Source organism: Equus quagga, chromosome 1 (genome assembly GCF_021613505.1).
Source record: "Equus quagga isolate Etosha38 chromosome 1, UCLA_HA_Equagga_1.0, whole genome shotgun sequence".
In the NCBI taxonomy this organism is placed as follows: domain Eukaryota; kingdom Metazoa; phylum Chordata; class Mammalia; order Perissodactyla; family Equidae; genus Equus; species Equus quagga.
Genome location: NC_060267.1, coordinates 21,407,690 through 21,550,955, shown reverse-complemented (window position 1 = coordinate 21,550,955; position 143,266 = coordinate 21,407,690). Strand labels below are relative to the sequence as shown.

At 40.6% G+C, this 143,266-nt stretch overlaps 1 protein-coding gene across 5 annotated transcripts; it reads right to left on the bottom strand.

Moving 5' to 3' along the window:
- Positions 1-38,171: 38,171 nt before the first annotated feature.
- Positions 38,172-106,758, bottom strand: SLC38A1 (solute carrier family 38 member 1). 5 transcript variants are annotated; one of them, XR_006889924.1, is made up of 18 exons: positions 106,155-106,457; positions 94,698-94,811; positions 91,450-91,667; positions 78,563-78,638; positions 78,152-78,267; positions 59,556-59,629; positions 58,046-58,138; positions 57,634-57,715; positions 56,308-56,390; positions 54,828-54,886; positions 54,592-54,705; positions 50,982-51,061; positions 49,075-49,175; positions 47,018-47,136; positions 46,318-46,459; positions 46,122-46,219; positions 45,258-45,404; positions 38,172-44,166 (listed from the first exon to the last, which is right to left on the bottom strand). XR_006889924.1 is itself a non-coding variant. In XM_046670743.1 (17 exons), exons 3-17 carry the CDS (start codon positions 91,569-91,571, stop codon positions 44,065-44,067), a joined length of 1,461 nt encoding a protein of 486 aa, XP_046526699.1. In that variant the 5' UTR covers positions 91,572-91,667; positions 94,698-94,811; positions 106,466-106,758; the 3' UTR covers positions 38,172-44,064. The 5 variants fall into 5 exon arrangements, 4 of the variants coding, with proteins under 4 accessions (XP_046526699.1, XP_046526691.1, XP_046526708.1 ...); XM_046670743.1 differs by lacking the exons at positions 45,258-45,404; positions 106,155-106,457 and adding an exon at positions 106,466-106,758; XM_046670735.1 differs by lacking the exon at positions 45,258-45,404.
- Between the last annotated feature and the right edge of the window lie 36,508 nt (positions 106,759-143,266).

Here is a 143,266-nt window from a genome sequence, read left to right as displayed (position 1 = left end):
TTCCTTCCTCTTTCCTTTTTTCCTTTAAAAGCCAGCTGACATCTGTTACTTTTGGGGGTGGGGGCGTGTGCTTGGGAGCTCTTGGTGCTGAGGTCACTTCCTCTTCACTGTCACAGGCTTCTGGCTACGTGGATGGTGCCAGCTCCGTGCACGGCAGCTTTATTAACCTAAACTCTGGTGTGCTTGAAAGGAGCTTGTAAAAGGATAACAGAAGACATCCATTTCACTTTTGTTGCTCTGGATCAATTTCAGGAACTGAGGACAAAAGACCAAATATTGTAACAAAAAATGTTCCCATTGCTCTTAACTGCTTAGGAAATTCCAAGGGTTTTGGAAGCTGTGAGCCAGGAACCTATGGACGAAGATGAAATCTTTATTTCTTGTTGTAAATCACAGTATCACAGAATGAATCCTGGAGACTCAGCGCCTACACCCCAAAACATCATTTCGCTAGTGGAGAGTCAGAGAGAGGATTTAGTGACATTTATTGTACTTTGTTATGCATTAGTGCTTTCCATGTCTTATGCTATTTATTCTTCTCAACAGTTATGAGAGGTAACCATTATTATCCCCATTTTACAGATGAGAAAATTGATGACCAAAGGATTAACTAACTTGTTAAAGTTATGAGATAGCACAGGGTCAGATAATGCAATCAGATTCACAGGACCAAATATCTTACACAGTAGCAAGACAAATAACGTCGAGGCACAGATGAAGCCTGGGACCCACCAACACAGCTCCCAGGTCATTTCTGGCTGCATTGGTACTAGTTCTGGCCCTGGTTAACAGACAGGGCGTCTAAGTGGTGTGTGCAGTCACATCACTTATGCAGAAGAGAGCTATGTCTTTCATGAAACATCTCCATTATACACTCCAATAGTTACGTAGGTTACATGACATCTTTGAGGGAGCAAAGTTCCACAATCCATAAATTGCAGATTTGATTACTATAGTAATCAATCCTAGACAGATCAGGTTCATCCTGCTCAAAGCATTCCATAGATAAGGATTCTCCCACCACCAACAGTGTTAGTGTGTTTGCCTGGAGTTATGTCACTACATGCTTACAAGACTTTTGACCAGATTATCTTCCTTCTTCCTTTCACAGGGGCGTTTCCTCAGGAAAGGAAGAGAATGTGTCCCAGACCTGCTGCTAACCACCTTTCCAGGGTGGCAGAGCCAGGAAACATCAGTGCTGGCATTCAAAGCCAGCTCTGTCTCACTTGCAAGTTCTTTCCAACACAGCATACTCTCTCCAGACTTCAGGAGGCCCTAGCTAGGGGATTTCACAGTATTAATGCTTCTTAACGCGTCTCAGCTTTTTAACTTGAGTGAACATTGGCATCACCATCTTTCAAATTGCCATGAATCGTCCTTCACAGGGTTGTTTTTGCTGCTCCCACTGACAGCCAGTGTGATTTGTAGAAGAAAGAAGGGAGAGAGCTAAAAAGAAAAAAAGTGGGGAGGAAGGGAAAGAGGATTCAAGTAACGACATTTTATTTGAACTGGGTGTTGAAGGGGGTGACCCTTCTTTGACAGACAGCTGGGTCCTCAGCATTGTAGTCACTTCTTGCTTTCAAGAGATGACAAAGTGGTAGTTTGTTTATAAAAGTGGCGCAATAGTCCTTGGAATTTAATTTTCCGGAAATAACAGAAATTCCGCATACTTTATAGATAGTGGTGTGCTATAGCCAGTTAGTACCGACCTGTGAGAGCCCAGTGGGAGCCTCTCTTCCCCACATTGTGACAGAGATGCCACTTGGCCGCGGTAAAAGTATTCACGCCACAGAACGATCAACTACTACAAACCAGGACTTTTCTTCCCAGAAAGCTGGTTATTGAAAGTTGACCAGCACATCAATATCTGTAGATAGATACTCAAGGCTTTCCCATTCCTGGATTCAGCATTAATCTGCTGCCAGAATTAGAAAGTCAAATGAAAAATCAAAATATTAGCTATAAAAGACAATTAGAGTTTAAATGTATTGGATTTTCTGGGATTGGGGATAATTAATGTCCCTTTCTTCCCCTTCTCATTTGGAATCAACGGAAAGATAGAAGATCAATATTGTTACGGAGCCCTAAGGGACCAATGACCCATAACTGGGTCCTTTTGCCGGGAGCCACCCGTGCCAACAGAGAGAGACCCAATAGAACAAGACCTGTTTCGGAATAACAGAGCAGAAACGTTGTTCACTGATCAATGAATGGAGGAGGCAGAGGTTGGGCTGTAAAACACCTTCTCCCCAAAGGGAAGGTCAGCAGAGTTCTCAGGGGATGTGAAGGGAGCGAGGCATTTGGGGCATGCGCAGATCTTCTCTTCTTGCACACCGCACCTTTTGCACGTGTCTCCTTTTGTGCATGGCACCCCATCGCCATCTTGGGCCTTTCTGGTTTGGACCAGTTCTGCAGTTTGCCCATCAAGGCAATGTTCTGCCTTGGCTCCTGTAAGCAAGAACAACTTAAAAACAAAGTATTAGACATAGAAAATGTTTTAGGGACTTCTCTGGGTGACAAAAATCTCAATTACTAATAAACCTGATTAGAGGTCACAGCAAACTCTGTGGCCAAGTGGGCTTCCTAATTCCTTTCCCCTGAACTGAGCTTACCCATCCCATTGCTGGCCAGGCTGGACTGTCACAGGCTGTGAGTCTCCCTCCCAGGGGCAGGCCACTTCCTGCATGTTGGAGCAGAGAATGTGTTTGTCCTGAGGTCAGGCCATTCTGAGTGACAGATGGAGAGAAAGACGGAGACAGAAGCTGTGCCCTGCACACTCAGTTCCTGCTTCCCAGGTGTCTCAGTCACACTAATTGAGTAGGTCACTTCCCTTCCCTTGGGCAGGGATGATGACAGGAATGGGAAAGAGGGCGGAAGCTCCTACTTTATGGGCCAAGGGAGGAACTTCAGTTATGGGAGAGAATAGTTTGCTGTACAATGTATTTTGTTTTAATCCCCTTTCTTCCCACTTACTAAAATCAGACAGTGATCATCCAGCACCCGACATTTAGCTCTATAATGCTATTGAACTGAACAGTTGAAGTGGAAGGGTGGGAAGCTTTTCAAATCTTTTTATGGGAAGTGGTGGTGGTCCTAGTGGTGTATTTTACCTACAGAGACACCTGAAATATGTCAGGTGTGATTGCTCTCTCTACTTTTCAAAAACTTGTTAACAAACTGACTTATATCTACCAATGTTAAAATATCAGACCCTTTTGAACATTTTCATTAAGCAACCAGTTAATTCATCGAAAAGGAGATAATCAGACCAAGCATTTATTTAAATGACTTATTGTTTAGCTGAATTGGCTAGCTGCTTCAAAGAATTGCCATCAGTTCCGTCCGGGCTGTTAATCCAGCAGCCTGCGGACACAGACAGCCTCTCTTTCTCTGTCAAATTACAGCATAATAAAGTTTTGTCTACATTTCCAGTTTCATGTGGAGATGTTTAAAAGAATGCACAATCTAAATTTTTTTTAAAATTGTCAGTATGATACATTATCCCTTGTACCGAGCATTGTATTTTCTTTTGGGGGCCTAAGATACTTCAGGCCTTTGTGTGTCTCCCGGCTTTTCCTTAAGGTCCACTCAGGTCAAATATCGAATGGAAGATCTTTATATTAGACCTGTCTAATAAACATGTCCTTCGAAGCATGGCTGTTGTCTAAGCAGCATGCACTCTTTGGAAGGCCAACTTGGGGATCTCTAGATTATGTCACAGTCCAATCTAGGTGGGTGGTGGTGACTTGACTGTGGACATCTGTGGACTATATTCTCATCCATGGGGAATGAGGTGGTCCCTTCTCAGTGCCGCAGGGCCTCAGAGCTGGTACCAAGTGGTACCATTGTTGACATCCCCAGCAGGAGGCCAGGGACAGGGTAGTCATCGATACTCTCTGTCTCTGCACCCGGGTGAGGAAACACTGGCACACCATTGTGAGGAGGCTTGTTGTCTTGCGCATGTGGCCCCCAGATGAACAGTACCAGGGCACCTCAGCTCTGGCGTGAACTGCCTGGCCTGTTCACAAACCCAAGCCCACACATCGCTTAGGAAAATCAATGTATTTTGTCTTTTGTTTGTTCAATGGACTTCATTTTAGGGAATGTCTCATTCCCCTAGTCCCATGGAAAAAGTATCGTATTGATTACAATATTGGCGGAGATTAATATTACTATTGTTATTTTTCCACAACAGTCCTGTTATAGAAAGGACTGCTCCCTGGGAAGAAAGGCTGGTGGGACTAATAGACTTTGGTTTGCAATTATCATTAGATTTGCATGTCATTCATTTTTAGTCGAAAATCGTAGATGTCTCTTTACACTCTAATGCTCCTTCCCTTTCAGAGACCTTAAACACCTTTTCTTTTAAATTTAATCCTCCTTAGACTCTCTGCCTTCTTCACTTCAAAGAAAAAAAATTATTTGTAGAAAGGGCTCTGATTATATGTGTGAAACATTGGCATTTCACAGATGATACAAAGATGAACAGACTATTGAAACCCTACATTTTGGTGAGGTCATGCTTGGAGTTCCATCTGATATTGTCACCTTTTATTGCATGCTTATTAAATGAGATACATTGTCCTTTTATGAAGAAATTCTGAAATGGCTATTATTATTGAAGGCAGATCGTTGACTGTTATTTAAAGTGACTGAAACTCTTTTGTTATTTAACAGACCTATGGCATCCTTTTGAATTCTTCTTTGTCAGTTATTCAACAAATATTTTATGGACACCCACCATGTGCCCAGGACCATGCTGGGTACTGGAATATAAGATGGTCCTGGTGACCAAGAGACTTGGCTTAGTCTCCTCCCTTACTGCAGCTCACGGTCTGGATGTGGAGATAGACAAGTAAAGGAGGAGTTCCAATACTGAGCTGTAAGGGTGGGAATAGGCCATCCATCCATCCTAGTTGGGCTAAGATTGATGCTTGGCTACATTAAAGTATGAAACAAGGCAACATTTCTTTCCTTAAAATTCTGCTGTATCCACACAAAAAAAGTGGCAAAGAATGTGAAAGTGTGTTTAAAATTGACTGCAGACAGTTCAAACATATTTGGTGTTGGTGTGTGTGTGCTACATTTGAAGCGTGTCAGGGGACATGATAGAAGCCATATTGCAAGAAAGTAGACTCTGGTATGACAGCAAAAGGACTGACTGAGGGATGGAGAGAAGTTGTTGTTTCCTATATGGTGTGGCCTTGGGCTCTGAACTCATTCAGTCTTTTCCAGCATCCCTGGATCTCTGTGTGTCTATTAAAATTCCTCTTGTTTAGGAGTTCAAGCAACCCTCTGCAGTAGGACTCTAAAAAATCTACAACAGAGAACACAGTGCATCTTCTTCACTTTGCAAGAGATTGCAGAGATGTCAGAGCATGGTGAACATGTCTAACATCAGTAGTCAAGGCAATGAGCAGTAATCTGCATCCCAGTAGGGACCACGCAGAGCTCGGAGTGACCGAGGCCAGTGGTACTGCATGGCTTAGATTCCCAGAAGCAGCAGAGGTAGCAATATACCATAGTGTATTTTCTCCATGGTATCTCTCTATCTAGTTTTTTACCTTTGAGCATTGTCTAAGGTGCCTCAAAAATATTGCACGAAATAGTATCATAAAGACGACTGCAAATGGCAGCCCAGACTGATTCCTAAGTGTGTAAGACCCTCCTTGGGAAGTCCTTTTGCTCCCAAAGGACCTCACAGGCAGATCCCTTTATGAACTGCTGGGGGCTTAGCACAGTCAAGATTTGATATGAAGATTAATGAAACTTGTATTCCCAAACTGGGAATAACTCTTAAGCCTGAATGAAGTGCTTGTTTTTGTTCCTTTTCTTTCCCAGTCCCATTCCAGATCGGCATAGGCGTCCTTCATACTGGATCCGTTAGTTGCTTCGCTGTCTCCATTCTTTTTCAAACTGAATCCTGAATGGGTAAGGCCCGGATGCATTGTCCTGATGTGCACAAACCATTGCCTGTAGAGAGCAAGAGGGGATAAAGTCAGCGACATTCTTAAAGGCAGCCATTCTCAGTCCTACCTCTGATGCGGAGACAAAATTCCTCTTTGGCATGTGGAATAAGGCACTGCTCTTTTGTAGGTTGCTTGACTTGTACAACATCTGACACGGTCAGTCATGAAAGCAAGCCCCCCATCCAGGAACAGCACTGTAGAACCCACCGCAGTGATAAACGTAAGAAACAGATCACTGAACAGACCAACGGGGGCAAAAGAGAAAAGAAGAATGGATGAAGATTTGAAATTTTAAAAATGTTTTTTTCCACAATTATATGGTATGTATCTTTATTTTCAGGGTGATTCAAGTGTGCCGAAGGGAAAGAAAGCACAAATATGCACACAAAAAATCAGCTTCTGTTTTGCCAAGTAGAAAGAAAACGTGAATCAGAAAACATTAATTCAGTCATGTTATTACCTAATCACTCTTTATTTGAAAATTAGGTAAAATTATTTTCAAATTGTTGGGGGTACTTACAGGAATATGCTACTGTATGTGTAGAAGTATATGCATTTTTTAAAATAAAAGAGAGATCTGAGGCCAGGTTTTCTTTTAATATATTTTACCGGCAATTGGCACATATGAGTAAATAGGTATCGGGAGTGTTCAGAAATCCTCTACATGGTTAGGTTAACTGCCCTTTTTCTACAGTCAAATCTCTATAGCGTCCCCTTGTTTAGGAGCTAAAATACTCAGGATGAGTCAGCTCTAGTCCTCTGGTATATGTGCCTCTACCTGCCAGTAGATTCCATCCCTTTGGCAGTTGTAAAACAAGGCCTCAAATTCTTCGACCCACTTTCCATTAAGAGGTGGCATCTATGTTCCCTCCCCTGAATCTGGGGAGATTTGTGACTCTCCAACCAATAGAATAGGGTATATGTGTGTGTAAATGGTGCTGTGTGACTTTGGAGGCTGAGGCCTCTTGTGACTCTTGGAGGCGTGAGCTGCCATGTAAGAAGTCCCACTACCAGTGGCCACCATGCTGGAGAGGCAAGGTGTAGGGGCTCCGGTGGACAGTCCCAGCTGAGTCCAGCCTTTCAGGCATCCCTGCCAAGGCCCTGGACATGTGACTATGCCATCTTAGGTCCTCCAAACCCAGCCTCTGCCAACCGACCACTGAGTGACCTCTATCAACTCCCCAAGAAACAGATGAGTCACCTAAAAGCCCTCAAAAATATTGCTTTTCAATCCCATCTCAGTCATTATAGCTCATACGGTCTAAAAATCTCATTTTCAACTAAAAGTTTTCAAGTTGGAACTCTATAAGTGGAGACAGTTTCTCCTTCATATCTGTTCAAACCTACAAAATTGTGATATAGCAAAATGGCTGCTGTTTTGAGCCTCCCTGTTTTGGGGTAGTTTGTTACCCTTCAGTAGATAACTGGGAAAATCCCCTTAGGAGCCACTTTTTGGGAAGCCTGTTGTGCTCTGAAATTACGTGTTCTTGATTTTGAAATTCAGAATTGCATTTTGCATGATATTGAATGTATGAGGTTAAATGATGATAGTCTTACTAATAACATATCTCAGTTACCTTATAGCTTAAATTGGCTTTTATTGACTGATCTGAGGAACTCATCACCAATAAGGAATGATGGGTGGATTCAGAGTACCCAACACATAACTAAGGAATGAAGTTTTGAAGTTCAACTGTTTGTTGATTGGGAGCTGTCTATGCTGAAAGCAACTGTAGCTCTGGGAATAAACCCAGCTCCACAGGTCAGTACTGTTTGCACACTAAGCGGGCATAGCTGCAGAAAGGAGAGCAGCGCAAGCTCCATCAGCCTTTTTTCCTCAGTGCTCTCACCTCCACACTCTGATCCTCCTTGGCTGGGGAGCCTCACTCAGCGGCCCTTAGATGCTCTGTAACATTTTGTTTGTTACTTCTTCCATGATGCTTGCCACACTCTGCCTTGAATTTTATTTATTTCTACATATTCCTTTTCTTCTCTTTACTAAATTTTAAGCTCCTTGAATGTGGAAGTTATGATTCATTAATTTTCAATCATTGGACAGTGCATGCTGCCCTATGAGACAAATAAATATTTGTTGGCTAAATGGATGTTTCTTTCCTAAAATGACAACAATGGCCAATGGATGATGTTCTAGCCTTAAATTGTCAGCCTGTGGAACTTCTCCTCTCCTTTATCTTCATGATTTACAGCCAGAATATCAGAGTTGGCTGGGACCTTAGGGATTATTTACAGAGGGAGGAACTGAGAACAGGGACTGCCGAGAGAAAGTTAGGGCTGGGGCTGGAGCCCAGGTCTCCTGACTCCATGCCAGCACTACTTCCACCGAACTAAGTAGCCGCTTTGTGTCGTTGATTTACCTGTTTTCTCCATCCTGGCAATGGTGACCATATACCATAAAGGAGCGGCCGCACAGATCTCTCTCTAGCCAGTTCTGCATCTTTGACCATTGTCTGAGGTCCCTCAATTTTGCTTTTCCACTCATCTCAATAATTGTGGTTATATATATATTTTAACAACTCATTTTCAAGTATTAGTTTTTGAGTAGGAACTTGATAAAAGGAGGGTCTCCTTCAAAAAAGTAGTTTTCCCAATGCTCTCAAACTCATATTATAGGCATTCATTTGTTCAGTAGGTATTCATCACATATTTATCATTAGTATTGTTTAGGGGAGAAAAATTTGCCACCCCAAAATGTGTCTCTCTGGCTTGATTATTTGGGGCCGATTATTTTGAAGAACAAAAGACTCAGGAAGAAACTTTGACCTTCCCCCTAACTTCCTAAAAGAATTTAAGATAGAAGGCCTGCTCCAGGAAGGAACGCTCACCATACATAACTATAGTATAGTATGAACTAGGTGTGGTAGATGGGAGGAAACCAGCAAGGCCCGTTCGATCAAAGTGCTCTCTATGTCCCCTTGTCTCTGCAAGGCATGGCCGCCATTTGTTTGCCAGTCATCTGCTTTTCCACCTCTATGTGAATTGCCTTCCTCCCCTTTGAAGTCCCAAACCATTACCCCTAATATCCTCTTTTTCTCTAGCTGAACATGGCATTTAACGTGGTGGCTTCAGCCATTTGAGGGAGTTAGTCGGTTTTCCTGGGTCTCTCCCATGTATACATGTTATTAAACTTTAGTTTGTTTTTCTCCTGTTCATCTGTCTCTTGTCAATTTAATTCTTAGACCAGCAAGAAGAACCTAGAAGACTAGAGAAAAATTTCTTCCTCCCCTACAGTTGCAATGGATTGCTCCATGATTTTTTAAAAATTTATCATTAATTTCTTTTTAATATACCCAACATTATCATTTACATTCATTTTTTTTTACTCAAAACATTTGTTGTTGTTGTTTTGGATTTGTTTTTCATTCATTCATTCATTCATTTAGCAAATACTTGGTGGGGCCCTTGTGTCACTGTTCTAGGAACTGGGGATAGAGTGCTGAACAGGACAGGTATGGTCCTTGTTTTCACAGAAATTTCCATTTAGCCTTGTCTTGGCTATCTTGGTTCTGCCTTTTCTTTGTCCCATTCTGAAATTCCCTGAGGGAGAATAAAAAGCACATTTTCCATCCCATCACATTCTGTCTTACACCTCAGCTCTCAGCCCTGGCTTCTGCTCATAGACATGCTTCTCTCTTCTCACATTCCTGGCACTCAGGGCTCCGCTGCTTACATGTGGAGCTTGTTCAAATCTCTGTGTCTTCATGCAAGGTCATTCCCAAACTCTGGAATGTCCTCACCACTCTGCTGTGTCAGAAAGACACTCATTCATCCTTCAAGGTCTAGACCGCATGTTCCCTCCTCATAGAACCTTCCATTCCTCAGCCACACTAGGCACTTTTCAAGTGCTCAATAGCATCCAGATTCTTATTTAAGGACATAAAACCAGTCTAGACTATATATGAATGCAATTCAAATTAGAACACTAAAATGTTATAAAAAAGGAAAACGCAGAAGATATTTTTATTTTTTGAAGTAATATATGCACATGTTAAAAATTCAGTTGTGTGAAGTTCCAACTTACTCCCTGCCATACAGAAAAACTATGGTTATAAGTCTGTTGTAATCTCTTCCAGATACATACTCTACACATATATGAATAAGAATCCTAAGAATTTTGTGGGGGAACTGGACAGAATTATTTTAAGTTCATTTGGAAAAATAAAAACCAGAGAAGAAGCAAGAAAACTATTTGTAAGAATAGTGAAAGATGGCGTAGGGGAAGGAAGGGTTTCCCTCCACCCTCTTAGGGGCCCGGGTGGGGTCTGAAAATTAAACTGACAAAGACGGATTATCAGGAGAAAGCATACACATTTATTTCGTATAAGTTTTATGTGACATGGAGCCTTCATAAGGAGCTCGGTCCGATGAAGAGTGGACAGTCGTGGGGAGATCCGCCAGGTCAAAGAGTATGAGGTAAGTGTTGTAAACTGGGGGAACTGAGCAAGGCCTGTTTGCTAGGATTCTTCTCCGGGTCCCTTTGTCTTCTGAGACAAGCATGCTCTTTCCTCCGGGTATAGGAAGGGCACCTCTCACATGAGGGTTTTATGACCCGTTTCAGGGGAGAAGGTCAGAGCAAACTTCCTGCTTCTGCCACTTTCTCAAACTCCTTCAGCTTAGAATATTCACTCTGCCAAGGTGCCATACATTGGAGTAGTATGTCCTGAACCCCATCAATGGTCTGCCTTACCAGTCTTTGTGATAATCACAGCTAACCACTTACCCTGTGCCAGGCACCGTTCTGAACACTTAATGGACATTAGTCATTTGAGCCTCACAACCACCCTGTGGGTTAGAGACTATTATTATCCCCTTTTTATAGATGAAAATATTGAAGTAAACTTGCCCAAGATCACAAAGTCGATGGAGTCTGATCTAAATCCAGACCTTCAGCTTTAAGAGCCCACGCCATTAACCATGATGCCATCCTGTTCACGATTATTAAAACAGTAATAAAAGCTACAGCAATAGAGAGTACAATATTGACACAGGGAAAGATAAATAGACCATTGGAACAGAACAGAGAGCCCAAAATAGATTCACGGTAAAGGTGACATTATAAATTAGTGGGAAAGGGTGGGACATTTAATAAATGAGGCCAGCATAATGTGCTATGCCTTTAGAATAAATCATATTGTATATATTCCACATATAAAAAATCTATATGGATTGAAAACTTCAAATTAAAAAAATTAAAAATTAAAAATTTCGTGAGAAACTCAGTTGTCATAAAGGAAAAGACAGACATATTTAACTACATGAAAATGAATCAAAGGAAAAATTATAGACTGGGAAAAGTATTTGCCTTATATATCAGAAATAAAGGACTTTTACGAATAAGACAAAAAAATTAATAGGAAAATAGCAAAGGATAGGAACAGAAAATTCACAGAGTAGGAACTCTAAATGTCCAATAAATGTATGAAAAGTTATTCGATTTCCCAAGTAGCCAGGGAAACTTAAATAAGTTGTATCATTTTCCATCCATCATATTGGCAAAATTTTGAAAAAATTATGGTATTTCATGTCAGAGAAACTCTCAAGGAGTTCACTGTCTAGAGAGAAAGACATATTTAGCAAATAAATCTGACTAAAACATGGGCCATCATGCATTGCTGATGTTTGAATTACCAAAAGCTTTTTGAAAGAAAGTTGGCATATCTATTAGGATTTAAAGTGCACGTAGTCTGTGACTCAGCAAATACACATTCACAAGTCCATCCCATACAAAGAAAAATACACACAAAAGTTAGGATACGCACAAAAGGGTGGTCATGAAAGCATTGTTCCTATTGGGAGGGAAAAAAAGAATGAAATTAAAACAAGTTGAATGTCTGACAACACGGAAATGATTGAATAAATTCCCAGTACGCGATATTATGCAGTTATTTAAAAAATGTATCAGATCTATATTCATTGACCAAGAGAGAGCTCCTTGAGTAGACTGTTAAATAATTAAAAAGATAAAGTTGCAGAATAAGGAGGGTAGCAGGATTCCATATTGGCCAAAGTCAAGGAAACCAAAAGCAAGCAAATAAAACCCTTGCAATTGTCTTTACATGTTTGGTGGAGAAAGTGTGGAATCACTAAAAAGAGCTCTTGTTTGAGCACTCCAACCGTGGTGTGTTTTCATCTCTCTTTCATTATGCCTTGCAATGCTACTAATATTCTGTCAGTTTTTCCCCTTCCCTACTGAAGATAAATATTTTTCTTCTCTCCAGGCCATGCTCAAGAGTTACCCCATTATAAAGCTTTTTTCACTTGTTCCCCAGGTAGGCTTTCTACGTACCTCTATGTTTGTTACTGTTACTTTAGCACCTATCAGAGTTAACTGTGTTATAGGTTTACGTGTCTGTTTGTCCTTTGCTAGAAAGTAAACCTTTTAAGGGTAGAGACTGTGTTTCACATACATAGCATCCTCCGTGCCTGGCACAGTGTCAGGGCTTAATAAATGTTTGTTGGGTGGAGAGGCTAAAACTTTGAAGGAGAACCTTACCTTGTCTGGTATAGTTCATGAGCCTATTTCTGGTGCTGTTCAAAAATATCTTTGTTCCAGTCAGCAACCTTGAAAAAACCCTGATGGTTAAGGAAATTATAAACCCTCTTCTGCTGAACCTTAGTGGAAAAAAAAATCCCTAGAAAGGTTATATTTAAATTAGCCTTGAGAGGTTAAGTGCTCATATCAAGTATTTACGTTTGTAATAAAAATAGATTTTTCCACTAGTTCTGCGTTTGCTCTTGTGTCCATCAAACGCACACACACATCACCGACAGATGTAAATGGCAGCGATAGCGAGGGGGATGTCATACTCACCTTTCAAAGTTTACTTCTGCTTCGATTTCCCCAATGGAAAGCATTATTTAAAAACAAAATTGATATGAAAGTAATACCTAGTCATTGTAAAAATAAATACATACAATGCAGAAATTTATAAAGAAGAAAGTAAAATTCATCTAGAATCTCATTATCTAGTAATTAATACAGTTAGTGTTTTGACAATGTATATTCTTTTTTTTTCTTTTCTTCTTCTCCCCAAAGCCCTGCAGTACACAGTTGTATATTCTAGTTGTAGGTCCTTCTGGTTGTGCTGTGTGGGATGCTGCCTCAGCATGGCCTAATGAGCAGTGCTAGGTCCATGTCCAGGATCTGAACCCGTGAAACCCCGGGACACAGAAGTGGAGTGTGTGAACTTAACCATTTGGCCATGGGGCTGGCCCCACAACACGTATTCTTTCAGGCTTGTTTTTTCTGTACCCATACCCACAAATATTTTTACCAAAAAGAATTGTAATTAATCATACTATTTCGCAAGCTGATTTTTTCACTTAAATCTGGTCATTTTCCGTATTAATAAATAGAGATCTGCATTGTCACTTTTAGTGGTATTTCTTACCCGGATGCATCATAAATTATTGAACCAATTTTCTACTGATGGACACTTTAAGTTGCTTCTGATTTTTCACTAGTATAAAAACATGTCTTGGTATGTTATTTTGGATTCTGCACTTGTCTGATTATTTTCCTTGGGTAAATTCCTAATTCATAAATTCCTAATTCATAGAATTACTAGACCAAAAGGTACACACATTTTAAAGTTTTGGAAACATAATGCCAAATTTTTCTCCAGAAAACGTTTTCCAGTTTCTACTCCTGTCAACACTGTGGAAAGTACCTATTTTGCATATTTATCTGCAGCTTTGAGTATTGTCATTCCTGTTAATTTGCGTTTCTCTGATCACTAGTGAGGTCAAGTATTTCCTCATTGTTTTTCTTTGAATTTTGATTACAGAGGTTTGTGGGTATGTATGTGTGTTAAAAGAGTTTTTAATTTTTTTTTTTAAAGATTTTATTTTTTTCCTTTTTCTCCCCAAAGCTCCCCAGTACATAGTTGTATATTCTTCGTTGTGGGTCCTTCTAGTTGTGGCATGTGGGACGCTGCCTCGGCGTGGTTTGATGAGCAGTGCCATGTCCACGCCCAGGATTCGAACCAACGAAACACTGGGCCGCCTGCAGCGGAGCGCGCGAACTTAACCACTCGGCCACGGGGCCAGCCCCAAGAGTTTTTAATTTTTTATGTGTTCAATCTATCATCTTAAGGTATTGGCTTTTGGCATTGTGTTTAGAAAGGTGTTTTTCATGACTAAGATGATAAATTAATGCACCTATGTTTTCTATTATACCTTTATCATTTTTGTTTTTTAATCTTTAATCTTTGATCCACTTGCCAATTATTTTTGGGTAAGATATGAAATAGAGTTCTAGCTTAATTTTCTCCAATTTTCATTGATCATCATATTTCCTTTTAAGAATAATTTACCTTTCCCCTGTTCAATTAAATTGTAATAGCACATACTTTAATGGTGATTTGTGTACCAGGGACCATTCCACATGCTTTATGTACAGGAACTCGTTTAAACCTGGCCACCACACAGTGAAATAGGCACTATTATTACCCCTATTTATTTATTTATTTAAAGATTGGCACTTGAGCTAACAACTGTTGTCAATCTTCTTTTTTTCCTGCTTCTTCTCCCCAAATCTCCCCAGTACATAGTTGTATATTCTAGTTGTGGGTCCCTCTGGTTGTGCTATGTGGGACGCCGCCTCAGCATGGCCTGATGAGCAGTGCCAGGATCCAAACCGGCAAAACCCAGGGCCGCCAAAGTGGAGCATGCGAACTCAACCAGTCAGCCATGGGCCGGCCCCAACCCAATTTATTAATAAGGAAACTGAGGACAGAGAACCTAAGTAACTTGCCCAAGAGGATGTGGCAAATCATTGTTGGAGCAAGACTAGAATCCAGGGAGCTCAGGTCTGAAATCCACCCTCCTGAGCCCTGCACTGCCTCTGGAATCCCCTTGGGGTCCAGGGCTAACGCTGCTTCCCTCTGCCTCTCTACTCACCCCGGTGAGACGTGCTTTTCCCCTTTTACTTGAAACCTGTGCTCTCACAGCACTTAAATTCTTGCTTGGCAGGAAGACTGCATGCGCACGTGGCTCCTCTTCCAGAACAAATGCCAATTTCCTTGGTGGCATGGATAAGGAATTGAGAATATTTGCCCCAAAAGCAGTGCTTCGTTTATAGAAACATAAATTCTTCCTTTCTTTATCATTTATTTCTGTTTTAATTGAAACATAACAAATGAACATAGTAAGTATTTATATAGCACAAGAGTAAACACTGAAATATGTCTGTGTTCCTAAAACCTCCCTCCACTAAAATTTTTACTAGAAATTTTCAATTTATAGATAGGTATAATTGTATACTTTTTATTTCACATAAATAAGAATATTCTAAGTATCACTTCTGCACCTTTTTTCAATTCATATATATGAACCAAGTTCCTTCTGAATACAGATGGATCTAGCTCATTCTTTTTAATGATGTTACAATATCCCATGGCAGGGGTGGGCCATAATTTATTAAACAGTCCCCTGTGGATGGACACTTAGATTATTTCCAACCTTTTGCTTTTACAATAATGGAATGAACATCCATGTACATTTGTCTTTAAGGATGTATGGGAGAATATATATAAGATAAAATTATAGCAGTAGAATTGCTGGTTCAAAGTGTATGTGCATCATAAATTTTGATAGATAATGCCAAATTGAACCATAGATTTTTTAAGATAATATTTTAGAAATTGCATAGCTGACTTTCAATAAATAATTATTGAATACTGAATGACTTTTGAAGAGAGGACAATTTAAACATGTGTAGACAGAAACAAAAACTCAAAAGTATGGGAAAAAAGGCTTCCAATTGATTTGATATTTACTACAAAATAAACTTGGATTAACATGAATAAAATGTAATGCAGGAGCCAAAGTCAAAGGCCACTGATGACCCTGCCATCATAGACTGGTTGAGAAGGAGCATTAGAGCGGTTAAAATTAAGGCATTGGAAACCAGACATCCTGTGCTGAAATCCATGGTATGCTTCTTCTTAGCTGTGTGACTTTTGGCAAATTTACTTAACTTCCCTGTGCCTCAGCTTCCTCATCTTTAAAAATGGGGGAAGCAATAGTACCTACTTCGTAGGATTGCAGTGAGAATGAATGAATACATATGAAACACTTAGAGCAGGGTTGTACCCTGTAAGCGCCCAGCAACTGTTAGCCACTAGGTTAAGTGTCATTGGAATGATAGTGATAAAGGAGGAAAGATTATCAAATGAGCTGACTGGTAACATATTCACAAATTAGAGAATTGCAATGCGAGTGAGATTAAGAACAGAGAGAAAAGCATGTTTATCTGTAGTCTTCATCTGACATAGCTGGGGAATCTTTGCCTTTGTTTTCCAGGAAACACAATCGCTCTTGGCTCCACTTCAGAGGATGCACACGGCCCAGTGCAGGATGAGACCGATTTTGGCAACTGAATGGAACACTAGAGTGTTCAGTTTTAAGGCTGATTTATGAAAAGACAATGGCAATAAAGCCATTGATTAAAACATTCTAATACAACAATACAAGAAAATGATTGTTTAGAGTATTGGACATGATTTTGTTGACTCTTGAATAAGCTGCTTTGTTCCATTCATGAGAATAGTAGAATTTTGACAAACATTATACCGTGTTGTCCATTCTTGAAGAACTTAAAGTTTGCATAATTTTATATACTGTTGACTAAAACTATTACGTAGAACTATATTTGACCCACGTGTGTATACTTACATATGCTATACTATTAATATGACTTGAATTTCCCTAATAATGACAATAATTCTGTACACTTGTACAGTGCTTAAAATTCTTTTACAAATTTTTCGGTTTCTGAGGACTGGTTTCATTTGTTTTCATCGTGTGCCCTGATTAATCTCTACTCTTAAAAAAAGTAAGAAAATAGAACATCAAACTTATTTAACATCAAGTTAAAGAAAAAAATGTATTTTTCTATTGGGGGGAAAATACATAGTCAGGATGGCATGTAAAATTAATCCCTGTTGAAATGTTAATTTTATAATAACATTAGCTATAAAAGAAATCATGTGAGAGGCTGATACCATTAAAATCAGTTGATTTCTGTAGGACACAAACCACGTGAATTCCTTGTGAAGGAATACAGCTATTTCTAGCTTGACAACAAAATGCTATTTTTGCATTCTTTTTACCTGTAAAACTTCTCAGGAAGAGAAAAATTACTTTTCTACCAGCTCAAACCAAACCAAACCAAACCAAACCTTGTAATATAATTCTTTCATTGCACAAGCTGTAGCATTCCAGATGGTGGCGCTGTTCTCATGAAGGAGAACGTTCTATAAATGTTTTATTTTTTTTAAGAGGTAAATTATTATAATTGCTCTTTTATTTGCAAGTTAAGCTGTTAAGACAACAATACAATATGGGTACAATTTCTATTAACTTTTAAAAAACTACTGTTTTCAATTTGGGATTATCTTAATCTATAGTGATTAATCAGCAATGTACTTAGCGAAAAGATAGCGGTCTATTTATTATTTATGATGGATTGTAGTGTAAAAATGTGCACCACCATTCTTCGTATTTGAAAAGCAGAATGTCCAGAGAATGGCCTTATCTTTGCAAAACACAGTGCTGCAGTTTTGGAGATATAAAAGCCTGTAGAAAAGGTGTAAAATTCAAGACAAAAACGGTTGCTAAGGTGGTTTGAATGGCAGTGCTATTCAAATTCAGACGAGCAAGCTGGCCGATAAAGCCACACGATATATTACTGCCAACAGCCTTGCTTCTACCTTAGAGAAAGTTTTGTTGTTTGTTTTTTCAGTTTGGCCTCCTTGCTGTGAAAGTCATAAAGAGAGAAAAGTACATGTTGACATATTTTTATTTTCAAAAGTCACTTCCCAAAAGATGAAAATTTCTTTCTTTCTATAAAATTTACTATATAAAATGATGCCTGGATATCTGTCTCTAGCTCCCTCAATACTTGCGGGTGCTCGAGGGAAAAACAGCACCATATTTTTACTTAAATCCGACAAATGCCGAAATGTCTCTGGTGGAAGGTCTGCAGCAGTTCTGTGAATCTGGGCAGGCGACGGTCTCTGGTGCAGAAGTTGCTTCCCTGGCAGAAGCCCGTGTTACGATGATTGAGCGAATCTCTCACCGTATGAAAATCAGTCATCCCCAGGCAGGAAATTAGATACCCCGGGCGCCTTCCCTCAGTCAAGACGTCCTGAAAGTTTTGGAACTATTTTCTTTTCTTAGAGGCATAGATGGCACAGTGGACTGAGACAGGAATCCAAAAACCTGGATTCTAGAATCTCTTCAGCTACTTTTGACCTTGGGCAAGGTGCCTCACTTGTCTAAGGAGTTCCCTATGAATAATTGAAAGACTTGAATTAGCATATAGATGACCTCTAAGGCCACTCCCAAATCTGTAACTATGATTCTAAATCAAAGACATTAATAGAGATGTAAATATATATTAATTTGATATATTACTATAATTTTTATATATGTTATGTCTTATAATTTAATTTAGTATAATTTTATAAATTATATTCTATATTAATTTTGTGTATCATATTAATTTTATATTAATTTAAAATATTATAAGGGCCGACCTGGTGATGTAGCAGTTAAGTTTACACATTCTGCTTTGGCGGCCCGGGGTTCGCTGGTTCAGGTCCCGGGTGTGGACATGGCACCCCTCATCAGGCCATGCTGCCGTAGGCGTCCCACATATAAAGTAGAGGAAGATGGGCACAGATGTTACCTCAGGGCCAGTCTTCCTCAGCAAAAAGAGGAGGATTGGTGGCAGATGTAAGCTTTGGGCTAATCTTCCTTAAAATATATATTTTCGTATATTATACATTTATATATAAAATATATTAATAATATGACTACATAATTATATATATTAAATATATGCATAAGCAAAATCGATGATCTCACATAACAGGCAGGGGCATAGGGTGATTACAGGGTTGCTTAATTTAGCAGTCAGTGACACTATTAAGGATGTACATTTTTTTTTTTTTTTTTTAAAGATTTTATTTTTTTTTCCTTTTTCTCCCCAAAGCCCCCCGGTACATAGTTGTATATTCTTCGTTGTGGGTCCTTCTAGTTGTGGCATGTGGGATGCTGCCTCAGCGTGGTTTGATGAGCAGTGTCATGTCCGCGCCCAGGATTCGAACCAATGAAACACTGGGCCGCCTGCAGCAGAGTGCGCGAACTTAACCACTCGGCCACGGGGCCAGCCCCTAGGGATGTACATTTTTTTTCTGTCTTTCTGCTCTGTCATCTTCACTGCCTTTTGTCCTTAGGCTTGTGTCCTCATTGTTGCAAGATGACTGCTATAGTCCTAGAAGAAGAGGAGCCATTTCCTTCTGTGGGCCTCTTGTTACTGGCAAGGCAAGCCTTCCCTTGCAGCACCCCTACCCCACCCAGCAGACCTGCTTTCATGCATCATGAGTTATCAGCCAGAGTTATATGCCACATGCCCATGCCTAAAGCATGACTGTGTTAGACCAATAAAATTCACCTTCTGGAGTTAGAAAGGACCCAGATATACACAGCTCAATGAAATTGGGTTCTAGTAGCAAGAAAGAATGGAAAGAAGGAATGACATTTGGGTAGGCAACCAACAGGGCCAGCCACACTGCTGAACAGTGATTGCTTGATGTCACCATGCCCATAGTCTAGGATCAGAAATATATTACATGGGTACTAACATCCTGTACCCATAATAAATGTCATTAATCAATAATGGCGTGACTCTTTAATGAGTCACTTATTCAACATCAGATGGTCATTTTCTTTTTGTAAGAATAATACAAATAACTCCCCTGCCCAATTATGTGGGCTTAAGTTGCCAACATGATGCTCCTTTTCTCCCAAATTCTTGAGAGTGTAATTCCTACAAATATGATATTCTTCTACATAACTACAATACATCTATCAAAATCAGGAAATTAACAATGATACGTTCTACCACCCAATTCTCAGAAACTATTCAAGTTTACCTATTGTCCCAATAATGTTCTTTATAAGATCAAATCCAAGACTGTGTGTTGCATTTAATTGTGCCCTTCAGTCTGGAACAGTATTCCTCAGTCTTTCCTTGACTTTCATGCCCTTGACGCTTTTGAAGATTACAGGCCAGTCATTTTATAGACTCTCTCTCGACTCCCAATAAATATTTGTTGAATAACATTGAATTTTAGGGTAAAGCATGATGGAAAACATTTAGCGAGCATCAAGTAAAAAAAAAAACAGGAGTAGAAAAATCATTGTGGCAAAACACTAAGGAATTACCAGCCAGTTGGAGGGAATAAATACAGTTTTCCTACTGTAAATTAGAAAACCATAACTAAGGCATGATATTATAGAAATGAAGAAGAGAATAGGGTCCCCTTTTTACTTCCCTGGCTCACTGGTTTTGTCTCCTGGGAGGCTCCAAAGGCCATCCTGGCCCGAATTCTGACCAGTGAAAAGGAACCTATTTGCTAAGATGATGTAGCAGGAACCTTGTGAGAAAGCAGTGATGTCATCTCAAAGTTTTGATTATCAAATAAGGGCTCGGTCGACATGGTTAGAATGCACAGGAGGCGTGAGGAAAGCAAACTTCAAATATGAAGAGAAAAGAAGTTCATCTGACATGTTGCAAATAAGGCAGAACTCTGACAATGTGAAATGCTTCCCGGAGTGTTCAATCTTGCATTTTACAGAAAGGTGTCAGACGGGTTGTACATAGGAACATCAGGGCCCATGAGCGGAGTGAGTTACGAGAGAAAGCATAAGTGGAATTGCAGAATCTAGTAGAAGAGGCTGCGAAGGGGCAGGCTCCTGGTTAGCAACAGAGTTCTATGGGGAAAGAAGGGAATAAATATCACACTTACCTCTCAGAGGCCAAGTAAAGTTCTGCTTTGGAATACAGAATGGTTTATTCTTAGAATGAGATGTGTATACAGAAGGAAAACTAACTGTCTTTGAAGAAGAATACATTACAGGAGAAATTTTGATCCGTTAGAAAACAGACTGGTCTTCAGCAAAGAATCAGTAAAACTTGAGTTATGGAGTTATAACTGAGCTTGTCCCCAAATTCTAAGGTACTTTGACTTTTGTAGTGAGACACTGTACCAAAGAATCATGACCATGGGCCACTGTGTCACTTTCTTTCACAGCTTCCTAATCTTTCCAGCCAGAGCTGGAAGTAAGCAAATGCGCCACAGCTCAACTTCGCATTACCCACCCAACCCTAACTGGCCCCTTCCCAGACTCCCACGCTGTTTGTGTGACAACACGTAGAATATAAACTCTAGTGGGTCATAGATCTAAATGTGAAAGCTCAAACTATAAAACTCTTAAAGGAAACTGGGAGTAAATCTTCATGACTTTGGGTTAGGCGATGATTTCCCAGACAACCACGAAAGGCACAAGTGATAAAAGAGAAGATTGATAAATTAGACTTCAAAATTAAAAATGTTTGTGCTTCAAAGGACACCATCAAAACAAAAGGACAACCCACAAAAATGGGAGAAAATGTTTGTGACATATCTAAGACACCTGTGTGTAGAATATAAAAAGAACCTTCACAGCTCATTAGTTTTAAAAAAACAACCAAATTTAAAGATGAGTAAAGGACTTGAATAGACATTTTTCCAAAGAAGAGATATGAATGGCTAATAAGCACGTTAAAAGATCTTATCATTAGTCACTAGGGAAATACGAATCAAAACCACAATGAGATATCGTTTCAAATCCACTAACATGTCTATAATAAAAAAGATAGAAAATAACAGGCATCGGTAAGGATGTGGAGAAATTGGAACCCTCATACACTGCTGATGGGATTGTAAAAGGGGCAGCAACTTTGGGAAGCAGTTTGCCAGGTCCTCAAATGATTAAACAGTTATCATAAGACTCAGCAATTCCATTCCTAGGTGTCTACCCAAAAGAAATGAAAACACATGTCCACACAAAAACTCGTACACGAATGTTCATAGCAACGTTATTCATAATAGTCAAAAAGTGGAAACGATGCAAATGTCCATTCAATGGAATATTGTTTGGTCATAAAAGGAATGCAGTACTGCTACATCCTGTAAGACGTATGAACCTTAAAAACATAAACTTTCATTCATGCTAAGTGGAAGAAGCCGGTCACGGAAGACTACATATTGTATGATAACTACAGGAAATGTACAGAATAAGCAAAACCATAGAGACAGAAAGTAAATTAATGGTTGCCAAGCGCTGGAGGATGGGGGAGCAGGGAGTAGGGGTGGGAATTGACTGCTAATGGTTAAAAACTGTCTTTTTGGGGTGATGAAATGTTTCAAAATTAGATTACAGTGATGATTGAGCAACTCTGAAAATATACTAAAGCCAGTGAATTGTACAGGCTAAACAGGTCAACGTTGTAGCATATAAATTGTATCTTAATAAAGTTGTTTTTAAAAGCATAAATATGTATGCATATATAACCCATACACATATAACCCATAGACATATACATATATGCTATATATGTCCACACATGCACACATACATGTAGGTGAACTCTAAAGTAGCCTGGGGTTCCTGTGACGATTCCCTGGCACTACAGCGTGCAGCATGATCTTAGGGTTTTCACATTCATAACATGTTGTGGGTTCCTATGAGAAGGGAATGTAAAATATACAAGACAGTAATTTGCCTTTTCAAGTCCCTGGTTTTGGGGCAGATGCTCTCGACAGACCTGGGTTCAATATTATCCTTTCCTGGAATAAAAGTTATAAGATCAAGGAGCCCTTCTTCCATCTAGGATGACTTAGACTGGAATAAAACTTCCAAAGCCCGTTTTCATTGTTCTCATTTCCCCAGGTAAGTTTATGAGAAATGTATAATCTTTGCTTCCTGAGCACAAACTTCTTTGTATATATTAGACTTGATTTTAACCATGAATCAAATCCTGTGCAATTTATTCTGGCCTGCCTGATTTATCCATTTCTAAGAGAAGAATGTTAGAGATTTCCACTGTAATTGTGAGCTTTTGATGTCTCTTCGCATGCCCACCAGTCCTTCCCTTACTTATTAATGCTGTAATGTTAGAGACATAAGGATTTATGATTACTCTACCTCTAAGTGAATTGCTCTTTCTGTCAATATGAAATGTTCCTCTTTATTCTTCTCTGTACATTTCATCTTGAATTCTATTTTGCTTGATAGGAATGTTGTTATGCTTGCTTTCTATTTCTTAGCATCTACCTGGAAAATACTTTTTTCAGTTTATTTGTTTCCAATGCATCTCTTACAGATAACATATAGTTGAGGTCTCTTTCTTCATTTTATTTCATTTTGTTTTAGGTCAGCCTACTGGCCTAAAAATCTACTTTTTAATAAAGGAATTTAATACATTCATATTATTATAATTACAGATTATTGTACTTATTTCTGCCATATTATTTTATTTTTACTTTTTTGAAATAGTTTCATAATTATAGAATTATTGTAAGAGTAGTACAAAAGACTCCAATATATTTTTAGCCCACATTCACCAATGGTTAATATTTTGCCACATTCTTTATCATTCTTTGTCTCTCTCTCATTCTCTCTCTTTGATCTATTATATATATAATCTCTCTCTATACACACATACATATCATATGTATGTATTGTGCATCTCATAGTTATATACGCATACAATTATTTTTCTATTTCTGAACCACTTGAGAGCACACCGCAAAGATCATATCCCTTTATTCTTATATTCTTCAGTGTGAATATTCTAAGAAAAAGAAAATTATCTTACATAACCACAGTAACATCATTAAAATCAGGATACTTAATGTTGTTGTGATACCATTATCTAATTAACAATTCATATTCAAATTTTTCCCAATAATATGCCTTACAGCAATTTTTTCCCCACCCCTGTGTCCAGTCCATCATTGTGCATTATGTTTAGTTGTCGTGTTCCTTTAGTTTCCTCTAATCTGGAACACTTCTGTAGCTTTTCTTTTATTTTCATAATTTTGACATTTTTGAAGATTATAAGTCGGTTATTTTCTAGAATGTACCTCAATTTGTATTTCCTGTCATCTTGTTGTGTAGGTTTTGTACTTTTCATTGCTTATTTTTTCCTCTTCCTGGTCTTTTATTCAATTGTTGAAGCTTTTTGTTTGTTTTGTTTTGTTTACATTTAGTTTCTCTAGCTGCTTGGAAGTTACACAATCTATTTCTACTTTCGTAATGGTTACTCTCATATGATTAATACACCTATTAAACATATTTTTCTATCCACGTCTAGAATGATCCAGCATTTAGCTCCACCCTGAGACAAAACAAGCTTTTGCTTACTTTCGTTTACCGGCTCCCTCTGCTTCTGCTACCACTTTCTATGCTGAGATCATCTGGGATTTTTATTTTTGATTGTTTTTCTTTAATCCATCCCTCAGTAATTATTAAGATTTAACTATAATTTATTCTGGTTTCTTTACATCCCCCCTCATTTTTTTCTATCTTATGTCTTCTTCTTGGGTTTATTTTTAATTATTTGAAAGTACAAACTTTACTAATTTTTTTGGAGATGATTCATGGTTGATAAAATTTTTGAATCCTTACATTTCCAAAAAGTGTCTTTGCTTTCACACTTGAGTTACAGTTTGGCTAGGTCAAAATTTTAGGGCCAATTTTTTCCCTCAGAACTTCGAAGATATTGTTCCAATTTATCCTTGTTTTCAGCATTATTGATGGGGTCTGATGTTAATATGATCTTTGTTCTTATGTAGGTCATCTGCTTTTTACTCTCTAGAAGCCTTTAGAATGCCCTCTTTATTCTTTTTGTTCTGAAATTTCACAAGGATGGATCCAGATATAATTCTTTTTTCATTTCTCCTGCTTGGAAACTGGTGGAGACCAATACGAACATTTTCTTTTTCTGAGAAATTTAATTTCACTAATTCCTCAATTATTTCCTCTTTTACGTCCTCTCCGTTCTCTCTTCGTGGAACCCCGACTAAACGGCTATGGGAGTCTCTGAGTCAACCCTTCACATCTCTTTAACTTTTCTTTCATATTCTCTTTGTCTTATCCCGCTATGTTTTCAGAGAATGCCTCAGCTTGGTATTTCAAAATGCTGTTTGTATGTGTCCCTTCTACTATTTAGCTCCCAAATTGACCTATTTATTTTGAGTATCAAATTTTTATTTTCTACAATATTCTGTTAATGTTTTAGTTATAGTTATAGTATCCTTCATCTTTCCAGAGATATTTTTATACTCATTCTAAAACCTCATGAGCTCTTTTAATTATGATCCTTCAAGACGTTTTACTTGTTGAATTTTGGCTTTTGTTTTGAGGTGTTAGTTGCAGAGTCTTAGTTGCTCGGTAATCTTTTGAAAATTTGTAAGTTTGTTCTGTCAAACACTGCCTGTGTGGGAGGGGAGAGACGCTGGGGCTTCCGGTTGGTGCCGGCGCTTCCCCTTCCCCTAGTGTACCTTATCCAACACTAGAGGGCGCTCGTCTTGCTTTCTTGCCTGGCTTCTCCAGCCCGGAGCACAGCTTCACTGATCTAGCCTGCTGGTTCCTTCTCTTCCTGTTTTGTCCTTTCCTATTATCTCTCCGGATCTTTCAGAGCCTTCCTCGGCTTGCCCACTGTCCCCTTCCTGCTGTTGGCTGTAATTTCCTGAGAGAAGGGGAGAATTATACGGTGAGGTCTTTGCTACTCAGATTTGGTTGTTGTTTTACCATGTTTTAGAAACTCGGAATTACAAATCTTGAGGGAAAAAAAGGCAAGTATGTTTAACCAAAAAAGTTAAAATCTCTGCCTCAGAATATATGCTGCTAACTTTGTGGCCTCAAATGCTATTTAAAGCTTGGGAAACGAAGTTAGGAAAACTGATATTTGAGTTCCCATTCTGCCACTTTTTCTAAGTGCTGTGATCTGTGTCTGAACCTCAACTGCTTGATCCGTAAGTGGGGGATAGTAAGAGTGTGTTCTTACATACTTTGTCAGTGTCACAGAGCTACTCAAAAGTCGTTATTCCTCACACTAAATAATGCCTCCTCAGACCTTGAGGGTGGGGGGAGGAGTAGGAAGTAGGAGAACAGAAGAAAAGACTGAGGTGACCAAGATGGGGGAACAGGAGATTGCCACAAGCTCTTGCCCCGGACTTCTGTTTTCTAATCACGGCTCTCAATTCCTTAGAATTCCTAAAACCAATCTTTTCTGTGGGTCTAATCTAGAAACGCTGCTTTCCTTATGATATAAAACCTAGCCAAAAGAATCACTGTGAAGGTTCCCATTTAACCAGAGCGGATAATTGGTTATGGGGCATATCAGGTAGGGGATGGCTATTGATACTCAGTAGATAGGATTATAAAATTATATTAACTTTTCCCTGGAACTTCAGCAAAGCAACAGTTTTATACCCATCTTGTTGTCTGTGTAAAAGAACTTGGAGTTATCTAAAATCTGAATCTGAAAATACCTTCTATAAAGAGAAGACTTTGCATTTTTTCTTTTCAATGGTGAAAAACTGGATAGAACCATAAGCGCTTCAAAGGCTCTGAAATCCGCATGGGCTGGAGCCCCAGGCAGAGTCCCCACCAGGACGCTTCTCCTCAGAGGATTCTTATGCTCTTCCTCTCTTCAGGGAAGACAGTTTCTCAGCCATTTCAGCCCAAGATGTGCTCCAGTTACAGGTACTCACTTTGGGGCTTAATGTTCAGCGGTCCAATGAACATGGATAATACTGCAATGCAATGGACAGAGAGAGAGATTTCGTCCCAATGCACTTTCACAGAGGTTATAACAGACGGCCTTAGCTACGATTGGAATTCTGTGTTTTACTTCTTGGTTAAAATAATTCTTTGCCAAAATATTTTCTTCACTAGTGTGAAACCATCTAGCTGAATCAAAATGGTGCTGCTGCCTAAGGATTTCTTATGTGGGTGATCATCATTTTTCAGAGGTGAGACTGTTTGTTTCCCTCCATTCTCATTCTTCAGGGATTATTCCGTCATACAGGATTCAGCACGATTTACCCAGCACCCATTCACTCTTTTTGGGTTTATAGAAAGGATCAGTTTGGTCCGAGGTTTCTCATAGTTTAAAATGGAGGCATCTAGTGATGGTCAGGATTTGGGGAGGAAGTAGATTTAATAGGCTGGGAGAAGGGTGAGAGACTGGACACCATCTGGAGTTATTTCCAGCTACGTCAGGCAGATTGTTATTGACCTGAAGCTGGCAGCTTTTCTGTGGCCTGCACTATACGAATATAGTGAGCTCAGCCAGGTCTCAGCTGACAGGCTCTCATATTTCTAGACACTCCAGCAGTGGGTCCCAGAATGTAGATTTCATGGACAAGGATAATTAAAAATAAAGGAATTATGAAGATACATAGAAGACGAAAAATCTTAGAATAAAGGTCAACTGTTTAAATTGAATAATTTCAAATATATGAAAAGACTCACTATCATGTCCTTAATTTTCTAATTTTCTTCCTGACCGATGAAAATCAAATCCTGGGTCAGCACTGGAACACACACATAAATGTCTGAGAACCAGTGTCCCTCATCCATGGATAGTCTGTAATTTTTCAGTCTGCAAATCCACTTCACATATTTAGAGAATACCTATTATGTCAGAATACAAGAGTGAACAACAGCCGTCCATTGTAACACACTTGTGTGCCCAATTATCCAGAACACTTCACCAATGTCTTACTTGAGTTCACTATTCTTTCAAATAAAAGAAGTATTTGCGTAACTATAATCACCCAAATAGCCATTTTTGGCTACTGTTTCAATCTCCAATCTGAATGACTCTGAGGGGAGTAAAAGGGTAATGTTTAAACATCAGAGTGTTTTCATGTTTGAGGGGATGATTTTAAACTCTGCTTGCTGAGAAAGCAAGAAAGATGAAGCATAAAGAAGAGCCTGTACACCTAGGTGAGACTGTTTCTTTGGTGTTATGTATATGTAACTAAGAAGCCAGAACTCAGATAAAGGAATTGCAGTCTTAATAGCACACTCCTGGAAAGCCAAAACTGCATTTCCTTTTTGTCCAATTAAGGAAAGTTTGACTGAAGGGCAGGAAGGTTTCGCTGTTCTGTCCTTATTGCTCAACGAGCTCGTTGAACAGGCTAAACGGGAGCAGAGTGGGCATTCAGGGGCGAGGGACTGCTTCATTCCGAGGGTTACTAGGCAGCTGCCAAAGACAGTTAAAAAAAATAAAAGAAAACTGCTCAAAGCCTGATGCATGAAGCACCAGATCGACGTGTTGGGGCTCGCAGTTTTAGTTACAGCAAACTAATTACCATCCGCATAATTTCTAGTTATGGATGAGGGACTATTTGCGCAGCATCCAGTACTTTTCATATTATCTCACCTTGGAATCTGCAAATTAATAGAGGTAATATATTATTATGGATAAAGATTGAATCTGGCGATGATCTCAGACGCTGAAGGGACCAGCTGTCCCATAGCACAGGGGATTTTTTCATGCTTCTCGGGGAGTTACACTTGAACTTAAACCTCCAGTAGCGTTAATTTCTACTGGTCAGCTTTTGCCCTACTGGCCTTGCTTATATGGTTCAGAGCCCACAAATCTGATGTCGCAGCGTGACGCTCCCTGTCCTCTGCCGGGAGTCTCTTCTGTGGGCGCGCTCTCCTGATGAGAATCTGCCCTGCTCTGACTCTCGACTGCGTCAGTCTCTGCCAATTACCCTTGCGAAAAGAACTCCTTTAAAGCGTGTGTGATGCGTTTGGCTTTCATACAATGGTCTAGTCACAAACTCTCTGTGACAGCTCTACCTTGAACAGCCCCGTTGGGAATCCAGAAGAGCTAAGGTTACACTTGGATTCTCTTTAACTACAATATTCTTTTGGCTTTTATACTGGCCCCAAACCTGGTATAAACAGTGTTTTTGTAATTGCTGAGTAGAGTTTTCTCACTGGTTTCTGCTGTCCACTCAAAGGAAACATGGAATATGGGCCCACAGAGAAGATCTTCATAATGATAACAGATAACCTTTACTGCGGCCTGACTATGTGACAGATACTGTGTTAAGCAGTTTACAATGGGCTATCCCATTTATTCCTTACAACCACTCTATGGAATGGCGATTATTATTCCCATTTTACAGCTGAGGAAACTGAGACAGAAAGATTAAGGAAACCTGCCCAAAGTCACTCAGCTTGTGTGTGGTGGAGACAGGATTCCAATCAAGGTCAGTCTGAGTCCAAAGCCATGTTCCTACCTTCTTACACTTTCTCCTAGACAAGCCATTTGTCCTTCAGCCATGTGGGGTATTCTGGGAGAGGAGATCAGCCATGACGCACATGCACACACACAGAGTCTAGCTTTGCTCCCAGTCAGATGTGTGGTTAGTGCTTGTAGAGCTGACTGAGGGGGAGTCTCTACCTTGCTTGGGACACTGAATCTCTTCAAAAGACAGTACTTTCTTGAAGCCTCACCTGGTGGTGGGTGGTCTTGACGCACCATTTTGTTCAGGCCAGTTCTCCACAGATTCCTGGCCCCACCACTTGATTTAAGAGGGGTGGGGAGGACTTGGGAATTTACTTTTTTAAGAGACAGCCAACTTTATGATTCAGATAGTCCACAGACTATACTTTGAAAGGCACTGAAGCCATACAAGAAGGGACTAATATCTGTAGAGGCTAATATAGTATTTCCTGAGGGAGTGAAACTTTATAAAAGTGGGGCAGACAAGCCTGAACAGAGAATCTTTGGAATCCAGCTTTGGTCTGGAGCTTGCATATTGTTTCATTCCCTCTGGATTATATAAACTACAGTCAGGAAAAGGTGGGGAGCAACAACAATACTCCACACACACACTCCCCTATAATTTTGAGACTCCTTAATATCGTCTACAAATATGGTCTGAGATGCTTATATCGCCATTAGCAAAGGCTTTCTTTAGCCATGTCTGTGAATGAACCCGTGACCTTTCTTACTTTCGTCACATCTCGACCTTAGAACTCTCCAAACTCCAAGCAGCACTGACGAGGGACCTCTCGGCTGAGCCCCACAGTGCTGCCAGACTGGGGCGGGGAACTGCTAGCCTTTGTTTTTGCTTTCCCTCCACCTGCCTCTGTCTCGGCTACACTCTCCTATCCAGCTCCGTGGAGGTAGATTCCATGTGTGAGTTCTCACTTGTTTCAGTTCCTGATCTCATTTTGTCTGAGATAAGAAGGGTGTGCAAAGATTTAGATTCCTACCTCAAGCCAGCAGGATTTAATATTTAAATCACATCCCATTCATTCAACAACGTGTGAGTGCCTACTCAAAATCTGAGCACCTACCATGTGTCAGGTATTGTTCTAAGCACTTGGGATACATGAGTAAACCCAACAGAAAGATCCCTGGCCTTGTAGAGCTTATATTCCAGTAGAGAAGACAGACAACAAACGATAACGGATTAAGGCGGTAAGTGCTATGAGGAAATGAAAAGGTAGAGTAGGGGATCTGTGTGTATGTGTGCCTTTGTGTGTGGGGGTCATGGTATTACATAGATGGCCAGGATAAGCCTTTTTAAGGAAATGAGAATTGTGCAAGGATGTAAGGGATGGGAGGGAGTTAGAGGAGATTTGTGGGAAGAGTATTCTAGCCAGAGTGATAAGCTAGGGCAAAGAGACTGTGGCAGGGATGTGCCTTGCATGCTCAAAGAATAGTCAGGAAGTCAGTGTAGCCGTAATAGATTGAACAAGAAGGATAATAGAAGGAGATAAAATAAGAGGTAATGACAGGGAAAGTCAAGAATAACTTCAGCTTTTTTGTCTGAGCTACTAGAGGATTGGAGTTGAGATCAGCTGAGGGAGGGAGGTCCGTGGATGGAGCATGGGGCAGGTTTAGGGGATAGGAATGAAGGTCGGAGGTTTGACCATTGTAATGAACAACATGGAGGTAGCTGGTGCTCCTGACAAAAGCAATTTCAGTGGAGTAATCGGGGTAAAAGCTGATTGGAGGGGGTTCAAATGGAATAAAGGGAAGGTAATTAGATAGAGTGAATATAGACACTTCTTTCCAGTTATCTTGATACAAATAGAAAGGCAAAAAAGTGGGTCAGTAGCTCATAAAGAATTAAGAGAGGTGGTGCTATCATTGCTGTTTTTAAATGGGAGAAATATAGACAGGACCGTAAGACTAATAAGAATGATTCAATAGAAAGACAATTGATAGTGTGGGAGAGACAAAGGAAAATTGCTGGAGCCATGTCCTTGATAGGATGAAAGGGGTCGGGATCCAGTCCAGAAGTACAGTGACTGGCTTTGTAAAGAGTTCAGGGAGCTCATCTATGGCAACAGGTGAGAAAACTGAGCACATGGGAGATGATGCTGGTTGGTGGTCAGATGAGATGGTGTGAGTCTGGGGAAGTCCTCTTCTGATGCTTCAATTTTCTCAGTGAAGTGGGAAATAAAATAATCTGTTGAGAATGAAGATGGGTATGAGGTTTTGGGGTTAAAGAAGAGATGAGAAGCTATGAAAAGGTTGTCTGAGAGAGAGGGAGAGTGAGTGAACTTGAAATGTAAGGTATGACTGCTTATAGGCATTAGGGGCCCAGTTGTGCTTCTTGGTCATAAATTTAAAGTGCAACTTGTCAGGAGTTTGTGGTTTTTGTCCAGTCATATTTAGCTACACAGGTGCAGGTACAGAGTAGGCTGAGAATTGGATTTGACTCAGGGAGAACAGAGAAGGCACTCTAAAGAGGAGTTAATTGAAGAGAACTTAATGAAGGGACAATTTTCAAAGGTGTGGGCAACATTAAGGAAACCAACGAGGGTGGTGAGGCATCCCAGGGTTAGCAACAGCGGAGAGCCGTTACCACCCCCAAGGCTGAAAGGGCAAGAGGTAAGCGTCATTATCAGAACCCTATGAGAGGTGTGGCTGCAGGAGAAGGGCCTGCCAATCCAGAGCTGCGGCCTTAGAGAAATTCAGCCACCGCCGAACTGTAGCCTGACAGGAGGGGAGCAGAGGGTTAATACCCCTACCTCTCTTTCTTCTGCCGCTGCCCGCTCTCCTGCTGGTGCCTCTCATTGGCTGAACCTAACTGGTAGCTAAAGGGGAAGGGAGCCTTGGTGCAGCATCTATACAGGGCAGCAACTAGCACACAGAGTGGACAAGGATGGAGAGTGGATCTGGAGGAGCAAACAGAAGAATATCCATCTGGACCGGAGTTGAGCTTTTGCCAAATAGGTAGACTGAAGTGAGAGAGGGGCAAGTGAGTCAAGCCAATACGCAAGGGAGTAATTATAATGGTTGCTTGTGGAATTCACATGGGTTAAGAGGAAAGAGAGGACATCAAGGGCATGAGGAATAGTGAGAATACAGAGGAATCACCATCTGGTGAGAGTGGAAGATAGCTGGCATTCAGGGAACAGAAGGAGTGAAGGAAGATAGGAGGTAAAGGTAGGAGGTAGTGGTCAAAAAGTAGGACTCATGGAATTGGTATTATGGAGGAGTTGCAGTTGTTGATAATGACAAAGTCTAGATATTATGATGCAAGTGAGTGGCATCTACTATTTAGTGTTATCAGATATGACAACTACCCAGTTGTCCTGTTGCTCTGCCTGCTTGCTGCCTCAGTTGGTGGCACTGGCTTTTGCCTCAGCCCTGGTTTCCAACAGTACCCTGTTTAGTACTATGGTCCCTTCTAGAAGTGGAGACTTGCCCTGCAGTCCAGTATGGTTGACTGTGCCCCACTGTCTTTGGGGAAGTTTCCTGGCTGATGCCTATGGTTGTCCTGACCCAGGACTCACTTCTGATTGCCCATTGCAGAGTGTCACCACTAGGGGGAACCTGGCCAATTTCCCCTTGGACTCTAACTTTGACAGACGGTGGTTCGTGACTGAAGCTTGTGTGACACTCCCTCTGGGCCTCCCTCACCACCCCCCGCCCCCCTTCAGAGTTAGCCTTGGCTGACTGAATGGATTCCCTCAAGAGCCTGTCCTCAAGCAGAATCGCTCTACCTCCCCACCTGTCTAGACTGCTATGAGGCCATTATGCCTTGAGTGAGAGGACTGAATTAGAACACTACTGAGAGGAGGGTCTATAAATGGAGAAAGTAAAAGTGGCAGATACTGGTCATTTAACAGTCTTTTCATAAGTCATACTATGTCCAACTCCAGATCTTGCATATCCAGAGTTTCTTCTCATAAATATTTGTAAAATACCTTTTTAGTTCATAGCTAAAAACTGAGCACTATGTTAACCTTTCTAACAAAGGAAAATCATATGAGTTATATATAAAGTACATGATATAAAGCAGAAATAGCTTTCCAAATGTACTGTAATTGCTTAGAGCTAGAATAATAGTAAATTTTAAAAGAAAAAAGAACGTCAGTGATAATTTGACAATGCTGGGCATGTGGTGCTCCTGTTACCTGGTGTAATAAAATAAAGAATCTGGCATCTGTCAATAATGAGAAACGGAAGTGGAGCAAAATATTCAGTTTATAATAGTGACAAAAACTAGAAAATTCTTAGAAATAAATTTTTAAAGGAAAGTATAGGACCTATGTGAAGCAGACTAAAATCTTCCTGAAAGATATAAAATAAGATCTACGTAAAGTGAGAGACATTTTCATTTTGGATGTGAGGAAGACTAATATAAGAAAAATGTCTATTCTTCCCAAATAAATGAGATTAGTTATTGCATTCCAACCTGAATCCCAAAAAGCTTAAAAAAAAAATAACAGGCAAAATTGCTTTAGAATTAAGATAGAGGATTAAATATCTAAAAGTGACCAATAATTTCTTTAAAAGAAGGATTGAGAGGGGCTTACCTTTCCAATTATTAAAGCAATATCAAATGATTGTGCCTATGGTTGATAATACTGTGCCACTCTTGTATAATGGAAATTTCAGGATTTTTTCCCAATGCTCATACAGGTCTAGATGGATGTAGGGCTGGCTTTATTTTAGAATACTAGAAATGTAAATTCCAGTTTGGTGGTTACACGCATGGATTCTGAAGTCAGACTGTCTGGATTCAAATTTATTGGCTCTGCAAGCTCAGACATCTTAATATCTTGATGCCTGGTTTTGCCTTTGTCTAATGGAATAATAACAGAACCTTTCCACGGAGTTGCTGTGAGGATTAAATGACTTAATCAAAACAACAACAAAAACTTAGGATAGTAGGCATCCTACTGTACCCATGAAGTAATTTTTCTAACTTTTTTCCCCGCTTAACAATAGATCTTGAATATCCCTCCAACGTCCCTATAGATTTAACTCACTCTGTGAATAGCTGCCTAGCATTCCCTGGTCTGGATAAACCAAGGATATAGTTTTTTGCAATCTTTCGTCTATTGATAGACATATGGAGTTTTACAGTTTACCAGTACACACAATGCTACGATAAATACCCATGACTGTACAGCCTTGGAAATTGGTGTATTATATTCCTCTAGGATAAAAACCCCAGAGGTGAGATTGCTGGGCAAAAAGATCTCTCTTATTTAAACAGAAATTACCAAATTACTTTCTAAACTATTAGTAATAAGCCAAGATGCACAAATAATATATATTTGTCCCTTTTTTCTGCATCCTCACCAGAACTGGATGCTGTAACACTTTTAAAGTTTTGCCAAACGATGACCAAAAAATGGAATCTTGTTTTCATTTTATTTAAAATTTCTAAACAATTAATGAAATGGATCATTTTTTCATATATTTATTGGTAGTTTCCATTTCCTTTCTTATGAAATGCCTGTTAATATTCTTTATCCATTGTTCAATAGGATTGTATGTCTTTTCCTTATCAATTTATGTAAAAGGGACAAAGGAACACTTTGTTTATTACATGTGTTGGAAAATATTAAATTTTTCCCAGTCTATCGTGTTTGTTTTTGGACTTTGTGATATCTCGCATCCTTTTGTTTTCTGCTTTTATGTAGTCAAATATAGCTATTTTTACTTTATAGTTTTTGGTTTTCCTGTATTTCTAGTCTTTACAAAGAAATTCTCTTTGTACTGGGTAATAAAAATATCCTTTTAAATTTCATATAGTGTGTTTATTTTATTTATAATCTTCAAGGTCTTCAATCCATCTGTAGTCTATTTGTGTGTGAGGTGGGGGCAGAACTTCCCATACGGATGGATGAGTAATTAAGGCAGCACCGCTTATTACACAAACCACCCTTCGTCCATTTTTTCTTAAGTTCTCAAGTATATTTTGATCTGTTTCTGGGTTTTCTGTTCTATCCTTCCTATCAATATTTCTAGTCCTGTGCTAAAACTGTCTGAATTACAGTCGTTTTATTTTTTATTTGTATTGTTTGGTTTGCAAAATGTTTTCAATTTACTTAACATGTTTTCTTTTTTCTTTCAGCTTTATTGAGGTACAATTGAGAAATAAAACTATAAGATATTTAAAGTGTACACCATGATGATTTCATATACATATACAATGTGAAAGGACTCCTCCCATTAGTTAGTTAACATATCCATCATCCCACGTATTTATCTTTTTTTTTTTTTTTTTTGGTGAGAACATTTAATTTCTACTCTTAGCAAATTTCACTTGTGCAATAGTGGTACAGTATTATCAACTGCAAGCACAGTCATTTTATATTGTTTTAACAGTTGATACAGATAAAGAAGAGGTTCAAAGTCTGAGCTGTGGGCACTCAAACATGAAGAGGATGAGTTAAGAGAAACAAACGGCAAAAGAAACTGAGGAAGCAACCAGAGAGGCAGGATGAAAACCAAGAGGATGTGGTATGCTGGGAGAGTGTTAAGGAAAAGGGAGAGCAGCTGGTAGGTCTGCTGACAGGGCAAGGTCTGAGGTTTGACCATTGTCATTAACAACATGGAGGTCATTGGTGACCCTGATAAAAGCAACGTCAGTGGAGTAACGGGGTAGAACCTGATTGGAGGGGATTCAAGTGGAATAAAAGGAAAGCAATTGGAGATAGTAAATATAGACAATTCTTTCTAGGAATCTTGCTACAAATGGAAAGGAAAAGAAATGGGGCAGTAGCTAATGAGTTAACAGAGGTATTGTTCTCTGTAAGTTAACATTTACAATGTACTATTTACATATTACATATGTAATTATGTTACTACACAAAGGCCTTGAGCTAGCAAATAAAATGAGACTTTTAAAAAGTGCAATTCTGTGGTTCCAGTCATTTTTCAACACTGCATGGCTCTAGATTTGCAAAGTAAACCCGGGGAAGCAGATATAGTTAACACTTTCTGCACCTATGCAAATAATCAAGCCAAACCTAACGAGACCAGCTTTTTCTCATGACTAAGAATAATCTTTGAGATTCTTATGGTCACAAAGGGGGAAGTTGTTAGGAAAATTGGAAAGACTTTGAAAGGGGCAAAAAAGACAACTGGGCATACTTTGAATGAAATACTAGATGTCCCTTCTGGGTTATCTGATGCTATACGCATTTTGCCTTTTTTTTTTTCTTGGTCTTTGAGCTATTTTACAACCCTGTAAATTGCAGAAAACTAATGGAGACATGATTATTGCCCAGAGAAGCAATAAATTCTGCTGGTGGAGCTGCAATTTGTTTCCCCCACGGAGAGGGCCACTTTTGCATCTGTTAGCAGATTCACGTCAGCATTCCTGATTGCTTATATATGTGTCTGTTCCTTGAATTCTTGGAATCATTTTTTTTTAACATCTTACTGTTCCTTCGTTAATAATGAGCTAAATAAAAATTTTGAGACATGACTGCCTTCTGTCAGAGTCATAGTTTTACACTTGTAAAGAAAACATTTTTACCCATATGTTGTGTTTAAAGTCTTTAGTATTTTTGAGCTCTCTTTATATGGAAGGGGTCATATAGGGATCTAGCTTTATTTCCTTCAAAAAGCTAGTCATCTTTTGACCATTTATTGAGTAACCCTTTTCCCCTATGGATTTAAAGGCCACCTTTCTGGTGTTATTTGGTCCATTTAAGTGTTCTCTTTATGATCTATTTATTTATTTCCACATCAATACAAATCTAAGTTCAATGGCTTTATAAGACATTTTGATAATTTGACAGGTTATTTTCATGTTGCACTGATCCTGCCAAAGAAGAGACTGTCCTGCTGATTTGGATTAGTCTAAAATTGAAACTAATGAAAGATAGAAAATTGGTATACAAAAAATTGGCCCATTTGTTTGGGCCCATCAACCCCTTCCAGACTATCCTAACCAGGAAGAACACATTATGAATCTAGAAGGGAAGTGAACAGGTCCCCTGAGTTGCAAAGTTAGTGAGCCCATAGATTATTCCACAGGGTAGGTGGAGAATAACCCAGACCTAGAGGATTATGTGTAAATAGGGAAGAACAGAACAGCATTAGCAGACACTCATGAAGCGATAGTGGAAGAAGCCAGAACTATCTAAAGCACTGAAGGACCGGACCTTTGGATCTAGAACAAAACCTGCTGATGTTCACAACAGGCTTTTAGATGCACACACTTTAACAACTGCTTGGGTTTGAAAGTGATAATTACTCACACTCTTTGCCCCTGGGGTTTTGCTCAATTAAGAAATAGACACAGGAGGCACCGTTAAGGATAAAAATATCAGCTTTATTGCTAATGAAGCTAGATTGGAGCACATGGCTTGGACTCCTGTGACCCAAATTTCCACCTTGAAATCCACAGGTGCAACCCATGTGGCCCTGCAGAAGGGGCTGTCACCCAGGAAGCTCAGGGAGGGTCAAGACCGGACTCACACCGAGTCACAGCATGAAGTTCTAGGCTGTTTGTCACTAACCCTGTCCGCAAGAAGAATTTGGCTATCAGACTCTGGACATCTTGCTGGGATGATCAAACTCCTAAGATCATGGGGAGGAGCCTGTGATGGATAAAGAAAAGGCCGGGCTGCAGGAGCCGTCCTCTCAATAGTTGCTGGAGAAATGAAAGTGCTGACAGAATTTCCTTTTTTATGAGTGGCTGCAACGTGGGTAGAGGAAGCCCAGAGTGCCTCCTACAACACAGCACAGAAACTGATACTCATAAAGATGACCCTGAGTTTAAAGAGAAAATAGTACGTTCAACCTACTCTGATCATGACGAATGGAGAAATATGTAATATGTTTCAGACCAGATAGATTTCTATCAGAAGTATTTTTTACAGTTTTGGCACTTAAATATAAGCTTGCACAAACATAGAGTGTTTTAGAACACTGACCAACGTGTGCAAATCTGTCTCCAACAATCCTGAATAGTGTGTACAGTACTCAAATGCCCCCCTTTTTAGTATTGCATCCCAAAAGAATGAACACAAAATTCACAAATACTGAGTTCACATTTTTAATGTTTAAAAACTATGTTAACAGAGCAGTTAGAGAACAGGACGTCTTACATTTCTTTATTTACATCACATCCTGAAAAAAACCCATTTGATTAACTATGAATAGCAAAGTTTGGTGACTTGTGACTCAGTTAAATCACCCATCTGAAATTCATGTACAAGGTTTTTACATGAATAAAACAGTGGTATGCTATACATACTGGACTCAGATGAAATCTAAAATACACGGGACTCTAGAGGGTGGATTACGTACCAAGATTTTCAAGATTCAAGTGTTTGGGGAAAAAATTACTTAAGACAGTCCATGTTGGCGTCAACACTGAAAATAAAAGGCAGACATGCAAGATTTTCAAAATCTTAAAATAATAGTTCTTCTTTTTCCCCTCAAATATGTGCTCATAGTTAATGTTCAGGTTTTTTCCCCCTTTCAAAGATCCCAAAGTTTGGGAAATGCAGCAATTCAATTTTGAAAAAACAAAAAATTCTCCTCCCCAACTTCTGTTTTCATAAATACTGTGAGCGGTCTCAGTGTTAACAATGAAAGAGCATTCTGAAGAAACAATTCATCATTTTGGATATATCTATTTCTATATGACAATAATTTGGGTCTAAATATTCCTTATTTGTAGCTCAGAGAACTATCTTGTAAATAATGGATCTTACTACCAGAATAAGAAATCAATGCAACTATATCTCAGACATTTCTCTTTCTAAACAATTAAGATTTTTAGGTTCCAAGTTTACATTGAGAACTATGTTACCTGGGAGAGAATGTAAATTTTTCAAATTCCCAAACAAAACCACTAATATCTATGAAAACATTTATTCTCGATATGCAGATACTAGAGATTTCTATTTCAGTGTGGATAAACAACTGCAAAAATATACAGCCTCCTATTTATTTACAATATATTTACATACAAATGAAGTATTTCCTACAATAAGCCTCAGCTGCATAGATTCTTCCTTTTAAAAACACAAATTCAAGCCTGTACAGATGGGCCCGGTTCCGCAGCCCTTCCTCCAAGAAAATCTTGAAGGAGAATGTCTGAGCTTTGTGAAATTTATGTTTTTCAGGAACTTTCTCTTTTAGATTTAGTGATATTTTTCCATTATTAGTCACCCCACCCCCAATTTGTACCTAAAAGCTTCATATCATTATGAATAATTCACTGTGTGTATTTTAGAGGAAGTATTTTCTGTTAAAGGACTCTCAGATTTGCCATTCCTCAGGAAAACCATTGATTAGCATTGCTAAATGATATAGTCTGTGTTTTGGAAGTGGCGAGAAGTTTCCTGTGGACTGGAATGGAGGAATTATGTTAATGTTTACACCCTTTCTAAGCCTCAAGCCATTTACACTGATAAACTAAGGGAAACTAATAGCTTTTACTCTAAGACATAAAATTAAATCTGATCATGCCACCGACCTCCTCCTCACCCCACCTAAAGAATGTGCTGCCCAGCACCGCATTCTTATCTACTGACATGGAACTGAGCGCGACATTCTTTTCAGAGCAGTTTGGAGCTCCTTAAGCGTGCAGACCTCTCAGTAGAGAATTCCCTTTAAAAGGAGAACAGGATTGATCACCAAACAATAACCACAAACATTCTGGAGAACTGACTCCTGACACGAATTCAGCATTTCCTGTAAGGTTGCATTTACAAAGGGTGTTTTCTTTTAATTCCCCTCAAAAAACAAACAAACAAAAAACCTCACTGTCATTTCTTCAGTTTAAAAAAAAAAGTAACCTCATTGTGCCTGAGCCCACAGTTCCGCCTGAGTGCAGGCAGCCTTCGCGTACAATTGTGCAGCTGCACCAGCATCTCCAGCAGAGGCGCTCCTGCTGGGAGACCCTTTCCTCCCCTGCCCCGTTCCTGGTTCCCATTTCCTGCCTCACGGGTCCTAGGAACCATCCTCTGAGGTAGGACTAGGGGGGAAAAGGAGAGACTAATTGGCTGAGAGTGGTTCTCAAACTTGATGTGCCATGATCAGCTGGAGGACTTGTTAAAACACAGTTGGCAGGGCCCCCACTCGAGACTTTCTGATTTTACTAGGTCTGGGGTGGGGTCTGAGAACTGGCCTTCCAACAAGTTCCCAAATGCTGCTGATCTGGGGACCACACTTTGAGAACCACTGGCTTACGGGCTTGAGACCAACACTAGAAAGAAGTCAGTGCTGGGGTAACTGAGGTGTCCTCTGAGATACTGAGGAATCTCACCGCAGTCCTTTGTCTACCCCAAGCCCCACGACCATCACCCATGTGCGCCTTTCTCAGCGGGGTCTGCAAATGTCAAAGAGGAAAGTGGGTAGAGAGCTTCGTTACCCCCATCTGATGACTGGGCAGGTAAACCAAGGTTTACTAGCACTAAACCCATTCAAAGTGCTGTGTGCTGGCTTCAAGGACTGGCATATGGGAGAAGCTGTGCAGCAACCTCCTCCTCTGCAGCAGACAGGGAAGGAGATAAACTTATGGGAGCAAAAGGTCCTGCAAATAGAAGCAGGCAGGCCAAGCCTGAGATTTCCAGAGATAAGAAAGGGTACCAGCTGAGGCATGTCCCTGGTGGTTTATAACCCACAAGAGGCCCCCTCATCTCCCCTCACCTCCTTCTACCACCAGGTTCTCTGCTGGTCCTCAACTATTTCCTCCCCTCCTTTACTGGAGACCCTGCATCAGGCTACTCTGGTCACCTTTAACTGGTGGCCGCCCTACCCCCACCATCCAGCAGGTGGTGTGTGGCTGGGTGGGCAGTCCAGATTCCACAACAGGAATGACATATTCTTGGCAACTCTAAACAAATATCCCCCAGAAACAATGTTATATTTCATGGTTAGGTTCTTTGCCAATCTTGTTATATTATCCTATTTCAGATAAACTATACGTTTGATCATCTTTTCTAGCTGGTCTGGGGGCCTACCCACCATGTATAACCTGGTTTCTAAAGGAAAATACATTCCAGGTTGCCAACAACCAACTGACGGAATTTTGCAATACAACCTGCTTATAAATCGGGGACAGCCTGTGCTTCACAAGACAAGATTTCTTTCCTATACACACTTAACTGCCCCCATTTCCAAAAAGTAACACTGAAGAAATCAGGGATTTATGGTATTCTGTGTTATAGTAACTAGAGAACAGTTCTAAATCCCAAGTCTGAACCTGGCACCGCTCACTAGTGCCGAGATCCTATTTACCAAAGGAAAACATGCTGCTCCCAGTGACTAAGGTCGAATAGTCTTTAATCTACTAATTTAGCAGAAAAACTTCTCTAGCACTTGACTGTGGTTTCCCTAACATCTGTGATACATGTACTTTTGGCTACCAGTTCACTATTCTGAACAAGAATAAGAGCAGTACACTTGACAGCTAATCCCACACAGATGACGTCATTAATCAGTGATACTCAACAAATTATGGTAGGGTCTGTTGTATTCAGTCAACAATAAACTTAGATAAACATACAAAGATCTTAAAAACCCGTGGTATCACAGACATCAACAACGATGTACCTCCTCCTCTAAGTATATCTCAAATAATAAAAATTCCTTGCACTGATGCATAAAATCTAGAGATCCAAAAATATCACTACACATCCCAAGAGTTAACAACAATTTTCTAAATTGACTTTGTGAGTGTAAAGTGGATTGTTATAAATTAATGAGGAAAATAGAAAGTAGCATAATATAGATTGCAAAATAAATTTTCACATTTTTTTTTAACGAACGGTCATCGCACCACCTGACTCTTTCATTACGTGGTGCTCTAGATAAGCCCCTAAGGGCCAACCAACTTGTTCTGCTCAGTTTCTCTCCCTGCTCATCTAATATAGAAGACGCTGCTGAGAAGGATGGAGATGGCAGTGGATTCTCCTAGGTTAGGTCCTCACATATAGGTAGGTATTTATCTTTAAATCCCTGAACTCCGACCTAACGTGGATGCAATTCTGGGGCATTACATTAAAAGCTATGATGATCCTACCAAGAAATGCAGGAAACAACCTTTCCTTCTTCCCCAAGAGGATCATGACAAGATGCTCCATTGCCTACCTTTTCTATGGGACATTAATCTGTAAAGGGGAGGGGACAGTTCCGTGTGACTCTCAGTGAGTGTGGAGGTCTTTGGGGGATTTGAATGGAGGAGGAACAGAACCCAGAGCTAAGTGCCTGGAAACTCTGCCAAGAGTCTGCGGTTAGATTCTGCTTATCTCTGGATAAGAAAGCTGTGCTCGGTGAACTTACGTGTTTGAGAAATTCAACCAGGATGCAGATGAAACAGAAGGCCTGTTTCAAGAGACCAGCTCACGAAGCACACACATTTCCTACTGTGGGATACGGACAATCCAAACACAGGCGATGGCCCAGCTTAGGGGGGAGACGGTTCTGGGTTTCTTTACTGTCCCCCATTCTTTTCTAAGCTACTTGGTCCCAAACTCTCTTCTTTTTCGGTCTCTGTGTGGTTTCCTTCCACCCCCTTTAGGAGAGGGGCTGCAAGGCAGCTCTGTCCTCCCATGTGGGTCACATCAGGTGGGCAACAATGACCCATGCCTGCGTTAGGGACAAGAAGAGGAAACAGCACAGCCACCAAAGTCCCTATCTGGGGGAAGAAAGGTACACAGCGATTTCATCACAAATCCTTCTCAAAGATCATCTCTGAGGTTCCTTTTCTTTTTCTTTTTTTCCCAAGACTCTGGATGGATTTTTAATGGAGAAGAAATAGGAATGAGGCTTATTTAACGTACAAAAATCTCGTATTTGTAATAACCTAAATTTATAGATATAAAACAAGTCTTTTAAAGACTCCCTTATAGTACCCAATATAAAACAGGAATTGCTTATCTTAGATCATCCTTGGTTAGATACACATTATTCTCCGTGCAAAAAGCTGGTGGACATGAGTAAAAGCTACTGAGTTCATAATTTGATAAAATGTTTTTCCCCCTTCAACAACACAGGTGTAGGCCTGAAGGCGCTCTGAATCAGAGGAACACTGTCTTAGGCATTCTTGATGACCTTTTTGCTGTACTCTTGCTTCTCCATTTATTACAAAGGTGTCATAGGTCTCCCCTGGTAGAAGCTGATTCAGATTAGAGTAACTTTGACACAAGTTGCCAAGAGGGACACAAAATTTCACTTGCTAGATTACCCAAATGTGTAGTTTAGCATATTTACCAAGGTAAGAATCATTCCACCCCTTTCTCAGCTGAGAGCACTCGCCAGAGAATGTCTCTGCGTGGAGCAGGATGTAGTATGAGCGAGGCCACTGGACGGCCGAAGCTCGGCTGCCAGGTGATGAGAGCTGCCTCAAATATTGGGCATACTCTGATCCAGCAATGACACACGCCCTGTGACTCTCATATGATTATCCCTGTGTGCTATGTTAACCAAAATAGGCAACTTATTTATGAAACCATTCTTTTTTCTATAAAGCAAAATAAATATATACAATTCAAGACTCTTTTCTCTTCTAAAAAGTACAGATAGTGTGAGCTGAACATCAGTAGGAAAATTATTTCCGAATCTGGATATATAATAAATAAACATGATTGACGACCATGTGTTCAAAGTTCTAAGAGACCATGAAGTCACGAAAAACAGAGTTAGGAGAGTGAAAAAGAACTGATTGTGAAAAACATTAGGAAATATGATTGTATGAAATTTGGAAAAAAAAATCCATAATCCTTAAATGGATCCCAAATCTGAAGGACATGAACGATTATAGAAACAGGTCTCTGTTTTCCTACCAAAGTGTTATTCCATTGTGTATCTTTTAAATTTCTGTTTGCTTCTGTAAACTTGCAAAAGAAGTGATGAGGGGTTGCTGACGTGTGGTGACTTGACTGAGCAGCAGACCGGAATCCTTCCTTTTCTCGGCTGGTCTCAGTGGCCTTCGTCACTATTCGATGAGCAGGCCCAGTCGTAGATGACCAAGGGAATGCTGACCAGGGAAAACAACACCCCCAGACCCAAGAACAGAGCAGCCTGGAGCGACAGAAAGCATGGGTTACTTCCCATCTGCACCTGGGAAAAATAGCAATGCTTTCCCCCTCCTTTTGTGTGCCCTTGTATTTGGCGTTTGTTACAACCATTGCTGAACTGTGAGAATCTTTCTAAAATGGTGTGAATTTGATTTTCCAAGGATGGGAAAATAAGCAAGCTAGACAGAACCGTCCTCCACATTCTGTTCTTTGACTCCATGGTCACCTCAGTGCGAATCTGTTCTACAGCTGACTGGGTCTCCTTACAGCTTCTTTTGAACTAAGATCACAACTGGAAAAAATAATGGGCTTCGAAAACACGGAGGTCATTTCGTTACTCTTTACCAACTAACCTAGGTTATCGCTGGCAGGCAAACGTCTGTTTGAATAAGTGGAAAAAAGATACAGAAAAGCAAAGCAGGTTTGATCACGTGAAATAGGAAATGAGTATCCAAAACTAAGTTACTTCAAGGATTGATGAAGGCCACAGGGGATAGGTTACTAAATCCAGAATCTGGAGAACACAAGATGATAAATTGCTTGGCCTGGAGAATATCCAGTGAGAGCTTTGCAGGGAGAAGGATGAAGCATCATGAGAGCCAAGGGGGCTGGGCTGGAATCTGGAGGGGGAGACAGAGCCAAGGGAAGGAGACGAGGCCAATGGTGGGGTTAAGAGGGTTGCACACGGGCTGACTCTCATGGGTCTGGTCTAACTCCCAGTGGGTTCCCACATGGACAGGAGCCCTTGTCTAATGTTCTTGGGTAGCTCTTACTACCAGCTTTATTACGGGAGCAGGGTTGGAGAGGCCCAGAGAATTCATGGGCAACAGGTCTCCACCACTTTCAGCTTTAATCTTAGTATACTTTACTGCTGTGCCAGAGTGACTGCTCTTTCCTCTCTGTCCTTATGAAATCCCCCTGCTGGTAAAAGAGAAGGATTTGAGATTTATGGCTTCAGGGATAATCCTGTTGGGGAAGTAGATGCTCTACCAGCATCAATGCAGCTGCTTCTAAAGGCACAGGGATGATCCCTCCTGCCTACATCTCTCATCCCGGTCTATTGACTCAGGTGATGTGTGCGACTGGGGTGCTTACACTATCTGGGAGGGCAGGTGAGAAGCCTTCTTCGAGGCCAAACATAATGGTGCTCCAGAAGGTACTCATGTAGCAGCCACTTCACCCCTGCTTCCCTCACTGTCTCCAAGTGCACCACCTTCAAGATGCCCTTGAACTTCACCAGACCTGGAAACAAGAATCCCAATATAGAAAGATTTCTGAATCCAGGTCTGTTGCTCCAAAGCATTTCTGTCAAATCCTAAAAAGACTCTTTAAACTAACCTGGCCATTTTTTTTGTATGTGTGAGGAAGATCGGCCCTTAGCTAACATCTGTTGCCAATTTTCCTCTGCTTTATATGTGGGACGCTACCACAGCATGGCTTGATAAGCGGCGTGTAGGTCCGTGCACAGGATCCAAACCTGGGCCACCAAAGTGGAGGATGTGAACTTAACCACTACACCACCAGGCTGGCCCTAACTCAGTCATTTTAATTAAGGCATCGCATGTTCCCTGGGCTGTAGGAAGGAGTTACATGACTAGGAATCATACACAAACAGTGGATTGCATAAAATCTTTCAGTCCTTCTCCATTTCATATTTTGCTAAAGACATGGCATCACCCTATAGAGACACAAGATGAGAAACGTCTAGTCTCCCAGCTGGCTCCCTAACTCGGAGCAAAGGCTAAGGCACGATAAGAGCAAAATCTGAAAAGATATTTTGAGGGAATGGAGAAGATGCTGGTATGATATTTTAAATCTCCCAAATGGGAAAACTACAGGACTGCTGCCTACCTTCGAGGCCACTGAAAGTAGTATTAGATGGTGGAGACAGACAATTTATCGGGTAAATTTAAATGAAAAACTAATCAGAAAAATTGGAGTGGCTGGCAGGAGACATACCCAAATTCTTTGAGTTCCTTTATCTCCATCCTGGCTTGTGATTTTTAAATAAAGAGATGAAGGAAGAATGAAAATAAGCATATTAGCAGACGTAACTCCTGCAAAACAAGAAAAAACAAAAGGTTGCGGTTGTTGTGAAATTTTAGCTTTCTAAACAGCTGTTGTAGAAGATAAGAGTTAGGTGAGAAAGCCATACCTACGACTCCAAATATATCCTTCATGGAGGGTATGAAGATCACCAACAAGTTGATAATAACCAAGAGTAGGCAGGTCACCAAGACGTGACGACATAAATTAAACTTTGTTTTCTTAGCCAGTTCAAATAAAGAGGAACGAACCTGCAAGAAAAGAAAACAAAGATTTGGTAAGGGCCGACAGCATGCCAACATTCACATTTCCCAGCAGTGTGACGGATATATTGGTGCACAGAAATTTGTGAAATGTTTTGTAAAACCTACTGGATTTATAGACAGCTTAACAGTTTGGGAGGCCGGGGGCTTAAGAGGGAAAGTATTTTTATTTATGGCTGGTAGTTTTCTTTTGTGGGAGGGATAATTTCTGTTTTTGTTTTATCTATGATTGAGTGTTCTCTTCTGGTCCTTCCACATTCTCCTGTCATGTATGATGGAGATTCAAACATTCTATTTACATTTCTCTGTAAAGAAGAGGAACCGGTAAATTAGCATTAAGACGCATTCCATCAGGAGGCTACCCTAACTCAGTGATCCCACTTTCTTCCTGAAGAGCCTTAACCGAGTCGTGGGCTCCTTCCCCGGTGCTGTTTCAATGATGCAGGAACGTTACCCGCAGTAGGCTTTCTCTGCAACGAGCTCCTGAGGCAGAAGGAAAGGGGAGCCCTCCGCTTTTCTCAGATTGCACTGAGGCCTTTTACTCACCGTGAAAAATAACACCGGCACGGTGAGGATGACAGCAACAATGACAGCCAGCCGCACTGTCAGGATGAGAATGTCATCTTTGCTCTGGTACTTGTGAAGGAGGTCTGACTGCACATTTTCTAAAATGAGGGAAAAGTAAGAGGGTGTTAAAAAGAGACAAAAGCACATCAGTGAACGACAGTTTTTCTGAACAACAGAGAATTTGTAAACGAAGGGGCAAGGAGAGCAATGTTTTGGGTGTTGAGTGTCTGTTAAAACAATTTGTAAAGCTGAAAAGAAAAATCTCCTGTGTGAGACATGCTCCACCTGTCCATATGTAACTTTAGCTAACAGGAATTTATAGCAATCAGTCCAAGAAGCTACACACAGTGCGGATGCTTAATTTATACTAAATTAAACCTAGGAGTAAGTTGGAATTAAAAGTAACATACAGCTGAAGCACAAAGCCCTTCTTACTCTAGATTTTTCCCTACTTGGTGCCACTCATCAACACCACCAAACAGCCACAGCCTTGCTGGGTGGACTGCAGGCCACTCGGAGCCTCTTTCAAACTCTTCTAACTCAACTTCCAGTGGCTGAGCAGCAGAGGCACTAACGGAAGCTTGTCACCATCAGGAAATAATTCTTCTCTTCTAGGTATGTTTCTTACCATAAAAACATTTAGCTTATGTACGACTTTGAACTTCTTCTCAACTCCGAACTTCAGAAAGTGTTATTTCCAGAGATAACCAAAGCTAGCATGGCAGCCACGGAGCATGAAAATGCTCAGTCCTTTGACAAGAGACCACTCTCTCCCTCCCCCGTTGTCTCTCCTTTCATGGGCTTCTCATGGTGCCAGTCTCAGGTGTCTAGGTGGGAATTCCAGCTCTAGTCTATGCCATAGATTGGTCTCAGTTTTGGAAGAAGGACCTTAGGTTATAATAAAATCTCATTCATTCTAATTTCCTTGATTCAAAATTCATAACCATTTAAAAATAGCTGAGCCTTTTTCTTTAACTTAAGAGTATAAAAGGGTTTGGTATTCTCTACGAACAAAAATGGATTTGCAAAGAAAAATCAGAGCTTGACAAGATAACAGTGAGACTGTCCAACTAACATTAAGCTTTCTCTCTTCTCTCCCTCCCCTCACCCATTCCCAGCCCTGCAACTCTGCAGAAACTTAGAAACACCACTTTTATGCAAAAATTAAATGTGGTATTTATGGATTCATTAGACAACGCTATCCTCCATTGCTTGTGAAATGGTAATAAAACAATTGTATAATCATGGGTAGCCTTTCTTTCCAGGCTGAATTAATAATCTAGAAATGTATTTAAATTTTGAGACATTTGTGTTTATGAAAAGAAATGCCCCAAAGAAATATTATTTAATGGAGAAGAATGTGAAATATATGTATTTAAATTTAAATTAGGTCCCCTATTATAATGATAATAAAGGATGCTAACTAAAGCTGCAGGATAATTTGAACAGGATAGGATGAAGAAGTAGTAAAAGAAAGTTACGCATTCATACAGGGTCAATAAAAGTTACAAATGAGCCCTTGTTCTCTTTTTCAGATTTCATTTCTTTTAACTTTCTATGTCATTCCTTCAAATCTTTGCAAGGCTCCAAGTTCCGGTGAACAATTAAGGGTTTTATTTTTAATTAACACGGAGTGTCATGAGGGTGGCACTCTGGTTTTTCTCACTTTCAACATCTGTCTCTGTCTCTCTTCTATTAATGGAATCTGACCCAATTCACAACAGCAATTAGGAAAGCCTTCTCTGATATAGTTTGAAACTTTCCTCAGTAAAGGTGGCATGCTTATAAAACGCAATTTCTTTTAAGGACAGTGTTAGGAGAAAAAGCGCAGTACATCGTTTCAGTAATTATTCCATTGTGCAGTCTGCATGAATACGTAAAGGGAACCCTCACCATTTGCTTTAAGTAAAAGAGACCAGCAAAAAACAATAGATTTGTTGCTTTTTTTGGCTATCATGTTAAAAGTTATTTTGACATTGAGTTTTACTAATTTATTTACAAATACCTCTATTTATGTACTGACAGAAATGACTTACCATAGAATGTCAAGTAGCCAAAAATGGCTGTCAAGAAGTACATAACGAACATGGCGAAAAAGGAGATATTTGAAACCATCTGCATCTTTTTCTGTGATCGACTAAAAACAAAGATAAAGGAATTTGAAAAGTTAAAAACCACATGACTGAACTTAAGCATCAGTGTTAATGCTGCAGAATACTAACCACTTTCTATCAGGCTAGGGCAGCTCTGACCAGCTGAAATTACCCCTGCAGTTAGGCCAGTTTAGATAACTTCTTTTGTACCGATTGGTATTGTGAGAGAGAGGTCCGCGAACTAACAATTCTTTGAGTGTTCTTCCCCATTCTTTTGAAAGAATATGGAGTTCTCATCTGAAGCGCAGAGAGTATTTCTTAATATTTGTGTTTGATATTATCTCCACACTGAGCCTTCAAATTCTGTTCTCCCAGCCCCAGAGATCAAGGGGAGAGCTGGAACGTGACCTCAGATATTCTGTTGCTAAAGCTGCTATTGAGGTGCCAGTTTTCCCGTTGCGGAGCCCCAGGGATGCACCCACAACTCTATACGTCTGCAGAGCAATAAGCACCCAAGAGATCATGGCTGCGATGGTGAGGGGCTCTATGTCTTAGGTCAGGTGTACTCTGGGAGTTTGGATGAACATTTAAGTTTCTTTAACTTACCCAAATAACTAATCTACCAGACTTGTACCCAATAACAGACCACAAATAGTCATAACATCTGGTTGTGTCGTAACAGGGAGTATAGAAAACAAGAAAAATGAGAAGTACACACGTGAGGAAATTACAGACTAACGACTGGACTATTAAATTTAAAAGATGTCAAAGATATTTAAATACCCTAAGTATAGGATCATAAAGTAGGACTGATGTACACATAGGTAGATGTAGATATTTCAAAATTTACCCAGATATCAATTATACATGAAAGAGAAAGAATCATGAATTCAATAGTAAATGACATCAATTTTATTTGTGTTTCAAAATAGAAATAGGTAGCTTTACTGTGTATCTTTTTGGAGCTTAAGACTATGCCATAATGACTATTTTTATATAGGAAGTCTGATAACAGGAGGCTAAAAAGAGAACCCATGAGGAAATTTATAAGCAGGCCTCTAGCTTTCTCCAGAACAGCAATCAAAAACAAATCCTTAGGGGGCCAGCCTGTGCCCGAGTGGTTACGTTTGCGCACTTTGCTTCGGCGGCCCAGGGTTTCGCCAGTTCAAATCCCTGGCACGGACACGGCACCGCTCATCAGGCCATGCTGAGGTGGTGTCCCACATGCCACAGCTAGAAGGACCCACAACTAGAAATACACAACTATGTACCCGGGGTCTTTGGGGAGAAAAAGGAAAAATAAAATCTTTAAGAAAAAAAAAAACCACAACAAAACAAATCCTTAAAATCATCTTAATAGTTTAGAATGAACAACAATATTCTTCTGTCTAGCTTGTGGTTTTAAAATTGATTTCTTTCTGCCTGATTTACCAGCCTTTTCCACCTAAACCAATAGACACATCAGACACAATGTCTTTAGCAGTTTATAGATGAATCTGAAGATGATTATTATCTATTTGCAAATTAAGAATAAGCAACATAAAGCAGCACAAATACTTGAACTCTCTTAAGTAATATAGTATTTGAAAAACCAAATTAACCAAAGAAGCCCCTATAGTTGGCCACTTTATATCTTTATGGCCAAAATATACTGCAGGTTTCTGATTTTCCTTGCTCCGTTTTTTTCTTAAAATACAGTCCTTTCTAAAGAATGGCAGAAAGTAAATCTTGAAGCTGGGTGATGAGTCTGCAAGGGCTCATTATACTCGTCCGTTTATTTTAATACAGTACTTGCCTGTTAATGAGGGGACGTGAAATGTTAAGGTAAAGAAATTAAACAAATCGCTTACTCTTTAAGCTCACTGTAAATTGGCAGGATTGACGGGTGGCAGACAAATGCAAATGCAATAGTTGGTAAAGCATACACGGTCTATTTGAAAGAAAAAAAAGAAACATTAAGAAAAGGCATTTTTCCCATAAAAATAAAACAGCTTCAGTATTTCTGAGCTCTCTTTTTGTCTGACAGCTCTTCAGATCCCCTGGATTATTTGCTTGTTAGGAGGGCTTTGATACCTAAAAGAGGAGAAGCTTTGCTAAGAGAGCTTATCTAGCTTGAGACATGAGGCACATGGCACAGAGAGGTTTTAGATCCGGCTCATCTGCAGCGTAGTTTACATACTTCAAGCACAGCGTCACCCCATATTTTTATGGTGCTAGCCGGTTACACAGCACTTTTCCTACATTATCTCACTGAGTCCACAGCAACCCTGAGCAGTAGACAGACCATTGCTCTTCTCCAGACTCCCTCCAACAGGTTAGGTGACATGCCCAGAATTTCCACCTCTATTTTACTGCTCTTTGCTCTATATAGAGTGCATTAAATCAGGCCTAAAAGATGGCATCTAAAAAGAAAATTACTTCCACATTCACTACTTTGGCTGTATCCTTAGAGCTTAGAGAGAGAGAGATGGAGCGATCTATTTAGTTTTCTTAGATAAGACTTTTTAAAACCCTCAAACTCAATATAACTTCTTACACAAAAAGAAGCTGGCAGAGAAGGAAGGAAAAGTAACATTTCTCATGCTTTAATTCTGCTGCAATACCGTACCAGGCACATTCTAAAAAACCCTGTAAGGACACAAGGATGGTTCAACATCCACAAATCAATCAATGTGATATACCACATTAACAAAATGAGGAACAAAAACCACATGATCATCTCCATGGACACAGAGAAAACATTTGACAAGATCCAACATTCATTTATGATAAAAACTCTCAATAAAATGGGTATAGAAGGAAAGTACCTCAACATAATAAAGGCCATACATGACAAACCCACAGCCAACATCATCCTCAGAGGGGAGAAACTGAAAGCCATCCCTCTGAGAACAGGAACAAGACACGGTGCGCACTCTCACCACTCTTATTCAACGTAGCACTGAAGGTTTTGGTCAGAGCAATTAGGCAAGAAAAGGAAATAAAAGGAATCCAAATAGGTAATGAAGAAGTGAAACTCTTGCTGTTTGCAGATGACATGATTTTGTATATAGAAAACCCTAAAAAAGTCCATCGGAAAACTATTAGAAATAATCAACAATTACAGCAAAGTTGCAGGGTACAAAATCAACTTACAAAAATCAGTTGCATTTCTATACTCTAATAATGAACTAACAGAAAGAGAATTCAAGAACACAATCCCATTCACAATCACAGCAAAAAAAATAAAATATATTGGAACAAATTTAACCAATGAAGTGAAAGACCTATACAATGAAAACTATAAGACATTATTGAAAGAAATCAATGATGACATAAAGAAATGGAAAGATATTCCATGCACATGGATTAGAAGAAGAAACATAGTTAAAATATTCATACTTTCCAAAGCAATCTACAGATTCAACACAATCCCAATCAAAATCGCAATGACATTCTTCATGGAAATAGAACAAAGTATCCTAAAATTCATATGGGGCACAAAAGACTCCGAATAGCTACAGCAATCCTGAGAAAAAAGAACAAAGCTGGAGGCATCACAATCCCTGACTTCAAAATATGCTACAAAGCTATAGTAATCAAAACAGCATGGTACTGACACAAAAACAGGCACACAGATCAATGGAACAAAATGAAAGCCCAGAAATAAAACCACACATCTACGGACAGCTAATCTTCAACAAAGGAGCTAAGAACATATAATGGAGAAAGGAAAGTGTCTTCAACAAATGGTGTTGGGAAAACTGGACAGACACATGTAAAAGAATGAAAGTAGACTGTTATCTTATGCCATACACAAAAATAAACTCAAAATGGATCAAAGACTTGAAGGTAAGACCTGAAACCATAAAACTTCTAGAAGAAAATATAGGCAGTACACTCTTTGACATCAGTCCTAAAAGGATCTTTTTGAATACCACGTCTATGCGGACAAGGGAAACAAAAGAAAAAATAAACAAGTGGGACTTCATCAGACTAAAGAGCTTCTACAAGGTAAGGGAAACCAGGATCAAAATGAAACAACAACCCACCAACTGGGAGAAAATATTTGCAAATCATATATCCGACAAGGAGTTATAATCTCCATAATATATAATGAACTCACACAACTCAAGAACAAAAAAATAAACCCAATCAAAAAATGGGCAGAAGATATGAACAGACGTTTCTCCAAAGATATACAGATGGCCAAAAGGCACATGAAAAGATGTTCAACATAACTAATCAATAGGGAAATGCAAATCAAAACTACACTAAGATATCACCTTACATCTGTTAAAATGGCTATAATCACTAAGACAAAAAATAACAAATGTTGGAGAGGATGTGGAGGATTCCCACTGCTGGTAGGAATGCAAACTGGTGCAGACACTATGGAAAACAGTATGTAGATTTCTCAAAAAACTAAAAATAGAAATACCATATGACCCAGCTATCTAACTCCTGGGTATCTATCCAAAGAACTTGAAATCAATAATTCAACCTGACTTACGCACTCTATGTTCACTGCAGCATTATTCACAATAGTGAAGACATGGAAGCAACCCAAGTGCCCATCGACCGATGATTGAATAAACAAGATGTGGTATATATACACAATGGAATACTACTCAGCCATAAAAAGGGAAAAAATCGTCCCATTTGCAACACCATGGATGGACTTTGAGGGTACTATGTTAAGCAAAATAAGCCAGACAGAGAAAAACAAACACCATATGATTTCACTTATATGTGGGAGATAAACAAAACATGGACAAAGAGAACAGTTTAGTGGTTACCATGGGGAAGAGGGGTAGGGAGTGGGCACAGAGGGTGCACTGATGCATCTATATGGTGACTGACAAATAATAATGTACAACTGAAATTTCACAATGTGCAAACTATCATTACCTCAATAAAAAAACAAAACAAAAAACCCTGTAAGATACAGAAGAGAATCCTCATTTTTATACATAGGGTTGGGTAACTTGCCTGAGGATTCAAATCGAAGCCTGACCAGTTCCATAGGCCACTCTGCCCCATACTATTAAAAACATCTCAATAGTAGGAAAATTCCTTGAGTGACAATTTGTGGTGGAATCTATAATTCAACTGTGCAAGCTGGGAAAGTCTGTCTATTCTTGTCTGTCACCACGAGGGGAGAAGCAGTGGGCTACGGACGGTATTAATCTGTTTTTAAAGATCTATAAGGAAGAGAAAAGCTGAGACAATTACCCAGAAAGAGATTTTCAAAGAGAATGCTTAAGGTTGTCCTCCATGTAAACTGGGTGAGAAGGAGCAGGAACTATAATATTTGTATATTTCTCAAAGGTCTCTAAATGGACCGTGGAATTTGGAAACTATGGTACTATGTTCTTTTGAGAACAAATACATTCAAAACAATTTAATTATACCAAGTATGAAAAATATAATGCCCTTACTAAAAATGCTTTTTTATATTTAAAGGATAAGGACACGGACCTTTGAATTGAAGGTAACATATTTTGGAGTACACATGTCAGCATTTGTTGAATTAGCGCTTGTTGAATTTAGCTCTGGAACAACGCAGGGCATTTGAAATTTCTTGTAGATAACCTGGTATTAAAAAATATAGGAGAAACAATATCGACTTTATCAAATAAAGCCACATAATGAATAATTATTACAAGGCATTGTACTATGGCAAAACCAAACCAGCCACTTCAATCAGCACTTACCACTATTAGGAAAAAAACCATACAGCTCAGGGAAAATCCACTAGTATAGCCAAGATACCCTAAAAAAAAAGGTAAAAAAATTATTTCATCCATCCATCGCCTTGTTTCTTTTAATGCAGTGTTTCAAGCATAGTTTGGGGTTCCAGTAATATCCAACATCCATGCCAATGTGAAGATTTATTATTTCATAGTGTTACTTGATTCGGCAAAAATGGTGACTTTAAATAAAACATTATATTATATTTTGATTCCAGTTCTCTCTGATACACTAGAGAATGCAGATTCCCAGAATCCAGGGAAAAAGAGCCTCTTAAATTTGGCCATAGCTCTCTGTTGCTGCGCTCTGATGGATTCCTATAGTAAAATCCATTTGCCCTTGATCCGCTCGATGGTTCTCTATCATGCACTTGTGTGCATACTGAATATCAGCTACGATACTTCTCTTCCCAGATGAGGGGCATGCACAGAGGAGATGAAGGGACTTCTGGGGATAAACTGAGCATCTGGGGATCTTTACCTCGCTCCCCTCAGAATGCCTGGCAGACATCCAACTACCGTAACCTCCAGCAAGGCAGAGTTAAGTGGCCTCTGGGGGGCTGCCCCATTCTCAGCCCTGGGGGAGACGAGCCCTTCTCTACTTCAGCTGAAAAGAGCTCCGTGTAATACAGAGAGAAGCCGAAACACAATCCAGAAAATTAAGTAGTTAAAAACAAATCTACTTATAGACCTTACAGAACAGCTACAGAGGCTTGATATTTTTTTGTACAAAACAGAACAAAAAACTATGGTTAGCAACCATTTCGGGAAGAACCTTAATCTAAATGTCTGCCTTGAATTAGCCCAGAATTAAAGGAAATGCATCTCAGGGGCTTTGGACTGGACAGCAATTAGTCAGTGTGTGAAATTCCCACAACATCAGGCACACTTGTCTCTGGATAGAAGCACACACACTAACATCTCAAAACCAAATGGATATGACTTAGTGATTATCCACCACTTCTGAATTCTCACTTCTCTGTCCCCCTTCAATGAGGCCAATAATTGAGATTGGTTAGACTTGTAATTTAAGAGTGATTCATAATACTTTTAGGTATGAATACAAGGCAACTTTCTGTCTTGATAGTAGATTTGAAAATTCTACTTGTTTAAATACTCAGGGTATTTAAGACCTTGTATGAGGAGAATTTTATTTTCTGGGCTTTTCTGAGAATAGTCTGTAAGTTGTTCTATTGGAAATAGCACTGTCTGTTACTGCCCCAGAACCTTCCTTGTCTCCTCCACAGCTCAGCAGAGGGACTGCTTAGGAAGTTACACACTGACCAGTGTTTTTATCCCATATTAAAGTCAAGCTTGATTAATACTTGTAATTTATCATTCACTTATCTTTATCTTACAAGTAGAAGCACAAGGCAAAATTGTTCCTTTTTATTAGGTTTCTGATTCATCTGGGCCCTGTGATAAAAGCAAGATCTCGCCTTACCTAAGTTCTTCAAGAGACACAGAGGGAGAATTATGCCAAAGGTAACTACCACCACCAGGACACGGCCATCCACATACCAGGCTCTGAAAGGCATTTGAACGGTTAGGTAGTATTTTCTTAGAAAGTGACTTTTTTTCTCAAATGTAAAATTTCACAATATATTTTAATTAATTTTTTCCTATTATTCATTTTTACCATTAGTTTTTACCATTATTCAGGTTTTATCCCAACACTTCAACCCAAGCACGACTCCTTTTACTATTGTCTCTCTCCCATGGGAGGGAAGAAGGGCTAGTTAGGGTTTTTTCCTCCCACACTGGCTAAATGTGGCATTCCTTTGAATTATTTACGTGGTCTCAAAGCTAAATGCACACATTGCATTCTGTCAGATTACAACTTGTCTTATCAATTATTTAAAGAGAGAGTTCCTTTTTGTTTTGCTTGGCTAAAATCATTGGGAAACAAGTCACCACAGGTAGGCATGGCTTTCTCCCTGATCTCTTGTATTTGACCTTGAATCCTGAGGCTAGAACACTAGGAATTCTGGCTGCTACGATTCTCCGTTGAAAGAAAACAGAGAAACTAAGACTGACAAAAATTGTTAAACAAGAGGGAGGGAAAACACAATGAGTGTGCTGAATGTAGCTGCAGCATTTTCCAGGGTTCCCTACATCTTCAGTGAGGTTGGCTCATGTAAATTTTGCCCCCAAAATGCTATGTCCTTTCTTTAAGAAAGAAGATGGGGTCTTAACTTTTTTGCATGTTCCACTTCTGTGTTAAAAATATCCCATATCTCGGGGCTGGCCCCGTGGCCGAGTGGCTAACTTTGTGCGCTCCGCTGCAGGCGGCCCAGTGTTTCGTTGGTTCGAATCCTGGGCGCAGACATGGCACTGCTCATCAAGCTGCGCTGAGGCAGCATCCCACATGCCACAACTAGAAGGACCCACATCAAAGAATATACAACTATGTGCCGGGGGGCTTTGGGGAGAAAAAGGAAAAAATAAAATCTAAAAAAAAAAATCCCATATCTATCTGTCTATTCCACAGACACTAGATATAGATTTCAGGCTCCTGGGAAAATGCAGTATCTACTGTTTGCAGCATGACAGATGAATCTACCTTTTAAATGCTCATACTCAAATGGTTCTCCTTGCTTCTTTCATTTATACAACAGCCCCAAAGAAATCTATTGTTGAAACAACAAAGAACAAAACAGCCTAGGGAAAAGTTTGTTTCTGTGATTTTCGTAAAACCAAAACTTTGGCTAGCCCACATTTAAATGAAAAATATTTTAGTTATTGTACCAAAAAATAGTCTATAACTTACGAAAATGTCTCTTCCTTTCCCATTAGAAACTTTATGGCGGAGGGTAGTTCATTTTTGACTATGAAGAGGTAACTGAGCATTGCTGGAGGAAAATGAGAGCATTTTTAGAAAGAGGATACCAAGGCTCGTGTTGCAAGCTATATAAAAGGTTACCAGTCTTTTCTTAGACTAACCTTCAAAAAGACACACAGACAGCGTTAGGTACTCTCGCAGTGTACTTTGTTTTCAATAAATGACTGCTGTCTCTGTTTTACTTTCCGTGTGCCATTTTAGCAGTGAGAATGATAACTGCTTGAATGATGCTAAAACCTCCCAACACCAGAATTATGGTGGCCTCCCAAACACCAGAATTAGAAAAGCAACGATGTTCGCCCACTTTAAAATCACATGGGGAAAAGCGCGTTCTTTTTACCTCCAGTGTTCTGTAGAGAGGTCGCTCCAAAGATGACAAGCTTCCCTGTGGTGCCAAAGACCTGTTCTCCCAGCTTTTCATAAACCATGCAGCCTATTTACAAGTCATATTTGAGAACACAAGAAAGAAAGGGTTCTAAAAGTTAAAAAGAGCCAAGATTTCATCATTGTATTGACTATTTCCCAAGTTATTTTGTGTCTTTCTCAAAAATCACACAAATAGCCTTCTTTGCTTTGCAAGTGTTAAGGTATTTTCATTATAAAACAACCTCTTGACATTTTAAAATGTCAGACAGGACCACCATTTCTCCTTTTTTCAGGTTGACTGCAGAAGCATTACAATGAAACTGTTAGGTCACAGGCTTATTTCTCACTACCTCAAAGAGTCTTGCTGCTGTCCTGGGGGGAAATTCCCATTCTGATCTCATTCTCAGGCCTGGTGCATACCATTAAAATAAAGACTTAATTTAAAAACCAAAATTCTCATGGTTGGGATGAGAAGCTAACAAAGAATTACCTTAATGATATTCCATCAGTGCCTCATATGTCCTAACTATAATAACAAGCCTAGAAACACGTAATAGTCTCAACATCAGAATTCTGCTCATCAGTAAAATTTAGTTCAAATATATGCAACTCACAAAAGAGAGCCGTAGAAAAATCTGTCAAAAGAATAATTTGGCTATAGCAAAATTCCAAAACGTTCAACTAGCCCATCTCAATAAATACTAAAATTCTAAACCATTCATTTAAAGAAGTGTTTATATTTCTTTATGACAGTTCAGTTCACATTTTCAAAAGGTTCACAGAAAGCAATCTGGGTCAGGCTATAATTAAACCTTTGTTTAATCTCTCACAAGACTGGTGTTTAAATTAGACAATGGTTAGCTCCTCAATTTATTACAAAATGTTCCAGAGAAGCAGAGTCATCTATATACAGTAATGGTTGGCCAATGTGGTTTTAGCTAACGTAAAAGTCAAAGTATTACAAACATAATCCAGTGTCCCAGAAATAGAAAATAAACACTTCAGGTGTCACACTGCCCAGAGAACTGGGAGTCTTTTCATAGCACGCTCACTCCCACATTGCCTTGAGAGTCACATTTTCTCCTCAGAACATGCACAAAAGAGAAGAAAAGCTCTGTTTGCTTTCAAAACCTTGGAGGCTATAATATAAAAACATGGGATCCTTATTCTGAATTTATGAAGACCTAAGGAAAAACTGAAGCCTTTAAAACGAAGACATCTTAAACTAGAAAAACAGGTATAATAGAGGGTTCACTTTAAATGACAATACTATTTGCTCCTTGTTCATGACAATTTAATTTCTATGTTGCTGTATCTATTTCTCTAGGTAAATATCATTACAGGTCTTCCAGGCACTGTAGGTCAGAGTACTCCTTTTCTTTAATAATTAAGTTACTGAACAGAAAGGGTGTCACTTGTTGCCAATATTCCCATGAAAATCATTCACCCTGGTTTTAACAAAATTAGACATATTATCAGCTTACCTGTTTCCTTGGAACAGACCAACAGGAGGTTTATTGAATAGATAGACAGCAGTGTTACTGAAGTCAAAAGGACCCTAAAGGAAAGAAAACGTCTTGTAATAACCAGAAAAAGCATACGCTGACCTTACATTTTAGAAGGGCAAAGGTTTATTTATACAGTTAACATCATTTATTGCTAGTATCCAAATTTTGGAATCTATTAGTCACACCCTCTTTAAAGTCCTCAATAAAAATATTCTACCAAATAAAGAGCTGCTCATTAGAATCTGAGTAACTCTAACAGTTCAAATCCTTTACGTAATTCAAAGCTGAAACAGCTCTCTGGGATCATTTCAGTTGAGATGACTTTCAAACAAGATTATGAAGGGAGCTTTTGTAGTCTACGGTGCACTTTCTGTTACATCCCGGTGAGAAAGTGTGAGAAGGCGGTGTGGGGATCGGGGGCGGGGGGAAGGGGTGAGTGGGGAGGCTAGGGAAAGGCATGCAGTGACCCTTAGGCCAGTGACCTTGTGACTTTGGGCAACTTGCTCAATTTCTCCCATCCCTAGATTCCTCACGTTTGAGACACAAGCCAAATGATGTCTACAGTTCTTTTCATCTAATCACTTTACTGCTATTTTTGAAACTATACATTGGCCCACTGAAATAATTCACTGTTTTTGCACCTGGTTTCTCTTAAAAGAGTAAGCCCCTCTTTTAACAGACGGGAAAAGTTTGACAATCAAGCATAATGAAAAAGACTTTTTTGAATGACGAACTCATGTTTTTGTTTCAGTACATCTGGCTCATTATCAAACCCTACTCAAGAAAAAGCACAGTTAAAATGGTGTGGGAGATTACATAGATTATTTCTGAATCATTTGGTTAAAACAGACATAATAATTGACAATAAAGCCCGTTTGTTAGAAAAGAAAAAATTCCAGTCCCCCAGATGAAACGACTCACTTCCTGACGTAGGGAAATAGATCCCTGGAACAATACATTACTACAATTGATTCCACGTTTGAGTCATTAAGGCAATTATTTTTCTAGCAAATCCTGTTGAGAGGTACCTGGCACATCATAAAATTCTTCCCAACCCCTTTCCCCATCCTGCACACCTGTTGTACCACTGCCCTTGGATCCAGCTCAGACGTCCCCTCCTCAGGTGCCCTCCCTTCCCCAGGTGGATAGACTGATCCTTAGTTCTCTCATGTCTTACAGCATCTCATTTCTCCTATGTGCAGTGCAGCCACCAGGAGATAAATGGGAGTAAAGAATGGTCCACTGCAGAGCAGATGGACTGCCAGAGATTGGCCAGAAAACAAAAGAGGGATAGGGGGCTGGCCCCATGGCTGAGTGGTTAAGTTCTCACGCTCCGCTGCAGGCGGCCCAGTGTTTCGTCGGTTCGAATCCTGGGCGGGGACATGGCACTGCTCATTGAACCATGCTGAGGGAGCGTCCCACATGCCACAACTAGAAGGACCCACAACTAAGAATATACAACTATGTACTGGGGGGCTTTGGGGAGAAAAAGGAAAACAATAAAATCTTTAAAAAAAAAAAATAAGAGGGGCAGAGCTCAGCAGAGGTAAAACAAACACTGAGAGAAAGAATAGAAAACCTAACACTTTGGGTGAAGGTCAAACTGACCAGCTAGTAAAGGGGAATTTAGGTTAAGATATGATTGTAAGGAAGTGCATTCAGATATATAGTGACTTAGCTAAGATCCTTGGGTAGGAGGGTGATTAAGAGGGTAAGTCCCTTATTATCTATTCTGGTTGAGGGACACGAGAAACTGAGAGCGAGCATTTGTTAACCAACCCAGTAGTTTTGAGATATGTAATGGAACATGATTTGAGATGCTCTGCCGGAGAATAAGATACAGCACACAATTGTGGTAGGATTTTTATCTTACAAGATAAAGAGTATTTATGTCAAAGAAGCAAGCTTTGAGTTTCACTCAGAGTTCTCATGTCTTGAGGGACACGGAACACTAAGTGGCAACTTCTACATGTGCCTGTGATAGGCCATCGAAGATTTCTGTGTGGCACAGAAGAGCCTGGGCTTCCCATTTGGGGATAGGATGGATGAAATTTTAGGATGAGCCATGTCCTGTTCTGGAGTGACCATGTGCCCTGTTGAGTCGATTCTCCTGGGACTGACCTGGGGAGGAGAGCCCCTCTCCTGCAGTTACTACCTCTGGGCCCCTGGCTAATGAGTAAGATTATGACCTTGCAGGAACCATGTGCCTACCAGGAGGGATAATTACTAACATATACATAATGATTAACCGAAGGCCCTCAGCCCGGGAGAACTGGGTACTTATTAGCAAAAGAAACATTCTAAGGAGACATCTGTTCCCTCAGCCAGTAGCCCTGGGACCGTGGTTCTTGCACAGGGTTGCCTCTTCACACATTCTACTGGGTTGAACCTCTTTGTAGGTGATGCTCAGCTGGCCTGTGGCCCTTGGCAAGCGGTAAAGGATTTCTTCACAAACTCTCCATATCACCTCTTTTTCATTTCAAGTGGGAGAAAAATGTTGATAGGAAAGATTTTAGCAAGGAGTTCACTTCTCTTCTCCCTCACACTTAACAGCGGAATGAGGTCCTCCCACAGTGATGAAACCAACCCACCTGCTCCCATGTTTAAGAGATCTAACACTGCATCCCAGAAGGAAGGACCTGTTGCAAGAGTCTGATAGTCTTTGCCTTTAACGACCCAATCTCTGAAAACTCTCTCCTCCATCCCTCCCAAAATATAGATCTTCCCTTCAAAGACTGCAAGCTAACATAAAACAAGAAGCTTTTTCTACCAGGCCACTAAGGGGCAAATTCTGTATATCAAATTCTAAGAGTGCTTTAGGCTATAACAGAACCTAGCATTAATGGGATTAAAATTTAGAAAACTATACCTCCTTGTTTAGATTCTTAGAAAGAAGCAACAAGTTGTCTAATTGGCTAAAATAGATCCTAGAATAATTTCAGAGGATCCAGTCAGAGATGTCAGAGACCCAGAAAACATGACATCTAAAATAAAAGGGCAGGAGGAATGACTCGAGAGAACGTAATGACTTAATTTGACCATTTCTTCCATTTTGAAGATTTTGCCCCTATTTGTCCAATTAGGTATTTGTACATAATTGGGGTTTCCTGGAATAAAACATAAGTAGGTATTCCTGTGCTGAGGGGAAAACAAGTGATTCATTTTTTCATTTCATCTGGATATCACGTAAGCTTTCACATTGCTAACCATTGACCAAAAGTTTTAATGTGGTTGGGGCAAAAGCGGCTTGCTGAAAAAGGCATGTTTCAATGGGAACTAAACCTCAGCAATAGGCCATTAAGTTGTCAAGGTGTTGATATTTCAAACTTATGTTCAGCCTTGCAGAGAAGGGGATCTAGAACATGTAACTGGACATGGGCCCTGGGGAAGCAGTGGCAGGAGAATGAGTCTTACGAAGGAGGCGGTCAGAAACTTTTGAGAACCCTCATGTCAGCAACACTTGAAAGACATGGTACAAGGACATCCTAGGAGATTTTGTGTCCCCTGAGAAGAAAGAGGCTTCTAGACTCCTGGGTTAGAAAGAAACCGTTAGAGACTAGCTTGTCTTGCTTTTCATGCGGGACAGGAACCCTCTATGCTCCACACCGACACACAGACATCCAGGTCTGCAAAGCGTTTTCTGACAGGGGACACACATGCAGCCCACCCCGTTTCTGGAAAGTGCTAGGCACTGGAACTGAGGCTGAGCTGAAACCGCTGCTGCTATTTCTACCCTTGGTCCTCCTTTTACCCTCTGGACCTACTTGAATCTACTTGAAATCTAAACTCTCTTCCACCTAACAGTCCATCTGATGGTACTCATTTTAAGATTGCGTTCTTTGACTTAAACATCTCCATTCTTTCAGCTGTTCACCCTGCGATGGAGTGTTCAGGCTGTTTACCCCTCAGTCATGGTCCAGTTTCTCAACCATCCCTTTTAATGGCTGAGTGCCAAGTAAAGCACAATGTTATCACATTAGTTTTGGTCCAAACAATGCAAAGCATGGTAAGATTATTAATTTGAGTTGGACACCATGCTTCTTTTAAGGCAACCTATTTTGGTATCCATTTTTATGGCAGGCATGTCACAATTTTCATTCTTATTGAGTTTCTGGTGCGAACTCCTATTAGGCTAATCTTCCTGGTTCTCTCCCCGACTCCACCCTTATTTCCACTACATTTTATCTTTCCAGTCTTGTGACAGGTTTTTAAATTGTTGATCCTTTTTACTTATGTATCAACTACCTCATCAAACTTCACATCTTGAGTCTGCCTTCATCCAAGTCACTGGGGTTAACTTTGAATAGAACAAGACCATCTGGAAAGTGGCCCATCATCCAGCCAACTGCTCAAGCCAGAAACCTGGAAGTCATCCTTCATCTCTCATCTACTCTCTCATCCCTCATATCTAATTCATTGGCAAGTAGCCCATCATTTCTACCTCTGAAATATATCCCAAATCCAAGGCTTTTTTTCCATCTCCACTGGTACCACTCTAACCAAGCCACCACCATCTTTAATTTCTGGGCAACTGTGATAATCCTCTTCCCAGTAGCCAGGGTAATCTTTTTATTTTATTGCTTTATTATGTTTTTCTATTACTAGACATAGGACAGGCCACAATGGTTTTGTTCACAGTCATGGCCTGTCCTGGTTACCTATTTACATACCATACCAAACACAGCACATGGCAGACTCTTAGCTAAGAAGAAGTGAATTTACAAATATTAGAACCTCCTATGTAAGTCAGGTGAGCCTATGCCAGATATCTTGCTAAAATCAAGATCCACTCTGCCTAAGACAGTCCTGTGACCTACTTGGTCACTCATCTCAAAAGATGAAGTTAGTTTGGCACGACTATTTAGGAAAACTCTGTTGGCCTCCATAGAGCAATATTTTCTGCTGTAATTGCACATAAACAAGCTATTTAATCCTTTGCTCTCAAATATTGCTTGAAATCGACTTTTTACCACTTTCAAAAGCTGGGATGAAATTTGCCCATTCTCTGGCAATACTCCTGTGCGCCAAGATTTCTTAAAAATTTCTGACAGTGGTCCTAGATATATTTACTCTATTTACTGTAAGAAAATTTTGACTCACACCTTAAACAATGAACATCTAAACATCTATTTAAAAAACATCTATTTGTCATTGTTTTGAATCATATTGACAGGACTGTAACTCTTTGTTCCTCCATAATTTACCCAAAGATTATGTAGATAATGTTATAGTAAATTTCACTTTTAAAGTACTATATGCTAATAAAATGGAAAGCTGTGACAAAAATGGAAGGAAACATTTAAGATGATGGAAATGTTCTCCACCATGAGTGCAGTGGTGATTTCACAACTATATTTGGGTAAACTTATCAAATCCTATCCTTTAAATTGGGAAATTTTACTGTATAAAAATTATACCTCCAAAAAAACACACAACCCCACAGCACTTTAAGGTAGACGAGACTCTTAAAAACCTAGCTAGATAAGAAGAAATCATATGACATACTCCCAAAGCAGCATCAGAGCCCTTACAGAGGTGGAGGTGAAGCAGAAGTCACCGCTGCGCATCCAGAAATAGCTCAGATGGGGGTGTTTGGGGCTGCCATGCAGGCGAATGCTTTCAACTCTTCCAGGACCCATTCCTCCCAAAGGACAGAGAACCCTTACCAACTGTCCCCAGGATGCCTCTCCCTTGCCAAAGTTTAAAACAGCCATTCTCAAACTTTACTGTGTATATACCAATCTCCTTAGGATCTTGTTAAAGATTCTAACTGAGTAGGTTTGGAGTGGGGCCTGTGCATTTCTAACAAGCTCCCAGGTAACGCTGATGCTGCTGGTCCATGGACCACACTTGGAGTAGCTAGGATTGAAAGCTTTTAGCTCTGGTCCTGTGGTGTACACATCTCAGTGTTTCTGTTTCTCACAACTACTGAATAGCGCCACATCTCCTGCCACACTGTCTGCACAACGTCACACACCAACGTCACAGCGTGGTGACCCGTGACAGAGACCCCACAGCTGTCCAGGTGAGACTGCAACGAAGGGAAGCATTTACAGCTGAATCATTATCATCCCTGTGGGACGCTGACCGGCTCTCAGGGTGAAAGCGAGATCCTGTCTACTTCTTTTGGTCCACTTCCTCAGGGTAGTAGGGCCTTCCTTACTTCACCAGGATATATATTTTAAAGTTATTTTCAACTCCACCTCCCGCCTCCACCCATGTCTCTTTCCTTCCAAAAGGGATCTGAGACTCACGACACCATGTAATTCTTCCTCTTCTAAACCCAGTTAAAAGTATAAAACTTTTACCATCCTCATGATTAGAATAGTCCGTATAGAAACTCCCTGTGCTGGAGGAAAAGTGGTCTTTATTACCAGGCCTGCTTTTATCTGTCATCACCTCGCACCAATCCACAGCCCCTCACTCCAAAATTCAGACATATATGCTGGTTGAGGGGAAATATTTACAAGAAAAGGTAAAACTCTAGTACAAGGGAATTGGACAAACTGCAGGAAACCTTGTTTTCTGGCCGCATCTTTTCCCAGCCCTTTCTCTCCATCGCTGGTCTCTCCCTCATTCTCTTCTACCTCTTACCTTTCTCCTACTTTTGCAAACCGTCTCCGCCCTCCTGCACTTTCCTCCTGTACTTTCTCATTCATCTTCTACCTCCACTGACTCTCCCTGCTCTTCCATTCCACTCCAACTCTTCCCGAGGAGACCATCTCTATGAAGTGAGTACAGATGTAAAAGCACTGCTGAAGAGAGTACAGCGCTGGCTGGGGATGGAGGAAGAAGGTCTGGGCAGCACGGGGAACCCAAGTGAGGATGAATTTAAAGTGTTATCCATCTGTATGTTAGAGAGCTCAGATTCAGGGGTTTTCCAGGCTGGTGTGACAGAGAATTAGTGGAGAAAGGAAATTCAGGATGTGAGAAAGAGAGGGGTTTAAGTGAGGGACTGTGACGCCTAAGCTGGAGAGAGAAGGAAGCACGCAGCCCAGAGTTCTCAATACATTCAAGGACAGCTACAGTGTGAGCATCTGAAGAGGAGCCTGGAAGTAGAAGAGGCGGTGGTCAGGAGCAGGATGGATGTCTGGAGGGTAACTGCAGAGGCAGGCGGTGCAGCGTGGCTCCTGGCCCTGGGAAGCCATGCCGGAGAGACGTTTAAGTGGAGAGGAAAGGGGACACGGAAGGAGATGTGCCTGGAAGCGAGGAGAGAGAGGACAAGGTGTTCCGAGTTCCTAATTCACGTGAAAATTTGAAATATTTTGAAAAAGTTCAGAATTCTTTTACATACAAATACATTTCCTAGAGCTTTAATTTACTTTAATGGAGAGCAATATAATTCACAAAACACTTTATTGATCATTACTAATGATAAATTTAGGGATATTCACTACATCAAGCCCACACTAAGCACTTTTTAAAATACTTCACTTACGGGTAGTATTATTTCTATCTAGTTTACAGATGAGGAAATTGAAGTTAAGGGGTTAAGTGTTTGGTCTAAGGCCACGCAAAACTAGCATCAGAGCCCCAAACCCTGGTAGTCTGACTGCAAAGGCCTTACCCACCATGCTATATTGTCTGCCAAAGCCAAATGTCCACAGTAACAGCTAAGCAGAAGACAAAAATCTTAGAATGAAATACATCCAAATGTTAACAGAGCTTGGTTTAAAGTGAGACTTGGGGTGATTTCTTTATACTTTATGCATTTTCAAAATGGTCTTTAATTATTATCTTTTACAATAATAGTATTAAAATGAATAATATAAAGAAACTTTCAAATGACACTATTATTATTCCAAATCTTTTGGAGGGGGGTTGTATTTGTTTAAGCCCCAAGTTCATTAACATAGTCCCTATTTCATTTAAGGAACTCACAAAATACTTACGGAAAGGAGCAGAAACATACAATAGTTCAGTCCTAAAGTGGACTTCTTAGTCACGAAATCCTGATTAAATTTCAACGTTCTGAGGATCAGAGGACCAGCGCACGAGCATCTGGTAGCGTGTGATTATTTGTAATATTTACAAATTGAACTAGAGAATGAAAGAGATGGTTTTTAAAGGCTGGGCAGAGAACAGGTGGCGATCAGCTATTTGTACAATTCCTTCCATTTCTTCCCTTATAGTTAAACTATATTCTTTGGTGCAAAGCTTCTCTTAAACTGGCTCCACCACTGGTTAGGTATTTTGTTTTGTCTAGAAAAAGAAATATGCATCGCTGATGACCAAATCAACTAATATCTAACATAATCCTAAAAAGAAGGAAGTATTTAAAAGAGGTATGCATATAGAAACAGAATTTATCAGTTCACTTGATGCTTTGTGAGGCTAAACAAGTTAGGGGCTCTGAGCTTAAAGGAGGAAGTTGTACCAGTAGCAGAGAAAGCCATGTGCCACCACCACTTCCTGTTTTTGCCTATAGTCGTTTCTAGACGCCTGTGGGTTTTGCGGGCGCTCCATCTGTAACTCTTGACATGTCCTCCTTCCTTTTCTTCCACTCCACAAGGATAACTGGTTTCTCTTCTCCTCAAACCTAGATCTTCACCTTTCAGAATGATGCCCCCTTTATCATACTCAAAATATGTTAACTCCCGAGTGACAGAAAAATTCCACATAACCATTAGATAAAGGAATGTGCTGTTCTTGGTGGGTAGTTTGGGCTTCCATTCCAGCAGGAATGATGGATTTGGGGCTTCATTCATACTTTCCTACTCTGTTTCCATGGTAACAATGCACCATTAAGGAGAGATGGGAGAGTTAAGAGGAATACACCATGGGCTTGTTCTCCCTTCCCCCGTCCCACCACCAGCGTCATCCTGGGCAAGTTACTGAGCCTCTGTGAATCTTAGTTTCTTTATCTATAAAATGGGGATGATAAATAGGGTTGTGATAAAGATCCCATAAAACAACGTATACTTTATAACTATCTTTTTTTTTTTTTTAACCCTTTACAAAAGAAAAAGCCATTCTCAGATAGCAAGCCATACAAAAAGGCTGCAGGTGGCTTTGGTGTGTAGGCTAGTCTACCGACCTCTGAAAGAGATGTAGGTCATGCACGCCACGTGCCTGAGGGAAGGTGAAGCCTGTGGCCACAGAACAAAGCAAAACTTGCCCACACAAGGGCAGTTTCCAATCTACTAAACTAACTAACACTCCATGAGTAATAAAAGTTCAAGCTAACCCTGAAAATCTAAATGTCTGGACTATTCTGACCGACTGTGCTGTAACCCACAAAAGTGAAGGGAAAAGGCATTCTATGCATCATGGAGGTGAATAATACTGTTAAAACCTCAGACAGTAGAGTTAAAATGCCTCTTGCAGGCTAAAAAACCCACACTGCTCCAAAATGGACGTCTCGCTGTTGTCCTTAGGTAGCACAGCAGCACCGGATGCAGCTCGGCACAGATAGGACTGAGAGAACGGAGCACATGCTCCTGCGCATGCGTGCGCATGCACGCCAGCTCTCTGGGGCCAAGAGAACTGACTTCTTGGAACCCCATGTCAGCCACATCTTAGATGACTTTGATTTAAGCATAACTGCTCAACTTTTAAAAACAATGGGTGAGACTCATCTCCTTCGCTTGCCAACTCTGTTTACAAAATAGGCGTTCATTTTTAGCACAACAATAACCACTCTCCTATCTCCCTATTTCTGAAAAGCTTCTTAATCCAGTGAATTTCAATAGAGTTCAATGGCACTGCCGCTGTCCTTTTTACATGTATTTCAAATGCTGGCAAGCCTGAATGTGCCATTTCTCCCCTTCCAGTATTATTATTCCCAAACAAGAGACTCTGATGCCAATTTTTGCTGCCAGCTGAAGGACAATTTTCTCTTCAGATCATTTCTAAGGAACAGTGACTATAACTCAAAGAATTTTACAAACAAGTAACTGATTGACAAGACCGAAGATGAATGTGACTATACCCGTGGATCTCCTAGGATCATCCGGAAGAGCAGGGTTTCCTTATTGACTTCCTCTTAATCACCCAATTTTTATATCACAAGATCCAATTTGGTCTTTCTTTAGGATGCAAAGAGCTGACTGCTTAGGAGTGCACAGAGAACACAACTTAACATTTAGAAGGAATAACTTGATAAATATCACACAGACCATCTTTGTTACCGCTAAGAGCAAAATTATCATCTTGCGGGTGTGATTCAAACTTTTTGGAATATATATAAAGTAATACAGCAATGACAATTCAAGAACATGCAGAGTATTTGCAAAAGTACGCTGCAATCTCACGCCAATTTAGTAGAATTTGCTGAAGATTTAGAGACTTCAGAGAGCTATGGTGAGGGAGTTATTTAATACAAACCTCCCGATAGAAAGAGAAGCCCATTTTTGTGACCCAAGAGTAATGACCAAATGCCTATAATATATGACCAGGACTTAGGGCAATGTGTTGATGGCTCTCTAGTTCTAATTCCACTTCTGTCTACCCTTTATGCAGGCTCAGTTGTAAAACATTGAATTTAAAGAGAGAAAGGACCTCGTAGTCTGATCTTAGTTTGTAGAGAATCTTATTTTTTAGATTTACCCTTATTGGCATGACAGTTTACTGGTTTGTTTGTAAACACTGTAATTATAGACAATACAATGTTGCATCTTTTTGTTGGTTGGATAATGATACATGGTTCACAAAGGTAAATATTAGGAGAGAGAGAGAAGAATTCACCTACAATTGAAGCAAACAGTCCAACACAAAGGGAAGGGAATTGCTATACATTCACAACGACAATTACTGTCCCTTTGGCCAATAGCAATTTAACAACAAATGCCTTTTCAGCAATGCAATACTAACCTCGAACTGTTATTTCTTAACAGTCTCTGAACTATTCTGAGTTTTCAAATGGAGGCGCCTTCCCAGGAAAGTAACCAATGAGTGGTAAGTCCCATGGTAACCTTGTGATTATCATTACATCTCTGCAGCCTACTTAAAATTTCAGGGTGAACTAAACCTTTCCGTTGATTTTTTCCCCCGATAAGTTTGCAACAATTATGAGAGCCATTGTTTTGCCCTAAAGCCCAGTTTTTAGTTTTGCAAAATCTAAATCTTACATATTCATTCATTCATTTATTCATTTCAGTGAAACTTTATTGAGAATCAGCTATATGCGAGCCATATTCCAGATTGTGTTGGAGGGAGGAAAGATGATTTGAACAAGGAAAAATTAGACATTAGTCCTGCCCTTACAGGGCTCAGAGTTCAATAGGGAAGGTAAAATATAGCCTAAATAATGGAAGAAATTCTTGCTAATAGAAAGGTAAAGATTACTCTGAAAAGGGAAGGAAGAAGATCCTCCTTTCCACCTGGGAGAATCAGAGAAACATTTCTGGAGATGGCATCTGACCTGGGCCTTACGGGACTGTCAGGATTCAGAAGCACAGAGACGGACATGGGAGTGGGGTGGCGGAAAGGCTGAGGTGACAGGCAGCCACCGTGCAGGTGGCCTCTACAGAAAAGACGGAGGTTAGCGTGGCTGACGCAGAGCCCATCTGAAGGGAGAAGAGATTGAAAATACAGTTGGAACAGGTGACACAGCACTGATTGCTCATTCTAGCTCTCATGGCCTAAATATCTACCCTGAAAATATTTTTTCTCAAGTTTCCTGTAGGTAAGAAGCAAAGGAAAACGTCTTATGGCATTGGTTTTAAGTTCTCTAAAAAAACTGTTTATTCAACTAGTTTCTTCCCCTCAAAGCACAGGGTGAAAGAGATCATTTAAAGAGTATAAACTTTCCACTCCCACTCCACCCCCAGGCCCCGCGTCACTCTCCAGACGTAACCACAGTCGACAGTTTTCTTGTATACCCTTCCCAGAGAGACTGTGCAACCGTCTGCCTCCACACTGACTTCTGCCCAATATTCAATTTGCTTTTACTTAATAATATTCCTGGGAAATTTTTCCATACCAGTACATCTAAGTCTATTTTTCTCTTTTAAATAGTAGTGTAATATTCTATTTTATGGAACTACTATGGTTAGTTAACCAATTCCCTAATAACGGACTTGGTATTATTTGACTTTGCTATTACTTGGTTTTTAATTCTTAATAACAACAAGTTTAGTTACATCCTTGAAAGGAATGAAATTCAAGGGTTCCGGAAGGCAGTGGGAGATCTTAAATCACACATGAGGCAAAATCAAGCACAGATATGACAAATATGAAGCAGTTCAGAAGGTTTACCGGATTTGCAACAGACTTTAAGCGTATATTTTACTTGTTGTGACCAGGAACTTGACCACCCCGATCCACCATTTGGTATACTTGATACTGCAAAACTGTTTTCATTGCAACAAAGGTGATGGTTCTTAGTGGAACAGTAGTAAAATAATTCAGGAATACTGACTGATTTTACAAGATGATTTTAAAGCTAAAGTATTAACTTGCAAGTATCCATTGATGAGAATATAATTTCTCTCATGACGGACATCAATAAGGTAAGCTTGGTTTCTGAAGAAAGCATCCCTGAAGGGCAGTCTAGTGCTTTAGATCACAGGGATTTCAGAGTCAAGCAAGCCTGGATGGAACCCTGGCTCCCTTCTTTCAAAGTCCTTATTAAGCCTCAGTTACTTCATCTGTAAAATGGGGCCAATACTTACTTCACAGTGTGGCAGGTGGGGATTAAATGAGATAGCATGGCATATATAGTTACCGTTCAGTAAATGTTAACCATTATTTAGTGACTACCTAATTAACACTTTAACAAACACTTATGATATAGTGTTACTATGTACCAGGCACTACTGGCACTCTCTCCATCTCTCTCTTTCGCTCACAAACACACACACACTCACTCGTTATCTTCTCATAGCAGCCCCATGGGGTTAGTACTAATTAATAAATGTCTTCTTGCATGCCACTTTTCAGAGTGTGCTTTTAGATGCATTATCTCCTTTTATTCTCACAACCACTACCCAAGTGAGAGAAAAAATGGAAAACAAGACCCAAAAAAGTCTGGAATTACAATCAACCAAAATAAAATTTAAACTATTGTTTTATACAGATTGTAGTGTTTCACAATTATTTCAGATTGTTTACAAACTCAGTGTTTATAATTAACTATGATATCTCTTTGAACTCTCAGAAGTGTCATGAATTACCTTCTTTTTCACGGTTTTAAACATAAGGGCTACATTATTAAAACAATAATACATAATAATAATACATGCTGAGAAGTTATGGAAAAATAGAAAGCATTTATTGCTTTATCAGATTCTGTATAGTATAATAAACATCTCAGTCACCTAGCACCATGAGGAGATGATATGTTCTAAAAAGATTAATTTTCTATAAAACGGATGCCTTTAATAGAAATCTTTAGAAAATGTAACTTTCCTGTTTTGGGCTGGGATCGGGGAGATGGTAATGTGAAATCAAAATCCAAACCAAACCCATCATTCTTCCATGCTAATATTTACTTTTAATCCCTGCTTTTGCTATGACTGCGTTATGGGGAAGCTGTGTAGAAAGATTAGGAGTAGGAGTAGTAGGAAGCTACAGTGGGGGCAGATTTCTTCAGCACCCATTGCCCTTTCCTCGGATCCCTGCTTTTAGGAAAACTCAATTCAATAGGTGCATTTGGCCCTAGGCACTTGTGCCTCAGCACATCCCGGAATTGCTGCCTCAGGAGACAGCCCCATTTTGTTCCCAACAGAGAACATACACCTTCAGAAGAATTGTAAACTGAGATTCCCCACTCCTGTACCTCCCGTTCCTCAGATGGAATTGTAAGGCCTCAGAATTCAGGAAAACACAAACCCTAACAGCATTCTTACAATAGGGCAGAATTCACTGACTCTAACTGAATCAGAGGCGTGTTAAAGAGGGATGACAGCCATTATGGTGAGGTCAAAAAAATGAGCCCCAAACTTATCCAAGAAAAAGAGATTACCCTAGCAAGTTTCCAGATGACCCCAGCGAAGAGTTCTGCACCCAGCCTCAGTGAGACACGGAGGAGCCTTCCCAGCTGCTTTTCTAAAGAAGCCTGGACAGGCTTGGACTCTCTCTCTGTGTTGGCCAATTTGAGTCTGGACCAGGGCCCTGTACCAGATGAAATATCTCGATCCTGCCAACTGCTTCTTGGCTTTGAGCAGCTGTAGGAGCAGCTGGTTTTGCAACACACAGAGTGAGCCCTTGTTTGGAGGTAGGAGAGTTCTACATTTTTGCAAAACTTACAAGTTTGGGTCTTTACCCAACTACCTTCATGACGGTTAACCTGAAGATTTAGTGTGTTGTTCTTGCTATTCGCACATCTTACAAATAACCAAAGGATCTATAATAGTTTTATCCAGGGGAAATCTACTTGCAACTATAAAAGTCAAGTTTATCCAATTCTTTGCTTCAGTCAGAAACTGAAGGGTCATGAGATAAGAGATCAATTATCCCCAAACCAGCATAATAAAAAATCAACCAAATTCCAGGAATGGTAGATTGAATACAAGAATTTACTCCTGCTCCCTCCCGATATCCCAGTAAAGGGATTTTTTTTTTCCTAAGGCATAAAACTGCTAAGATAGTAAAAGCACATGAGAGAAGATGACAATAATGAAATTTCAGAAGCTGGAAAGTAGACAGAGCTGAATCTTAAATTGGCAGTGGAGAAAGCCAAGAGCAATTTACACCACAGAATTCCCAAAAGGCCCTGGTGGCATTACTGGAAGTAGAACAATGGAAGGGATGCGCTAAAATAAAGAGGTTCTGTTGAACTTCTTTCAAGAAATAGCTAGACTCCCCAGACCGGCACCTGCTCTGTAAAGGAGTGATTGCTCCTCTCCCATCCTCACAAAAGATCCATATCTGAAGATACTTTCTTTGGAAAGTATAAAATATTTCTCTGGGTGAGGGATTCAGCACAACTTATGGCGGAGGGGGTGCGGTAATGAACTCTGGGACCGGGTAAACACGTGCATGCTGAGAAACTCACCCCAGCCCTTTTCCCCACTTGGTTCCCAGAACGATGGCAGCAATGCCCAGACCCTGCAGACAGGGGACTGGAAGATCTTCTCTGGGTGATCTGAACAGCCAAATGAAAGTGACACTGCTGGTTCCCCAAATAATAGGCTGTCGACAGCACCTCAAGTGAAGCTATTACCAACAAGTCCCGCTCATGTGTACGAGGCTCAAGATAGCCTTGTTTCCCATTTCCCCCCCCCCCCATTCTTGAATATAGCAGAGGAAGAAGGACCACCTGACATCTGAGGGAAGATTCTGAAATGAAAGATAGAGTCTAAAGCAAACAAAAAAGTCAACTTGCACCACGGGGATACCATCAGCAGAATTCAGATTGTGGGAAACTCTACAGGATGAATGGCCCAGTTTCTTCCACAAATAAATTGCATGGAAAAAAAGGAGAGAGAGAAATGAGGGACCTATAGATTAAAAAAGACTTGAAACATCTATTAACTAATTGCACTATATGGACCTCATTTGAGTACTGATTTGAACAATGTAGTTGTTTTAAAAAGATGAAATAATCAGAGCAATTTAAATATTTTTTGGATATTTGATGATATTAAGGAGCTGTTGTTAATTTTTTTGTATGACATATTATGGTTATGTTTTAATAGTCCTTATATGTTGGAGAAATAGACTGAAATACTTATGGATGAAATGATATAATAACTCAGATTTGCTTCAAGACCCTATGGGTAAGGAGGATGGCTAAATAAGCATGGTCATGGGATGAAGGGAACACGGGAATCTTTTATACCGCTTTCTCTACTTTATGTTTGAAATTTTCTATAACAGAGAAAATCTATCATTGGAATCCTCAGAGAAGATAATGAAATCATAAAACAGAAACAAAATAATATAAAAAAGGAACAAAGAATTTTTAAAAGTTCCTATAAATAAAAAATAACAGAAATAAAACATTAAGTAAAGAGTTGGGAAAAAATTGAGGACATATCACAGAAAGTAAACCACAAAATTACAGAAATAAAAATAAAGAAAAGAATAAAAAATCAGAGGACTAGTCCAGAAGGTCCAAAATCTGGGTAACAGTTCCAGAAAGAGAGAAAAGAGAAAGAGGAGAAAGGAATTCATCAATACAATAATCTAAGAAAATGTCCCCAAACTGAAGCCCATGAATTTCTAAAAGAAAAGGATGCACCAATTGCCTGACACAATGGATGAAAACAGGTCTACATCAAGACACATCCTTGTAAAACTGCAGAACATTGGGGACAAAAATATTTGACAAGTTTCCAGAAAAAACAAAAAAACAAAAAACAAAAACTCTGGCTATAGATAAAAGATCAGGAATCAGAAGCATGCAAGACTTGATAACAGAAAAAACTAGAAAGCAATGGAACAATACCTTCAAAATTCTCAAGGAAGTTATTGCCAACAGAGTTCTATAGCTAGCCAAACTGCCAACCAAAGGTGAAGGTAGAATAAAAACATTTTTCAGACATGAAGGCCTCAAAAACTTCTTCCTTTTTTCTTTTGCTGAGGAAAATTTGCCCTGAGCTAACATCTGTGCCAATCTTCCTCTATTTTGTATGTGGGTCGCCACCACAGCTTGGCTGCTGACAAGTGGTGTAGGTCTGCATTTGGGAATGGAACCTGGGCTGCTGAAGTGGAGCATACTGAACTTAACCACTAGACCCTGGGGCCAGACCCTCAAAAAATTCATTTTTATTCATCCTTTATCAGCAACAAAAGCAAAGAAATAAATCCAGAAAGAAGAAGAAGAAATGGAACACAGGAAACAAGAGACCTAGCAGAGAAGAGAGGTGAAGGGAATTCCCAGAATGGTGAGAAAAGGTTCCAAAGTAAAAGTCTCCTCTCTATGCCTCAGTTCCCTTATTGTGAAACAGGAACTAGTGATAGTACCTATCTAAGAGACTTGTAAGGATTCAGCATAAGACATTTAGGGTAGAACCTGGCACAAAGTAACAGCTACAAGAGTTGTCGTCGTCATCAACATTATCACAGAACTCACTCTATACTATGTTAACATATAACTACTTGATATATTACAATAACTAAAAAAAAAGAAATCAATGTAAAACACATTTCTGAAGTGAATATATTTCCAAATTTGGAATGACTGAAAATAGTCACAGAACCATAGGGTTTTGGAGGTTGGCAGGGTTCTGAGGTTTTTCTAGTGCAATTTCCCTGTTTTAAAGGGTAGAAAATTGAAGATCAGAGCTTCTAAGTAACTTGCTTAAGACTACCTAGCTATTTAGAAGAGTTGGGACTAGGAGTCAGGTGTCTCATGTCATCGCACTGAAAATCCGAAGAGCAGTGACACAAGCTACATCTGCGGTATCCTCAGAGGGTCAGCTTCACACAGACAAAACAAAATTACCATAGAAATATTTTGTCCAACTCTGTCATTCTACCCTAAAACCCGGTACTTGGCTCAAGATATACATAAGCAGAAAGGCCACATAGAAAGATGCAGCCAGGGCAATGAAGAGAGAAGGGTACAGCTGGGCTTACTGAGTTCCATGGACAATAAGGAAGAAAATGTATTGAATTCACAATTTGATACAAAGTTGTTTTAATTCTAGGAAGGACACCTCTAGGGGTCTACACACAAAAGTAAGAATATTAATCGTGCTATGGACCAATATGGCGCAGCATGGATGGGCATTTCTGATCCCTGAGTAATGCAATGGGTAGCAATGCACCTCCATTACAGTTTTCGAAGTCTTTTTAAAGGAATATACACAATTTGTAGGATTAGTAGCCATTTCAGTCACTACTTCCAAGGAAATGATGCTCCCATCAAAATGATCTGGCAGTCAGGACGACTGAGCAAGGCCAATGAAGAGTGTGAGGGTAGTCAGGGGCAAGAAGGCAAGATCCTGGAAGAAGAGGATTTCCTCCTTGCCTCATCAGGCAAAGCACCACTGATATTCCCTTTGAAGTTTGAGAGGGCAATCAGGCTGGGTGAGAATTTTCCTGGCATAAATTCCATGATCTGTCTTGATCTTGTTTCCACTAAAAATAAGTCTTCTGTACATCTGTAGAAAGTCCCACTCAACAGTTTGAGATGAACTTATTTCAAAAGAAAATTGCCCATTTTCTTTTCACTGAATCTCAGAGGAAAAGTGCATGCTAATTTCTCATCTTTAAAACACTGCAAACTTCTATGCTTCTTGAATATTTATTTAAAACAAATTTGTAGTTACCTTTGGATATAGAACATGTTCCATAGCAATCCAAATACCAAAGTGATGACTTGTTGGATTAAACACCTCTTAATATTTTGACCATTTAGCAGACATTTAAAGTGACAGGTAAAGAGTACAAAAATACAAAAAACGCTATTCTCAAATGTTTTCATCTCTTTTACAAATGCTTATTTTGGTATTTTTGACTAACAAAAAGATTTTCTCCTTACACTTTCTTATAAACGTTAGGTGCATCTTGGAACATCATTCAAACAGAGTAAAAGTACATACTGTAACTTAGCCAAGTTAGTCAAAACATCATAAGAAATAAAAACTATTTAAGAATATTTTCAATTTCTTCTGTATACAAACAGAAACATACAGAAAATACAGTTTTAAAATGGAAAGTACTGCAGTGTCAATACTCACAGAAAAAGCAGGATGCCAGTGTTCGCCAGGGCAAAGGCGAGTCCCAAAATCCCACTGCCCATGATGGCGTTGCTTAGGTTAAAAACAGACATGCCTAAGGAGGTTGTTCCTGGAATCTGAACAGAGACACAAACATTCACTCTAAGCAAACAGTCGCCAAGAAAGTTCATCCTGCCAAAGCCTTTAAAGCACTATTAGGAACCAACAGAGGAATGAAATTCAAAAAACCCTTCCTTGGCGGTCTAGTTATTTTTTTTTCAATGGATTTCAGGAGAAAACACATAGGGTCTGAGGAACATCCTGGTGAACACAGATAGCTATGCTTATGGTACTATGCTACATGCATTAAGAACATCTGTCCCAATTTACATGATGAAAAAAACAAGCATATTTTATTATAATGACACTTACATATTCATCACATTTCTTTTTTTCCAAATGGCTGTTAGTGAGACTTCTTCTACTTTCACGGTCAGAAATAAACTTGCTGTAAAGACATGTATAATAATTAAACTTCATGATAATGATTTGAAGCTTAGCATTAGGACTAAATGATTTATTTCTTACCAAAACATCACACATGAAAAATTATCAATCGGTTACCTAAGAGTTTACAGCCCTATTCAACTGTCCTTGGTTTCTGTTTTGTCTTGTTTTTTTTCCCCCAGTATTAGTTGTCTACATTCTTGTTTTACCAAATAAACTGTAAGTGCTTAAGGGTGGAGACTTTGCCTCATTCGTTTTTGTATCCCTCACTTACTTAGAATAAAACAATGCAAACAGTAGATGCTCATCTTGAGATGAAATGAAAGACAGCTGTGTGTCAAAAAGAGCTATACATTCCAAATCATTTTAATACTAATACATCAAAATACTATATGCACCATAAGTTAACTGTTATATAGATTTTTCTCTAACTGCAAATCAGATAATGTCAAGAATTCCTTTGGCGCTCATATTCCTGGAGTACAACGTTATTAAATAGGAATTCCCTCTCCCCTGCAAAAAAGAAAGCAACTCTCTCCCCATCAAACGTTCCCTCATCACCTGCTAGATGCAAGTCACTAGAGCATGAGATGAGGGAGACACGGGGGTGTGTAATAAGAGACGCAGACCCTAGGCTGTAGGAGTTCAGATTAGGAAATTAAAGTTGGGGGAGGGAGGGCATCTAGTTCATAGTTAGGGGCACAGTTAGGGCTTTAAGAAAGCATGGGATTTAGAATTTGACTTTGAATCCTCACTAGCTCTGAGGGCCTGGACATGTTACCTCAGTTTCCTCGTCTGTGAAATGGGAGTAACACTATTACATTATCACATAGCCTTATTGGGAGAACTAAATGAGAGAGCTGGGGTAGAACTTCAGTACAGCTCCGGGCTCAGAGTCAGAGCAATAGATGTGACTCATTCCTCTCCATGGGGGAAGTGGGACTTGAGGGGGGATGGGAAAGATTCAGACAGGCTGAGTGGAGTAAACTATATACAAATATAGAGAAGTAGGAATTCAGAAGGCTCTAAGAATCATCAAATATATTCAGGATTAGTATCAGAACTGTACGGCTGAAATTGCTAATTTTTTAAAAATTCCCCATTAAAAAAAAAACAAGAGCTATCGTCAAAGAAAAGTCCATTCACAGGCAAACTGCTGCATGTATTAGTGTGATATGTTAGGGATGCTTTTTGGCTCTTCTGGAAATTTAATTATTGGGTCTTAGGAAGAACTAATCACAGTGAACTTTTAAAAATTATGTTATTGAGGTCATATTGGCTTAAAACTGTAAATTTCAGGTGCACATTATCACATATCAGTTTCTGTATAGATTGCATCATGTTCCCCCCAATGGTGTAGTTTTTATCCGTCACCAGACATATGTGCCCCTTCCTCCCTTTTGCCCTCCCCTGAACCCTTCCCCTCCGGTAACCACTAATCTGTTCTCCTTATCTATGTGTTTGTTTATGTTCTACATATGAGTGAAATCATACAGTGTTTGTCTTTCTCTGTCTGCTTTATGTTGCTTAGCATAATACCCTCAAGGTCCATGCATGTTGTTGCAAATGGGACGATTTTGTCTTTTTATGGCTGAGTAGTATTCTATTGTGTGTGTGTGTGTGTGTGTGTGTGTGTATACCACATCTTCTTTATTCATTCATCAGTTGAGGGGCACTTGGATTGCTTCCATGTCTTCACTATTGTGAATAATGCTGCAATGAACACAGGGGAGCATAAATCTCTTTGAATTGTTGATTTCATGTTCTTTGGATAAATACCCAGTAGTAGGATAGCTGGATCATATGGTATTTCTATTCTTGGTTTTTTGAGAAATCTCCATACTGTTTTCCATAGTGGCTGCACCAGTTTGCATTCCTCCCAGCAGTGTGTGAAGGTTCGCTTTTCTCCACATGCTCTCCAACATCTGTTAATTCTTTTCTTGTTAATTATAGCATTCTGACAGGCACAAGGTGAAAGCTCATTGTAGTTTTGATTGCATTTCCCTGAAGATTAGTGATGTTGAACATCTTTTCATGTGCCCGTTTGCCATCTGTATATCTTCTTTGGAAAAATGTCTGTTCATATCCTCTGCCCATCTTTTGATTGGGTTGTTTTTTGTTATTGAGTTGTATGAGTTCTTTATATTTTTTGGAAATTAACCCCTGGTCAGATATATGATTTGCAAATATTTTCTCTCAGTTGGTGGGTTGTCTTGTTGTTTCATTCATGGTTTCCTTTGCCTTGCAGAAGCTTTTAGTCTGATGTAGTCCCAACCGTTTATTTTTTCTTTTGTTTGCCTTGCCTGAGTAGACATGGAATTTGAAGAGATACCGCTAAGACTGACGTCAAAGAGTGTACTGCCTATATTTTCTTCCAGGAGTTTTATGGTTTCAGGTCTTACACTCAAGTCTTTAATCCATTTTGAGCTAATTTTTGTGTATGGTGTAAGATAATGGTCTACTTTCATTGTTTTGCATGTGGCTGTCCAGTTTTCCCAACACCATTTATTAAAGAGACTTTCTGTTCCCATAGTATGTTCTTGGCTCCTTTGTCAAAGACTAGCTGTCCATAGATGTGTGGTTGTATTTTTGGCTTTCAATTCTGTTCCATTGATGTATTTCTGTTTTTCTGCCACTACTACGCTGTTTTGACTACTACAGCTTTGTAGCATATTTTGAAGTCAGGGATTGTGATACTTCCGTGTTTGTTCTTTTTTCTCAGGATTGCTTTGGCTATTCAGGGTCTTTTGTTGTTCCTTATAAATTTTAGCCTTCTTTGTTCTATTTCTGTGAAGAATGTCATTGGGATTGTGATTGGGATTGCACTGAATCTGTAGATTGACTTAGGTCATATGGACATTTTAACTATATTTATTCTTTTAATCCATGAGCATGGAATAACTTTCCATTCCTTTATGTCTTCTTCAATTTCTTTCAATAATTTCTTATAGTTTTCAGTGTATAGATCTTTCACCTCCTTGGTTAAATTTATCCCTAGATGTTTTATCCTTTTTGTTGTGATTGTAAATGGCATTATATTCTTGACTTCTCTTTCTGCTAGAAATGCAACTGATTTTTGTACATTGACTTTACACCCTACAACTTTGCTGTAGTTGTTGATTATTTCTAAATAGTTTTCTGGTGGATTCTTTAAGATTTTCTACATACAGAATCATGTCATCCAAAAACAGTGAGAGTTTTACTTCTTCCTTTCCAATTTGGATCCCTTCTATTTCTTTTTCTTGTCTAATTGCTCTGGCCAAAATCTCCAGTACTATGTTGAATAAGAGTGGTGAGAATGGTCACACTTGTCCTGTTCCTGTTCTCAGAGGGATGGCTTTCAGTTTTTCCCCATTGAGTATAATGTTGGCTGTGGGTTTTTCATATATGTCTTTTATTATTTTGAGGTACTTTCCTTCTATACCCATTTTATTGAGGGTTTTTATCATAAATGGATGTTGGATCTTGTCAAATACTTTCTTTGCATCTAATAAAATGATCATGTGATTTTTATTCCTCATTTTGTTAATGTGGTGTGTCACATTGACTGATTTGTGGATACTGAACCATCCCTGCATCCCTGGAATAAATCCCATTTGATCATGGTGTAGGATCCTTTTAATGTATTGTTGTATTCAATTTGCTAATATTTTGTTGAGGATTTTTGCATCCACGTTCATCAGCAATACTGGCCTGTAATTTTCCTTTTTGGTGTTATCCTTGTCTGGTTTTGGTATCAGGGTAATGTTGGCATCCTACAATGAGTTAGGTAGCATCCTGTCTTCTTCAATATTTTGGAATAGTTTGAGAAGGATAGGTATTAAATCTTCTTTGAGTGTTTGGTAGAATTCACCAGAGAAGTCATCTGGTCCTGGAGTTTTGTTTTTTGGAAAGTTTTTGATTGCTGTTTCAGTCTCTTGTGATTGGTTTATTCAGATTCTCTATTTCTTCTTGATCCAGTTTTGGGAGGTTGTATGATTCTAAGGATTTATCTATTTCTTCTAGCTTATCCAATTTGTTGGCATATAGCTTCTCATAGTATCCTCTTATAATTCTTTGTATTTCTGTGGCATCTGGTGGTTTTCTGTGATGGTTTCTCAATTTCCTCTTTATTTATGATTTATGACTCTATTCTGATTTTTTGTATTGTGGTTGCTACGAGGTTTGTATAAAAGATCTCATAGACGAGACTGTCCATTTTCTGATAGCCTCATATCTCCATTAACCTAAGCAGGTTCCATCTATTTTCTCTTCCCCTTCTGTGTTTTTGTTGTCACAGGTTATTCTTTTTTGTGTTGTGAATTTGTGACTAAATTGAAGTGGTTACAGTTACTTTTGATACTTTCTTTCTCTTTATCTTTTATGTTATAATTAAGTGTTTGCTAACCTATTCCGATAGCTGCAATTTTCTGATCTTGTCTATATTTCTCCTTGTTCAAAGCACTGTAAATCTTTGCCTTTTAGTTTCAGGTAGGAGGGTTCCCTTAATCATTTCTTGTAAGGCAGGTCTAGTGGAGATAAAGTCCCTCAGCTTTTGTCTATCTGGGAAAGCTTTTATTTCCCTGTTATATATGAAGGATAATTTCACTGGATAGAGGATTCTTGGCTGATGGTTTCTGTCTTTCAGTATCTTGAATTTATCATTCCACTCTCTCCTAGCCAGTAAAGTCTCTGTTGAGAAATCTGCTGAAAGCCTGATGGGGGTTCTTTTGTAGGTTATTTTCTTCTCTCTTGCTGCCCTTAGGATGTTTTCTTTGTCATTGGCTCTTGACAGGTTTAATATTATATGCCTTGCAGAAGGTCTTGTTGCATTGACGTAATTAGGATTTCTACTGGCATCATGTACTTGTGTGTCCAGTTTCTTCCTCAGGTTTGTGAAGTTCTCAGCCATTATTTCTTTGAACAAGATCTCTGTTCCTTTCCCTTTTTGGGATACCTATACTCCTTATGTTACTTTTCCTAATTGAGTTGGATAATTCTCAAAGAATTTCTTCATTTTTTAAAAATCTTAGTTCTCTCTCCTCTTCTACCTGAATCATTTCTAGATTTCTCTCTTCCTTATGGTCTGCTTTATTTTTAATGCTTCCTACTTTTTTCCCCCATCTCTTTAATTGTATTCTTCATCTCCAGAATTTGTTGGGGTTTTTTTTAGAGCTTCAATCTCTTTGGTAAAATATTCCTTCTGTTCATTAATTTTATTCCTGAGCTCACTGAACTATCTTTTGGGTTTTTTTGTAACTGGTTGAGTAGCTTTAAGATAGCTGTTTCGAATTCTCTGTCAGATTGTAGTCTTCTGTGACTTCAGGTCTGGTTTCTGGAGTTGCTAATTTCTTTCTGTTCTGCAGCATTACAGCAGTTCTTCATGGTGTTTGATGAATTCATCCTCTGCTGGTGCATTTGTGGTAGTAATCACCTTTTCTTATTTGGGTACAGCTTTGGTTCCTTTGCTTCTGGTCACCTGGGTCTGGTGTTCCTTCACTGCCTCTCCCTGGGTTCAGATCCTGTTGTCCTGTGCACCACCTGTGCTGCTGTTCTCAGGTTGTCTAGGGGTGCTGGGTGCACTACTGCCAGGGATGCTGGGTTCACAGGTGTCACTGTCACTGGCAGGACCCTGGGGGACCTGGGGACTTGTATACAGCCCCTGCTGCTAGTGTAGCTGGTGTTGGGGTTGCTGCCACTGCAGGCTGGATCACCAGATCTGTGGTGGTTCTTGTTGCTTCCAGCCACACAGATTCCAATTGGGACCGTTGTGGGGCGGGGCGGGGGGTGCAGGGGCTGTTTTTTCTGCTCCTGCCCTGTGGGCTTGTAGTTGAGCCCGCTCTGTGTTTACATGGGCACTGCAGCAGCCCTTGTGCAGGCCACCTTCTCTGAGGCCAGCTGCTGCACTCAGTGGGTGAGGCTGCTGGGGGTGGGGGTGGGGATGGCACTGGCCACCTTTCCTCGGCTGAGCCACTGCAACTGTGCACAGAGCGTTTGTGTGGGTAGGGCACCTCCACAGGCTGGGGCTCTGCACTCCAAAAACATTCCGTGGGCAGGGCTGCCCCTGCCTCCACTCACAGTGGCACTGGCAGCTGAGCGAAGACCCTGTCCTGGGTTGCTGCCTGGTGGGGAGAGGGGAGGGGGCTGCTCCCCTAGGTCCACTGCTTCCTGGGGGTCCAGTACACCCACCTTCAGATGTATAGCTGCCAGCATCCTGTGGTGCTAGGTAGGGAATCCTCTGCTGGTTAATGGATGTTCATTTAGTTGGAACTTGGGGAGACAGAAAGGGACCAACTCACTCTGCCATGACGCTGATGTCCTACAGTGCGTTTTTCACTAAGAAATGTAAAGCCAGTTGAACTGGACTGTTTTAAAGAAGCATATATCTTTAAACTACATTATATTTTCATGTGCTTTTTTGAATGATGCTATATTTCACAATAAAACACTTTTTAGTGAAAGATACATATCATCAATGTTAGTTTTATTTATCTACCCTTTTCATCTTTAATCCAAGGACTTCTCCCTGGCATTACTTCTCCATTGTCCATTTGCATTATTTCACCAGGATAAAGCAGACAGGCAATAGATGTACTACAAACTTCCTCGGAGACCATCACCTGGTATAAGCAGCACAATCTGCGGGTGATTCCCTCCAGCATCTGCCTCTGCCTAGGACTTTCCAGTTACTGAGAGATATCAACAGGAAGTAGAAGAAAACTCCCGTCTCCTGAAATGCAGCTGCTGATGCTGCAGCAGAGGAGAGCACAGACCAACTAACGCCAAAATAGGAATGTCAGGTGGTGCAAAATTGAGATGAGATAAGGAATCCAGAGAAGGAACAACCATTATTGGGTGGGATTAGCCAGAGGAAACTTAAAGGCAGAGACCTAAGAAAAGAGTATTGAGGTTCTTAGCAAGAGAATGACATAATGAAAGAAGTATCTTTGGAGACCAACCTGGCAATTGTATAGCGTTGCTACTAATGATTAGTTTGACCCTCTTTTGCCCTTAACGTTTTAAATCTTTCCACAGAATTGAGGTTTACAGATCTGGCTGGAGAGGGGCAAGGGAAAGCTGCCTTCCTTTTCATACAGGCAGCCCAAAGAAATCTGGGTGTGTGACTTTCCAAAATGAAACGGACTCATATTTAGTGTTGGTGTTAAAGAAAAGACTGTATTTAATCAGGCTAATTTTAATACCCAACTCAAGTCTACCAAATCTTTATTCAGATGGTCCCCCATTTGCCTTTCTTGTGGAGGGACTTGTTTTCCAAAGAGAATTTCCATTACTTTTAAATTGAGAGAAAAGTCTGAATGTTTTCAAACAAACCAAACAAAACACCAATAAACCGCCTGCTATGGCAGATCTAAGTTCCCTGCCTGGCAAGACTCCCCGGAATTGGTAGCAGAGGACTGGCGGGTAGAGAAGAAAGAGATGCAGGCACTGTGACACAAGGGGCATTCAGTAGGGTCGAACACTGTGCAACGGAAGGGGATGAAGATTAAGGCCCCTGCGTGACTGCCAGCTCTCTCCCGAAGAACTTCTGCAGGATGAGAAGAATGAAACTGACTTACAGAGCTGCTGTGATGAGTAACCATTGAAAAATACAATAGGAAACATTGTGTGTCAAGTGCCTCCCTGATTCTGCCTTCCGGTCTACTTCTTCTGGCCTGCTTTCTGCAGCAAGACATAGAAGGTTTTCCAAAAAAATCGTCACTGCTTTTCCTGAAAAAGTTTCAAGTACAAATTGCTCACCCTGCAATTCTAGGTACTGCTTCATTTGATTTTGCCTCAATGTCCTAATCGCAGCTCCCCTGCTCCTAAAAACGATCTTCCCAAGAGGGAGTGAGGAATGAGACATGACCAATACATTCCGAGAACAGAGACTGAAAAACAAGTAGTAGGAATTCATTCTCCCCTCAGGAGACCCTCCCTCCTCCTCTCAGCCCAAGCCTTCCTGCCGGTTCAAAGCCCTCATCTTCCATGAGTCTTATACTCTGATTTGAACCGAGTTTTCTGACTCTGACCTATTTACTGTTTTCTAGGCTCCTCCAGCATCCTGAGGCGTTGCGTAGTGCTCGCGGTCCCTCAGCTCCTTCTTATATGGACCTGTTCATACATTAGCAACTCAGAGGAACCCTCCAGAAACCTCATCTGCATCTTCTATTTAGGAATTCGGGAGTAGCTCAGGCTGCAGGGAAGTCTAGCTCAGTAAGAATGAAGCACTTAGAGCAAGCCTCTTTATTCTCTTTATGGTGTTTCAACTTTTTCTTCTCTTTAGTCTTTAAATCTTCGCTTTGTACTTCTGTAAACTTTTTTTTAAACAAAATAAAACCAACCTTTTTTGTAATGGAAAAGTCCATTCGAAATAACTAGGTCAAGCAGTTTATCACAAGTTTCTGTTATCTCACCATTTAAAAAATGCAATTGTGTGTTAAAAAACACTGACCTGTGGCAAAGAAATTGAATTAAAACTTCTCTTTATTGACTTAAAAATGGGCTATGGGAGAAGGTGCCTTTGACATGGGATCTCAGGATGACAAAAGTATTATTATAACAGAGTTTTCACTGGGTCAGCCTGTACTCACAAAGCAGAATTTGATCAACCAATTGTTCTGCAAACAGATAGAGACAAAACAAAAACCTACAGTGGCTGTGGCAGTGACCTTCAATAGACAAAGCCTGAAAAAGGATGTAGGCGTTGCATTGAGGTACTGTGAAGGGAGGCGAGCAATATAGGGCAGTGATTTAAAACCAAAAATAAATCAACAACAACAACAATCCAATTACGGCTGGGTTGTACAATGGGAAGATAATCTTCCTATTTTAATCTCTACCAATCAGGTTCTCACTAGATTATAATGTTTCATCTAAGGATTCATAACACAAAAGAGATGAGTGGTTGAACTTAAATGACCTTTCCTAGTTCTTTCCCTGAAATTCTAAAGTTCTACAAAAAAGGAAAAGAGAACAGGAGGAAAGAAGCAAGTAACAGAGATTGGAAAATGTGAAAGAATTAAAGAAACAGCAAGCATTTTAAGAGAAGTCTGAGAGGGACACAGAGCCTTACTTGGTGGATAAACTCTCTTGAAAATAGAAGAAAACAGACTTTAATTGTAACAGGAGCAATTCAAGCAAGGAAAGAATTTTCTGACACAAAAACTGAATATAGGAGGAAGTTATGGAATCTTCTATCCTAAGGTGTGGAAAAGACATTAGAAGAAGAGAGAGAGAACTTTTCAAGAGTGCTCCCAAGTGATACAAATTTAGTATATGAACTCTGAAAGAGACACAGGGACCAAAAATAAATAAATAAATAAAAGCTGATGCAGGGTGTAGTGACAAGAGTTGCCCCAAATTCTTTTAAGAAAAATCTCATTTTTCCTAGATGCTTCCTGGGTCATAACAACAATAGAGATGAGAGCATAGAGCTGAGAACCCTATAGGCGAGATACAACATAGAGATGAGAACAACAGTAGATAAAGATTAAAATATGTGAATATTTGCCTGGATACAGCTAGAATAATATACTAACATTTCAACAACTTGAAGGTAATAATAACCAGCAATCATCCAAAGCCTAAAGCAATATTATTATTCCTGGGGGTGGAGAAGTGCTTGCCAAAGAAAGAGGGTTGCACTTTTATTGATATACACTTGTTTCATACTAAAAGGCTTACCATTACTAGACACTGTGCCAAGTACTTGACATGGATTTCTCATCTATTTTCACAATAATTACATGTGGTTGGTATTATTATTAGCTCCATTTTACAGAAATTAAGTAACTTGACCAAAGTTGCATTACTAATAACTATGCTGTTGAGCCAGGATTTGAACCTAAGCTGGCTGATTGCACAGCCTGAGTTTTTAACCTACAAAAAGTATTGCGACTAATATTCCCCAACAATCCCAAGAGATAAGGTATTATTATTATTCCTGTCTTACAGGGATGGAATTTAGGCTCAAAGCACAAGATCACACAAGAGCTACTGATAGAGCCAGGATTCAATACAAGTCTAAATGAAAACGTGCACTTAACTGCTCTCTCTGTGTCTGTCTGTCTCTCTCTCTCATTTAACAAATACTTTGTAATGTCCACAGTCTATCAGGCACTATTATCATATCACTACAGGGTACAAGAAATAAAGATGATTAAGGTGGTTCCTTCTCTCAGGAAGAACACATCTAGAGGAAGAGTCTAGAGCTTGCTACTCAAAGTGTGGTCCATGGACCAGCAGTACGGGCATCACCTGGGAGCTTTCTAGAAATTAGAATCTCAGGCCTCAACCCAGACCGAGTCAATCAAAATCTGCATTTTAACAACATTTCCAGGTGTTTCATATGCACATGAAAATGTCAGCAGTCCTCACCTAGTGGACATTTTGAAAGGTTTTGTTGTTCCAGGTATAGATTTCTCTGACTACAACCCCAAAATTAGGGTATGAAATAAAACAATTGAGCTGCAATAAGGACAGGGGTCCTAATGCCCAAATGGCTGTACTCTATTTTCAACTGAACTTAAAAAAATGATTCTTATAGTATCATAATGGGGAGTTTCCAGGCAAAGCTATCTGCTAGATGCCAGATAATGAGAGATGAATATTTATTTTCAACATTTACTCTAGTTCTCTAAAAAGAGGCACTGTTTCCTACAAGTTCACTGTTTTGGGAGCTGGTTCTCTTAGATTCATCTGGTTAGGTCTACCTTCCTCCCATCACTGTGAAAAAGCTGAAGAGCGAGAGGGACTCAGGTGAAACTATTGCAGGAATCATGGTAGGGGTCTTTTTTGATTTTTGCCTGAGGCTAAAAAGCTGAGACTTCATCCTGTAATATGTTGTTTTTAATTTTAATCGTTCTAGAGCCAAAAATGAAGCAAGATTCATGAACTGTGTCAGTGAAGGAGGGGAGACAAAATAAATAAATGCATCACACTGCATGGGCAACAGTGGAACCCAATTCTGCAAAACAAGTGGTCCACACCCAAGAGCTCTCCCGCTGCACCAGTCCTTGCCTTAGTCACAGTCCACAGGGAAGTGAGCTCACCTGGGCAAGGTGCCCAAGTCAGGGGCAAGAATGGGTGCTTCCACCTACTGCAAGTGGTAATCCCCTCAAAAACTTAAGACTTTCAGTAGGCAAAACTTTTTAAGATCAAGTTCAGATTCTAAACAGAATATTATAAATCACTCTTATTTTAAGGTCCTCAAGGTTTGCATACTTTGGGAATGAAGCTTCGTTATAAAACTAAAATGTCCTATTTGTGAAATGGTTAGAACCCCATCTATGGTTAAGTGCAGGCCAGCAGTGACTGCAGAACACTCCAGAAGTACAGAGCATGAACTGGCACTTGTAGAGTTTAATACAACTAATAAAGACTATCTTTTCCGTGAATGCCCGAGCACTATAACCAAAGGCAGCAGGATAGAGAAGGGCAGGAATTCAGACAGACCTGTGTATGCCCTTGGGAAAGTTATTTTCTTTTTCCGAGTTTCAGTTTCTCTATTTGTAAACGAAATTTTTAAATTTTCCTTATTTGCAAAAGAATATTTTGCATGATGTTATAAGGATAAACAGCAATATACGTAGAAACACCTGGCACTCAAGAAACCATAGTTACTATAAATAATTAGTCAGAAAGAGGAAAGAAGCAAACTTGAGTCCAACAATACGAAATATCACAACACAGTAAATAATACTTGGATGATAATGAGGAAGTGTCTGGGTTGGAGACTTGACCTCAAAGAACATTTAAGGAAGAGAAAAAGGAGGCGAGGCAGAGCTGAAACTTCTAAGTATATATAAATACGGCAGCTAAGTCCTCTGCTGGACTTTCAATTATCAGAATGTAGAGCACATTATCAGAAATGATTTCCTCAGAGACGCTTGGTTAGTTGATGTAAAGTTTTCATCCTCCTCCATCCCAAGTTCCTTTTGAGCCCCCGCCCCAAAGCGCAGCATCGTTGGTATCTAATAAGTAGTCCTGTATACTCCCCTCTCTTCTCCTAGCCTTTAGGAGGCCTCATGCTTCAGACGAGCAGCATCACTAACTCCCAGCTAGAGGGCTTCCTGCCAAGGGGTCCACATAAGCTGCTACAAAATCAGTAGGTCAGAGGATGCCCCAAATAATTTAAAAAAAAAAAAAAAGAGAGAGAGAGAGACATTTGGTCCTACTCTACACAGAACCCAAGAGTTGGAAGGACTTGTTGGAAGGAGGTCACAGTTGATTCAAGAGCTTGCAGATCAGTGCTCTTCCCACCTACGTCTCTACTTCCTCTCATTCATGCTATCTCTTCTTTTCTGTTTCATGTACTGTTTCTCTACTACAGTTTCTCATAGAGCCATCTGAGCTCAACTATTATTGTTATTATTCAAAATCCATGTTACAAATGATGCTTGTAATGATGTATTTGTAGTTTTAATACAGGAACATTGGCAAACGCGACTTTGACCATTTTTTGCTTAAAATGTGGGCGAGGTCAGATGACTGTAGTACACACTCAGATACGAGATGCAGTGAAATTCCAACACTCCGTCTAATTCATAAGCACAGAGCTTTTGAAAAGTGAGGGCTGGTTGGGGTCCAATGTATTCATACATTTTTATTAGATTCAATTGAAAGATTTGAAAAGATGAATAAATTACTTTCCTATTTGCTTCATCTGCTATTGCAGACTATGCCCAACAGATGTCACATAAGAAATTCAAATTACATCTTCAAATGGAGCATAACCTTAGTAATGAATAATTCAAGAAAATAACTGAAAACCAGAATAATATTTTAGAGACATTTCTTTCATTGGATGGAAGTGTTAGTGGAAAAATACTCACCTATTTATTTGACCATTTTCTACTTCAGTGAAATCATTGGAATCATTGCTAATGTTATCGTCTTCGGGCACCGTCATGTTTTGCAACTCGGTTAATTCGAGTCCACTTTTGAAATGCATCATGTTTAGAAAGTACCTGTAGTCAAAAAATTAGCCCAAATTCTCCTGTTCTGAGTGTATTTACAAGTGGATAGCAGCAAAAATATCAGCTTGACACTCCTGAAATACAACACCATGAAAAATAATTAAACATATGAATATCACCATTGATGAAAAATAAACTATTACAAGTAAACAAATAGTTAATTTACTGATACGCCAACTTTTACATTTTGCTACTGGATGCATTAAAACAATCTTTGTACATCAAGTTATAGAGGCTGTAAATGTTTATGCCTTTCATAAATCTCCCTCCATTTCTAACTATAAAATGAGTCATGTCCCATAATCTTTATGCTCATGTCAGCTGCAGGCAATATAGACGCCCTTTTATGAAACAGTGTGCTTAAAATGAAAGCGATTCAGTTATTTTAATGCGTCAGACCACAGGGCGCACAGATAGCTGGGTACAGACTGCACAGACACAAAAGCACCTCTGATTTAGCAATCCCAGTTTAATAAAAATGGAAATCCTCATTAAATGGCATCATGAGGGATAAACTATCCAACCTAAAGGTCAAGCAGCAGAGGACCAATCTGTCTTTTGAAATTTAGCAAACAGTTTATCCATCAACTGAAAGCGATTAAATCAGTCTCTCCAATGAAATCACCCCATGTCAGGGTATTAGGAAATTAAAAACTCATACCCAGGGGATTTAGGTTAATCCACCTGAAACTATATTTCCTCATCAGAAACGAAAGACTTGCAGAGTTCACGTTTTCCTCCACGTGGAGAACTGTGATTTAAATGCTGAGGGGTCACCAATAACATGTAAGGGGGAAAAAGGTTTCAGACACACACATCACCAATCAAAAAGCAGGTGGCAACAGAGGTAAATGCAACTTCAAAAGCAAGGCCTGTGTATGTACGGGAGCCTCACTGGGACAATCTCAGTGAGGTGATGGGGACCACGGAATGAAGCTGAATGGCAATGAGATTTTTTTTTACCTCCAATGGTAACCCCCTTGGATGACGTTTGATATTTTGTCTGATCCTGAATTCCAGAAGACGACTGTAACCTAGTTAAGGTCAAAACTCCAATGTGCCCATTTAAACATTCTAATTTACGCCAAGAAACATTTTGCTAATTGATAATATCTTCAGGGCCCATAGAAAGTACCCTAGAATGATACTTTTTCAGGAATTTTCTCTTCTCTTCTTCTTTACACTAGGCCATGCATTATTCCTTTTTATTCACAGTCTCCTATCTAGAATGGAACTTCCCTGGTTCCAGGATCCTTTACAGCTTCCACAACATAAATACTATGTAACACCTCGGCTTCCAGGAGCCTCATCTTCCTGTGGGGCAGGGCTTCTCCTGGAAAGCAGGAAGCAGGACAGGAAGATTTAAACTCCATGACCTCCTGGTCTGAGGCCAACCTGGCAGCTCGTGGCTGAGTCTTCTAGCCAGAGTAATAGCGCCAGAGCAATCTCTAATTGCTTTCAGTGCCTTCACACAGCAGCAATGTTTACAACCTGTCTTCACTTTGCAAAAGTTGAAGTGCATTAAAGGGGCTGAATCCCACTCTCACGCCTTGGGCCCCTCTGATGAAAGCTGCACAAATAGGTAATTTCTAGAAGTCTTGCCACACTGGCTCTCTCCTGTGTGACGCCCTCAGGGGCTACTGAAGTGATACTACAGGACTGGTAGAAAGTTGATTCAGTGGATGAAGTTCCCAGTCTGGGTTCAGAGTCCTTTTCTCTCCACAAACTGATAGGAAATAGGGACTAGATAACAATTTTCTGACACAAGGCAAGGTTGACTAACAATAAATCTGAAGTCTACTGTTTGAATTGAAAGTTTCATATCAATATATGTGTGTGTGTGTGTATACAAATAACACACACATATGTATATAAACATAAATATATATAACTAATTTTAAAAATGGACAAAAAGAGAAAAGAACAAAAAGAAAAGAGAAAGTCCTTGCTGCTAAAATTATGTCAGTATTAGGCAAATACCAGTACTAAGTCAATCACATAGAATAAACTTTTCTTCCTTTGGTTTGAAGAGAAATTTATTGTTTCACAGTTCTGGAGGCTAGAAGTCCACGGTCAAGGCGTCGCCAGTTTAATTCCTTCTGAGGCTCCTCTCCTTGGCCTGCAGATAGCTGCCCTCTTGCTGTGTCTTCACAGCGTTTTTCCTCCGTCTGTGTAGTGTCTGTGTCCTAATCTACTCTTCTGTTTTTTGGAATAAATTTGTATTGTTGTGAAATAACCTATCTGAAATCTGACTTGTTATTGAAAATGCAAACTCAGAAAATGGAGAAAACTAGCAAAGTTAGTGACACCTGTCACTAAGGTTAAGCCCACACTTAGAAAACACTATCCATTCAACGGATCCTATATCTATTGAGTGCGAGGTGATGAAGGGATTTAAAAAGTTTGGAAAATGTCAGATTCAGGGATCTGAGGCAGCTTCATAGAAAAGTCACATTTGAACTGGCTCTTGCAAAAGAAATTTTTTTTTTCTGATTCTAAAACTAAATACATGCTCACTGTAGAATCCTTAGAACAGACGTTGTAAAAGAAATCTCACCACTGAAAAATGGCCACCATTAGATTTTTTCTTTTTTTGAGGAAATTAGTCCTGAGCTAACTACTGTCAATCCTCCTCTTTTTGCTGAAGAAGACTGGCCCTGAGCTAACATCCATGACCATCTTCCTCCATTTTATATGTGGGACGCCTGCCACAGCATGGCTTGCCAAGCAGTGCCATGTCCGCACCCGGGATCCGAACCGGCGAACCCCGCACTGCCAAGAAGTGGAACGTGCGAACTTCACTGCTGCACCACCGGGCCGACCCCAACCACCATTAGATTTTGATGTATTTCCTCCTTTATTCTTCCTTTTCTTTTCCTTTCTCCCTCTTTAGCTCCCTCTCTCTTTTTTATTTGACATTGAGATTTTAGACTGTTTTTAACCTACTTTTCTCCTGTAGCATTACATTGTAAGCATTTTGAAGAAAGAAGTGTTTTTAAAAACATATTAGTTCCTTATCAATAAATAATATAGGTTTTTGTAGAAAAGTCAGACAATAGAAGTTTGCAAATGAAGGAGGAAACAAGTAAGAAGAAAAAAGTTACCTGTTCTCTCAGCAGTCAGAGATGACCACTGTATATATATTGGAGTATGAACTTCCAGGATTTTCTATGCACATAGATACAGCGCCTGGCATACAGTAGACACTCAATAAATATCTGTTAAATGAAAAACGTGAGTACAAATAAAAAATATGTACACATGTACAAAAATGGAAATCATACCATAGATTTTTTAAAACATATTTTTTTCACTTAAGATCTGGGCTCCTATCCTGAGTTATGTCAGTAAACGCGGGTCTACACCATTACCGCAAATGCTTGCTTAACTGCTTGTCTGTGCCATAAACTGACATCTAACCCATTACTACGGGACAGTCACACTGCTTGGTGGACAGGAGACTGCCAGGCGGAGATGGGGCCTGAGCTGACACTTGTCATTGACATGGTCAGTGGCTCAAGGGCAGAAGTGCAGGTTGAGTTCAAGAAGCAAAGAATTACAGTTTCACTGAAAGATGGAAGCAATTATCAGACTCTGCAATTAATTAAAAGGCCGAATGGGGTGATGGTGTGAAGATCTTGATGTTAACCCAACCATAATTACTATCTCCCAACATTTATAATAGGCTACAAATTTGTTTACTCAACACAGAACATTTCTGAGCCTTTACCGCAATCTTGTGAGGTACTCTTAAGCAAGCATTAGTATCTTCATATTCATATGGGTACATTCTACTAACAGTATCAATGTCAAATACATAAACTTATTCTCTACTCTGCATGAGGTTAAGTACCAAAGGAGAGGATACACAAAGAAACGGCAAACTTTACATTGCTCAGAGCTTATTTCAGAAAGCAAGACCCACCCACTTAAAGTGACAGTATACCATAAAACATTAGCATGATGGAGACCAAATTATATGGCAGATCAAAGAACAAGTCCAGAGAGATTTCAGAGACATACATACATATGTACATACAGGAAAGAAGGAAGGAAGGAAGGAAAGTGCAAAGGAACAAAGGAAGAAAGGAAGGAAGGAGGGAGGAAGGGAGGAAGGAAGGGAGGAAAATACATGAGGCCTGGAGAAATCAGGTAAGATTTTACAAAGAGAGAGGATTTGTACTATGTCTAAAAACGGTAGGATTTAGGCTGAAGGATAGGGAAGGGCTTACTTGTATTGGGACCAGCGCAAGCAAAGACATGGAGGGTACATGTGCATACAACTGCCTTATATGACCATTCAGATGGACCTAGCTAGAGGGAGCAAGGGATGTGTTTTTCAGTAATAGGAGGTTTTAAGGGTTTGGTGAAAGATGATTAAAAGATTGTATAGGGAATACTAAACCAAAGAATATGTTGTGACTGAATCATCGTTCAAAATTACTTTTTGAGATAAATAAGCAAAAATACAATTTCAATTGCTAATATACTTTGTGGTGGATTGGCCCGCTCAGTGTTTGTTCCCACTTCTTTCTAGTCCAGTTCTGTAGAGAATGGAAAGTGGAAAACTACATTTCCCACATTCCTTTGCAGCTAGGGTTTTAGATATGATTTAGGTTCCACCAATCAGAGAGCAAGGTAGTGGGGGCACGGCATCCATTTTGCTAGCAGGTGCAGCAAATAGCCCTGGAACCAACAGTTGTGGCTATGGATTCCTAATCATCAGATTTGGCACAAGTGATGCGTTTTTGGCTCATGCAGTTGAGACAATGAGAAACAAGCTTCCTGATGGAGGCACAAGTAGCAGTTCCCTTAGCAGGCCAGTGGAGTGGTGGTGTTCTGGTAATTATTCCCAGAGGCCCAGCCTAGAGCCCACTCTGCCTTCTCTTCTAACAATTCTACAGGCACTTAATTCCCTGTATTAAATCCCTTTTGCTTAACATACATAGAAAGATCTGTTATATGAAACTAAACCCTGACCGATGTTCTTAGTTTTATTTTTTCTCCCTTTTAAATTTTTATTATGAGAACTTTTTTTTAATGCTTTTTGGTGAGGAAGATTGGCCCTGAGCTAACATCTGTTGCCAATCTTCCTCTTTTTTTTTTCTCCCCAAATCCCCAGCACATGGTTGTATATCCTAGTTGTAAATCATTCTAATTCTTCTATGTGGGATGCCACCACAGTATGGCTTGACGAGCGGTGCTCAGTACCCGCCCCAGGATCTGAACCCGCTAACCCCCAGGCGCTGAAGTGGAGCATGCAAACTTAACCACTCAGCCACAGGGCCAGCCCCCATGAGAACTTTTAAACTATATAAAAGTGGACAGAACAGAATAATAAACCACCATGTACCAACTTTAACAATTATCAATTCAGGCCACTCTTGTTAAAGTTTTACCCCGCCCCCCCCCCACACACACACAACATAGAATTATTTTAAAGCATATCTCAGATATCTGATCATCTGTAAATATTTCAGCACACATCTTTAAAAGTAAGAACTCTTTTTAAAAACAGTACCACCATTTTACTATCAAACCAAAACAATAAGAGGAGTTCCTTAATATCTCTAAATATCCAGTCACATACACTTAATTTTAAAATTGTTATGAATCACTATTTGGTTTTTTTATTCTGAAGAACTAATAAGATCACACTGTCCTAGCTCAGCTCCTGAGAATCAACTGTGATAGCTAGGTTTTCAGAAAGCGTTAGGCCTAAAGCCAACGATGGTCCCATTCTTCCTGTGGTCTCTTTCCATGACTGACTGAGCCTGTTTACCGGTTTGGGGTCCTTGGATCACAAGGGTCTTAGTAATAATATGCATCTATCAGCTGCTTTTCTGTATTTCAAAAGGCCTCAAACAGTCTTAAACAGGTTAATTAAAAAGTCAGGTATCCTTGCTTTTGACTAGATTGCATTAACTTGATGTGATAATCCTAGATTCTTACTGGAAATTTTATGCATCTTTGAGCAACAAAAATGGGAAATGAATTAATATATTAAAGTTGTAGTCAAAACTCATTAAACAGTATACTTAAGATCCGGGCATTGCATAGCATATAAATTATACTTCAACTAAAAATAAAAGCTTAAAATTGATACTCAAAATCTTTGAAAACCTGAGGTCCTTGGGAGGTGGGGAATAATAAAATGGCCTTTTGGTAACTTTGGTAAGGCTGGGAGCCAGGGAGCAATCTCAGAAGAAAAGATGTTTTGCCTCTTCCTACTCAAGACTCATGACAGAACCTGTGCTAGTGGTCTCTGCTCTGCCCGCACCCTGTACAGCCACTTACGCTCTGCTGGCTTCCCCGACCTCTGTGAGTCATCACGCTCAGCTCCATATCTTGAAAGCGACCTTGTCTAGGACCTTGAACTACCACCTCCCTCCTCTCTTTACTGCCAACAGCCTGAACAACTCGCTTCTGTCCTCATCAATCCCCTGAAACCCAGCCCGACTGGCAAATTCTGGCTCCACCACATAGGAGCTCTGTGATCCTGGTACAAGTAGGTCAACTTCTCTTTGCCTCCGTTTCCTCATCTGTAAAATGGAGATAAAGTAATAAATACCCACCTTACACAGTCGTTATAAAGATTCCATGAATGAGACCATGTGCAGCACTTACAATAGTGCCCGACCTGGTTCTAGCTATTGTGACTGTCATTGCTACTATTGCCACCACTCACTTTCTAATCAAGGCTAGTGGCCGTTTCTCAGTCCACGTTCTCTTTAACTCCTTCCAGGGCAGGGAGCACTGTTTCCTGACCTCTCCCAACTTGCTCCTCACAGCATCCTCTGAAGGGCTGCCTCTTTGCCTCCTTTACCAGATCCCTTCCCCTTCCCACCCTTGGGGTAGGGGCAGCTCTTCGGCCTACCCTCTTCCCTCCACACACTCCAAATTCCTTCCTTTTTAAGATTTCAAGCCTGTAGATGCCTTCAACCCACGAGGGCATCTTTCAGATCTTTTTTCCCAGGCCTTTTCATTTTATAAAGTTCCTTTGCATTATGAAATAGGATCTCCCTCATAAATACTACTTGATAATGATCAAGTCACTTAACATGTCACATGTTTCTTTGTCTGTAAAATGAGAAGGCTGGAGAGAGAGAGATGATCTCTCAGGTTCCTTCCTGCTCAGAAAAATTTCCACAAATTCTTTTTCGACTCCCGCAGCCCACTGGACTCCTCCACGTGGCTGTTTGCCATTACCTCCAACTCCACGTGCCTAACTGAACACATCACCTGACCTCACACATCAGCTTTTCTATTTCTGTTAAAGATAATGTTCATTCTCTTCATCACTCGGACTTGCATCCTGGGTATCACTTTAATACTACCTCCTATCTAATCAGTCACCAAGAGCTATCGACATTCCTTCATAATGTTCCTTCCTTCCACAACCCTAACTTTGTCACTTTCGCTCTCCTTCATGCTATCTACAGATCCCTACCCCCTCCCATCTACAGACACGGATTGTTCCTGAAAACATGCACCCTGCTCATTCCTCTCCCCTCCTTGCCAGTCATGACTCTTCCTAATGTCTACAGGATGCAGTCCAATCTCTGGCACCTCGAACTCAAAGCCCAGATTGCTCATAACTATCTCTAATTTTCTCTCCCATGACATTCCTTCTGGACCTTCCATTCCTGCAATGGATCTACTCTTATGCAGTTTTCTGCTTTTTAACACCATTCCCTTGGCCTTGAACACACTTCCCCCACCTTCCCATCCAGCCTGTGCCTACCGCAGTATGACATTTCTTTCAAAATCCAGCTTGCTTGCTTGTAAACTTTTTTTAAATTTCAAACCAACCACTCTGTGATGTCTTTCTCCAATGACCAACTCATTGTTGATTACTTACTTGTGATAAATTCTTACAGCACTTTTGTATAGATTACTCACTGGCTTATAGCAAGAGCTCTCATATATTTTAATAATTGTTTTATGTAATTATCCTTCTCGCTAACTACAACTTCAACTCCCTGAGGGGAGAGACCATAGACCTCATAGCTCCCTAGCACATGGCGAGAGGATATATGTGTTAACAATGATGATGACTAAACTCAAAAAGAAAGCTATGATCATCTGTCTGCAGACAATCTATCAGTGACCCTCACAAACACAATTTCCCCAGGAAAACAACACCAAAGAGGAAGATAAAGGAAGCAAGTATACAGGCCTACCGCATAGTTTTCATTGTCTGCCACTTAATTTCTTTTACATTTGACCTGGGCATGTGGGAATTATGAAAACACATTTAAAACTGTAAAGTATTGCATAAATAGAAAGTATTTATCATTAAGATCCTGGCCGCGATGCCTGGAATGTTTGAGAATTCTCGGCATGATTTCTAAAAGTCCAGAGAAAGAGTTGTACTGAAGCAGTGGTTCTCAACTGGGGACAATTTTGGCCCCCAACCCCAGGGGACATTTGGCGATGTCTGGAGACATTTTTGGTTGTCACAAGTGAGAGGGTGCTGCAGGTTTCCAGTGGAGAGAGGTCAGGGATGCCACTCAACCTCACACAATGCACAGGATGTGTGTCCACAACAAGGAGCTATCCGGCCCCCAAAGTCAGTAGTGCCGAAGGTGAGAAGCCTCGTCTTAGAGGAAGCCCCCCAGGGATGAGGACTGACCCTTTCTGCGTGGGGCTGGGAGACGAGCTGCTCGCTTCCTCGGACAGATTGCCCCATGTCCTCTCTTGTTCACAGTGTTCCGATACCTGTTCCTATGCTCCATAATTCCTCTTCTGTTCAGTTCCCAGATGATCTTTTAAATGTCTGTTATCAATATGCCAAGCCTAGGATGTCTGGGAATGAACCTATCCATATACAGATGTTTTGAAACTACTCTGATTTCTCTAAGACAGAAAATACTGATAAACTCCAGAAGTTAATGAAGTCAACCTGTAACTCTGCATATAGGAGGACGCAATGCATACTACACTAAGAACAACAGTAACAACAACATTTGATGCTTCATTTAATTAGAACAGTGAGTGTATCTGAGCAGTATGAATAACAAAATTAAAAATCTTTCTCATCAACTGAAAATTCAGAGAGTTAGGTATTTACTAAAAACTTATGGAGATGAAAACAGCCTGGACTATTTCAGCCTTTGAGAAAATTCTTTTTCTTTGTACATGCATGTTTTTGCTCTTATGATATTTCTGATCAAGGATTGCCATTGAACTAAAAACAATAGATGGGAATGTCTTCGTTTTTAAGCCCTAGTTAAGCTATGACAACTAACTGCTAACAAAATACTCTAGGAAAAACAAATATGAATTGTAAAGCACTACAAAGTGGTGCATGAAAAGAAGATCATTTATTTTTTAAAAATTTAAATATGCCTTTATTTGAAAAGAGAAAAACATAATAAAACACGGTATAATCCAATACCAAATCATGGTATAGTCTTTGAACAAATTTTTCCTTCTCTCTGGGCCTCTGTCTTCTCACTTTAAAACAGGAAGGTCAGATTAACTGATGCTCTCCCACAGAGCTCTCCCAGGTCTAAAATCCTCTGAATGTATGATTCTATAGACTGTTTCTTAATGGATCTCTTTCGGAGCTAAGAAGATGGGCTTGTGGACAAATCTTTTGAGTAGGTGACTTAAACTAGTGGTCCTCAATTCTGACTAGACAAAGGAGCCACCTCGGAGCTTTAAAACAATAATGGTGATAACTCCCCTACCCCCAACAGACACCAGTTTCTGATTTCATTGGCCTAAGATGGAATCCAAGCATATTTTGAATGCTCTCCAGGGGATTCTAATGTGCGGCCAGCGGTAAGATCTACAGATTTAGACAAGGGTTAAGACCGGTGCAGCCAGGACCCAGGCAGGTAAGATACAGGAGCAAGGCAGATTGGGCATAAAGAGCTGGAGAACACGTGTCCCATCTATTTCAGTAGGAATAAGCCAGATCTTTTGATTTTGTTTCAAGAAATGCTGGAATTTTAAGTAAAATTCTGATATTTAAATGTTGACAATTAATTCCAAACAATTTTAAAAGCAAGTGTAGGTCACGCAATATATACCCGTAGGCTTCATTTGGTTCTATAGCCACCAGTCTGCAACATGAACAAAACCAGTTCAATAAATCCAACTCGACTTTTTCTCTCTACTCTGTCCTATCCTTGTCCCACTCAGAGCCCCCTCCTCCCATACCTGGGGCCACAGCCTGTCCCTTTCCTTTTCCTTTCCATTGTCTCTTTCTGTTCCAATCTTCTTCGTCACTCCTAAGAGATGGAAAGTGAGATCCGCACATTAAATCTTTATGCGGCCCTGCTGTATCTCTGGGCAGTCTTCTACGTCTGGGAAAACTCAGGTTAGAAATTGTAACCTGAAGCTGTGACTCCATGATGTCAACAACCGGTTGGTTTAGTCGAATCAGAAGAAAAGTCACTCAAGCTCACAATTTTGCGTTACTAAGACTTTATCAAACAACATATGGAGGTCTTGATTTGATTTCTGATTTTGTTGTGTTTGCATATTAGAATTATCCCTCGTGTTATTTTTTTGAAAAAATTCCCATATCTGGGCTCTACCCCAGGCCAACTAAATCTCACTCTCTGGACATGGAGTCTCGGCACTGGTAGCTTGTAAAACACCCCAGGTGAGTCTAATGTGAAGCCAGAGTTGAGAATCACTAATCTAAACCTACTGATTAGCAGTGCGTTTAACTCCAGATGCTTATCATCTGGAATAGTTCTTTTAACTTGTTCAAGGATTTTCTTAGCTCTGTTCTCATTGTATCTTCTCAACTCTGTGAGTTCAGCAGCTCAGACACTGTGCTCAGCATGGGACAGATGAGAAAATGAGGCATGAAGATGTTAAATGAGTTACTCAAGTGCACCCAGCTAATTATTGACAAAGACATTGTAACTTCACTTGAGGCAGAGTTCTGGGGCTTGCAAAGTTTCCCCAAACCATGGCACCTTCCCAGTCACTGAACTCCTTTACTGTTAGTTAATAACTCTAACGTACAGGTGGTCTCTAGAAAACCAAGGAATATAATGAGATCATATTTCAGAAATAAGTATAACCATGTTTTTAGAAGACTCAATTTCAGGGTAGTGTTCCAAGGTGTCATTTTCTGAAGTCTACGATGCAATTTTGAATGTGCTGACATGATTCCCCTACCCCAACCCTTCCTTTCAGAGTTGCATATTCTCCCAGAGACTGAAAAGATTCAGAGAGTTTCCATTAAGATATTATTTTCAGGAAAGTATTTTTAAATGCTTACATATTTACAGAATATCAGAGGTAAGGGGAGCTTTACTGATCCTACTTTCCTCACCCTCTCTGATAGAGGAGAAACCTGAAGTCTCTTTAATTCAATATATGTGGAGTGCAACACCATGCCAAGCACTTTGCATCCATTATCTTAATGAAATCCTCAGGATAACTCAATAAGATGAGTACCACTACCACGACCATCATCATCATTCCCATCATCATTTCATTCCCATCATCATTTCCATTTAACAATTTAAAAAACCCCTGAGGTTTAGCAATGCTAAACAACTTGTCCAAGGTCCCCCCCCCCTCCTCCCTGCCGCTGGTAAGTTGAGACCTGGGATTTACATTTGATTTGAAGCCTATGGCATTATTCTCCACTTTCCATCATCAGGAGTGACAACAGTGCAAACAGTGAAAGATAAATCATTATGAAAATGCCAAGAGGTGATCAGCAAACACTAATTTGAAGAGGTAGAGAAGTGATGTTTGGGCCAGGCCTTCACAAATATATAGGATTTCAGTAGACATTCCAGTCTGCAATCAACACCAATATTGAAGCAGAAAAGTGACAGGGAGGGCATAGGGTGAACTGGGAGAAAGAGAGGGTAAGAGGAGAGGGTAAGAGGCGAGGAGTCACACTGTGGCGGGTCCTGAGTGTCTGGCTGAGGAGTTTTAGACTTTAATGAAGGCAATGGGAACCCACTAAAGGTACTTAAAAGCAAGGTCGTGGACAAATGTGAACTGCGTTTTGGAAAAACAGATCTCATGCAAGTGTCAATATTGAACTTGGGGAGCAGACCTTGGTATGGAGGAGACCAACCAGAAAGCCGACATGCCTCACTAACCGGCTTCTTCACTCTTAACCACGTGTCGCGCTTGCATCTTCCTCCCCTGAGCGCTGGTTTCCTCAGGACACCTCCATGTCTGTTTCATGATTCTTGTATCTCAATGCACTACTTGAATTGCCATGTCTAGGTCAGGTGACAGGGACCTGAACTTGGGCAGTGGGAGTGAAGATGAGAAGGCAACTTTGAGGAGCACTTGCAAAGGCCTGGTAACTGCTCAGGAGTGGAGGGAGAGGGTAAGAGAGAAAAAGGAGCAGAGTAGGAAAAAACCCTACTGTTTCAACTTAGGAGAAGGGGCACAAATAATGAGACATAGACAGGAAAGGATGGCAACAATAGCATAAAGAGGTGAACAATGTGGCTTGGCCAAGATCTCAATCTGACGGGCACTTATTAAGCAGCGGCTCTGTGTTGGGAACAATAACCAGTAAGACTGGGTATTGCCCTCAAGTCTTATCCCCCAGAAGGAGGAAAAGACAAGACTAGCAATAGCCAAATGCCTATTCTCCTAGCCTCAGGACAAATGTCACCCCCTCACACAGGTCTGCCCACATGGTCGTCTCTCTCAAGCACCCTCCCCATGGCAAAATTCTGTTTTATTTCTTCACTGCACTAACAGATACCTCAAATTCAACTGAACGTGCAGGTCCTCTTTTCCCCAGGAGAATGGAAGTGTCACAGAAGCACAAACTTTATTTTGTTGGCTGCCTGCCACACATCAAGCTCTCAGTAGGAAACACTTACTGAATACGTTGAAAAAAAATAACTGAATAAACCTCATCAAGGTTAAGACTTCAAACCAGGCGGATTTCCGGATGCCTGAGGCGACATACTGAGAACTAAAGTGACTCTGAAGGGTAAAGCCATTTTGAGGGGGCCCACACTGGATCAGTGGCCACCCTTGGCCGTCTTGCATGGATTTCTCGAGTACCCACCGAGCATGAGATGTTTAAGAACGAGGCCAGCCGGCCACCTAGCTCAGGTTTTATTTCCGTTGTCCTTCTGACGTCAGAAGCACGAGTTGCCGCACAGTTTCTTCTATCAAGGTGACAAATTACAGCCTTCCTAGGCCCTGCAGCTTACAAACCATAGATTGATTCTCTCCTCCCCCTTACATTAAAACATTTAAAACCCCCTGCAGAGATGTCAAATCCGCTTCCAAACGCAAATAAATACCGTTTCCTAGCGCTGGGGTCTTTTTCGCTCTTCCTCCATCCATCCCCCTGGACTCGTCTGAGAAAGTACCTGATCCCGGCGGCAATGAGGGTTGCACTGGAGAAACAGTGCTATAAACACCGGGTCCGCGCCGCAGAGCGAGACACAAAGGACTTTCGATTCTAGCACCACCTTCCCGGGCCGAAGACAGCCTGTCAGAGGCACCCCGAAACGACGTGACGCTGTGACCGCGAAATTCCTTTTGCCGCCATATGCACTCGCACCTTCTCTGACTACAGTTTAGCCCAAACCCCGGGGCTGTGGTTCCGCAGAGAACAGCGCCCAGGTAGTCTTATAACCTGTGGGGTCCCAGTGGGTGCTGAGGAGCCCGACGCTCGGGAAGGCGGATTATGGAAGGGGGGTCGCGCCCCGGGGTGCACACTACGACGAAGGAGCTCTTGCCTCCCGGTACCGACGCGGCGAGTCGAAAGGCCTTTAGTGGCGACGTTTAGGGAAGCAAGCGAGGTGCCCGGGGTGGGAGGAGGGGGTGGGAGCGGAGGCGAAGGCAGTCCGCGCCCGGGCCCCGCGCGAGCGATGGCCTTTTGTTCGCCAGCTCCAGCGGATCCCGACTCTCAGTGTGCCCTTCTCTCTTTCTCCCCTTCTCCATTTTGGAAAGAACCTCTTCAGGCCGAGAAGGGGCACTGAGTCACAGCCAGCATCCTTTAGTAACCTCCCCCTGCATCGTCCTACTCGTCGTCGTTACTGAGAGAGGGGCCGAGCTCCAGGAAGGGGAAGAAACCGTGCTTCAGTTTACTCGCGCTCGGCGCCTCCCTTCCCCAGCCGGCGGCCAGTCCCCGAGACACCCTAGAGGACATCACATGCCCTCCTCTGGGCTCTGCAGACACACGGAATTACCCCGAAATGTCCAGGATTCAAACACACCTCGGGTATGCAGTCGCGTCCTCACCTCGGCTGCGCTCTCCCTCCAGGCCGGCGTGGTCCCTGCCCCTCGTATAGTTTAACATATCTGGTGCCACACTCTGCCACTATGAAAACTGACCCAAAAAGTAAGCCACAGCCCACGCAAAGGTGAAATCAGGGGCCCCTGCGCCTCCTTACGCTGCCGCGTGCGTTGGAAAGAACAAGAGACCGGACTTTTCCTTTCCTAAAACCAAAATGCATCCGGCACAGCCGCGCGCTCCTTCCTTTCGAGCCCGCATGGACGACTTCTACGCTGGCGCCTCCTCTCATCTAAAACATCCCTTTCCTCCCCGCCGCCACTCCCTCGGCTCTCCGTGGGCACGAAAATCACCTTACCTCGGGCAATAAAGGGAAAAGTCAGGGTGTTCGCCCTTCTGGGATTTTCCCCTGGCCGAGCGATGTCCTTTGTGTCAAGGTCTGGCTGCCTCGGCCGGGAAGAGGTGGCCTCCGTCAGCAAGGGCTGGGCGGGGAAGCTTGGCTTGGCGTGGCGGATTTCCCAGCAAGGTGAAGGGCGGAGGATCGCGGCGACCTTCAAGCCGAGCGGCGTGGCAACCCCAGCCCGCGCGCTCCTTTTCGGGCCGATTGCATCAGCATCTGCCCCCACCACTAACCCCCACCCACACTCTGCTCGCCAGCCTCCCACTTACATCCACACGCTTGGGCGCTGAGGGTCTCGAATCGTAGTCATTCTCCTACTCGCGGGCGCGTCGCCCTTGCGCATCCATGGCTCGTGATGGTTTATCGGGGAAAGTCAGGCCATTCCTCCGCGTCCGCGCGCCGTCGCCTCCCCTCCCGCGCCGGCTCTTTAATCGCAGCTGTGTGTCACTGAGCCGTACCCATCACATGGTGTCTGCTGGCGGCCGCGCCTTGCAACCTCTCTCTCGCCGCTCGCTGAGGATGTAGCGGCCGTGGCCGGCGGAGATTGAGCATCGGGAAGGGGTGAGGGAGGGGTTGCGGGGCGCGCGTGTGCCTGGCGCACTGGCGGTGGCACCGGCAGCGGAGGCTATGCGCAGCCTGGACACCTGCCCCACGCCCTCCTGGGGCCCAGCAGCGAGCTCAGAACTCAACTGCGGCGGCAGCTGGAGACTGGGAGCCCTTGGGGATGGAGGTGGGGGCGGCTACGAGGGTGCGGGCGGAGAAGAGGGTTGTGCACTGGGGTGGGGGGCATTTTGGGGTACGGCGGAGCCGGCAGTGGCCGGGGGAGCGAGGGGAGTTGCATTGTGGGAAGGGCGCAGCGTGAGAATGGCCGCGGGAGTGGCTGGTCCACGCGCAGCCCTGCGAGCCGCTGGCAGCGCCTGGAGCTGCGGGCCGCGATGGAGCGATGCCGTGGCTCCTGGAATGGCATCGAGACGGCCTGGGCTGGCGGGGAGGGGGCCGAAGCAGCCGGAGGAGCGCGGCGCGGTCCCCTTTGGAAAGCCTTTGTCCCTCACCCGCAGTGGGAGGCGCCTCCCCTCTTCCGGATCCAGCACCCCCAGCCTTCGCCGGCCCTCCCCGAGATCTGTGCTGTGGAGCTCTGTTTTGGGGACTGGGTGTGACGCGACCCGAAGGATTTGCTGAGCCCGGAGCGCGCCCCTGTCTAGGCGCGGAGAGGCCGGAGCCCGCTGTCGTCCCCCTGGAGCCCCCCGTATTCCACCCCCAGGTTAACTGACCAGGGCGCTCCAAATCCTGCGGGCAGGAGGAGCGAGGGAGCAGGATGGAGGGCACTGGGGCAGCTGGGCCCTTTCCCTTCCTTTTGCTTACTCTTTGTTTCTGGCATAGTCCCTTTAACTGAGTGGGCACTTCCTTGCAGGGGAGTTGTGATCCCTTAAAATGGCGACAGGAAATCCCACCTGCGCGTCACCCAATTAGACTGTCGTTAGAGCGCGAATTTGCCGGGTGGAAACTCGAGCTTTTTACTGACAGGAATGCTTCAGTCTCCGTGTTCCATCAAAACAGGAAAAGGAAGGTGAATCATCATTGAACAATTAATCTACCTGGAGCGTTTCAGGCGGGCAGACTGAGTAGTCACTGTAATGGAGTGGCTGTCGCTTTTCTATCACCGCTGGAAAAGCGAGAGAACAACCAAATGTCGGACTCCTCAGAACTGACTAAAATCCTAATTCCCGTCGAATGGCGGTAAATGGTCTTCATTAGTTCAACAGTGGCTTCCTGAGAACCCTGTTTAGAAGGCACGCTCGTGAATAAACCTGAGAAACCGAGAAGTCAGTGCAAGCAGACGGGGACACAACGATGGGCAGCCTCGCGGGACAGACCTGCGTTCAAATTCCGCTCCCGAGGCTTATTGCTTCCCCCACCTGCTTAACTTTTATCCTAGTCCTGTCTTCCTAATTCCTAAAAAAGAGGGTCAATAGTACCCACATCATAGTGATATTCTAAGGTCATGGAAAGGTTGATTCTTTTCCCCATCCTTCCTAGAAGCAGCCAATTGAGTATGAAATTACTAATTTTAAGTAGTGTACACCTTGGCCAGCACAAATAATTCTTATGAATAAGGTAAGAAATCCGAATAGGCAAAGTAGATAAACTGTGAGCAGAGCTCTATAAGCCGGGTGAAAGGGTTACCTTATTAACCACGATGTGTACCCACCAGTGTTTGTTTGGAGAGCATCTGATCTCAAGCTTTTCTTTTGATTACAGTTTTAACCTCCTTGCTAGTTTCAATGCACCAAAAAGACTGCAGTCACCTAGCATTTTTTGGATTGGATTCAATGGTGATGAATTGAGCTCCTACTCCTTGCCAGCTGCTGTGCTAAGCATTTTATATGTAAATATGATCTCATTTAGTCCTTTCAATCACTGAATTAGGTATTATCTTCTTTGTATAAACAAGAAAGCGGGTTCCAAAAGGCTAAGTTGGCCATGTTCATTTAAGACAGTAGCGGGTGAGATGGGAAGGGAGGGCGGGATTCCTGCCCAAGTCTACATTCAAAGTCCAACTCAGTCTTAACCATGATGCTACAACCGTTTGCAACGAGACACTCTTGGACCTGTAGTTTCACTGCTCATCTGGAGTTTGGTCAACATTCCTGCAACTGGAGTGCAAATATCAGCATGGAGGCTGGAATGATGGACTGTTGCTATGTGGACAATTGGGGGAAGGAGAGGGAGGTAGTGTTCGGGCCGAGTGCCCCGTAACTTCAGGGGGAGGTTTTCCCCAGCACTGCTGTTGGTGAAGCTCCCTTGCAGAGGTCCTTTCAGTGGCTCAGCCCTCAAACCCAATTGCTCTGGTCTCAAATGGGGGCAAAGGGTGTCACAATGACGGCTCCCCTGTTCACTGTGTGCTTACTGAGAGACAAGCAACAGGCTAAGCACCTTAAAGATAGCCTCTCCTCTAATCCTCACAACATTCCTGGGAGGGGTGGACCAACCTAATCCCTGATCAGAGGGTAGGAAATTGATCCCAGTCCACCCAGCTCTAATGGGCACATGTAGGTCTTGAACCCAGAGCTGACTCCCAAGCTGGTTCTCTATGCCTGGCTCTAAAATGTTCCCTCATGCTAGAAGAATGCTCTTTAGAGGGCCAGGGGCTGGGATGGGTCCCAGGCCGCTTTGCCTTCAGATGGAACCGAGGCAGAACATTGCCAGATGGCAAACCACAGAACGGGTCCAAACCAAAAAGGTCCAAGATGGCGATGGGGTGCCAGCCACAAAAGGAAATGTGTGCAAAAGGTGCCATGTGCAAGAAGGGAAGATCCACGCATGCCCCAAATGCCCCACCCTGAGCAACGGTGCTGAGACTGTTCTACCTTCACATCCCATAAGAACGCTGCTCACCTTCCCTGAGGAGAAGGTGTTTTGGAGCAAGAGCTCTTCCTCCTCCATTCGTTGATCAATAAATAACGTTTCTGCTCTGCTATTTCAGGAAAAAAGGAAAAATCAGCTGATCCCTCCTCTTAAATCCTCCTAAAAGTACTGCCCGACTCAGCCTCAGGTCCCCGAGATGGGAACCACTGCCCTGTCCCCAGAGAGGCCAGGGAGTCAATTTGCTCTGTAATAGGTCTGTGAGCACCAGGGGCTCCTGTTGATAGTATCTAATGTTGATACCATCTAATGTTCTCTGCGGCCCTTCCCAATTGAGTAGATTTCCCAAAATGGTGCTAAGGTGGTCAAGACACATTAACAGGTTTTATTGCGGGCTGCCCTATGGAACTGAGAAAATAAAAATTCTGTATCTGCTCTGAAAATGAGGCCGGAGAAGGAATCTGTACTGTAAAAGCAGAATTGAATCGCCTCATGTCACGGGGGAGTTTTCTGGTGGCCCCATCGGCCCTTTCTGCATGGTTCCAGGTCGGAGGGGCAGTCTGGGAAGAAAGATCAATCCACCCCAAAGAGGATTCGGCCTGAACTTAAGCCACATCTGCTCACATCCCAGCTTCAGCTCAGCTTCACTGGGGTTGCACTCGCCCCCGCCGGGTTGCCCAATAGGAGAGCTGGAAAGGGTCACACCAGCTGTGCCCTTCCAGAGAAAGCCTGCGTTCCTCCATGGGTTTGCAAAGCTTTCCAAACACATCTGGTCTGATCCTAGCAGACTTCTTGTGTATGGATTTTGAGTAATAGGACCCCAACTGTCTTCTAATATATAGATAGCTTTTCTTTGTAATCTGTCAAGGACTGTTACAGGGTAGTCTGAATTTTGACAATGATGAAAAATAGAAAAGTCAACTGGTAAGGTTATTTCAGAATAAGTGTCCAGAACATTTCCTACTTGTAACAGAAGTAGCACAGCCATCTATGAACAAATCTGACCTCGTTAGAAAATAAGTTATTCGTGCAATCAGCCTTCTATTCCTATTTATAGGGTCTACCCTCAAACAATAGATGGTCTTTAAAACTATTGGTTTGTCTTTACTGATGTAATCACATTTCTTTTCCTGACTGACCCCTTTTTACCATCTTTGATGTTCCTGGAATCTTATCCATAGATGACAGTGTTTTGACACTAGGAGTTAGTTAAGCAGCCACAGCAAAAAGTAAATGTGCAACTGAAGGAGTCCCCAGTTGTCTTGGCCATCCTTCTGCAGAGACATGGCACTGTGCATCCTACACCCCCTTGGTAGCACTGTGACAGGGTCTACAGTCGCCTCTTCCAGCTTTGTGATGAACATTCTTCCTTGCCAGGTTTGTAATTTGCTCTGGCAGGAGGTCAACAACCCCCACTGACTCTAAACTGAATTGAAATTAAAATCCCAGAGCGGACCTCAAAGAATGTCCATTGTCTCTGATTTGGGCCCAGCTCAGGTTTGTAGAGTCACTTATTTTTCGTCTGTTAGGGGAGTGGGAGCGGGTTTCATTAGGGATTCTGACTGTGAGGCAGTTCCGTCTCATTCATTCAAGGTAAACTCAAGAACCAGGGCCAGTGATCCATCCTGAGAGTTTCATATCGAATTTACCTGACATTTATGCATCATTCTCCAGGTCAACGGTGACTGCATCTTCCTATTTTGTTGCCAAATGGAGTAATGATAACCATCTGATGATCAAATGACTCAGTGTCTACAGAGTACTTACCACAATGCTTGGTACATAAGAAATGCTCAGTAAAGTGTACCTGTTATTATTTTGCACACTTTGCAGAAATAAGCACAGGGCAATGAATTTTCAAAGCTCCAGTTTATAGGCACAAAGTATTCTGTTGTGTTCACCCCATACCGACACAGCTGTTAAGCCCACACCTCTACTCCCATTCCTCCTTGTGTGGGAATGGGGAGACAGACGGTGTTAGAGAATAGTTAGTCCTATTCCATTTCAACTCCTAACCTTACCTCTAAGGTGAGAAAGGGAAGTTTAGGATCTACATAAGAATGTGTTAATTAAAAAGTAGAAGTGTTCCAAAATCACGCATGGCATCTGCACTTACTAATGGTGCCAGTGTAAATTGGTACAACTTTTTGTGCAGTAGTGAATTTAGTAGTTACGGGTATGGACTCTGGGGCCAGACTTCCTGAGTTCTAATCCTGGCTCCATAGCCTATTAGCTCTGTGACCTTGGACAAGTTACTTAACTTTTCTGTGCCTCAGTTTCTTCATCTTTAAAACACGAATATTAGGTTATGAGAAATATGTATGTTAATATGTGTAAACACTTAAAATAGTCCACAACATATTTTAAGTATTTAATAAATTATTACTGTAAAACAATTTGTCAATAAATAGGAGGAACTTAGATCCCATTGGTGTCACTTCTGGGAATCTGCACCGTGAAAATAATGCACAAAGATGTTCATGAATAGCACAGAAGGTAAAGTCATAGGCTTTGGAATCAGCAAGTAAAGGTCAAAAGCATGTTTAGCAGTATTCATTCAAAGCAAGGATAAAAAATTCATAAATGACAGGTCCAAATTAAATACTCGGCGCCTAGGCTTGGGGAGAACTATACACTCTCCGTAAGTCTTAGAGATCCTCGGGAAACAGGGCACAGGGCTGACTGCTCCTTAGTCCTGATCCAGTGTGGTCATTCTTACTTTCTTATCAGTTTGGGTGTCCAAAGGCAATATAGCAGAGAACGGATCTTCATTCAAGAGCAAGAGAAACCAAAGCGATAGCAAGGAAGTGATGAGCGCATCAAGGAAAGTGAGGAGACAGACAAGAAAATGAGGAAATGAACGACAAGCTCAGAAGGCAGGAATATCTGGAAGAAGTCACAAATGCGCAGCATGAGCCATCTCAGGCCAGGACCAGGGCTGGGTCATCTTAGGATGTTGGAGGTGCTCATGGGGTGCTATTTGATGCTAAAATCTTGCTGGGCAGAAATATGCTTTTTTTCTTTTCTGATAAAAAGGTAGCTTTGAGGAGGAGGGGCTTTTTTCATTTTTACTTGTTTTTTTATTGCTGGCAGTAGTTAAGGGGAAGAATCCTATCCATTACTTGAGTAGAGTAACACACTTTACTAAAACAAGTTTCCATTATAAATAATTGTTCTTAAAATAAGAAATACTCAGTAATTTTCAGTGTGCTTGATTTTGAAGGACTGTTTATTCAGTTATATTTTAGGTATCTGGTGCTATTTCAAAATCACAAAGGGGGTGATTTTAACAAGATTTAAAACTGATAATCTTCCATTGATATGCATTTATAGTTACCTACACACATGCATATACATGTGCTTCTAAAATAAAATGCTCAAAGTTTTTGATTCAAATATAGTATGTCCAAAATTGAACTCACTGTTTTTCCCCCAACCCAAACCGTCTTCTCCCATAGACCCCATCTTGGGAACTAGCCCCACTGTGGACCTATTGTTCAAGCTAGAAGCAGGGGAGTATCTTAGCTTTCTCCTTCACATCAAATTAATTCATTCTTTGAATGAACATTTACTATTAAGTGCTAGGCGTTCTTTAGTCTTCCATGGAGCTTAGAGTTAGAGCGAGAGACTAATATTCCTCAAATGATCTCACCAGCAAATGTGTAAATTACGGATGGAGGTAAGTGATCTGAGGAAAAGGACCTCAGAGCATGACTCTTGGAGTTTAACAGATGAACATGCACTGGTCTGGGAATCAGAGAAGGCTTCCCTGAGAACCTGAGCCTTGTTTGGATTCTAGCCTCTTTGCTAAGGGTTTTAATAAGGAGGAGGTGATGGACATCAACCAATGTGCATTTTCAAAGGAATAATCACCAGTCCTGTCACTCCACCTCCTAAACATTTCTGGCTTCTGTTCCTTTCCCTCCATCTTCGTGACCATAACTAGCATGAGCCTCCATTAACTCATTCCTGAGAAAGTTTTCTCCAAAGGACGTTGATAATGTACCTCATCATTAAAAATATCTCGATGATACTTATGCAACATAATATGTACATGTATGTATTTGTCAATAATACATATATGTATTGCTGTCCTATTTATTAGGTACATTAAAAACATTCACAAAAACATTTTAAAAATTAAATAGTAAGATTTTATAGTTTACATTTACTTGTTAGTATTTTATTCTATTACCAAAATAAATTCCTAATTATTAAAATATTAACATTTTAGTTAGATAAATTAGGTTCAATACATTTTATTTTTAAAATCTTAGTTTAACACCCTGTGATACAGCCATTCACAAATCTGGTTCCAAATTTGAGTTATTTTGACTCTTGAGGTTGATGGCTGTCATAGCTGGAAAAGAGACCTCACAGAGACACTGGACCCAGTGGAGGCAGTGTTGGCTGCACTTACCAATCAAGCCATTCACTTCTTAATCCCACCTGCTAATTTACAAAGATCTATTTTTTTTTTATCATTAGTCTATAAATATACACTTAGATGAAGGTCATCATTAATGATTATAGAAGTGAACCCACAAACCCTACCTGATAACTTGATAATTTGAGTTTGTTTTGGCCAACTCCTTATCACATTTGATTAGATGGTCATTGCTTTACCTTGCAATGTGGCTGACCAAAAGGCTCTTACCAAGAGTAAAAGTGTCAGCTCTATTTTTTCTTATTTCATTATGCTTGTATTATTATTAATTTTTTCTTTTTTCTTTTTTGCTAAGGAAGATTCACCCTGAGCTAACATCTTTGCCAATCTCCCTCTACCTTTTTTGTATGCGGATCGCTGCCACACCATGGCCACTGATGAGTGGTGTAGGTCCGCACTTGGGAACCGAACCTGGGTTGCCCAAGCGGAGCATGCTGAACTTAACCACTTTGCCATGGGGCCAGCCACTGGGTTATTATTTTTAATCTGAAGTTTCTTTAGAGGAACCTTTTAAGTCTATTTGTCCATTTTTGGAGGACAAGTTAAGCTAGATAAAACAGAAAATATAATTTATAAATTCACTCAAGCACGCAGAAATGCTGAAAGGGGACACATCAACAAGGGCACTATTGTCACCCTTGTGCTCCTTCCTCAAGATACCTTGAGAACTGCAAGTGACAGGAGGGCATCTAATGTGTGAGCTGAGGGAGGGCTATCGTCAACCCATTCAACCCATTAATCTACACGGGAGTTCCAGTAGTTTCTCCCTGCAGTCCATTTTGTCCCGCCACCTCGCCTTACATGGGAGCCTCCTCACTGGCCTCGCTCTGTCCACTCTTGGCCACCTAGTCTCCCCACTGCAGTTTCGAAGTCACTTCCTCCGGGTGGCCATTTCTGAAACCCAAACTAGCTTGTATGCTTCCCTACACTGAAGTTATTTATTCAGACACTGTCTTCCCTGCTGGACTGCAAGCTTATAAAGGCACGTGGCATGTTTTTAACTCTTTCCAAGCATCAGACATAATAGAAGCTCAGTAAATATTTGTCCAATTAATGAATGTGTGAATGAGTAAATAGAATATCTTTACAGTTAAGTAGCTCTAATTCTTTCATATTTAATTTAAATTTCAGGCTCTTAAAAGGACAAAGAATGTAAAAATGTATGTAAAATATTTACCAAATATTCATTTAGCTAAGTTTTTAAAGTTTCGGAGCCTGTGTACACAAATCAGTTGAATAGCCACTTTTGGCATCGTGTGACGAATAAATTACACTTTTAAAACATCAAGGGTAAATGCCTATTGAGTGTCATTTTCAAAAGGAAAAAGCAAACCTCAGCCTGTGTTTAAAAAGTAGTGTATTGCGGTTAACAGGGTTCTTGTTTATGCAAATTACCTGGAAGATTCAGCACCCGGACACCTTAAAATTACCCTTCATTAATAGCAAGTATATGGTTTTTACTTCCAGAATGATCTGGATAAGTGTCAGCATTCTCCAAGTCACATTCCCTGTATGAAATTAACATTTTTAAATGGAATCTAATTAAATTTTGTGCTTTAAAAAAAGTTACAAGTTAATTTGTTCTGTTGTTCCTCCTCGCTCTCCTTATAACAATTAGTATTTAGACATAATCTTATAGTTAAGATATGAATCAGTTAGCAATATCAATTTAGTAATGAATTCAATAGCTCTTTCTCTGTATTCAATGCTGTTAGTTTGATCAAAAAAGAAATTCACTGATCTTTCCTTTTCAGTTTTGAAAAGGAACGGAATGATAGAAAACTCTCTTACTGCTTGGCATTTGTCCATTCATTCATTTGTTTAATGAAAGTTTTCAAAGTTAGTTCTTTTTTGCAGTGTTAGTTATCTGATTCTCTCATCTCCTTTGGACACTTGCTCCTGCATTTTTTTTTTACTATTGTATTTTCATCTTCTTCTCTACTGAGTGTATTCAGACCTCTCCCATTGTTAAAAAGAAAGAAAGAAAGGGAGGAGGAGACAAGGAGGGGGAAGGGAGAGAGGGAGAAAGAAAGGGAGGAAATTTCCCTTGATTTGACATTTCTCTCTAGCTATAGCTCTCATCTTTCTTCCACTTAGGAGCCAAGCTTCTCCAAAAAATAGTTTACAATATGTTTCCAATTCGTTACCTCCCATTCACTCTTTAAATATACACACACACAATTGCAAAATTAATTTATTATCACTGTAGAAAAGTTGGAAAATGCAGTCAAATGTAAAGAAGAAAACCAAAATCATCCGTAAGTTTACAGACTATAGATAACCACTATTCACATTTTAGTTCATTTGGCATATGTGCATACCTTTTTTACAATCAGAATCATGCCCAGTTTTGTATTTTTATATGACATCAAATTTTGATCATTTTACTATATTATTAACAATACCAGAGAAAGGAAATTCTCTTCAATAAATGGTGTCGGGAAAACTGGACAACCACATGCAAAAGAATGAAAGTAGACCATTATCTTTTGCCATACACAAAAACTAACTCAAAATAAATTAAAGACTTGAATGTAAGACCTGAAACTATAAAACTCCTAGAAGAAAATATAGGCAGTACAGTCTTTGACATTGGTCTTAGCAGTATCTTTTCAAATTCCATGTCTACTCAGGCAAGGGAAACAAAAGAAAAAATAAACAAATCAGACTACATCAGTCTAAAAAGCTTCCGCAAGGCAAACGAAACTATAAACAAAACGAAAAGACAACCCACCAACTAGGAGAAAATATGTGCAAATCATATATCCTACAAGGGGTTAATTTCCAAAATATATAAAGAACTCACACAACTCAATAACAAAAAAACAAACAACCCAATCAAACAATGGGCAGAGGATATGAACAGACATTTCTCCAAAGAAGATATACAGATGGCCAACAGGCACATGAAAAGATGTTCAACGTCACCAATTATTAGGGAAATGCAAATCAAAACTATGCTGAGATATCACCTCACACCTGTTAGGATGGCTATAATTACCAAGACAAAAATAACAAATGTTGGAGAGGATGTGGAGAAAAGAGAACCTTCATACACTGCTAGTGGGAATGCAAACTGGTGTGGCCACTATGGAAAACAGTATAGAGATTTCTCAAAAAATTATCTCAAAAAAAATCCAGCTATCCCACTACTGGGTTTTTATCCAAAGAACTTCAAATCAACAACCCAAAGAGATTTATGCTCCCCTATGTTCATTGCAGCATTTTTCACAATAGCTAAGATGTGGAAGCAACCCAAGTGCCCATCAACTGATAAATGGATAAAGAAGATGTGGTATATATATGCAATGGAATACTAGTCAGCCATAAAAAAGACAAAATTGTCCCACTTCTGACAACGTGGATGGACCTTGAGGGTATGCTGTTAAGTGAAATATGCCAGACAGAGAAAGACAAATACTGCATGATTCACTTATATGTGGAAGATAAACAAATACGTGGATGAAGAGAACAGATTAGTGGTTACCAGAGGGGAAGGGGGCTGCCGCCTGGGGGAAAGGGATAAAGGGTCACTCATGTATGGTGATGGATAAAAATTAGGCTACTGGTGGCAAGCACAATGCAGTCTATACTGAAAATGATAAATAATAATGTACATCTCAAATTACACAGTGGTATAAACCATTATGATCTCAATAAAATAATTTTAAAAAATTCCTCAAAAACATAAATTTTGATGCTACAAAATATTCCATTGTATGGTTTTGCAATCATTCCCATTAATTTCAGATTTTCACTTTTTAATACATGTATATAATACTTTTTCCCCCATCTCTGATTATTTCCATAGGACAAATCTCTAGAAGTAGAATTCCAGGGTTAAATTAAAGCAGCATTTTAAATCACTTGATACAAATTTAAAGTCACTTTCTAGAAAGAGAGTATGCATTAAAATATGAATAGTGTGTGAAGGTGCTTATGGCATTGAATCTTCAGCATTCTTGACTATTATAATTTTGCTAATTTTCATTTATTTAGCTAGTGTAGAAGAGTTTCTGGGTTTAACTTGCATTTCTTTTGTTACTGGTTTTATTGAACTTCTAAAATGTGCTTATTAGACCTTTTATTTCTTCTATAAAATGTTTATCATGTGCTTTATTCATTTTTCTCCTAATATTTTAATGTTTTTAAATCCATTTGTTTAAGCTTTTTATATTTTAAAAGTCATAATTGTAGCTACATTTTTTCAGTTTTGTTTGTCTTTTATTTTTTTATATGCAAAAGTTTAAAATTTTAATGTCAATGAACTGTTGAGTTTTTTTCTTAGACCTACAAATTCATTTCTCATATAGAGATAAGATAATATTTACCGGAATTTGGCCTTAGTTCTCATGACTAAGATTTTCTCTCTCATTTAATTCTTTAATCCCTCTAGTGAGAGTTAAGAATCTAAACTGATTTGTTCCAAATCACTAACCAATGATTCTGGCACCAGTTGTGAAAATTCCTTCTCTTCTCCTCCCGGTTGTAGTGACTCCTTCGTCAGATATTATTACTTTTTAAAACATATATATATATACACACATAATAAGGCTCCACTCTTGATCTAACTATTCGGTCTACTGACCTGTCCATTCTTTGATTACCTACATCTATCTATTAGACTTTTGTTGTATGTTTTAATATCAACTAGGGCACAAGCCTTTTCATATTTTTCTTAGCTATTCTTATCTGTTTATTATTCCAGATGAATTTTAGGATAACTACCAAGTCAATAAAACAAAAACAGTAGAATTGGACTTCTGTTCCACCTAAAAATCAATTTAAATATACACATAAAACATTTACAACAAAAACACATAAAATACCTAAAAATTTTCTTAAAAAGAAACATGTCGGCTCCTTCTACATTTTTTAAAATATGAAATTTTGCTAATATACAAATAAAGATCTGAATACACTGAGAAATATACCATGCTCCTGAATAGCCTGAAGACAGAAATTTTTCCTAAATTAATCTATAAAAAAGTAACTGTGTAAATAAAATCTTATCTTTTAAAATGAAAAATGGGTTGTCTTAACCATACACAGCTAAGATATCACTTTTAGGTAAATTACATTTCTACGCATAAATAGGAACTCCTTATGTACTTAATTTTAAACCATCCACGATATATTTGCTGACGTTCTATAAGTAAAGATAACGCACAAAATTTGTGTTTGCTCTATGGAGTCAAAAAGAATCTTGGTCTAAGTTACCAAAAATGTTTGAAAATTAGGCAGTTCAATATCTTTCATAGGCTGGGTTCCTTGGGAGGCAGTCCGAGACTGAGATTAAAGAGCAGAAAGTTTGTTGGTGAATGCTCTTGAGCGCCATACTTGAGGACGGGAAGGAAAGGAAGCAGCAGGAGGCAGGAGAGAGAAGTGGGGCTATGACAGTCTCAACAAAGCCTCAGCCAGGCCCCAGGGGTTCCAAGGCTGTGGTGGTCCTTCAGAGCTGTCTTGAGCTAGGGTGACGCCAGATAATTTTACTCCCATGTTAACCACTCATGGATGCAGGCTACCACGGGAAGGGAGTGTGACCTTGAGCTTTCTTCAGCTGAGATACTTCCATAAGAGGGCAGATAAATGAGGGCTTCCGCCAGGAAGGACATGGGCAGTGCCCCACAGTGTCCTCTATAGTATAAACTTAAAGCAGTCCTTATAATTTCCACATCATGTATCCTATATCCATGCATACTCAATAAATATTTCTAACAGTACAAAACAATTCTTTCCTTTTTTAAAGATTGGCACCTGAGGGGCCAGCCTGGTGGTGCAGTGGTTAAGTTCACACGTTCCGCTTCGGCGGCCTGGGGATCACCGGTTCAGATCCCGGTTCGGATCCCGGGTGCGGACATGGCGCCACTTGGCAAGCCATGCTGTGGTAGGCATCCCACATATAAAGTAGAGGAAGATGCACGGATGTTAGCTCAGGGCCAGTCTTCCTCAGCAAAAAGAGGAGGATTGACAGCAGATGTTAGCTCAGGGCTAATCTTCCTCAAAAAAAAAAAAAAAAAAGATTGGCACCTGAGCTAACATCTGTTGCCAATCTTCTTCTTCTTTTGCTTCTTCCCCCCTAAACTCCCCAGTACATAGTTGTATATTCTAGTTATGGGTCCTTCTAGTTGTGGCATGTGGGACGCTGCCTCAGCATGGCCTGATGAGCAATGCCATGTCTGCGCCCAGGATCTGAACCAGCGAAACCTCGGCCGCCAAAGCGGGAGCACGTGAACTTAACCACTTGGCCAGGGGGCCAGACCCACCATTCCCTTGTTTAGTGAAGCAGCAGAACAAAAAGAAGGCGGGAGGAAGAGCAAGGGATCAAGGTCCACCACACATTCTTGAACAGGGGACAGTTGTTTGTTGATGGTAATCTGTCCGTATTTTAAAAAATAGCTCACTTTCCTCACCTGTATGAAGCAGGGCAGGGGAGGATGGGACAGGTAGAGATGGAGGGGAGACCCCATCTGTGTGCCTGCTGAGGAAGACTGCAGGGCAGGGGACAGAAGGATGGTGACCGGACACCTGTCTGTGCCCATCTCCAAGTCATGTGTTTACCTGTTGCCTGTTTCACCCTCACAAACAACCTGTCGGATGGATACTATCACCCTCAGTTTCCAGAGGGAGGCTTTGAAGGGCAGAGAGGGGATGTAACTTAGTCAAGATTTCCTAGACAGCAGCTAAGCTAGAATTCAAACAGATCCTTCTGCCCTCCATGCTTGCATTTCTTTCTATTATATGCTGTAAAAATGAGGGATAGAACAGAACAAGACAATTAGAAATCATCTTCCCATTCTAGAATCTTCTTTAGCATTCAGTTTTATCATTCACTGGTTTAATAAGCATTTATTGAGTGATTACCAGGCCCTTTACAATTTATTGGGATTAAAAAGAATGAGTAAGGGCTGGCCCAGTGGTCGGGTGGTTAAGGTTCCTCGTGCTCCGTTTTGGCAGCCTGGGTTTCGTGGGTTTGGATCCCGGGTGCAGACCTACCCCATTCACCAGCCACTCTGTGGAAGTGTCACACATACAAAAAAATGGAGGAGGATTAGCACAGATGTCAGCTCAGCACTAATCCTTCTCAAGCAGAAAAAGAGTTGGCAGCAGCTGTTAGCTAGGGTGAATCTTCTTCAGCAAAAAAAAAAAAAAGGAAGAAGAAGAAGAATGACTAAAATACAATTTGGGTCATGAATATCTACTGAGCTTATCAGTCCTATTAATTATTAGGGTGTTTGCTATTTTGTTCCTATATCAGTGTCAAAGTAACTGAAATAATTATCCAATTAATTTCTTTGATGGCTTGCCCGAGTTACCTAAATGCATGACAAAATGGCATTTGAAAGACATTAAAAACCTAGGGTATGCCCGTGGGTGGATTTTTGGAGATGAAAGGAGAATATGCTGGCATGGACGGGGACCCATTTTTCTAATGGAAGCAAAGTAAAAGAATGTAATGTAAGGAGAGTAAAAATGCCAGGCGAGAGGGGCATTCCTGAGTTGTTTGTCGACTTTACTGAAGAACCTAAAATAGTAAGTTAGACACTCTTCATTCTTTCTTTTGGTATGGGATCCTGGGTACAAGCATGGGCTTTGCCACTAAATATACCCAAGTTCTAGTCTTGTCCATGTGCAAGATGCATGTGTGGGCAAGTGACATCCTCCTTAACCTTGAGCAGCTTCACTGGTAAAACAAGGATAATAATAGAACCTATCTCGTGGGATTGTTGAGTGGATTACATGAGATACAAGCTGACACAGAGGCTGACACTAGAGCTTACTACTTGTTAGCTCTTGTTAAGAATTAGTATTCTTCAGGGCTGGCCCTGTGGCCGAGTGGTTAAGTTCACGTGCTCTGGTTTGGCAGCCTGGTGTTTACTGGTTTGAATCCCGGGCGTGGACGTACACACTGCTCATCAGGCCTTGCTGTGGCAGCATCCCACATAGAAGAAGCAGAACGCCCTACAACTAGGATATACAACTATGTACTGGAGGTTTATGGAGAAGAAAGAAGAGGAAGATTGGTAATGTAAGATAGCTCAGGGCCAATCTTCCTCACCAAAAAAAAAAAAAAAGAATTAGTATCCTTTACTTGAACACTTGTTTAACTCTTTTTACCTTCAATATGGGAGACAGTAGACGCTGGTGGTTAAGAAAATGGTCTCTGGAACCAGACAACCTGAGTTCAAACCCAGGCTCTGCCTTGGGCAAATCACTTAATCATATTGTCCCTTGATTTCCTTGTCTGCAAAGTGGAGGTTAGAAGAGTTCTTACTCGAAGTGGTGTCATGAAGATTAAGCTTCTAGAGCAGCACCATATAGGACGAGCTGTGTGAATATTGACTGTCATCATCATCCTCATCGCCAGAAGCAGCAGCACTGCTTGGATTGTTAGACACTGCCCCTCTAGATCAGGTGATATTGGAAAACACACAAGCCCTCAGATACACATGAACATACTGGCATGTACACAACACACACACACACACACCCCAGCTACAAATAGTCCAAGCTGCTACAGTCACTTCTCCAGGGGGACCAGCAATGCACTAACGCCCCTGTGGAATTTTCCTGGGAAAGGGAGCTGCCTTCTGTAACACAATCTAAGGGCAAGATAAGACGAAAAGAATGAGCAGCCTGTGGCATAGCCAGCCCGGGACAAAGGGTAACACTGGTGGCCTCCTCACCTCCCTTATCAGCCTCCTTTCCTTCTTTGTGTCGCTGGCTCCCGCCCTCCACTGCTCTCCCGGGGCCTCTCCTGTGTCCAGTCCCTGGTGTCAGTGAATTTCTGCCTTGAGCCCTCGCTAAAGTATGAACTCTAATTAGGGTATTTGCTGATAACTTCAGGTGTGAAATCTCCCAGGGGGCCTTTTCATTTTTACAGGAGGAGGGGCAGTGCCTCTTTGTTGCTTCCCCCCCTCCAGACCTCCCCTTCTCCTTGCCGTCTGCCTGCGTCATGGGAAGAGCAGCACAGATGGAGCCCTGGGACTTTTCCTTCCGATTCCACCTGCTGCTCCTCTGGAGGCGCTGGGGTATACGTGCAGGGTTGGCGGGGACACAACCAACAGCAGCTGTTCTGCTCCCTTACCAGATTATGAGTCAAAGCAGGGGCTCCTATTTTGGGTTTAGAAAAGGTTCTCATGAGTATCTAGTCGGTCTCTTTGACTTCTCTCCTACAAGAAACTTTCACGCTATTAGTTGGAGAAAACAAGGGAGCCAGAGGGTGCATTAAAAAGAGGAAGGAGAAAGACGTTTACGTGAGGTCTTTGACAAGGTCCCTGAAGGGACTAGACCTGTCTCGGATGTGCCAGTGCAATGCAGGTGTCAGCTAAGAGTGACCAGATAGACCTTGAATGCATCATGGAAACAGCATTCCAAGCTGGGATGCTGGGATTTCCTCCGTAACATCCCGGATAGAGGTCTTCTAGCTTCTTGGAACTATTTATTTTGTTTTCAGGTTACTCTGCTTATCCTTTCTCCATCCTTCCCCTCCTCACCCTCCCCCTCCCTCGGCCACACGACAGGCACTGCAGACCCTTGAGAGCAGCTTCTCAGGCGTTCTCTCGGTAGCCACCGCCATCACCCCAGGCCAACGCCGGCTCCATCGGTCTTGTCTTCTCTTCCTCAGCACAGTACTCGGTCATTCCCTATATGTGTGTCGACAGTATGTCCTGCACTTTGAAATGTCAGATGTGTGGTCTGTGCTCACTTTGGCCATCTGTCGTGGGATCATATGTCCCAGATTTTGTTTGGAGATGTCACTCTGGACCTATAGGCCACTCCTCCAAATTCTCTAACTCTGACCCTTGGTCTTGTTCTCTTCTTGCCCCTTCAACCCATTACAACTTCCTAGATACTTTGCACTGGTACTTGTAAAATTTGCTGACCTCTAAAGAACTCTAAATATTGTTCTAAAGTATTGGTGGACATGGAACACGGGGGTGACCAGAATGTGTTAGGAGACAGTACAACTAATCTTAGGGGTGGAGGTGTGTAAGAAGGAGTGCAGAGTTAGGGTCCAAAGTTAACATAAAAGAGGAAAAGTGCATCCAGTCGAATTTACATCTGAAATCCTTTAAAACTTTGGGTCTTTCTTTTCCTTGATAAATATTTGTCTTCCGTAGATTATTTTTGTTTCTCTATCTCTTTATTAGTTAATATTTTTCTATGGCCCGCAATTAATTCTTCAATGTTTTCCTTGAGAATATCTACTCAACCTGTTGGTACTCAAGAACCAACACCGCTGGCATCAGCTGGGAGCCTGTTAGAAGCGCAGACTCTCAGGCCCCACCTTGGACCTACGGAATCAGCATCTGCGCTTTGCCCAGATCCCTCAGTGACTCCCAGGCACACTGAAGTCTGAGAAGGACTGGACTAAGCCTCCCAGCCACGTGCAAATACACTAGGCTTAAAAATCTTTAAATGGTGATGTTTTGTTGCAAATTTGCACCATTGTACACCAATCATTTTATCCTTGACTGTATGCATTGATTTTTTTTTTAGAAAGGGGAATATAGGTAAATTCAGGGACATTCAAGATGAGGGTGATGTACTCTAACAAGGACAAGGATAGAGTACTTCGCTATACTTCTAGGAGAAGTTGGAGGTTTAAATCTTCGTCACGTGATAAAAATGGTGATGAGGAAAGGAAGGGACATGAGCAGAATCCAAAGTAACCTCAGGACTGGAGCTGGAAAGGCAGGGGATAGCCTTGGAATGGCCATATTGGGTTGCAGTGAGAAAGAGTCAACAGGCACTAACCCAATACCCATGGTTGGAAAGCTGAAGCAACGTGGGGCAGGTAATAGAATAGCACGTGGACATTGAGCAAAGAAATCATGTGACTAAAGAGGATATTGAATTTTTTAAAGAAGTTGTAAAAGATGGACTGGAACTTTTCTGAGCCTCAGTTTTCCCATCTGTAAAGTGGAGGGTAATTTCTAGTATGCGGATTGTTGTAAGGAATAAAAATAAATCGCGTACAGGGCTCCGGCCAAGGTTGGCACATAGGAAGCACTCAACTGGCACAGAGGTAGCTGTAATTATTCTTTTGTGGGCTTGGAGAGACTGAAAGCAGAGACAACATCTAGGACGCACTTCCAGTGGTAATAATAATAGCAACAGTGATAGTGTGCGGGGCACTATTCTAAAAGTGCTTTACAGAAAGTAAGACATCCACTCCTCATAAAGGTCCTATGAGGTAGGTACTGCTATCTCCATTTGTCAGACTGGAACTGAGAGACAGAGAGGGTAAGTGACTTCCATAAGTTGCCATAGACAGGATTCAAATGCAGTGTGACTTCAGATCTGGCACTCTGGACCACCAGGCTATTCCACCGCAAGTGTTCCAGGGAAGACAAGGAGAGATGTGGTGGGAAGAATAGAAAAGAAAAAGAGGGACCAGCCCAGTGGCGCAGCAGTTAAGTTTGCACATTCCACTTCGGTGGCCCGGGGTTCACAGGTTCGGATCCTGGGTGTGGACGTCCGCACCACTAGTCAAGCCATGCTGTGGCAGGTGTCCCACATATAATGTAGAGGAAGATGGGCACGGATGTTAGCCCAGGACCAGTCTTCCTCAGCAAAAGAGGAGGATTGGCGGCAGATGTTAGCTCAGGGCTAATCTTCCTCAAAAAAAAAGAAAGAAAAAGAAAAAGAGGGGCACAACCCAGCCAGCAGTGAGAAAGAGAGGGCAGTGTGTGAGCAAACAGCCCTGGGGGACTATGCAAAGTCCACAATAACTCCGAGCTGGTGAGCAGAGCCAGAAGGAAAATGGCACTGATGCCAGAGATGGAGGCTTGTTTTGGTTTTGGCTTTCCATCCTCAAAATGGCTAAGGTTTGGTCAAAATCTCTTGGATCATTTTGGAGCTATAAAAATTATTTTTGAAAAATAGGGTTGCTTTTGCTTTTTGAACAAAGAACGTTCAGAACCAGTCATTCACCTGAAGCCTGTGTGTTCAGTGATTAGTTTTGTACATAGGTGAGCATTTCTCTCAAGTAGCACATATTTAAAGAGCATAAGTGGCTTTTTTTTTACACCCCATTGAATTTACACTGGTTTTACCTTCCTGTACAGATGGCCTGGTTTTCCTCTTCCTGTGCTTAATTCTCACTGAAGCCAGAGAGTGTTGAATGCCCAGGAGGATTCCGCAGAGTTAGGGAATACAGGAAGAGGAGTCAGATGGTGCTAATATTATAACAAGACTGCAGGGAACACTTCTTAAAGTTAGGATATTACACATAAAGTGTTAAAAACATATTTTTGCAGCATAGTTAATAAAATGGGAAGATGCAAGAAACATTAACAGAAAATAAAGTAGGAAACTAATAGCATATGCAGGATGATTTAAAATTAAAAGGTGAAATTTAAAAGTGTATATAAATGTACGTTATATATATTATCATATATATTTTTAAAGGCCAGGACTTTATAAAAAATATTAATAGTGGTTATTTCTGGGCAAAAGGACTTAGGGTGATTTTATTTTCTTTTTAAAATTCATTTTCATGTTTTGTACACTGTGTGTGTATTAATTTTATAATCAGAAAAATCCCATACCTTTAAAAAGAAAAGCAACATTTAGAGTTTCTCTTTCCTGCTAGGTGTTTAAATCTGAATTAAAGGTGCAGTTTCTGCTGAGATTTTTCCTTGGGGGCAGGATTAGTCCCCAAGATTTCTTCAGTTGTCGTGTTATTGGTTTGTTTCTCGAGCCTTAAGTGCGGGGAAGAAGCGAGGCGCCTCGTCTTTCACCAGCTGTTAATTGTTTAGCAGCGCTAAGTAGAATCGCTCTTCCTATTAAGTGGAAAAGTCAGCCTAGAGGGATGGCGGGTGGGGGCGAGGTGAAGGAAAACCCTTCCGAAGAGCCTTCCTCTTCAGCATTTTTCAGCGATGACTACTCCAGGGACACAGCCAGCTGCAGCCTACAGCTGTGTTTCCAGCTGCGCCTGGTGGGGCTGGAGGTTGCAAGTGTCAAGCCCTCTTTGCTTGGGCATGTACACTAGCCAGTAAATACGGAAGAGCTGTGGGTACCCGAATGTCTAGGGACGGGGCTTTCTGGACAACTTCCGGAAAGTTGAAGGTCTACGTTTCAGATGTCAGAAAGATGACGTGAACTAATACACATGAAAAGTGAAACTTGCAAAGCGCTATGTGGATGTGTTTGGTGAGATTACGATTACTTCTCTTCTTCAGCTCTGCAACTCTAAAGCTTGATCACCATTACTTTCACAAATGGAATAGACAATTTTTATCGCTTAGCATATTTTAAAATTCTGAAAACAACATTGCAATGACCGTGAAGAATGCTTTAGAACAAGAGAAAAAATGACCCATGATTCAAGAACCCAATTATTTCCATTTTGGGTGCTTTAAAGTGTTTATGCTTATATTATAAGAAAAATTAAACTATCTTGCAGGGAAAAAATATCATCCTCCTAAAATTGCGCCACCCTAACACAACTGCCATCTATTCTGTGTATTCCCTTCCAAGTGTTTTTCTAGAGGCAATATCTTAAATTGTAAACAATTTAAATATTAAATTGTAATGGATATAATTCATACTCTCGTCTCCTCTTGCTTTTCTGTTTAATATCATATGAAATAGGGGACAGTTTAGGGTAATGGTTGAAAAAATCCACGCTCTGGAGTCAGGTCAGAGCTTCTTTAATTCTCGTCCTACCAAGTGGAAAAGGCAAGTGAGCCTGGAGAGGGGTGGCTTGAAAGAAGAACCTTCAAAAGAGCTGTAAGTGGGGGTAACACCCACATCACAGAATTATTGTGAGACAGAAATGAAGTAATATCCGCAACACGGCTAATATATCCTCTGGGACATAGTAAGCTTTCCATAGATGGTTACTGAACCCTATATATGTTCTTACATAGACTTTATAAAAATTATTTTAATATCAATATAAGATTCCATCAGACAAATGTCCTATAATATCTTTATTGCTGACCATTAATTTTCTTATAATTTTTGAGCATTATAAACAATGCAGGACATGGCTTTTCCCACATTTTAGATTATCTCTCGAGGCTAAATAATTTAATGGAATTACTGTGTCCACAAACATTTTATGGATCCTATACAGCAAAACTGTCTGTCAAAAGCGAGGGGGAAATTAAATCATTCCCAGATAAACAAAATCTGAGGGTTTGCTACCAGTCGACTTGCCCTGCAAGAAATGCTAAAGGGCTCCTGCAGGTTGAAATGAAAAGACAATAGATGGTAGTTTGAAGCCACGTGAAGAAATAAAGAGCTCAATAAAGAGAAATACTTGAGCAATTATATATTCTAGTAAAATATAAAATTATAAAAATCTTATAATACTAGATTTGTATTAATACTAGGTTTTTAACTCCACCTTTCATTCTTTACATGATTTAAGAGACTATTACATTTAAAAAAGCACAATTATTTGTCTAAAAGCTAGTATTATTGCAACTTTGGTTTGTAGCTTCACATTCTGTTTTCTACATAATTTGAGAGACTAATACATCTTTCAAAAATTACTGCTTTATGTTTTTGGATGCACAATGTATAAAGACGCAATTTTACGACATCAAGAACAGGAAGGGGTGGGGGCAGAAACATAAAGGAGCAGAGTTTCTGTGTGTTATTGAAATGCATGTGAAATCCTCTTGATAACCACAAAGAAAATAACAAACAACCAATTCAAAAATGGGCAAAGAACCTGAACAGACGTTTCTCCAAAGAAGAGATACAAATGGCCAACAAGCATACAAAAAGATGTTCAACATCACTAATCTTTGGGGAAATGCAAATCAAAACTACAGTGAGATACCACCTCACACCCATTAGTATGGCTACTATCAAAAAAACAGAAAACAAGTGTTGGTGACAATGTGGAAAAATTGGAACCTTTGTGCACAGCTGGTGAGACTAGAAAGTGGTACAGCTGCCGTGGAAAATAGTGTGGCAGTTCCTCAAAAAGTAAAAATTTCCATATCCTCTAGCCAACCTCATTTCTGGGTATATAAACAAAAGCATTGAAAGCAAAGTCTTGGAGAGAGAGTTGTACACTCATGTTCATAGCAGCATTATTTACAATAGCTAAACTGTGGAAGCAAACCAAGTGTCCTTCAACAGATGAACGGACAAGCAGAATGTGGTATATACATACAGGGGACTATTATTCAGCCTTAAAAGGGGAGGAATATGCTACAACATGGATGGACCTTGAGGACATTACACAAAGTGAAATAAGCCAGTCACAAATAGACAAATACTGTATGATTCCATTCATACGAACCACTTAGAGTGATCAAATCACAGAAACAGAAAGTAGAATGGTGGTTGTCAGGGGTGGAGGAGAGGAAGAGCTGGGGAGTTATTGTTTAATGGGTATAGAGTTTCCGTTTCTAACATGAAAATAGTTCTGGGGTGGGCTCCATGGCCGAGTGGTTAAGTTCGCACGCTCCGCTGTGGCGGCCCAGGGTTCCTGGGCACGGACATGGCACCACTCATCAGGCCATGTTGAGGCAGCATCCCACATCCCACAACTAGAAGGACCTGCAACTAAGATAGACAACTATGTACTAGGGGGGTTTGGGAAATAAAGCAGAAAAAAAAAAAAAAAAGATTGGCAACAGTTGTTAGCCCAGGTGCCAATCTTTAAAAAAAAAAAAAGAAAATAGTTCTGGAGATGGGTGGTGGTGATGATCGCACGATACTATGAAGGTACTTGATACCGCTAAACTGTACCCTTAAAAATGGTTGAGAGTGTAAATTTTATGTTATGTATATTTTAGCACCATAAAAAGAAGCCTCTGAGAGAAAATCTGAGGAATGTACATGTATTTTAGTGCGTAGGGTTTATGAACTCTATTTTGACTACTTATTGGTCCTTTTTGTTTCTTTCCTGATTTTCAGCTCTGTTCTGTGCAAAGGAGTTTGTCTAATAGCTGAGTTCTAAATAGGTAAGGTCCTTTGGCAAATTATTTAATAGATTTCTTTGCCCTCATCCAGGTTCTTAACATATAAAATCACTATAATGGAGTGGGTAAAAATTTAGGCTCTGGAGTCAGAAAATGTCAGACAGGCCTGGGTTTGAATCAGAGCTCAAGTAACTACCTGTGTGACGTCGAGAAGTCATGTAACCTCTCTAAGTCTCAGTTTATTCATCTGTGAAATGGAGAGAAGTTACCTTTGGCACCTTTTGTGAAGATTAAAGACAAAATGCACATGTACTGATCCAATGCATGATGCCCAAGTAAGAGCCGACGCATGTTATTATTGTACTGAGAAGCTCTGGCACGATGGGGAGAGGATTCTCTCTCTCTGATTCTGCTTGGTGATGAGTTGGCAGTATCAGCATTGTACAGCTGGTTCACTTTGCAATGTGGAGTGGAAATACACCCAGAATGTTGCTTTATTGATTATTAGGCGATATCAACAAAATGAGGATTTGTGAAGGACTTCATAAAAGAAACAATGCTTTTTCAATTAAATTTGGAAAATAAGCAAGAAGAGAAAAAACCATATTTCACTTGCATTTAACATATAATCACAAACTAGGCCTGAGTGAGCATATGGCTTCTTAGAACAAGGGTGAAATAAAGTGTTTCAAGACCTAGTTGTGCAAAATTAATTTTCCCTAAAAGACCTGGAGATCAGATATTCAAGAGATACTTTTTAAGCAACATGAATATTTACGTTTGAAAATCTGCTTTCTCAAATACTTTTTATTTACCTTTTGGATGAAGCCTTTATGCACGTACACATACAAATATGTATTCATAGGTTTAAGTATGTGTGTAATCTTAGTTTGCTTACTTTTATTTTTTTTCACAGAAAAAAAGCATGCAATTGCAAAATAACCTTGGTGAACTCAATCCTTCATTTTGTATCAGGAAAGGGGTGTTTGGAGTTCCAGGTCACCCTCTCTCTACCTCCCTTAGCTACTCTCTTCCTCACTCAGGCTTAAAGGGAACGTGAGTGTAGAATTGATTATAAAGCATCTTTCTCTCAGAAGAAGGCACACAGAAGAGAAAGCACATGTCAATAAGCTGTACTAGTGTGTATTTCAAACATGACTGGGGTTGAAAACATATGTCCAAAGACTTGTACATGAATGTTCATAGCAGCATTATTCATAATAGCCAAAAAGTTGACACAACATAAATGTCCCTCCTCTGATGAATAGATAAACAAAATGTGGTGTATCTGTAGAATGGAATATATATTTATATTTTTATATTTATGAATAAATATATACATATTAATATTTGGTATATTCAACTCCGTGAATACACTTAATATAATAATATACCCACTGAGTTGTATACTTGAAAAGGGTGAATTTTATGGTACGTGGATTATATCTCAATAAAGCTGTTAAGAAAAAGGAAAAAGAAAGCACAATTAGGTTCTGACAGAACTGTTATAGTTCTTTCTTTTTATCACATCTATATACAATTTCACCATAGCAGAGTTGTAGCATTTTCATAAATAACCTGAAGCTTATTTACATAAAGCCAACTTTTTCTGAAAACATCTTTACCTTAGACATCAGAGTTTTTCAGGAAAAGCAGGAAACATTAACAGCAAATTTGCTCAAACCCTCTTGGAGGATTGTGGAAATGTTTGCACTCTCTATTCGTCTTCCCCAGTTGAAGCTTCTGAGGCAATGTTTGTTTTCTGAACATTTAAAGCTTCCTGGAGAGGTTGAAGAATTCTTATTATTAAGAGTGATGCCAAAACAGCATTATGCAGTTGACGTGAAGAATTAAAGGGAATGACTAATGCAGTTCTAGCAAAGTGACCTCTAAATTCTACCTCTGTTCTCCACTAGCATGTATGAGTCTTGTTTTCCTAAGCCCAATTTATTTAAGCAATGAACTTCTTCCAGAAATCGAGAAACCGTTGGGAAACCAGCAAGCAATGACAAAATCCACTCTAAAAACAAAGTTGAGTTTTTGATTGTTTTTCCATTTGATCTTCTTTAAGGATTAAAACGAACAATGTCAACAATATGCTCAAGTAAGGAATTAGGTTGAAATAATATTGCAGGCTTTAAGTTATGCAGTGTTTTTAATCTTATAGGTATGACAACTGATATTTTGGGGCTAGGGATCATTTGTTAATTATCAATAGAAAAATTCCTACAACGGAAAAAAACACATCATGTGATTAGATTCAGAGCTTATTTGGATCAGACATTTAATTATACTTATTGAGAAAAAGAAATTCTAGTCTATAAAACAGATTAGAAATAACAGCTCAAATCTCCTTAGCCTGCCAACCAGTATTATTATCAGAAATTATCTATAATATTAATGGGCTAATCCACTGTTAGCTCCTCTAAGAACATAGCCTCAAGAATAAAACAACCAGTCTTCATGCCACATTTTTAAGCTTTTAAAATTACTCCTAGTGGCCCCACCCTTGATGTGACTCCTCTGATGACTAGGCATCCATGACACCTGGTGAGGGTTAGGGACCACTGCTTTCGACACCTTTGAATTCACTGCATTAGACTTCGCTTTTCACCAGTGCCTCTCCCAGACGGTCCTCACACCTGTGGTTCAAAGTGAGGCCCTGTTCTTCCCTACAGCAGTGCTATTTGCTTCAGTTCTCACTACCTCAACTCTACTTGTCAAGGCATACTTTTTCTCTCCGTGGACCCAGTCTCTCCATTACTCCTTTGGCATGCCAACTTTGGGAAGAAATTTTCAAATCTCTCTACAAACCACCCACCACTCACAGACTGACAGAGCATATTAACCTGGGCCCAGCAGAATAGCTCTATCTGTTGCTAGGCATTCTACAGACAGCTGGGCTAGCTCAGTACTGAGCCACGGTGGTGTGTACAAACAAGATACCACTTCTCCCACAGTACAACCACGTCCGCACCAATTATCCGTTCTTCCCCCACGACTACTCTGAACTTCTCAGCCCCACAATTTCTCCAGCACCTGAGTAGTGTCTGAAAGATCTAGGGGCAACTCATGAGAACTTTCAGAGGGATTTTGAGTGGTCCAAAGGGCACAAAGATTAAAACAATTGACTAAGAATATCCAAATGGGAAACACTGTTAGGCTCTGCTCCCAACACATACATCCCCTGAATTTATCCCAAATTGAAAGATGAAAGCATAGAAGTCATCAACTTCATCACCTCCCCAAGCCAACTATCCCAGTCTATGTGCAATGATCCTGACTCTAATACCTCTCTGATGCATTTACCCCCACAACACCTCTATTCCTATCATATCCCAGAGCCTGACTCCATAATCTGATAGCAGAAATCCAAGTACATTATTGAAAAGATACTAGGGGACTGGCCTGGTGGCGTAGCGGTTATGCTTTCACGCTCTGCTTCAGTGGCCCAGGGTTCACTGGTTTGGATCCTGGGTGCGGACCCACGCACTGCTCACCAAGCCATGCTGTGGCAGGCGTCCCACACATAAAATGGAGGAATATTGGCACAGATGTTAGCTCAGGGCCACTCTTTCTCAGCAAAAAGAGGAGGATTGGTGACAGACGTTAGTTCAGGGATGATCCTCCTCCTCCTCAAAAATATATATATATACATACTAGAAGAATGGCAATAATCAAAAACATGGACAAGAAAAAGTATTGTTGAGAATATGGAGAAATTGGAACTGGGCTAATGCAAATGGTGTAGCCACTTTGGAAAACAATTTAGTGTTCCCTCAAAAAATTAAATATAGAATTACTATAGGACCTGGCAATTCCATTCCTAGGTATATATCCAAAGAATTGAGAACATATGGCCACACAACAACTTACATACAAATGTTTACAGCCACATTATTCATAATAGCCAAAAAGTTGAAAGAACCCAAACATCCATCAGCTGATGAATGATAGCCATACAATGGAATATTTTTCAATCATAAAAAGGAATGAAGTGCTGATACATGCTACTATGTATCAGCCTGACACATGTCATGGATGGACCTGGGAAACATTATGCTAAGTGAAAGAAGTCTTTCACAAAAGACCACACATCATAGGATTCCATTTATATGAAACGTCTAGAATAGGCAAATTCATAGAGATAGAAACTGGATTAGTAATTGCTTAAGGCTGGGGGGAGGAATGAATGAGAATTGACTGCTAATGGACATGGGGTTTCTTTTTAGGGTGATGAAAATATTCTAAAATTAGATAGTGTTGATGGTTATATAACCTTAAAAATACTCTACAAATCACTTAATTGTATATTTCAAAAAGATGATTTTTATGGCATATGAATTATATCTCAATTCAAAAAAAGGTTCTAGACTCCTGGTGCAATGTTGTTCGATGCTAGCATCTGGTTCACTGAGAAGAATATAAATGAGAAGAAGAAGTGAGAACTTACCTCCTTCTTCATGGAAGTCTCAGAATGCATTAAGACTCTCTACTCATGACCAAATTAACTGGAAAAGTGCCATCCCAGACAGGGCAGAGGTTGCATCCATGTAAAAGCCAGCCGTGGACGATATTTCCTGTCTCATGTATTTGTCCAATACCCTTTGTTTCCTCAACCCATCTAGGCTGGTTAGTCTCCATTTGCCACACCCTCAACCTCAGATCATTATCTTCTTTCCCACCTGAACTGTGCTTCTAGAGGTTGACCTTCACCAGTGCATTTCCTGGGTTCTCTTGCTTTTTGGGGGTTCCGTTGGGTTTGGCCAATGGGAGGCACCAGAGGTTAGATTGGAGGGTGAAAGTAAAGAGGATAGGATATTTATTCTTCCAGTCATCCTCCCCTCTGACCCCACTCTAACCCCTCTCCTCCTTATGATCCTGGAAATACCTTCATTTCTCCACAGCCATAGCTCCTGTCTGGCAATCCCTCTTCCACATCTCCAGTTCTCAATAGGCTCTACCTTTCTCTCCCTGTGCCTTTTCAGACCAAGTGGTGATAATGGCTTCCTGCTACTGCTTGTCCCAGATGCTTCATCTTCCCTTCTTGGTTCCTTTAATCCTGCCCACATCTGTTTCTTGTTGAGACAATGGCTGATATCCTAGTCCTTTCTCCATGTATCTCCCTGATTTCTAACTCTGAAGCTTCTTGGCACAACTTCCAATACCCACTTCTGAACTCTTTCCTTATTCTCTAGGGATAACCACATTGATGGATGGGGAGTGGAGAAAGGATTGCATATTTACAATTCCTTTCCTTCTGCTTTGTTCCTCAAATATTATTGAGAGATGGCAGTTACCTGGGACATAATGCAGGGCTTCCCTCTATCCAGGGTATTAATGTCTTAGAGGGACAGAGACAGAAAGGGCTCAGTGGGCAGCTTGACTGTGCACCAATGGAATTTTAAGAGACAGCCTGGTACCCAAGTTGCCCTGAAGCGTTTTGGACTCAGCTATAGTTATTTCTAAACCCCATAGCTTTATGAGTGAGGGCTTGTGTTATACAGACCAGCTGAGTTCATTTTTCCAGGAAAGGAGTAATTTTCAGAAAGCTAAGATAGTTTTGGGTCAAGGCAGGGCCTGACAAGAACCTATAATTATTCCATTACACAAAATACAGATCTCCCAATGTCAAAAGTTTATAACGAGTTAAATGCCCTATCTTAGCTCAATCAGCCCAAGACCACTAAAAACAAACACTTTGTTAGACAAAATCATATTTATTGAGCCTTTGCTATGGGGGAGACCACACACTAGAGAGACTGGGGGGCATCTTACCAAACAAAGAGGAAGACAGAGTTAGGACAGATAGAAGTCTGGGGAAGAGCAGAATTTACGCGAAATTTAGATCAATAAGTGTTTTGGTAGGCTCCAACCAAAGCATGGCTGCGTAGAGCGGTCAACGTCACATCCAGACTGCAAAGTAGACCCAGAGTCTTGTTTCCTTGGAAAAAAAGAAAGTTGAGATAGAAGTGGAATGTTGTGTGCAGAAACCCCTTATCTGCAGCTCTGCACCTGGGCTGTAAATTGAAATTGTTCTCTGTGTCAAATTAACCTAGATCCCGCCCCCCAGGCGAGAGTGGGTTTTTTTCATTTTTACTGATATCATTTTAAACAACAATTTAAGTCAAATTATTTGAATTTCTGATAGTCTCTGATTTTAGAGAACAAAGTTTCTCAGTGAGTAAGGAAGCGGTAGTCACTTGAACAACAGGGTTGTTATGACACTTTACAGCTGGAGTGTGTCCTCAGGGGAATTAGTGTTTCCTGTGCACTCTGCAGCTGGCTTTGTCGGTGTCTTTTATTCCAATGAGATGAATGGCAGGGCGGATTTTTACAGTCCAAGCTATTTTTCCTTTCTCATTACCGTCCCTTAATGAACTGCATTGGACTTGCAACATAAGCAAGAAATAAACTTTTGTAAGATTAAGCTGCTGAGGTTCTGCATGCTTTGTTTTGTTTTGTTTTGTTTTGTTTTGTTTTACCAGAGCATAACCTAGTCTATCCTAGATGTCATGGAAATTTCTGTTTTAATTAAATTCCCGTAAAATAAGGTACTGGCTCCAGGGTTGGTAGCAGGTGGCAGAAAGCTATTAATGGAGGTTGAAAAGATGTATATCCATATTATGCAGTGGCAAAACATTTGGCAAAATTGTCATCTGAGGTAATCTGGAAGGCACATTGAGTTCCTAATAATTTGTAGCCTTAGAAGAAGAGGTTGGAAAATAGAATGTTTATCACCTGCATTGGTTGCTGATGATTATGTCTGGCAAGGTGTTACAAGAAATAGATGAGCTCGGAAAAGAACTGGCCAGTTTGCAAGCAGGAAAGGAAATAGAGAGTGTCCAAATATTTGGGAATTTATAGGGTTGCAAAAGACAACCATTCTGAGCCTCAAACAGTAAAAAGTAGCACTGAGAAATGCTCTGATGACAGTCTGAATAAAACTCAGCCCTGTAGCAGGGATCAAATCAAGGTGCAGCCATTAGACATATTGTTAAAAATCTCTGTATGGGTGAAGGTGGCACCTGCTATGTCTTCTCAACTGGACAAAAGAGCTCAGGGCCAATGAACTAAAGGTGCGGCTCTCCCACGGAGGATAGACCCCCAAATAACTGCAATTGAGAGAGAGAGAGAGATGGGGATAGGGAGAAGCAGTAAAGCAAAGAAATGTAGACAATTCAAGAAATATGACTAAAGAGAAATGAAAACATATGTCCATTAAAAATGTATGCACAGATGTTTACAGAAGCCTTATTCATAACAGCCAAAATGTGGAAACAACCCAAATGTCTATCATTTGTTGGGTAAATAAAATACAGCATATCCATACAATGGGGTGTTATTCATCAATAAAAAGAAATTCGGTACAGATACATGCTACAACATGGATGAACCTTGAAAACCTTGTGCTAAGTGAAAGAAGCCAGTCACAAAGCACCAAATGTTCTATGATTCCATCTACACAAAATGTCCAGAATAGGCAAATCCATAGAGACAGAAAGTAGTTTGTTTGTTTGTTTGTTTGTTTTTGCTGAGAGAGATTCACCCTAAGTTAACATCTGTTGCCAATCTTCCTCTTTTTGTGTGTGAGCTGCTGCCACAGCATGACCACTGACGGCTGAGTGGTGTAGGTCCACGCCCAGGAACCGAACCCAGGTCACTGAAGCAGAGTGCACTGAACTTAACCACTGGGTCACTGGGGCTGGCCCAGTAGATTTTTGTATTTGCCTATTGCTAGGGGTAGAGTAGGGTGGGGTGGGAGAAGGTCGGGGGTAATAGGAAATGACTGCTAATGGGTATGGGGTTTCTTTTGGGATGATGAAAATGTTTCTGTGATTAGTGGTGATGGTGGCACAACTCTATGAATATACTAAAACCCAGTGATTTGCATACTTTAAATGGGTGAGTTGTATGGCATATTAATTATATCTCAAAAAAATAAATGACTAAAGAAAGTATACCTTGAAAAGAACTACAGGTGTACCTATTGGCATATGAAACTGACTGGACTCAGACGAGAATACTACTACATTTTTGAGAGAGCTAAAATGCTAAAGGGACCACTAGCCTAGAAAAAGAGAAACTGACTACTCAGGATTTAAAACAGCCCTGGGCCCCAGCCTTCTATGAGTAGGAAGTAGGCTTGGAAAACTGCCTAACCCCTAAAGAAGACATATTCATTAATTCCCACTTCTGATGAGGATAGAAAGGGTATCAGAAAGAGAATCTGACAGATGGTTCATTCAAGGGCTATGAAGACCAGTGGATTGATGAGTCCCTTCGAGGGGGCAGAATTGGAGCCTAATTAAAGAACTGAGGCCATCCCTGGGTAAGAGGCCCCCCTCGGGTTGGCTCAGCGGGATTTTAGAATCGCTACAGACCCGGAGCTCCGGGAGTATTTAGTGCATTTATCCTTCCCCTGATCCCCAGTATATAGTATACTGAGGGCTGATAACTTATCTTTTCAGTTCATGGCACTTGGAGCAAGAAGAGTCACCTCCAGACCTAATGTAGACATAGTGGGGCATCACCCCCGAGGAAGAGACCCCCACACGGTTCCCAGAGGTCCTGGACTTTAAGTTTGATGCTGTGGATAGACTTTTGGCTTGTCTCCCTCGGGATGAGTGTGTTTTCAGTGCAAGTGGGAGAGAGAACCAAATATTTGGAGAACACAAGGGCAGACTGTGATGTCAGCAGTGATTTTCAACAAATATTTCTGGTTCTCCCTGCTTCCAGCCACATGTTGGGATCACAGTTCTCTCCCACCTTGTGTAAGACCACGTGATTTACTTTGGCCAACGAAATGCAGATAAAAGAGATGTGTGAATTTCCGGGCAGAAGTTTTAAGAACCAGTGCACAATTCACATCATTCTCTTCCTTCTGCTAAGATGCCAAGCATGTGCTGAGATGGAGCATCAGTAAACCTGGGTCCACTCTACTGACACGCAGCGGACATAGAGCATGAATGAGAAAGAAATCTCATTACATTAAGCCATCAAGATTTGGGGTGTTTTGCTACCACGGTATAACTTACTCTGTCTGAAACACATAGTGAAATCAAATGCCCTAGGAAAGTGAAATGCATGCTGCCGTTTGTGCCCTATATTAAACAGATATCAATAATTAAGCCATTTCTGAGAGGTTCTTTCATTTTGTCCCACCAAAATCAGTCAAGCTTTCCTCTAGGCTGAACCAGTAAAGAGAAAGGCATTCATATACACAAGAGACCCCATTAGCACTTAAATATTTGTTCATTGTTCTGCCACGTGCTACTGTGACTTTGGGTAGTCCAGGAACTCTTTTTTCCATTTTCTCCAATGCCTATAGAATTCATATTTACATTGTAATTGTTTGAACATGGAAAGAGGGAACAAAGTATTGATTTAATTGTTTATCGTTTAGCTCTGGAGATTAATTCATTCTTTCATTTAGTAAATATTTATAAAGCATATAATATGGGCTGCTGCAGAGATCTTTCTAAGTATGAACCCATGCTTGCCAGCCTCCTTTTAAAAACACTTTTGAGGATGCTCCAAGACGGCAGCAAGATGTGTTTCATTAGTAGCATAGTTTTCTTCTTAAAACCCTACAGTGGCTTCCTATCCCTGTCAGCATGAAGTCCCCAATCTTCATGGCCGTTCATGACCGGGACTTTTTCCACTTCCCAGCTTTGTATCACAGCACATCTTCCAGCCCTCGCTCCACATCCCAACCACAAAGAATTATTCCCAGAACCCACCACATTCGTACACCTCCACGCATTCGTATATGCTTTGTCTTCTGCCTGCAACACTGTTTCTGGCTCTTCTTCTGCTGGATTAGCCCCATTTTTTCATGAAGACTCAGGTCAAGCACTACCTCCTCCAAAAAGCCTCCCCTAACTTCCCACCTGCATTTGTCCTCCTGGGTCCCCATGGCACCTTGTGCAGTCTCTGAGCATGTGTCTGACTGTTCTCTAAGACTCTGTCTCGCTGTCCATCTGGCCCACCGGACTGAAGCTCCCTGAGGCTGTGACTGAGCTCTTTGTCCCTGCACCCCAGCATCTAACAGTGCCTCGAATAGGTGCTGTGTCGATGTTTGCTGAGTTACTTGATGGAATCCAAAGCAGCCCAATTCTAGACCAAGCCCTCAGCTGGGTCTTGGCCCTTAGCAATGCCTTCAGCTTCCAGAGGACTCCAGGTGTCAGAGCCTGAGATAAACATCAAGTATCCAAAGATGGAGAAAGCTTTTCTTTCTTTGAATAAGTTCACAGTCAAGTCAGGGAAGCAGACCAACAGTTAGCTACAGTTTAACATTAGAAGTGCCGCCATAAAGTGGTACAGTAAATAAGAGAATAAAGATTTAGTGTAGCGTAGAATTAAGAGAAGGCTTGAATCCATACTTGGATTTGAATCTCAACGCAGTACTTCCTAGCTGTGTGACTTTGAGGATATTATGTTCCTAAGTCTGAGTTTGCACCTCTGTAATGGGGGAAATAGTTCTCAGGTAGAGACGAGACGGTATTTGGAGAGAGGGGTTACTGCAGTCAAGTCCCTATAACATAATAGCCATCATTTCAACCATTTGTAAGTGTGCAATTCAGTGTCATTAAATATATGCAAAATGTTGTGTAACCATCATCACTATCCATACCCAAAACTTTCTCATCATCCCCAAGAAAAACTCTGTACTCATTAAACAGTAACTCCCTCTATCCACCCACCCCTCAGTGCCTAGTGATCTCTATTCTACTTTCCTTCGCTGTAAATTTGCGCATTCTATATCCCTCACATAAGTAGAATCATATAATACTTTCCCTTCTTTGTCTGGCTTATTTCACTAACCCTAATATTTTCCAGGTCCATCCACGTAGCATATACCAACATTTCATTCTATTCTATTGTACGTACATACCACATTTTGTTTATCCATTCATCTGTTGATGGGACACAGGTTATTTTCATCTTTTGGTTATTGTGAATAACGCTGCTGTGCACATGGGTGTACAAATATTTGTTCGAGTCCCTGTTTTCAGTTCTTTTGGATATATATCTAGGAGTTGAATTGCTTGGTAATATGGTAATTCTGTATTTAACCTTTTGAGTAACTGCCAAATTGTTTTCCGCAGTGGCTGCCCCATTTTACATTCCTGCAAGCAACGCACAAGAGTTGCATCATCTCTACACCCTCGCCAACACTTGTTACTTTCCATTTTTTGGTGACAGCCATCCTAGCAGGCATGATTTACAATAAGAACTAACTGCAGCTTCCTGTACTTGGTGGCATAATTCACAGAGAAGATGGGTGGCCTCTTTGAAAATGAAAGATGAAGTTTTCCCTTCTCTCTTCTGCCAAGCATAGTCTGGAAAACTGGAAAAGAGGCTACAGTTCAGGGAGAGTCCAAAAAGAGAGGGGGGAAAATGGAGAATAAGGGTTGAGAGTAGTGGAAGTAGGAGGGAAGGCGAGGGTCCAGCCACATGGCAGGACTGAGATGCTGCAAGAGGCAGCCACAGGCTATGTTCTGAGGACAAGGATGGCCAAGGGACTTCTAAGAAGAGCAGAGTAATAATTTTAAAAGCAATTTTATAAATTGTATTTTATTCTGTTTTCTTGAAAAGGTGATAAGAGCCCATAGTATAAATTAAAAGCCCATCTTCCACTCCTGAGCTCCCAACCCTCCAGTTCCCTTCTCCTGAGCATCTGCTATGAGCAGTTTCCTGTATATTCTTTCGGAGATATTTGGTTTAGTGTTCAATTTGTTATTGCTAACTGGGCTGCAATGCAACATGCAACTTTGTTTCCCTCAAGGCCTCTGGCAAAAACTGCTCCCTTCGACTGCCTCATGCTGGTCATGTCCCATAAAGTTAAAAAAAAAAAGGCCTGTGTCCCATGTTTGGTATAGCTGAGAGATGACACAGGCAGCAGAAAAGACCCAACAGAGGTCAAGAATTCAGGAAGAACAGAAAAACAAAAGCAAGAAGAGACTATGAAAAAAAAAGTCTTTGGAAATGTACAGTAATCTTGGGGAAGATGGTATTGATGGTAAAAGCTCACGGTATTTTGATTTGCATGTTAAAAGATAGGGAGATCCTAGGGGCCTGCCCAGTGGCCGAGTGGTTAAGTTTGGCGCACTGCTTTGGCGGCCCAGGTTTCTGCTGGTTCAGATCCTGGGCACAGTCATAGCATGGCTCATCAGGCATCCCACATAGCACAACCAGAAGGACCCACAGCTAGAATATATATCTATGTACTGGGGGGCTTTGGGGAGATGAAGAAGAAGAAAGAAAAGATTAGTAACAGATGTTAGCTCAGGCGCCAATCTTTGGGGAAAAAAAGAGAAAAGAAAAGGAAAGATAGGGAGATGCTAGAAGCCTGGAAGACTTTGGGAGGCTCATTCAACCGATACTTGTGTTAAACAAATCATGGATTAAATACATCATGGATTAAAATCATGGATTAAATATCAGGATTAAATAAGATATTAGGTATAAAGCATGTAGCCTAGCACTGACATATGGTAACAAGATATTGTTTAGTTTTAGTTGTTTTGAACTTGATCAAAAGGATATAATGTTGTATGTATGTGATATTCTGAGGCTTGCTTTTTTCATTCAAGCTTTTATTACTAAAATGAATTGTAGTTCTTTCGTTTTCAGTGCCGTATAATATTCTGTTGTGTGATATACACAGTGACAGGCACTTTCTAAGTTACTTCATTTAATCTCCAAAACAACCTTAAAAATGGGCATTTAATATTCATCCTCACTTTGAGAGTAAGTTGATTAATAATATGAGATCAGGACTGAGGCTTGAGTCTCAACTCCCCCACTTTCTAGGCAAGTTACTTAACCTCTCAAGGTTGAGGCTTAATCTCCAAGCCTCAGTTTCATCTTCAGCAAAACTTGGATTAAAAGAAAGCCCCTGGGGGCTGGCTCCGTGGTCGAGTGGTTAAATTCGTGCACTCCACTGCGGCGGCCCAGGGTTTGGATCCTGGGCGCCGACATGGCACCGCTCGTCAGGCCACGTTGAGGCAGCGTCCCACATCCCACAGCTAGAAGGACCTGCAACTAAGATATACAACCGTGTACAGGGGGGATCTGGGGAGATAAAGCAGAAAAAGAAAAAAAAAAAAAAGATTGGCAACAGCTGTTAGCCCAGGTGCCAATCTTTAAAAAAAAAATTAAAAAAAAAAAAAAAAAGCAAGCCCCTGCATTGGGGGATTGTAGCCATTGCCCTCAGCCCAGTACCTGGGATATGGCAGGCACCAAACAATGTGAGTTGTGTTAAATTTTATTTCAAAGTGAGCCAACTGAGGCACGGGCAGGATAAGGAACTTGTTTCAGGTCACACAGCTAGCAATAGCAAACCAGAATTTGATCGT

What these genes read in the sequence shown, in the direction of transcription:
- SLC38A1 (XM_046670743.1), bottom strand. Translation starts at nt 91,571, where the DNA reads ATGATGCATTTCAAAAGTGGACTCGAATTAACCGAGTTGCAAAACATG. An exon ending in GGAAAGGAAGAGACATTTTC is followed by an intron (nt 56,391 to 57,633) that starts GTAAGTTATAGA and finishes AATGCCTTTCAG; the next exon opens with AGCCTGGTATGTGGATGGCC. An exon ending in ATTTACAGTGAGCTTAAAGA is followed by an intron (nt 49,176 to 50,981) that starts GTAAGCGATTTG and finishes CTTTGTTTTTAG; the next exon opens with TCGATCACAGAAAAAGATGC.